General features: G+C 36.9%; 2 protein-coding genes and 2 long non-coding RNA genes across 11 annotated transcripts; all 4 read right to left on the bottom strand.

The window, feature by feature from the left end:
* Window positions 1-34,962: 34,962 nt before the first annotated feature.
* On the bottom strand, window positions 34,963-80,778 carry LOC139115307 (sodium/myo-inositol cotransporter 2-like). 7 transcript variants are annotated; one of them, XM_070677331.1, is made up of 18 exons: window positions 80,648-80,762; window positions 79,979-80,205; window positions 67,485-67,580; window positions 59,295-59,366; window positions 58,406-58,510; window positions 57,969-58,028; window positions 57,148-57,252; window positions 53,410-53,515; window positions 52,498-52,578; window positions 48,021-48,229; window positions 46,110-46,245; window positions 43,385-43,492; window positions 42,876-43,026; window positions 41,514-41,682; window positions 40,720-40,932; window positions 39,095-39,157; window positions 37,787-37,976; window positions 35,809-36,348 (listed from the first exon to the last, which is right to left on the bottom strand). In XM_070677331.1, the coding sequence occupies exons 2-18, from the start codon at window positions 80,057-80,059 to the stop codon at window positions 36,059-36,061; spliced, it is 2,235 nt and encodes a 744-aa protein (XP_070533432.1). In that variant the 5' UTR covers window positions 80,060-80,205; window positions 80,648-80,762; the 3' UTR covers window positions 35,809-36,058. The 7 variants fall into 7 exon arrangements, with proteins under 7 accessions (XP_070533452.1, XP_070533432.1, XP_070533474.1 ...); XM_070677351.1 differs by lacking the exon at window positions 39,095-39,157 and having other exon boundaries at window positions 34,963-36,348; window positions 80,648-80,778; XM_070677358.1 differs by lacking the exon at window positions 79,979-80,205 and having other exon boundaries at window positions 35,940-36,348; window positions 80,648-80,753.
* Window positions 50,043-50,692, bottom strand: LOC139115345 (uncharacterized). The gene is made up of 2 exons (XR_011548103.1): window positions 50,627-50,692; window positions 50,043-50,231 (listed from the first exon to the last, which is right to left on the bottom strand). It is a non-coding gene; the product is annotated as an uncharacterized lncRNA (long non-coding RNA).
* Window positions 80,779-86,615: 5,837 nt separating the features above from the next.
* On the bottom strand, window positions 86,616-136,917 carry LOC139115282 (protein mono-ADP-ribosyltransferase TIPARP-like). 2 transcript variants are annotated; one of them, XM_070677301.1, is made up of 2 exons: window positions 136,708-136,917; window positions 86,616-92,156 (listed from the first exon to the last, which is right to left on the bottom strand). In XM_070677301.1, the coding sequence occupies exons 1-2, from the start codon at window positions 136,866-136,868 to the stop codon at window positions 91,196-91,198; spliced, it is 1,122 nt and encodes a 373-aa protein (XP_070533402.1). In that variant the 5' UTR covers window positions 136,869-136,917; the 3' UTR covers window positions 86,616-91,195. The 2 variants fall into 2 exon arrangements, with proteins under 2 accessions (XP_070533402.1, XP_070533395.1); XM_070677294.1 differs by lacking the exon at window positions 86,616-92,156 and adding an exon at window positions 122,223-127,925.
* Window positions 111,172-117,925, bottom strand: LOC139115302 (uncharacterized). The gene is made up of 3 exons (XR_011548094.1): window positions 117,786-117,925; window positions 115,904-116,052; window positions 111,172-115,528 (listed from the first exon to the last, which is right to left on the bottom strand). It is a non-coding gene; the product is annotated as an uncharacterized lncRNA (long non-coding RNA).
* Window positions 136,918-144,179: the final 7,262 nt, after the last annotated feature.

Genomic DNA, 144,179 nt, shown 5'->3' with positions numbered 1-144,179 from the left:
CAACAAATTCACTCTACACCATCAGGCATTGATACTGCACAAGCCAACATGCATTTCTGTGCCTGTATTCTAGCTAATAGTATGTAGAATATCCCCGTCAAGCATCTTGGTTGAGCATAAGTAAGATAGGGTCAATGGTTTCTCCTCAAAGTCTTTCTCTTTCCCTCCAATCATTCCTCACTTCTAAGTTTATATTAACAATTTGGCACTGTCTCAGATCAAGCTGAAAATATCGACCCATGCACGTCTAAATAAGTGATAATGCACATAATAAATATGAAACAGGATAAATCAATGTAAGCCTGTGTAAGGAGTCACAGGGTAATTTGGATGTATCGATATTTAGAAAAGACGCAAAATGGACTACAAAACTGTGGTACATGTATTTGGGTTACGATGACACTGCAGAGTATGAATATTTGGCCCTCCAAGTTATGAAACATGTAAGAAAAAATGAACGATTTTAAATTGGTCCTATAGAATATGTTGCCCTGCGCAATTTTCAGTTTAATAGACAAAACTTGTCACCGTGCTAAATGCGCATGCGCAGTTCGGCGATCAACTTGAATCTCTTTCCCTTCAAACAGTCTCTCTCTCTCTCTCTCTCTCTCTCTCTCTCTCTCTCTCTCTCTCTCTCTCTCTCTCTCTTTCTCTCTCACACACACACAACATTCAACTTCCTGTCTCATAAAAAGTTGCCGACATTTCACTAATACCTCCTGTTCCGTAGGCAATCAAAAGATTACTGTCATATAATACTTGATATCCGTACCTACCTGGAGGCAAACAGGTGCCAGTTCATCGCTCGTTTGTTATAAGGCTTCGTTCACAAAAATGGTGGTGGGGGCCTTGAGAAAATTCAACATAATCTAGAACCATTTTTTCACATTTTATGACTTATCCTCGAAAATATCTAGAAATGCATGCATGCCATTAAATTTTCGTTAAAAAAAACAAGTTGGCCTAGTAACGGGGCAGAAGCTGCATTTGTTGATAAATTTTTTCAATATTTCTATGCAATGTATCAAATACAGGTTCTTGTTGTCTCTCTACAACATGCTGAAACACACAATATTCAGTTTGTCAACAAAGCCCGTTTGTCTAACTATTGGTGAAATTGGGTCATATGACGCTCATTTGACAGTGAAACATACTTGTACACACAGTCAGACCAGAGAGCAACACATGGAAGACTAGCAGACTTAACAGTTACCAGGGATATTTGAAATCTGGCATATGAGAATAATCATATAGAAAAAAGCTGGGGTCACCATGCTTGACTTCTACAAAGGTACGATGAAATGTCACTGTTTTTCTTGAAAATACTAATACTAAAGCCATTAATTACAAGTTTATGAAGTGAATGAAACTTTCACATCTCATCGTACAATTACACAAAAGTAAAAGTTTACACAGTAAAGACCATAATTTAAATGAAAAAATGTGTGACTAAATGGAATCATTTATTTTACCAAATTTACTATTATTAAACCCAAAATTTCAGAGATGAAAACGTTTATTTAATGGAATATTTTAATCATCCAGTATTGTCGTTTTGTAAAACATTTGCAAGTAGCAGCTAAGTTGTGTATGTCTTGTACTTTATCTTTTCGGTGGGTCACTGTGCTCAGTTTCACAATTTTGCAAAATGTAGCCAGAAATTCACAGTTTGCATATTCACTCATTTTGTGTCCTCTTCACCTGGTGCCACTGACTTGGCCAGAGTTGGATAAACTCAAGTCGGCGTAGACTGATAAATCCAAAAAATCCACTGATATATTTAAAAATGAATCAATTTAAGAAATTGCTTTTGGAATATGGCTCCAAAACTACTAATAACAGGTAGTGTTGAACATCTGCTAGCAGAACTGCTGAAGACATGTTTATTTTGACTCTGCGTGCATTCCCATAATAAATACGCAACTATATGATTTCGGGGGGACTTGAAAACTTTTGACCGTATAGAAAGGGGGACTTGAAAAAAAAAAGATTTCAATCGCGGTTCCTCCACCCCCCCCCCCCCCCGACCATATTTTCGTGAACGCAGCCTAATAGACTGGTCCGTTTCTTCGACCTGATGAGGGAGATCAGCGTCTTCGACCGGGGTGGCGAGGAAGAGACGCGTTGGTGGGGTTCTTCCTGTTGCTAATGTGCTGAATGAGTTGGGAGTGTCAGTGAAATTTTTCACGATCAGTAGGAACGAATAGCTGACATAAAAATGAATTACGTACTTCAAACTACGAAGACGACATAAATTTTGAGAATAAAAGTAAATAATATACGACTCTGTTGCTATACCAAACATTGCTTGTATCTTCTAAGAGGGTACATCAGTGCTTGATGCAGGAATGCAGAGCTATATTAAAATAAAGATGAGAACACATGAATTACGTTTGGTACCTATTACTCGAGATTCACACATACACGCGATCGTGAGATAGGTAATCTGAAAGATAAAATGTTCCTTCTTCCGGCGACTGCTGGACTTTTGATCCAGTTTCTGTCTGCTAGTTTAAAAGTAATAGTTTAAGGTAGTATGCGCCTCAAAAAGTGAAAGACTTAAATTTTTATTCAAACTTTCCTTTGTGATAAAACTTCAACCATTCTTTCACCAAACCAAGAATAGAAAATGGGGTCGAGGTGCCAAATTAGGTACAAAAGAAACAAATTAGGCCATTTAAAGAAAATTATTTGTTTGCCGTCCTTGGACTTTTGAAAAACCTACCAGCCAGCCAAAAGAAGAAAACAAACACAGATAAAAACACAAGTGTATTAAGATAAGCTCATTTTTATTTGATTTCTTTTGCAAAAATGATATATTGTATTTTGTAATGGTGTTAGTATGTGTATGTTTTCTTCATTTTCTCTGAAAACCTACCAGCAGGCGGATGGCAAACAAAGAATTTTATTTAAAGAGCCTTACCTAAGGTGAATCTTTGATCTTCAAAAAACTAAGGTGGTAAAAATGTTCATGCAAGAACTTTCAAATTAGCCCCACAAGTGATGTACCTGAAAATTATTGGAAAATTTCAGTCTGAACCTATGTCCCTGAGGCGCGTGCTACTTCACGATAATCCTAGAATTTAGTTCGACCTTACATAGTATCCGAACATTGTTCTATATTTAGAAAATACACGCTTTCAAAACGTGAAGCACATTAGGTATTGATGCTCTGGTAAGAAAGATTGCTTATGCACGGTAATTGCTGCGTTTCGGAGTGATTTCACCATTGTACGTTCTACGTGACCATGCAGTCAGTCATTTCGTTTGCATTCTAACAATTGGAGAGGCGTGGTCTGCATGGCAATATCTAGGTGTTTCCTTAGTCACCTTCTTGTACAGATCAAGAGATAACCCAGATGATTATCCTATTGCACTGTTATTTCTCCTCAGTCAAGACGGCAGAAATGCGGTTACAGCTGTCCAATTTTACCGGCTACAACCGACCTCTTTGAAAACACCGCCAATACAGCAGTTTGAAAAAATATCAGCTTCTGTCTTGAAAACGGAGCATATTTATGACGGTTGCATTTCTCATATCGCACCCACAGGCATCAAAATGATTAATATTGCCGTATGAGAAATGGGACACCCCTCCCACACTCCTACACTGTATTATGCTCTCGTTTTTTGTGTGCTCTTTTTAGGTTTTTTTTAAACATGATATGTTTGTCCTCACTTTCTCAGGTAACAGTGTATCGCACACCACATACGCACATACATCAGGTCTAATCTGTCTTATACAAGACGTAATGACCTTGAATGCGATAACCTTGAAATAATGTAGCTAGAAATTAAGCCTTTCAAGTGTAGATGTTTTCTTTTGGCTGCAGTTTACCGCGGCCACCTGACACTAATCATACTGTAGATCTTGCAATAATAAGTAATGTAGAGCAGGCTTTTCTTGAGGGGAAGGAAATGATAGTGTGTGGCGACTTAAATGTCGATCTTCTTTCTAATCAAGGTATTAAGCATTTACTTTACCAGTCATGTCTTCTGGTTAACATGGATCAACTTGTTGACGGGATTACCCGCCCTACTTCAGAGTCGTGTCTTGATCACATTTATGTTTCAAATCGTGAACATTTTTATGACACTAGTATTTGTAAGATTGGTCTATCGGATCATTTTCCAGTCCTTACCAGCCGTAAATTGAATGTTGGACTTAAAAAGTCTGGTTCTCGCATCTCTGTAAAGTACAGATCTTTCAAATATTTTTCTGAGAATAAGTTTATCAGTGATTTGCGTAATGCCCCTTGGTATTTGCTGGATAATATTAATGACGTCAATCTTGCTTTCGATGTTTGGATCTCAATTTTTAACAATATTTGTGACTCACATTGTCCTGTTAATTATAAATAGACGTGTAAAAAGTTTCAGACAACCTGAGTGGTTAAATAATGAAATTTTAAACGCGATGAAAAAGCGTGACCTTTGTCTCAAGCGTGCTAGATTAGGTTCACCTGACAATCTTTGGAGTGAATATAGAAGCAATCGCAACAAAGTTGTACATCTTATTATGCGAACGAAACTGCATTACTTCAGGAGTATTATTGTTGAAAACTCAAATGCTACTACGCTTTGGCGTGTCTATAACAATTTGACGAATTCAAATAATTATAAGAACCCTATCTTCACATCAGAACATGTCCGTTATTATAACAATTCTGAGATTGTAAAAGCGTTTAATAGTCACTTTGTTGACCTTACTCAGAATACAGATGATCTCCATGATTCTGTAAACCTTGAAAGATTACAAAACTTTGTTCATGATGTATTGGTTGATTCCTACTATTGCGTACGACTTTGTTTATTTGTCATTGTTACAAGCGAAATCTACAGGTATTGATAATGTCAATCACAAGCTTTTAAAAATTGGTGCTTCAGTAATTTCAAATAGTCTCACTCACATGTTCAATATGAGTCTACAGCAATGTACTTTTCCAAATGTTTTAAGTGTGCAAGGGTTGTTCCCCTTTATAAAGGGACAGGCGATATTTGTGACATGTTAAACTATCGTCCTATTTCTATCTTGCCTGCCCTTTCAAAAATACTGGAAAGACATGTCCACAATGCATTGTTTGGGTACTTTTCTACTGCTAATTTGCTTTTTGACACGCAATCTGGTTTCAGAAAGAACTACTCCTGTCAAACGGCATTAATCCGTTTAACTGATGAAATTTTGAAAAATATTGATCATGGGTTTCTTAATGGCGTGATTCTATTTGACCTGTCCAAGGCGTTTGACCTTATTGATCATGACCTTTTATTGAAAAAGCTATCTTTGTACGGATTGTCTGAATGTACTGTTAACTGGTTTAACTCGTATCTGACAAATCGCCAGCAAGTTGTTGACTACATGGGTAGTATTTCTGTTAGACATGATGTTACAGTAGGCGTTCTACAAGGCTCAACTTTAGGCCCTCTTTTATTCATGATTTTTATGAACGAGTTAGCAAAAAGTAAATGCATTAGTGATGTTAACGATGCAATACGAAAAGATATCACTCCTATTTCAAATTGGATTACTACGAATCATATACGAATTAATGCCAGAAAATCGAAATGCCTTCTGATTACAACCCATTCTAAGCGCAGTCGTTTGAATGAAACTCACAGTTCATTATCTGTACAGGTTACTGACACTTTTATTCCTCAAGTACAATGTGGTGGAATTTTAGGGGTAGCACTTGATGAAACGTTATCATGGAACGTCTATATGCAAAACACTTAGTCAACGAATTGGTTTACTGCGCAGATTACGTCGATATGTCCCTTTTTATCGTCGTATTATCTTATATCATGGTCTCATACAGAGTATTTTAGATTATTGTTGTGTTGTTTGGGGTAATGCAACGGCAAATAATCTTGACAAAGTTTATACTCCCCAAAAACGGGTACTACGCACACTTTTTGAGTTATCAATCGATTTTCCCTCAAATGCTTTATTTTCGACATTCAATGTTATGTCGATTAGACAAAGATTTTTTATTTCACGGCACTTTTAAGTTTCAAATGTATAAATGGTTATGCTCCACAATATTTATCTAATTTATTTACTCCACAAAGTAATGTTCATGATTATTTTACACGCTCTACTGCACGTGAGAATTGTCATGTACCAAGATGTGTTTTAGGCACTGGACGACGTAGTTTTCATTTCCGTGCCACGAAAGTTTGGAATTCATTACCGATTGAAGTGAAAAATTTGACCAGTCTGTACACATTCAAATGTAAACTGAAAGAATATGTTAAAAGAAATGTTCCCCATTAATATACTTTTGTTTTCTTGTATTGACAGATGTATTTTTTCCTTTTTTCGAAAATTGTATGAGCCCCGATGAAAATTACTATTTCAGTAACTCGGCCGCTCAGTAATAGTGTAAATAAAAATAAATAAATAAATAAACACCAAGGGACATCAAAATTGTTTTGACAATTATCAAACTTGCAACACAATAGAGGAAATAACCCTTCTCATACTACTACCACCCACCTCGCGTGGCCTGGTTTTGCCCGGGCCTTCGCTACGCCCTGGCTTGTTCGGCACGTTGAATGGTTTAAACTCGACCGGGAAACGAGACAAATTCCCTGATTTACAGCTGGACAGTGTCCGCATTGTTTGCTTCCGAGGTGCAGGACTTTGGTCTCTTGATATAGTGTGCACAGTGGTTCCCGCTCCCTTCTGACGCCACTCACGATTGAACCACACGTAACACGTCGCAAGTCCCGTTCTCTGTAAAGTCCGTATCGAAAATGGTCACTGCTGTTCATCTGCGTGTACCAGGTTGATCCACTCCATGGCAGCCTCTATGAGAAAGCATTTTTAACGGTTTGTTGCTTTTTACAGTTACCTTTGGACCCAGCAGGGCCGGGTACTCCGAGGATGGCTGGGTTGCCGAGCTTATGGAAAGCCGTCACTGTCTTAGGGAGGTGTTTCCAGCTCAATAATGTGCATTGGCATCATTATTATACCATCAACATTATGATGATGTTCATTTACTCTATTGTGATGCCGATTTACGAAATAGTAATGTCCATTTACATCTTGATGATGTCCATTTACATTATGATGATGTCCATTTACATTATGATGATGGCCATTTACATTATGATGATGTCCATTTTCATTGTGATGATGGGCATTTACATTATGATGATGTCCATTTATATCATGATGATGTCCATTTACATTATGATGATGCCAATTTACATTATGATGATGTCCATTTACATTATAATGATGATTATTTACATTTTGATGATGTCCATTTATATTATGATGATATCCATTTACATTATGATGATGTTCATTTACATTATGATGATGGGCATTTACGTTATGGTGATGTCCATTTACATCATGAATATGTCCATTTACATTATGATGATACCCATTTACATTATGATGATGTCCATGTACATTATAATGATGGTCATTTACATTTTGATGATGTCAATTTACATAATGATGATGGGCATTTACATTTTGATGATGTCCATTTACATTATTTGATGGTCAATTTTACATAATGATGATGGGCATTTACATTTTGATGATGTCCATTTACACCATGGTGATGTCCATTTATATCATGATTATGTCCATTTACATGTTTATAATGCCATTTACATTATGATGATGTCCATTTACATTATAATGATGGTCATTTACATTTTGATGATGTCCATTTACATTATGATGATGTCCATTTACATTATGATGATGTTCATTAAGATTATCATGATAACCATTTACATATGATGATGCTCATTTACATTATGATGATGCTCATTAACTTTATGGATACCCTTTTACATCATGATTTTACCTATTAACATCATTATGATGGGCATATACATCATGATGATACCCGTTTACATTATAATGATGCCCATTTAAATTATGACGACGCCCATTTACATTATGATGATGCTCATTAACTTTATGGTGATGGCTATTTGCATACCATGATAATCATTGACATTATGTTTATTCTAAATTTCCATATAAAGAAAAATGAGGGCAACTCCACACATCGGCTCTACAAATTTTGTTTAATATTACGATATGGTGACGTGAATAAAAGGATCATTGCATTTATTTTGTGTTGAATACATGGCGAGAAATCGGTGAATCGATAGTGCTTTGTGATCTGGGTCCCCGGTAAACCGGTTTGTTGATTGAGTGATTCGTCTTAACCGTGTTTCGGAACCAAAAATGGGGTTCCTTCATCAGTCGCTCTCTTGTTTTGTATCCCCCTCCGCTTGGTTGTGTGATGAAGTCATCTATGTCCTCGAGGAGAAGCCAGATTCGTTATTGAGAGAGTTAGCCACTATTGACTGACTCTATACTAAGTGAGCAATCGGGTGTGTGGTGTCATATTATAATTAACATGACCCAGCATCGACCGGAGTTCCTGGACGCTTACGCCAGAGGAAAAAAAAAATCTTGTTCATCGGATTTTTTGGACCAAGTCCCAGGAGCGGCGAGCGAATTTTTTTTTTTTTTATTTTTTTTAGGCCAAAGGTAAACGCGGTTCTCTGGCATTTTTGCACAGATGCAGACAAGGCAAGATAATTGTTTCCTTTTTACCAGAAATATCTCAGACAAGAAACACTGATACTGGTAACTGAATTCAATACTATATTTTCCAACAATAACATAGACCATTACAATTACAGTTAGTGTTTGCACAACATATTCTGAGTATTTCAACATTCTCTCAGAATAAAACTGAAATGTACAGCAAATCACTGAAATCCAACAATTCAGTATTGTCCTTTAATATTGTCCTGGTGGGACCTAGCATCTGAGTTTTTTCATTTCACTTTGGCCCCATGTTTTGGCCTCTTTACCACTGTCTCTACACATTTTACACAATGGTCTAACAACACTGTACTGTGATTGGAGTGAAGTTATATAGTCATCATTCAGATCGTACTTTAACATCGACGCAACCATGTGTTTTGTCATTGCCGTAATTTTTTATACTTTCGATGCAATTTTCATTTAATCGGATGCACCGTCCATCTGCTGTCACAATCTTGTTGAACAAATCGCCGAACGTAATATCAGAACAAACACTGAAAAGTGTCTTTGGAACTAACTGTTGGCCATCACGTCGAATGTTGGCGATCAAATTAATACTCATGATGTGACATGTACTAACCTCTACAAGACGAGGAAATTTCTGGCGAAATCGACCCACTTTGCGTCGTGATTCACCAAATTCAGACGTCAGAACAACGTCTTGGCGGTCAACTAAGTCCAAACACGTCGGAAGTCTCATTCAAAATCCCGTGCCCGCGAAAACCCGACAAAGTGTAGGGCGCCACCAGCAGACGTACTAAAAAAATATTTGTAATGCGGAAGTAAGAATTTGCCGCGATCAAAAAAAAAAATTCCAAATATGCCAAAGTAGAAGCGGCGATTCCGATGAACAATTTATTTTTTTTTACTGGCCTTATAAGGATTTTTGTTTTAGGGCATATTTTGAGCGTTGCTAGTGCTCGTTATGTTAACAGTAAATGTTGTACTAATTTGACAACGATTAGTTTGTTTAAGGCATTTAGATTGATCATCCGAACTTTTGTGTGTCAATTTTTCATGGACTTTGTAATAGATTTCGGGTCGATATTGGTGCCTGCTTTCCGGTGTTTGAAAAGCATGTTGTGAAAGGCTGGTTCGAGAAATAAATCTTATTTCTCTGTGTTTGGCCATTATATTCCCAGGTTTCATGGTTTCGTTAACAATATTTGCTGTAAACGGCCTTTGAAATCGGTTTTGTCTGGGGAGAGTATTGGTTTATTTAATTCATGCCGCCAACTTTGATTACTTTAATATGGCAGCTTTCTCAGTTTTTGATTTTCTTTGCAGATGCTGTTTTTTGTATCGATCAGCAATCTTTTTAGTTTGGTTGATTGCAGTACCAATTCGATGACAGATTGCATCTTGGTTTTATACGATAAGTTGTGGCATAAAATGGAGACCAAAAAAATCAGATTCCCCGTTGTTAAAACCACTATCGTGAAACCTGTTAACTGTTTGAGCGATACGGGCAAAGTGTGTTTGAATTAACTCACCGGACTTTTCGGTTGTCGTTCTGGATATCAACGGAATGCTTACTCCTTCACATGTTGGTCAAAGTTACATAGCGAGCTATGATTTTGTAAGAATGATTTGTTTTAGATGCTCGTTTTATAGACCATGAGGAGTGTCTTTAGAAAGCGACTCGAGGGTTGATCCCAGAAGTTAGCTCAGCTGCAGTGATTTTCAGTTCACTCTCCTGTGTTGATAGAGTCCTCCCTTATGTGCTCAGTATAAGGGAGCAGGCCGTACATACGGAGACATCGCTATCTGTGCTCGTCTCAAACTGTTTGAGCTTGTTATATTTGTAGCAAGGGAGGACGTGATTACTGGTTTGAGTATATTTACATAACATTACGTCAACGTCAAAGTGGACCATTATCTGATGGGTTAATTGGTTTCAGGCACTAAACTTTGATGAAGTTTATTTTGTCCCAATGGTTTCCGTGTAAGAGCCATGGTTAAAATATGAATATATTTTTACACAAAGATAATGGTTGAAATGATCCATGTATTTGCTGGTTTTTTTTACTACGTTACATATGAGGTAGTCGATGGATACCCCGGAGGGTATTCTCGTGTTTGCTAGCCCTCGACTTAGAACACACACGATCTTTTCATAAAATGGAGTGTCCGTGCTTGTAAAGTTACCTAAGAAAGCAATCAATAGTGACAATGACACTATTTCCAGGGCGCCGGAGGGCTAGCGCCTACTACTAATGTTGGGGGCTTTCTCTCTCTCTCTCTCTCTCTTCTCTTTCCTTTCGGCTTTGTTGTCTTTAGAGTATGTATCTTATTACGCCTAGAGTGGAGTCAATGTCATTGTCGCTAAATGAGTCCATCACTCCATGTAGTCGTCAGACCGCCATATCTCCTTCTCTGATTGCGGTTTTTCTCTGTCACAGTGAAACAGGAGCTGCCTCTGTTGTTGGAATCTTGGCGTGAGTGTTTGCAGAGATAACTCTCTCAAGATACTATCCATTCTTACTGGATACTGTGGAGTATTTCTCGTGATCTCCGACAAAAGCTTCTGCTAGTTTAAACGAATGCGCATGTCTAAGATTTCGTATGGGGTTCTGGGAAATTTGACCATCATATTATGTATAAACGAAGTAAATGGCCCACATAACGATGTGATAGAGCATCACCACAAATTGTACGGACATCATCATAAAGTTATAGCACTATGATAATGTAAATAGGTATCATCATGACACAAATATGGATCATCATGATATAAATGGACATCAACACCATGTAAATGCCCATAATCATAATGTCAATGGACATCAACACCATGTAAATGCCCATAATCATAATGTCATCTGGTATCATCAAGATGAAAATGGACAGCATCACAATGTTAACGGACATCATCATAATGTAAATGGTATCATGATAATGTAAATGCGCATCATCATGATGTAAATAGACATCATCATCATTATAATGCAAATGGGCATCATCATAATGTAAATGGACACCATCATGTTGTAAATGGACACCATCTTGATATAAATGGGCATCATTATTATGTAAATGGACATCATCATAATGTAAATGGACATCATCATCATGTAAATGGACATCATCATTATGTAAATGCCCATCACAATAATGTAAATGGGCATCATCATAATGTAAATGGACATCATCATAATGTAAAAGAGTATCATCATAATGTAAATGGACATCATCATAATGTAAATGGACATCATCATAATGTAAATGGGTATCATCATAATGTAAATGGACATCATCATAATGTAAATGGACATCATCATAATGTAAATGGACATCATTATAATGTAAATGGACATCATCAAGATGTAAATGGACATTACTATTTTGTAAATCGGGATCACCATAGAGTAAATGAACATCATCATAATGTTAATGATATAATCATAATGCCAATGCACGTTGTTGAGTTGGAAACAGCTCCCTAAGACAGTGACGGCTTTCCATACGAGCTGCTACCGCAAAAAGTCAAGAAACCCTTTCTTCTGGTCTTCACAAAAGACACCCTTATTAGAGAAGTATGGGACAACATTGGACAAAACCCTCCACACCTTAAAACGTTTAGAGGAGAAATAGAGTAAAGAGTCAGAACAGCCGACTTGAAAGTGGATATTTAGGGGAGGGTGGCTGTATCCCCCAATAAGACGTTCCTGTAGTGACAATACTGACCCTCTGTTTGAACCAGTAGAACGTTTTTTGTGAGGCTGGCGTATCCGAGAAGACGTTGTAATACTTTCGGCACATAAAGTGTCTCCTTTTAGTGACCAGGAACATCAAACTTAACAAATATTAAGACAATGACACTGATTTCTTTGCTTCCTTTCTCTGGTAAATTAGAAAACAGAAAATGGTCAAGAATATAGTAACTTGTTTGCCTTACAGAGTGCAGAACACTTTGAATAAGGCTGTTCTCTAATGACGTCGTCTCACTCTAAATTAAATGAAAAAAATATTATTTGTCCACAAATTTTCATTACTTTTTCGGAAATAACGCATGCACGAACGAAGAAAATGTAACGGAATGAGCGGCCGCCAATGTTACGATGAACCTTAGGAAAGTCACATTATCGGCCCAACCTACAAGCTGTACAACAGAAGCAATGCGTACAACACTGACAAAATTTGTTCGAAATTTCTAGCAGCAGGGTTCGATTTCGCGCGCTTCCAACAAAAGCAACCCTAAAGGATACCGAAAGACATTGTTATCGATAAATTGGAGATAAATTAAAAAGTGGCAGAAAGTGGAATTTCCGGTTCAGAGTGGACCTATGATGGCTTCATCAAGGAAATAGATATCTCGTATCCATCCCTGTTGAAAATGGGGAAAAAACCTCGACGCTGACAGTGCAGATGCGTCCCTTGACTAATTTCCTCTTCTGCGCCGTACGGTATCTTAATAGGAAAGACTTTGAGCCCGGTGGTGATTGTGGATCGAACTGCTCAGTTAAAGAGGTAGCATATTGTTCACCGTATTACCGAAGGTTTGTTTTACCCTGCTTACATAGTAACATTGGTAAGCATTTTGCCAAGGTGTGTTCTATTATGATTTAATATACCGAACATTTTATTGTACTTTTTCAAAGTTTGTCACAATATTCATCAGGAATAACCTGGCAAAGTGAGGCTTCGTACGTTATCGTGAATTTTCACCTCGTCATTTTTCTGAGACAACATACAACAAGTAACAAAAGCAAGCAACCTACTCTTTCAACAAAAGTTTGGTGGTTTTGCCGAAACAATTAAATTTGTCACTTGGGTCATTCGTAACCGTGGCAGTGCAGTATGCTAGCAGGATAGGCTTACCCATTCCGGACAACTGGTGCCACCACTAGGCAGTGGTTCAAGATTACATTATTGTTATTGTCGTTTTCTATTTGCTTCTTGGACCTGGTAAACTATGCACTTTACCCTGAAACCTGTTTGATGCCATATTGCATCGACGGTACTTTATGGACAGTCACACTCTCTGCCGAGTAAACTCCTTGAACAAATAAAATAGCTGCAAGTTTTGAAACTATTCTCATCATTTTTATTCTAAAAAATGATACATTACTTATTATTGCCCCAAAATACGTTGAAGTGTAAATCATTGTGTTTGCCGACAAACCGCATGGCGCATAATACGCAATCATATTGTTGACAAAAGAATTCTAGTCTAAAATGTCTAAACTATGATCGTTAACAATAGTATCGGATATCACACTAGTGCACAAAAAGGTTTCGTTGAAGAATTAAACATTATTTCAACATAATTTCTGAAGTTAAATTGCATTTTACAAAATGAACACTATTACACCCGCAGGGCAACAAGCACCTAGAAATATATCACGTGCTTCAGGTAATGTGGCTATCATAAATTCTTTTGATAAATCATTAAACACTGTACAAGGTACATACCAATTAAAATTTATTCAGAACAATTATGATTTTCTTGCGTATATGACATCTATCGGTTTCAAGTTTCAGCATGGAGGGCGAATTATGACGTGGGGTTTAATTAATGGTTGAATAAAAGCTAAACTAAGTTTCAAAGCTGTTTGGCTGCGTCAGAAATTCAAAAATGGCCACTCGACATTGTTGTTGCCTCTGTTTCGATGTAAAATCAAATATTCATATCGGCGCTTACAAGAATCTCCAATACTCTTACTTATTCTTGAGAATGACTTAGAGTATCCTTGAAAATAATGGGGATATCTATTTAAGTTCTGACATTTAAGACCACGCTGCTCCGGTTTATCGAATACTGTATTTCTAAATAGGGCGTACCGTCAAGGTGTCTTAAATCCAGAGAGAGTCATTTTGTCAGTTGTGTTCGAGATGAAGAACTTACAATTTCGTTGATAGATTTCGGAGGAAATGGCTTCTCCTTTGCCTTGGGGGTTACTATTTTGGCCTTGCTCAGAGGTGCTAGGAATCTTCAAAGTGCTGATTGCGCTATACATTAAGTGTTTGTTTGCTACTACATAGTAGAAGAAGCTTACAAGAGTCATCGACCAAGTTACAGCATCTCCATTGTCTTGGTGTGTCTTGGTATAGAGCGAGAGCTGGAATCGTATTCCGTCTGTCGAATGGGGCTCAAAATATGCCTGAAAGGCGTGTTTCAATAAATTAGATAAGAATAAAGTTAAAAAAGATAAAAAATTCCTTCAATCATATACAGATGCGGTGATTACCAGCATAAACTTTCAAAATCATCTGTAACAGAACTTATTCAAATTCTATGTAAAATAGCATAGCCGGTAAAGGTAAACTTTCAGTGAAGATGATCATCAAATGTCTTGCCAGAAGTTATGATTCGGCTGTGTAACTGCCGTTACAGCCAATTGCGTGCTTAAGGTAGAATGCGCCGCACAGACAGACATTCGGACACTTAAACTTCTACCGTACGTTTTTGGTGTACCGCATTGTAGGAGCTCATTTTAAATCATCGTGGAATAATTTACCGGCTTACTTTCGTGGAAATCGATTTACCATTTCCCCAATAGAGATTGGCAGCCATTTTGAAGTTTCTGTGTTGAGAAATTTCGGATAATTAGTATTCATGATACCAAATTTTGCACGGTGACCCCTATTTTCATTCTTAATTTTTACCAAAAATGAATGGAATTTTCCCTGAGTTAAATCTGTAGGTTTTGTTGTGTTTTTGTTTTTGCTTCAATTTAGAGACGCTTACCACCTTAAACTTGCTGTTTGGTTGCCGAGAAAGTGTGCATAAATGTGTGCATAAATTCACAAGCTCATTACAGAGCTTACATTCATAAACGGTAGCAACGTTTTCTCCGTAAAGACGTATCTTGCTATTTTGAGTGAAACAAGATTTTAGTGTCTTTGTCTTGTCATACCGGGCCTTTGAGCGAACATCATCTCGAGGTTGTTGAAACAGTTCAGTACATGCACCAAATGCCGAACATGCGGTTGAAGCAAACGAAGATATTATTTGCGAAAAGCTACGACAGTACACAGTCTCTCTGTGCAGAGACTGTGGAAGGCGTAATTTTCTTCTCTTGTAAACATCCACGAGCTTTCACAATAACCTTCTTAGAAGCAGCGAACAGGGTACTATCATAGGAATACAGCAAGGGGTTGATGGCGGCGTTCAAGTAAGATGCTCTCCAGCTCCATCGGACCATTTCTCTCGTAATGTTACACTTTGTACAGACGTATTTCAGGACAGTAATGGTTTGCACTGGACACCACAGACACAGGTAGGCGAGAACCACCAGGAAAGTCATGGCGACAGCTTTGACCTCCTTCTTTGTAAGTATAGGCACCGACGAAAATGAAGATGACTGCGTGGCAGGGCCGTTTTTAGCTATTGGACCTCTTTGTAACGCCCGGATACGCCGGGACTGCTGTCGAACCAGGGCTGCCAGTCGTGCGCTGGTATACATTATGACGAGACACGGCACGAGAAACAGGAAACTTTGTCCGAAAAAGGAAAGCCCGCCGGACTTGACTTCGGGACATTTATGCGTTTCTGTCGCGTTCGGGCTCTCTGATTTGAACGTACACGCGGTGATAAAAATCACCGGCAACGACGATACCCAGCAAGCCGCAATGATAGAGCAAGTTATTTTGCTTCCACAGAACTTAACGTACCGGTATGGATACATCACATGGACATACCTGTGAACGCTCACCGCGAAAGTGTTCATGACCGTGGCCAGTGCGAAAAACGCCGATAAAGCCCATCGTATTCTACACAACCACGGACTGGGAAACTGGACAGTGGAAATCCAAGTCTCCACCGGAAAAGCTGCAAATCCCTGAAGAAAATCCGTGAGACTCAGATTGAGAATAAGACGGTAGTGATTGTTGGCAAAAAGTCTGCGGTGAGTAGAAATGGTAATAATAATGAGCAGGTTGCCAGCGACTGTTGCAACACTGAGAACGGACAGGTAGCTGATCAGCAAGACAGGATGATCCATCCCAATCGAACGCGTCATAAGATAAGAAACGCTTCATGAAAGATCCACTCATTTTATCATGCCAGAAGCCGTCTCCATTGCCATGAAACAGTCCATAAACGTATCTCCTATGATGACGTCACCCATATTGATCAAACTGCAGTGTCCGTCAGGCTGTGACGAAAATATGAACACGGTAGATATTGTCACTTTTTATCGATTTTCCTCTATTTGAGCTGTCGCGTTTGGTTTTATCGGTACACTATTTCTTTTGTCCATTAACTTGGCTTCTTGTCAGTCTCGATGAGGCCACTTGCATGTATGCTTTAAGTGTCAAAGCCAGTGACACTGGACAAAGGGAGAAGCAAAAGTGTGTGCGACGGTGTACGAGTAATTGAAAGCGTGTACAAATTGTGACTGTTAATAATATTAGTGATAGTACTCGAATTCATTTAGAAGACTCAACTGCAAGGACGCACTGCCTTTTTTGAACAAAAAGCACTCAACACGTACATCCCCATACTACAAATATTAGAAATATAAGGTGATAAATTTCTCCTTGTAACCTTCCTCTCTCACAATGACCAGGTGGTTCTCGATTGAATATTGAAGGTTTAAGGTACTCGATTACATCGTGAAGATTAAGCTGCAAGGACGTGTTTCCCTTACACTTACAGCTCCGCATTAAGCTTATACTTAAGAGAATATAGGAAACTGAAATACTTCGAAGACCATGAATGGCCGGTTTGAAAGCTACAGCTTCAGTGTATGATGCTACACTGTGGACAAAAGTCTGTTATAATGTGAGGTTGCCACCTGTCTACCTCTGTAGAAACGCTGAAAATTCGCCTCTACATCCAATGTTCATTTCTTTAATTTTCGTTTTGCTGGCCGCCAGAAAGACTGACAGAGTTTATATGGCGTTTAACCGAACCAAGAAACGCCATCACACGACTTAACCTATGAATCTGAGTCAACATATGTAACTATGTAATAAGATTTAGCCGCATTATGCTCAATTTTTGCCATTAGCAACCTTTTTTTGCTAATGCACAAGATTTTTAAATATTATTTCGTACACAATTTATGCCATGATCTGAAGCAAACGTTCTTCTCGTTATTCTTCGGATCCGAAATCACCTAAGTGGCACACGTCTATAGTAGTTACCCCAAATACGAATTATATAGCGAAGGAGATGAAATTATTACAAGACGCTTCTATACTGTCAGCGGCGAAGGTGTTTTAAGCTCACGTACTCACTCACGTGAGCTAATATCACAGTGACGTCTGTCTGTCTGTCTGTCTGTCTGTCTGTCTGTCTGTGCGCCCGACTTCTAAAACACGGCTTATCAGATCAGAATCAAATCTGGTACATAGAATTTGTTTGAAAATGGCAAAATATGACTAGTTTTTAGAAAACACGGGCATACAATGAGAACGGCTGCACTGAATTTGACGAGATTTGCTACAAATGTTGATCACAAAAGGATTTACCCTGCATGAAGACATGAAAGATGAAGGTGTGATATAAAAGTTAATTGATAATTTTTATATTTCATGAATTTTCCTAATATAATTAGGGATATATATATATATATATATATATATATATATATATATATATATATATATATATATATATATGTATATATATATTGAATTGACCAAAGTTGTAGATAGAAGATACTATGATTTAATATTACCAAAAGTCATTAAGCATTTTAACATCTGCCAATTCCTAATTTTCATATTTGATGAACTTTTCTACTTCAGCCAATTCTTATTTGCATATTTGATAAAATTTCCTAATTAAAGTTATATCTTGATTGACCTGATCAACGTTGACGAAACTTGCTATGTACATGAAAGATACTTTGGTACAACATTACTGAAAGTCATTGAGTATTTTAGCTCAAGTAATTTCCAAATTTGCATTTTTAATGACATTTCAAAATTAGGGATATATACCTCGATTTGCATATTTAACGAAATTTCCTTATTAGGGATATATGTGTGGATTGACATGACCACAGTTGACAAACGTTGCAATGAACATTAAAGATACTAAGTTAAAAGATTATTGAAAGTCATTTGGCATTTTCCTTCGGCTAATTATTCATTTGCGTATTAAGGAACTTTTCTAATTAGGGATAATTATCCGGATTGCTTTGATCAAAATTGTTGAAACTTGCTCTCATTTTAGATTTTTTAGAACACCTACCAATCAGCGTATTCAACGAAGTTTTCAATTATAAATAGATACATACATAGATACGTAGATACATTTATATATATATATATATATATATATATATATATATATATATATATATATATATATATATATATATATATATATATATATTTATATGGATTTGCTTAATCAAATTTGACAAAACGTGTTATGTACATTGAAGATAGTGTGATATGACATATAAGTCATTTAGCATTTTCATTTTAGCGAATTACTAATGTGCGTATTTAACAAACTTTCCTAATTAGGTATGTATACCTGGATTGACCCGGCCAAAAATGATAAAACGTATTGATATAATACTACCATAAGTCAATTTTGATTTGTAAAACGTCTTACAACTAATTTGCATATTTAACGAACTTTTCTAATTACGGATATATCTTGATTGACTTCATCAAAGTCGCTGAAACGTGCTATGTATATTGAAGAAATATGATAGCATGTTTACATCAGCAAGTTACTAATTTACATAATTAACTAATTTTCCTAATTAGGAATATAAGACTGGAAGGAAATAAAGAAAGGTTTATGAAACTTGCTGTGTATATTGATGAGACAATTATGTTGTATAAGTGAAAGATATTTTTTATTTTCATGTCAGCTAATTTATAATTTTTATACTAATGAGCTTTCAAAGTTTGGAATATATATAGCTTCAAGGACTTGGCAAAAGGCAAATTGGTAATGCAATGACGGCAGTCAAAGGAAATTCAATGTTCAGCTAATTACATATTCATATACTTAATGACTTTTGGAATTAATCTGTGGTGAATATTGTTCATGATGTTGACCATAAAACTTTTCATGAAGTGGCAAAAGTTTGGATTCACAGACAACTGCAATATATATTGAAACACGTGAGGATTTTTAGTTCATATCTGAGACTGGTTCTTTCTCTTTCACAAGGACTAGACGATGTATCTGTCACCTCGATGAAGCCATTGTAAGTTCACTCTAGGCCTGGAATTTCATTTCCGCTTTATCTGCCGCTTCGTTCAACAGATAAATTATCGATAACAATGTCCTTCAACAGCCTATAGGGATGTTCGCGGTTACAAGTTTGTTACTAAATATATATGAAGGCGTTCGAAATTGGACACAGCAGCCAGAAACACGGACAAACTTTTTTCAGGGTGGGATTAATAGCTCATGATGCAGCTTGTAGCTTTAGGCCAGACGCTAACTTTTGGTTATATCGGATATATCAGATCAATCTTGAGCAAAAGGTTGACGAAGAGTTTTTGAGTTTTCTGACGAAAAGGTTAGGTCGATTTGGGGAAATTAATACACGGAAAGCAATGGGGCCAGACAACACGTGTAAAAAAGCTTACGAATATATTTGTGCTGAACATCTTGCAAGCGTTTTCAATAAATTGTATAACGTAGCATGCCCCTCGAAAGTGAAAGATTAAACTTTCGCTCAAACTTTCCTCAATGAATCTTTCAACCATACTCTTTCAAAATCAAGAATGAAAATCAGGGGTCACTGTGCAAATGTTGGTACTGGAGAAAGAAATTACCTAAGATTTAACGATATTTGAAATTCAAAATGGCCGCCATCCCTGTGTTAACTCTATGAAGAAAAATAAAATTTTCGATTTTCGAAAAACTAAGCCGATGAAAAGTTTTCTTATACCAAGAGCTTTAAAATGAATACCCTCAAGTGGTAGATCAAAAAGGAATAATTTATTGAAAAAGTTTGAGAGTCCGAATATCTGTCCCCGAGGCGCGTTCTACCTTAACACGGAAGCATTGCCACTTTCTTTCGGCAATAATATCTGAAACTATTCTCCACAGAATGACTTTCAATGAAATTCATGAAGACCCAAGAGAGTTACTAGTCAAGCAATGAAGATACGCAATTCATATTACACACTTGTTTTATGAGTAATTTGCAATATTGCAACATTCAGCTATTTGGCACCTAACGCTTTTGAGAAATTTGCAAGATATGAAAATCCAATTATCCCAAATTAGTTCAAATCGTGTTTCTGTAAAACATAATAAGCGTGATAAAATTAACCTCTTGGGAAGTAAACTTTCAGTGTATTTTCTCATGATGAGTCTTTCATGGAACTTTCCAGAAAATGACAACATCACAGAAGTATGCTCAAGTACTTCTACAAGCAAGTCAACAGAATCAGCAGAAATGGTGTACCCACGGATAGTCCTCAGCCTTAATGGTTACCTGCCAAGTAAAGATGGGTTTCTCATCGTTTTTCCTGTATTACTCCAATTATCACATGTTCCCACACAGTCGAAAAAAGAGCACTCATTATCTCAAATACACGACAGACAAAAGGTCATGTACACTTTTCAATAATAATAAGTTTCTTTCAGATTTAAAAAGGTCTGCGTGAAACTATAGCGGTACGAATAAAATTAAATATCTTGATTGGCTTATTGGGAAACGATCTGCTCTTTTGATCTTTCGAGTATCTCGGAGGTATGCTACTTTAGCTGTAACATCTTAAAGATTACTTGGGAACCTCGAGTCATATATACAGACTTAGGCCTTGGGCTAGAGGGGATCTACGTGCACCCCAAAGGATAACAAATATGTATTTTTCAGATGTCTTGCGATCCCTAGGATACGAAATTGAATTTTAACAGAAAAATATAAGGATGCTATAGCTGTAACGGTCATATTGAAGGAAGCCGCAAAATCAAAGTATTGCCGACTCGCATGCGTTTTAGTAGCGAACTTGCTAAATGCACGGACGAAACGAAACGAAAGGAACGATACACGCCCTGTGATTGGCTAGACGCTGCAACGTTCGTTCTTCTCGTATGCAATCCTTTGTTCTGATTGGATGAACGAAAACGACGAAAGAGTTTTCGCTCCTTTCGTTCACATTCTTTTCTTGATTGGCTGAACGAAAGTGACGAAATATTTGCATATTCATTTTGTCTGCATGGAAGGGCGAGCTGTTGTTAATCAAAATGCTGGCGCCTCGCTCTCATTATATATTCACCATGATGTAATTCCGCCGTCTTTGAAATACAAGGAATAAAACTGACCACGGGTTCATGAGACCACTGAGACTAACCGAAACACGTTGACACTTCGTTTGACGCGCTACACGAATTACACAATGCTTGAAAGGGGGGCCGCGACACCATATTATGGTGTAGATAGTGACAATTTGTATGATTGACGCCCGGGATTGACGTGCGGATTTGTGAGACCACTTTCATGCTTACACACCGCAACACGTTGAAGTTCGTAAATTATGCAAAGAAAACAATGGGAGCCATAACGTAAACCGCGAATTAGCCGAAACCGCGACTTATTGAGGCGCGATTTAGCGAGGGTCCACTGGACTTTCATGACACGAGTTGAATGGAGGTCACGGTGAGTAAACTGCTCAATCTGCGTTCACTGTTATCCCTTGTATTTCAAAGACGGGAGTTATTACATGGTGAATATATAATAAGAGCGAGGCGCCAACATTTTGAGGAACGACAATAGCCCGTTCTTCCCAGACAATCAGTAAAATGGGTTATGCAAATATTTCGTCACTTTCGTTAACCCAATCAAGAAAAAGAATGTGAACGAAAGGAACGAAAAGTCTTTCGTCGTTTTCGTTCATCCAATCAGAACAAAGGATTGATTACGAAAAGAACGGACGTTGCAGCGTCTAGCCAATCACAGGGCGTGTATCGTTCCTTTCGTTTCGTTTCGTCCATGCATTTAGCAAGTTCGCTAGTTAAACCTGTCTTCTTGTGAGTCGTCTGCTGAGCTTATGTTTAACATAACTGAGCTTGAGGGGTATCATTAGAAAGGTAATTGTTTATTCTTTTTAAGATGACATATTGAAATATGCAGATCTTATATAGTTTTTATGAAATAGGACCAAAACTTACCCCATACCCCCAAAATTATATCACAAATTACTGTCACATAAAGCTAACCTCAAATTCCACCAATTTTTATGTAAACCGTGAACAGATAGTGCCCGTCCACTTATTCGGTCAGTGAGCCGTATTGGCCATTTATTTTGCCATGAGAGGGAATTAAAAATAAATTCATTTAAAATTTGACACAATGAAATAACTGCTTTCACAATTTTCACAGCAGATTATAGGGAGCGATAAAATTATAACTCAAAGTTACCAAACGAGAGTGTATCAGAAATGGTAAATCCAAAATTTACCTGGAAGCTGTTTCATAAGTCGGATTATTGAAAAGTATACATGACCGTTCATTTGCTCATTCATCCAAGTTAGTTCCAATAATGTTGACTCTTTGCGTTTGTAGCTGCGTTCCCTCTAGTCTTCTAAAATAGTCAAGCCACGAGAAAGTATTCCGCAGTCTATGAAAATTAGAGCTTTTGGTATATCAATATCGTCGAATGGTTACAGGATGATGGAGAAGGATAAGAAAATAGAAATTTGTTTGCGCGCATTATTTTTCAAAATGTCAACGATCAGATCATTTTCCTTTCAACCATACATCCGGAAACCTGGTCTAGTTTGGAATTTTTTTGATCTCGGTGAAAATAAGAAATTTTGTGCTACAATAGTGCTCTTTTTCATACAGTCCGATAAAAACAATTTTTCCATACAAAAATAATGATGAATAGAAAGGGTATATTGAATGAAAAGCAATTTATTACAATAATAATATTTCAGTGATTTAAAATAGATTTCTTGTGTGTACTGTATTGTTCATTATTGTTGTTCTAAAATGTTCTAAAATAAAAATCAAATATCTAACCCTTTTAATGAATTTTACGGAAATATTCAAGATTTTAGCTTTTTGCCCTGACAAGGATGTGGCAAAATAAAAAAATATTTGAGCCTGCTAACACCGTATTATTGGATTCAAAATCACATTAATTTTATAACAAAATATTAAGAACTTACTGTGATCGCTTTTCCAAAACTGTTTGATGTTTATATTTATTTTCTTGGTACTGTGAAAGGCAGGGTCGTTACGTGTGCGGCTGCGCAACTTTTCGTGACAACAAACATTGCCTCTTCTAAGTAATTCGCGATGAATGTCTTGCATTTGATGCTTGCTTATAGTTAACCAGTTTTGTAATCACTGCAAGACTTTACCAAATAAACTTTGCTTGCGTCCCGTCTGTTATATGAAGCTGCTTCGACCGCGGCCAATGGTTTTCGTATAGGCGCCGTTTTAAAATTTGGGATATGCTCAGTTGGGGTTGTGCGTAGCAATAGACCCACTGTATGGGTCCCATACGCGAAGCCGCAGACACAACGACCCTCTCCCTTTGAACAGCTTTTAATATTAACGCTATGCAAAGTGTCTAAGTAAAACGGCCCAATGAGTGAAAAGCAAACAGGATCTGAGTAAAAGCACTGAGAAATCAAAATATGACGAATATAAAATTTCGTACTTCACAGTAACGTCACTGACATATAACAAATATGAAAATATAAGCATTTCTTCCAAATGTTCGACAATACTCTAGGAAATTTTAAATTACGAATACAAGAATGACAAAAATGGTATCATAGTATGTCAAATTTTTTGATGATAGTCTTTCAAATCAAAAGCTATGGGCTCATGGCGGACACAATTTCGCAGGCAAGTATGAATTTGAGCTGTATTCCACAAAAAAATTAATAAATGACTGAATTGCATACAAATTAAAGTGACTGACAATTTTTAATGGATTGGTCGATCTCACATCAAAGAATGCAATACCATTCTGTCTGTCTGTCTGTCTGTCTGTCTGTCTGTCTGTCTATACGTTGGTTTATCCATCAGTCTTGATAAGAAGGTCGATAGCCTAGGGTTGATTATGAGTTGTGGAAGGTGCGTGTCAGCTAAATGGAAATGAAGACTTAAAGATGAGAAAGGTTTTGCAATTTAACAAGTAGTGGTACAATCTATGACTCAAGGGTAAAACCTTGCTTAAGATGATAAAGGTGGCTTGCAACACCTCCTCTGGATCTCATGACCACCCCCCCAAAAAAATCCACATTTTGTCAAGGTAAATGTACTCATTTTCTCTTATTGATGATAAAATGCGTCTTGTCTTGTTTGAATCGACACGGCTTTTAACTTCTTTAAGTAAGTTCACGCGTTATTAGTAATCTGTGAGAGAAAATCTGAGTGGCTGAAGAAAGAACCCAGTTCGTAAGTGCATAGAGACTTTCCTCTCATAAATACCCATCTTGCGTGTCAGTGTTTACCTTCAACATCGATGGCTAAGATATGTGTTTTTTTCGGCCACCGTCTGAATCACTTCAGATACCTTCGCGTGATGTGTTTCGTTTATCAACGTGTTCGACAAATAATCGTCACAGTCTTTGCAAATAAAAGGCAAAGGAGCACACCTATCGCACTCGTGCCAGTTTGATAAAATTCAAATACTTGACGTAAAGGGCTGCTGTCCGTTTATGATTCTCAAATATGCTTAGAAAGAACGAGAGAGTTTGTCGTAGCCTGTGTAACAATGATAATGGTACAAGCCTATCATGCCAAAAAATTATAGTCTCTTTCTGAGTGGTTAAGAGAAGAAAGAAATCAAAAACCAGAAAATTGCATCAGCGTTTTTAAACAGTTTGTATATTGTTAACGACCAGAAATAATTTTTCCCCACAAAGGCGTCGCTTGGATATGATATCGGGTATCCTGCTCCAAAATTAATAAAAATAACAAAAACAATGCGGACATGTACATATCGTTTTTTATTCAAAAGCGATTGGTGCTTTTTCCTTTCGGACTGAAACCTTGACAACGAAGTATAAGCTTCATCGAACTTACCTGTACACAATGTTTCTATAAACGGCTCTATCATAGAGTCGTTCATAATTAATTTGGGATAATTGGATTGTGAGTCAGACGTAATGTCGATTTAATCTGCAAATGTAAGCTCATCTGCTTTTCTTTTTAGGTTGCACACTTCGTTTTGTGAGTAATTTGTAATATCGCAACACTCAGCTATAGGGCACTTAACACTTTTGAGAAATTTGAAAAATATAAAGATCCAATTATCCCAAATAAGTTCCAAGCGTGTGGTACATGGTTTTAAGCAGGGCGCCGGATTACAGAGAAAAATTAGATGTGTAAAGTATAAACCCTATGAGTGCAACAGTCAATTTTTGTCATCCTTCATAAAATATACCGAAGTCAATTTTTTTCAGAGTTTTTACACAATTGTGATAACAATCTTTAGTTAATGAAATGTGATATCCTTTTGGTCCAAAATAATTAAGATAATTACAGAAAACGTCATATTGGTAAAATGTTCCTCTTAAATTTTGGTGGGACAAAATTACAGTACTCAAAGGGTTAATATTAATGCTTAATTGCATGTAATTAATTCTGAACATACCATAGCTAGCACGTGTATGCAACATCAGTCACGTGTTTTAAAATGTTTGTTTGACATTTATGCTTGCCTGAGGACAACCGATTAGCAGGCATTTATGACAAGCATATCGAACAAGCCGTGATTCTATCCATTTAAAATCAAGCAATCAGAAATCAAATGGTTAGTCATTCTATCAGACACATCTATGTATCGATCTATCGATTTATCTATCTGTCTTTATTGCTGCGGAGAATTTCTCAAGGTGGATTATGAACAAAACGCTTGAACAGGGTCTTGGTTCAGTTGTTTTGAATGCTGACAATTAAGGAAGGTTAAACTTTCAAATTGTAGATATCTAACTTTAGATTACGACCTTGCTTCGAATGACAAAGGTGGCTTGCGACACCATCTTGTGATCTCACTATTATAATCTTATGAAAAGGCTCATGTGTTATTCAGAGCTGAAAAGAGTTCAACGTTGTTTTCTTCTCATCGATGATAAATCGGCATTGGCAGTGATCAATCATCAAAGCGGACCGTGAAGGTTGTAATCTGTTAAAGCGCGCAGGTTTGTGGAATAAAGGACTTCACTTTCGTCAACACATTAACCCTGCGGGGAAAGTGTTTACCCTCTATGACAAGGATATTTGATCCTTGATCGCCATAATCCGCATCTCGACACTTCAGAACCTTTGCGTCACGTAGTTTTTGTTCTGTTCATTAGCTTCTTTGACAAAATAATCGCCAGCGTTTACAAACAATACGCAAATGAAAAATGTCTAATGCTATATTGTTTGCGTAAAATTACAGACTTTATGTTTAAGGTTGCCTTCTCTTCAACTTAAACATTCCGAAAAATTATAACGAGAAAGAGTCTGTGCAATATGATGACGCTGAAATAATCCTGTCGCCAACAAAATAAATCCTACACTGAGTAATTGGGTAGGAAATAAAGCAAATTAAAATTTGCATACGCGCATTATTTTGCAAAATGTAAAGGATGATAAATAGATTTTCCCATTCATTCGGAATAGGGATTGTCTTACCAGATGCAAATCCTGTTCTCAGATTCACATAAATTTTAAATATTGCCATAAAAATATAGTGAGCATGTTAAGATGTTAAGATAGGTTTTTTCAAGATTGCTTGGTCGTTTTAATCGTCCATGGGACTCGAACAATCCTCGTAATATTGAAGTTAACATTAATAAACAGCCCAATGGCAGAAAAATGATCATAGAAAATGCAGAAAATGTGCTTTTTCAAATTGACTTTATCAAAAATATGCAAAAATAAGTATTTATCTGAAATTTTCGTCAAATCTTTCAAAAATTTGGAAAACAGGAATAAAAACGACCAAGGTTATAAACTTCTGAGTGCTTTTAGTGAAATGTGTGTAAATACCTCAAATATTAAGGAGAAATTCAATTAATTTTCACTTTACACAACATTAAGAAAGCTTTGCAAAGAGAACAGCGATAGTAGTAGGGCTATGAATTTATTTAAACGTTTTTTAACCATCTGGTTTGCTCATTTGCATATAAGTTCAAACAAACGGATATTTTTAGCAAATGCGGAATTCAAAGAGTGCTAAGACTGGAACTTTGACTATTTTGACTCTTTCACGTTTTACTTTGCTCGTTTGCATATTATTTATCCGATCAATGTGATTTCAATAATTTTATATTTGCATCAAAACAGGAATATTTTTTGCAAGATTCAGTTCCTAGCGTGGGCAGTTCACAAGTTTGCATTTTGTGACTATTTTATTATTATTATTATTATTATTATTATTAGACTTTATTTAAACTCGATAGACTGTTGAGCCGAAGGCTCTTCTCACATAGTGTCGAGATGCAAGAAAAATTTTTCGTGTCTATTTGCTTGTTTAAGTACAAGTCATTTATCAAACTTTGATTGAATGGACATACACCCATAATGTCACGGAGAACTTCTCTACAAACTATTAAATTAATGGAAATAGAAGAGTTACTGCGAATTTTGACCATTTTAAAGATTTTTTACTCCTTTGCGAAATATAATTTTTTGATGTCTAAATATTGTATTTATTTGCATAACAGTAATCTTATCAACTTGCACGCACTTAAATGTGCACCAAAGTTGAAATATACCTAACATGCTTCAAAGCCCTAGGGCAAGTAGTTTTTGAGTAACTTTCCAATTTTTGTGGTTAGAAAGAGCAAATATCACCTAAAATTTGCCCACATTACATCTGGTAGCAGTAATTGCACTGCATGTTTCAGTAAAATAGCATGAATTTATCCTTTTTAATCTTTTCAAACGTTTTTCACATCGGCCGTGACTCTGAATTTCATTTGATAGAATAGGTATATGCGCTGCTGTTGGCTTTAACGGCAAAAAGGCCTTTCTGTGTGGCATTTATGAAAAGTTTCAAAAATCAGGTATTTTATTTCACCATAATAGGTTGTGGTAGCCTAAGAAATTTATGCTTGGAAAGCTTTTCGATTTTCATTACATCATCTATCACACAAAAAAATCGAACCTTTGGAGAGAATTGGTAAGATCTGAATTTGCCACCATAACAACTTTTGAAATGTTGAATGAAAATTAAACCCTTGTGTACCGATAACTTTAGGTAATGTGTTCATATAGATGTTTTAAACTTTCACTTAAACAGCCAAAAGGAAACTTCAAAAAGAGTAACTGTTCATTTTGCCTTAAAAGATAAGTGAAATCGTTTTTATTCAGTAACGGATTTGCCAAGTTTTTACCTCTCAGAATGACGATTTGGAGACGACATCAGCTCTACTAAGCATAGTTACTCAACAATGATGCAAGCAGAGTGCTCTCAACATTGTATGACTTCATGGTATCTCAAATATGGCGCCACGTATTTTGTTCAACTTTAACAATTCGAAATGAGTGGGCGACCTGACAATATCTGGTTGCTTCATAGGCCACTTGGAAAGCTAAAGAAAAGGCCGAAGTGAACAAGTTCGAGTATGGCCTAGAATTATTCTCGCACTCGCACTGCAAAGCCTACATGTAGCTAGCAAATTCATCGATTTTCACTCGGTTCGTTTCACGTTAGTTTGTCCACGTCCCAGGCCGAACGGTCTCTCGTGCACATAAATCTTCGTAAAAAGAGGGATGTGATGTTATAATAAATTGGCTAATACTGAGCAATTAACCCTCAATATAATGGCGTGCAGTGGTGTAAATCATTTGAGAGAGTTTCAGGGTCATGTGACTGATTATTAAGACCCCATATAGTGAATATCTCAAGTTTGTGACAATAAGAAGTATTAATGAAGCAATAAGTTGACTAATTAAGGGTTCCGCACAAATCATAACGTTTATTACGGGGCAAGGGCTAGAAGAAAGTTTAAATTTGTCTGCGAGGTCATGTTGAGAATATTAATTTTGCCTTCCTCTCCTCCACACCAATTAATAGATATTAAATTATAATATTACATAAAACTCAACAGGAAGAGCAAATAAATGAGATCTCTAGCAGTCTTTCAAAAATATTTTACAGTGATACAGTTATGACATTATGCCTACCAGTATGTCCTTATCTTTATTTGCTGTTCCTATAATATTGTGAAATGTACCCATCTCCACACAGTATTGTTAGTAACAATACTGATTTCATGTAAACATTGATAATTACATGTACAAAGTAATTCATCTTGATACAAGTAACCACATCTTCCACAATAACATGGTGTCTCACTAATTACAATATTGAGGTGGCGTTGCATATACACAGCGTAATTTACTCATTTTTCAGTGCTCTGTGAGTCATTCCATTTTTAGCTCACGTGTGTAAACACGTGGGCTATTGTCATAGCGATGTCTGTCTGTCTGTCCGTGTGTGTGTGTGTGTGTGTGTGTTAGTGTGTGTGTGTGTGTGTCTGTCTGTCTGTTTACACGATAACTCAAAAACGCCTGAACAGATTCAAGTCAGATTTGGTACACAGGTACCATATGCAACTCGAAAGAACTGATTAGATTTTGGTTAGTGTGGCTTGCATATTAATGAAGTTATGCAATATCGTTTTTTTCCGTACAATGGTTTCCCTATGGAGACGGTAATGACAGTGTAGACATATATCAAGAAATACTGCACAAAATTTCATGAAACTTTACACAGATGACAATCTCAGAACATTATGATGATACTGTGAGTGTCATGTTAATAACATTCTCATTTACATATTTAATGAACTTTTGTTATTAGTGAGATAACTCTAAAATTCCTGCACCAAACTTGATGATACTTGCAACAAATATTGATCTGATATATGTCTAATTATACTTAGAAGCGTTGGGCAGTGTCAAGTTAATAAATAGGTCATTTGCATATTTTATGAAGTTTTGTAATTAGTCATATAACTCCGATATATCTTCGCCAATTGTGATGAAATTTGCTGCAGATACTGATTCGACTGATATCTAACTGTAGTGTAAAGCATTCAGAAGTGTGAAAGTAATTAAGGGTTCATTTGCATATCTAATGAACTTTGTAATTAGGTATATAACTCTGAAATTACGGCACCCAAGTCTTTGAAATTGGGTACAGATATTGTTTTGATAAATATCTAATTGTACTGAGAAGCATTTGGCAGTGTCAAGTGAACAAATAGCTCATTTGCATATTTTATGAAGTTTTGTAATTAGTGATATAACTCCAAAATAACTGCACCAAATGTGATGAAATTTGCTGCAGATACTGATCCGACAGATATCTAATTGTGGTGTAAAACATTTACTTGTGTGAAATTAATTAAGGGTTCATTTGCATATTTAATGAACTTTGTAATTAGGTATATAACTCTGAAATTACGGCACCCAAGTCTTTGAAATTGGGTACAGATATTGTTTTGATAAATATCTAATTGTACTGAGAAGCATTTGGCAGTGTCAAGTGAACAAATAGCTCATTTGCATATTTTATGAAGTTTTGTAATTAGTGATATAACTCCAAAATAACTGCACCAAATGTGATGAAATTTGCTGCAGATACTGATCCGACAGATATCTAATTGTGGTGTAGAACATTTACTTGTGTGAAGTTAATTAAGGGTTTATTTGCATATTTAATAACCTTTGTAATTAGTGATATTACGCCAAAATTACAGCGTTAAATTTGATGAAACTTGCTACAGATGTTGATCTGATAAATATCCAATTGTACTGAGAAGCATTGAACAGTGTCAAGTTAATAATTAGCTCATTTGCATATTTCATGAAGTTTTATAATTAGTTATATAACTCCGAAATAACTGCATCAAATATGATGAAAACTGCTGCATATACTGATGTGACAGATATCTAACTGTGTTGTAAAGCATTTAGTAGTGTAAAGATAATTAAGGGTTCATTTGCATATTTAATAAACTTTGTAATCAGGTATATAACTCTGAAATTACGGCACCAAATTTTGTGAAACGTGCTACAGATATTGATTTGATAAATATTTAATTGTGCTATGAATCATTGAACAGTGTCAAGTTAATATAGGGATTATTTGCATATTTAATGAACTTTGTAATTAGTGACATTACTCTAAAATTACTGCATTAAATTAAATAAAACGTGCTACAAATGTTGATCTGATGGATATCTAATTGTCCCATGAAGCCTTGAGCAGTGTCAAGTTAATTAACAGCTCATTTGCACATTAAATAAACTTTTGTAATTAGTGATTAAAATCTGAGAGTACCGTGCGATGTTGAAAAAAACCTGCTTCATTTAGTGAAAACATCTATCTTATTGTTCTGTGAAGCGTACTACTATTAATGAACCTGTTGTAAAACACGTGAGCATATTCAGTTCATATCTGGTTATTAATTTATTAACCAAATATTAAAATATTGGCTGGGTTCACATCTTAGCATGACAAGCCGTCGGTAGTTGGGTACGAAAGAAGAGTCAATTTATGCAAAGCATCCAATTTTCGGGGTTATTTTTTGTCCTGTTTTCAACATTTGAAAACGGCTAATAAACCTGGAGCTGGCTAATAAAAAAAATTTGGAAAATTGTTCACATTATGTTCGTTAAACAGTCTTGAACAAAACAACAATTTTGTCTGGCGATAAATTTCTTACACTTTGAATAAGAGTAATTTCTATTTTGCTTATGATGATTTTAATCACTTTTTTGAATGTCAGTCTTTCAACTCCTGCCATTTAAAGGTATACAGTCACCTGTAATCTAAATATGCCCATATATGGTCAAAGGGGCATACCTTGGTATTCAAAATGCCCATGTGAGGGCGCTTTTTTTAAAAAGCGGCCACCCGTTTAAAATCTGTGATTGGTTAGATTTTCTCTTTCCATGGTAACTGGGGCAAAATTGGAACAGGTGACAGTATACCTTTAAGAATGAGAATAGATAAAGAAAAAAATTTCAAAATGAGAAAAGATAATGCGATGCAAAACAAAAAAAAGCTTCACAGCTTACATGAAAGACCTCAACATGTATAATTACAAAGCAGTAAGAGAAGTCTCCACTGTAATTCTACCATGCTAGATGATAAAAATCTCTGTAAAACTGATCTGTACGTCCAACAAACGTAATTTGTCTCCATGATTAATTTAATATAAACTTCAGACTAAACACTTTAAGGATAATTAATTACAATTTGTCATAAAAATTCATTTCTTCTGTTCGACAGGAAGAGAAAAGGCAAGACTTCCTTGAAGTCCCTCCACCTTTTTAGGATATACTATTTTTGATTTAGTTGCTAACCCTACAGCTTACCCCTCTAAAGTATGATTTAATGGGTTTTCTTTCAGAAATATCCCCATATTAAACTAATTTCAGGTGCAGGGCCTTCAGGAAGCGTTGCTGAGGCAAATGCTGAACAGTGACTCTAATGAAAGTCAAAACACATTCTTGCAAGACACTGAACAATGTTCTCTAGCAAGATTAACCTATGATCTTATTTACCCTGTATGTAGCATCAGCCACCCCTTGTAAAGAATGGAATGTACCAAATATACAAAATATGCGGGTGGTGATATACTGACATCATCGTGCACATACACATTAAACTACGGATAATATTTCAGCATCACCCATATAGGGTAACAAATACTACAAAAATAAAGACCATTTGGCAAGATTTCAAATTGGCAAGTTGACTTGAAAATTGCAGCTAAAATCAGAAAAAACAGTGAACATACTTTACTTTGGTTTTAGTAAAGACAATAGGTTGCTTTCTTCATGTTTTATAGTTTCCTGTACAACAGTGACTGTAAGCCATTTGTTGGCCAATATCTCGTCTTAGCTGATATTTCATAACTGTTACATTAAATCATCAGAAGCATAACCTTTAGAAGAGTATTGAAATGTACTACAACTTACTTGATTCGTATAATCTCCCATACATTTTTCAAACCTTCTATGATTGCTACAAATACATACACTGTATCAGTGGCAATAAACTCCATTCATGTATGATACTAACATTAAAATGTACCATAGCTTAGCGGAACCAGCAACTATTCTGCATACATCTTTTTTTTCCCAACTCCAGTGAATGTTTTGAATATACTCTGTCAGGAGTAAGAAACTCCATTATTTATATGACACAAATAAAAATAGATCCTCTAGACTTTTTAACTATACAGCATTGTTCATCGATTTCAAAACTGTTAACCATGTCCACCAGCTGAACGCATATTAATGTCTACTGTGAGGTTGTCAATGTTCTATGCGTCTACAGCTAATTGTGTCAAGCAAGCTGGTACTTGTTGATTTTTATTGCTACAATGGCCATTCTTAATTGAATGCAAAAAATATTTTTCTTGCAGTAAAAAAACTGTAAACTGGTCATGTTTATCAGTATTGCTTTGTAATAAACTTGATATGTTTTCACCTCTCTTCATTGTCAATGCATTCCAACAGCTGTTAAATGTTTGAAGAATATCTGATTGACCCTTGTAAAGGGTATGTGTGAAAACCTCCCATCATAAACATCATATCTACGCTTGTTATTGCATCAGCATATACAAATATGCAAAAACATCTAAATTGTGCAATTATTGTGCACTACCCCTGCCTATAAAAAACAAATTTAAAGTTTTACAATTCAGGGTGCCCAGACGCTTTATACTGTCTGTAGACACGGTCCATTATGATAAGTTTACAACTGGTGCCACTTTTGATTGGGGAATTCAAAGAATTTAGCAATCATAACATAATGGAAGCTTGATTGGCATTTGTAAATTTCATTGATCCTTCACTCATTGGCTTGGAATGCGAAGACAACACCGACATTGAGCTAAAATCTTAAAATTTCATAAATATAGAATTCTTGTTTGGACACTAAAATATTGTAATTTCTGTAACTAACATGTAAGTAGCATTTCTTCTCATGTCTTTCCTTTATATCATACACACGTTTTCTCAAACAACATGTGTTTAGACAACCATTGATCAAATATTTGATCAGGTTTTTCCTGCAGGTATTCTAAGACATTGCTGGTATGTAATATACAAATAAGATTGTACTTTTAAATTTTTGTAGATCACAGAAGTCTTGATATTTACATAATTCATATTTTGTCCTTCTGAACTATTTTACATATTATTACATTCGAATACAATATACAAACTCTAGCTCATTTAATAGTTTTACTCCAACTATAGTTTGTTGTCATATATATATTATATATATATAATATATATATATATATATATATATATATATATATATATATATATATATATATATATATATATAATACATATACATGTAGCTGCTTGCAAAAGTCAGTAGCAGCAACTCTCGCCACAAAGGGTGGCAACTCAGGCTGAATATCACTGGTCATCTGATGTGTAAATTGCCACAAGCCTTACTATTGTAAACTTTATCTTGGCCCAATCCTGTATAAGTTTTTTCTGTCTGGTGGAATTATTGAGTTTATTCTAGAACAGTCATCCCCTGGATATTTACCCACTAGATACATAGCCTATGCCAAGCCTATTCAATCAAGGTGGTAAATGCATGTTCGGGGGGTACCCATCCTCATAGTGTATAACAGTTTTGGATTAGCTAATGGCATTCTAGGACAGTCACCCCCTGGACATTTACCCACTGGACATATCTAGCCTTACCATCTCCCAAACACTCTAACTGTTGGGTGTGAATTGCTAGTTGGTAAATATCCTGGCAGTAACTGTCCCAATACTGAACAGTTTTACATACATGGGTTGCAGCACCATCAGCTGTAATGTTTGATACATTTTCATAATTGTTGTCATGTTTAATTTGTAAAATAAAGTTTCCTTGTTCTACTCCAAAAACCATGTCAAAATTCTCAGCTAAACTTACAGACACAACCTGAGTATGTGTTAACGTCTTGCCTTATTGTTGATATCTGAATCCATTTGTCAACAATAAAATCGCACATTGCACGAAATGAACTGTGTTAGTAACACTAGTACTTAATATTTTCATGTAAACATGATTTACCCGGAAAAAGAAGATGAAAATTTGCACAAAATATCATCAAAGTTATAGCTTTGGTCCGTTTAGTTTGGACAGCAGACTGCAATATGGCTGGATGATCAGAGTTATGAAATTCTTGAGGACCTAAACAACCACAACAAGAGCAGCTGACAAACACTCTTCCTTTTAAAATGTAATGCCTTCACTTCAGCCTCATTGACATTGGGAAACAAATTTACAGATTTGTTTCTCATAAAAAATAGTGCAGTGATGCAGTTTTTTGTTTTTCTTTTTTTCAGCTCATGAGATGCAACTATGAAGATACCATGAAAGTAATGAAAAGAGGAATGTCAGCCTCATGACAATGACAACGTCTTTAAGAAAAATTCTTGAAAATGTGACATGAAATCCAATAATATGAATGGACTATATCCATGGAATAAACACAGCTGCCTCAAATTTGAATTCTCATACCCGTACTTGGCAAATGGTCAACACTAAATATACACCCCTACATGGTGAACGGTCAACGCTAAATATACACCCCTATGTTGTGAATGGTCTGACCCAAAGAAAGGTGAAGAACATAAACAAAAAGAAGGAGAAACACAATATAAATATCAGATTGATGTTTAAAATGACTTTTTCTTTCCTTGTTTGTTCAATTGATGAAAGTCTTTGTACCATTTCAGCGTGGGGTTCAGGTGATGGCGTGCGTTCAGATTGGAAACCACAAAACCATTTCCAGCACTGCCACAGTTTAGATTCTTGATTTTCACTCGATGGAGATGGTGTTGGTGAACTTGTGTCATTCTCAGCTACAAGATTTTCATTGCCTGATATTGCATAAATTTAGAAAACAAAATGAAAATTGATTACTAAGTAAATACTTCAGTTGGACAACATTTCACAGATACCTCAATATTCATTGATAAAAGTAGAATACTGTATGTTTATGTCTTTATCATTCATGTGACTCCTGTCAGCATAAAATGAAGAGATCTGATAAAATTGAACTGATGATTTGAGAATGCAGATTTTTGCATTTTGCTAAAAGGCACTATTACAGCTATGAAATTTGCAACCATTAGAAATTTTGACAAATTATGGCTGTTTTGCTCTAATTTACCGCTATGGTGATGCCCTTGAAATATAATTTGGGACACTGGACAAAACAATGTATAATGTCTGCCGTGCATACTTTCTGAAAGTCTCAGATAACTTCTGACCAAATTTACACAATAATGATGTAATAATATAAAGTGAGTTTCAATTCCGTACCACAACTCTGTGTGTGAGAAAGTTATTTTAGTTACCTGATAAAACATCTTCTAACTTCCAGCTGTAGCACAGGGTACAGGGAACAGTCCCCTGGGGTGGGGAGGAAGGTGTTTTTTGTGCAACGGTTAGGTCCTTATTTGATTTTATTAATTTTGACTATGATATTTCAAATAAAGAGTTCAACTCTACACCGTCTGACTGCTTTATTATTACCGACAAGTCCTTATCTCCTCTCCAACTTGTGTATACACCTCTGTAATTGCTCCGACAACATTGCCAAGCTTTCGACTCCAAACTGTCTGACTGTGTTTCAAATGCCTACAATTCCTTATCTCCTCTTCAACCAGTGCACATACCACTCTAATTGCTGCGCAAACATTGCCAACTTGTTAATGACTGAGCGTATCAGCGGATTAGCTTAATAAGTCAACATCACAGCCGTCCCACACACGTAGTGAAATAATTATTTTAATGCGTGTGGGACGTGTCGGACGGCTGTGGTGTTGACTCAATCACTTAATCTGCTGATACGGACAGCGGATTAGCAAGTTGGCAATGTTGTTGGAGCAATTACAGAGGTGTATACACAAGTTGGAGAGGAGATAAGGACTTGTCGGTAATAATAAAGCAGTCAGACGGTGTAGAATTGAACTCTTTATTTGAAATATCATAGTCAAAATTAATAAAATCAAATAAGGTAAACCGTTGCACAAAAAACACCTTCCTCCCCACCCCAGGGACTGTCCCCTGTACCCTGTGCTGTAGTAGTTACTACAAACAGTTACATTGTAGATCAAGTGTAACCAACTGTTCAGCTACCGGTCCAGACAGAGTTGCCCCATGCTGGGTTACTGTAAATGATACAATGAGTCGGTGACTTTGTATGATGGTATCGAAGCTCATTGTTTACATTGTACACACAATGTGTCTGTCTCACACAAAGAGTTGTAGCACCAAATTGAAACCCACTGTAAGAATCATTCTTATATTCACCTTTGCCATCTATTTGTCCATCCACGGAGGATTCCATTTTATCTTCTTCTTTGGCGTCTTCCTTATTTTCATTATCTTGTCTTCCATCTCCTTTACCTTTGTCCATGTCATATTTGTCTCGGACATTGGATTCCGGGAATTCTTCGTATCTCTCCTGGCTGTGTCTGGTCCAGAATGTTAGCCTCAAAATCTGTCGATGAGTGCAAGTAAACAAAATAACAAAAATGTAAATATGAGCCACAATTTGGAGTTGTTTAAAACAGTGAACACATATAAAGGAGACTTCAAGACTGAGAGAGATATCTGATTCACATCCCCCTCTCAAAAAAGAAAAGAAAATTACTTTAGCCCTGGAGTCTTAAAGTATTGCTTATACGCTACAGGTGATGGGCTGGTATTAAGGTAGAATACGTCTTTGAGACAGATATCCAGACTCCCAAACTTTTACATTCTTTTCTGAGCTCATTTTAAAGCTCTTGATTTAGGAAATAATTTCACCATCTTAATTTTTTCGAAAAGTAAAAATTTAATTTCTCCCTATAGAGTTAACATGGGGATTGCAGCCATTTTGAATTTAAAACACCGGTAACGTCAGGTTATTTGTTTCTCTAGTATTAAACTTTGCATGGTGACCCCTGATTTTTATTTTTGATTTGGTGAGACTGTGGCTGAAAGTTTCATTGAGGAAAGTTTTATAAAACGTTGAAGTTTTTTACTTTTGATGTGCATACTACCTTGATAAAAGATAATAGTAACTGTTGTATGTCTTCTGAAATTATTTGAAATGAGGGCAAGTTTGTTAGAGTGTACTTTTGGTAGTAAAAATAAATTGCACTCTCTATTTGTAATGTCAATGCAAGTGCTGTTTGGTGATAAAGAAACTAAAGGTATAAGTCCATATGAACATTTCATTTTTAAACAAGTACAGTAAATGCTTAAGTTTGAACCTCTTTCACATTTCAGTGCTTACTACATTGAATAAGTGCTTGACATAATAAAGTAAAGACAGAGTTTTAAATCTGGAGATCACTTAGAAATACCTACATGTAGCATTGATGATGTGCATTTGTAATGAATATGGGGTTTCCATGAACGTTATACAAACGTATACAGGTATACGTACACTGCATGGTACTATATCACAAATAAAACACAATATACTGTACAGGTGCACTGAAATTCGCATGCATTGCTTAGTATAATATGTTGCTGATGAAAAACTGACAGGTGTGTTGATATTTATGTTTCATTGAGCGACTTTCAAAACATGTACACACATACAATTATGAACTCTGACATGGATTATACCTCTCTACCCATGGCAATGTCCTGTGAAATACTAGGTATTCGAAATCCAGCTAGCATTGGATCCTTTCAATGGAGTCGATTGAAAGTGTGAAAATATAAAGCACACGAAAAGAGAAAGATGACATTTTGAAGAAAATATAATGACATGTAGTTGTGAGTGAAAGCACGTACATCATAATTACAAACAAACTGTGTATGAGGTACAAGGAAAGCTTATAGGCAGCAAAGTGTATGTCAAGCGGATTCAGGATTTTAAGGGACAAATTAAGTCTACCATTTTTCATTAATTTTGTTTGATACGAGATACTACTTCAGTGTTGCCGCCAGGACGCGCCCTTGCGACAATGTCCCCAAAACGGAACCCGTTGTCCCGCACTCTTGCGTATCACTGCCGGTCACCTCGGGCGCACTCGTGAGTCGACTATGATGGGTGTAGTCTACAAGTAATATCTGTTACTGACGATGATCTTTGTTTTGCATAATTATTGTGAGGCGTAAACAACGTACTTTCGGAGCTAGCTATATGATTGAAAGTAATAAAAACGCTGCACTTGATATCATAATTTGCTTGACTGTAGTTCGTCTTAGCTCTGATTTGCTGCAAAAATGCAAGCATAGCGACGCGGTCCCGGTAGCTTGAATTTTGTTCAGTGATACTAATGTGTTACGAAATAATGCAAAATTTGATTGACAACTGCTTGTTGTCCCCAAAATGTACAAAATGTCCCCAAAAATAAATGGTAATGGGACACAGTGTCCCCTAATCTAAAATTCCTGGCAGCAACACTGCTACTTAATATTGTTTGATATGTTGAAAGATACTGAATAAATGGGTTATTCGACGCCGATTTTAGACAAATTAAATGAAACCATCGCGAAAATGAATTATTAATGGTCATGACCATTAATTCATTTTCGCAATGGTTTCATGTATCGTGTGGAAAACCGGGGTTGAATATATGCATGGTCACCCATTTATTCAGTATCTTTTAACATGTCAAACAATACAAGTAGTATCTTGCATCAAACAAAATTCATGAAAAATGGCAACTTTGTCCCTTTAACCAACTGATACTGTAGAATGAAATAGTGTTCAAAATACTGCAATATAAACTCAGATTCTCACATGGTGTATATTGAAAATCAAGCAGTGAAGAGCATGTGCACCATAACTGTAACTTTTGACAACTTATTAGGATTTTGTTTCCTGTATTACAATCTCACAGTCTAATGCCTGAACATGTTTTGAAACACTGAGTAGTCATCAACTTAGAGGGCCACGTTTCACACTCAGGGTAAGAGCTGTCAGCGGTAACTTAATTTCTAAAATTTTGCACTTTCCTATTCTGCTTTACAAATCATGGTAAAATACCTGGTATTCAACCATAAGCACATACCAGGATGAAATGTACATTTTATTGTTCACAACTCAATTTTATTGCAGATTTGAAAAACAAGGTAATTTTCAACGTTATTTGCACTGCATTCTCAGGAAACTATGGTCGATACATGGATCAACAAGTAAGAAAAACAGTTCACAATAAGTATTACATGTAGATAGATCAACTCCAAAAATTGTGCCGACAACAATTGACTTGTTTTCGATTCAGTTAGTATTCACTCACCCTATTTTCTGGTGGTGGCTCTGTCAATAGACTGATGACTATCATTACAAACACACAGATCCAAAACAGCATCAGCGCAAAATACATGAAGTTCAATGCCACAACAGGAGGACGAGTGTCCTCTTCACAATTTGATGGTGCAGGGTACACAAAATCCAACACCATTCGTATCCCTCCGATGACAATACCAACTATCAGACTCCAAAATGCACCCTGTAAAAAAGAATAGTGTTGCGTAATTTTGTACTTTCTCTTTGATATAAAATTGCATGAAGATATATATCACATAACTGCCTAGAGAGATTTTCATACGTAAATTTCTAAAAACATCAACTTGGTAACATTAATGTGACTCTTTTTCCCTCTTCTTCTTTAAAATCATCCTAGCTTTTACTTCAAATTATAAGAAATTGTATTTCGTATTATCAGAAATTTCACTTCAAATTATTTGAATTCTTTCGAACTATTTGAATTCTTGATTCAAATTATTTGTACTCTTAATTCAAATTATCTGAACCTTGTAGTATGTGGAAAAACAGCTTCTAATTTTGGTTACTGTTTATCAATGCCTGGCTAGAATTGCATGCTTGACAACAGGACAACAAGGCTATTGCAAATTTCATCCTATGCTTGAAAGTTATCTATGAACAGAAAGTCACTGCACAAGAAAGTCATCCATAACCTTTGAAATCACCCGTCTACGCTTGCTTCCTCTCGCTCTGTCTCTGTCTGTCTGTCTGTCTGTCTGTCTCTCTCTCTCTCACTAACACATCACAATCGTTATCTGCACTTACCTGTTCATTAATTCTTTTCCATAGAAGTCCACCCAGGAACACAGCAGTGATTGGTGGTGTCAGGTACCCAGTTATCGTCTGAATGTAAATAAACAACATCCCACCCTGTGTTGCCTGGACGACAGGAATCCATAGTATGCTGACTGTCAATAATATAAACACTAGTACCCTGAAATGGAAACATTTAATATTTCAATTTGCAAGATTTTTCAGCATTGTAAATCAGTTTCATCCTATCACTTGGGGGACAGAGTCATTAGGACCAAACAAAAACAATAATATTTGGGTCAAGGTAACACGGTCAACTTCCAAATGACCTGATGTGACTGTCATTGTTGACATTTGTTATAACTTCTCCACCAGTGTACATTTTTGAAAGTGATAACCACAGACTAAAATGGGCATATAGCAGTGTGTTTAAACCTGTTCAACCCCATTTCTTTACATATACCGGTAATACACAGGTCGATCCAAATACACCATTGAAAACAAATGTATCTGGTCAATCCATTGGGTGCTACGATATTATTTTACACATCTTATTTTGATCAGTCAATATTTGATCATGAAATGATGGACAGATTAGGCGAAATTGAAAATGAAAGTATTGATTCTGGGCATGACCCTGCATTTGACAAATTTAGCAAATTTTTGAGTGTATACATGCTTCAAAGGTGTCCTATTATTCTGATACTAAATTCAGGGTCCATATACACTCAAAATCATCAAAACTTTCTGGACTTTAAACTTTTTGAGCAATTTTCAAGGACATTTTAAGGTTGAAAATACCATTTTTCCAGATATCATTCTTACAATATATTATTATTTACACAAATTTTATGATTCACAACTGATCATTTTGTCATTTTTTGTAAATTGTAGGTGGGCTATCAATTTTCCACGACTCTCCAGGTCTCAATGTCATTTTCTAGGTCTTTTCCAGGACTTTCCGGGAGTTTTTAAAATTCTAGGACTTTCAAGGACGTTTAGATACCCTTCAATCACTATTCTCGGAAGTCAAAAGCAAGTAAGACATGTAAGAAGTAATATGACATCTTCTACTGCACACGTTGCCACAATTTTAGCTCTTTATGCTAAGTACATTAAGAATGTAGCAGTCGATCCTTCCAGGCTCTGATTACAAGTTTGCTTGTGATAAACCTAAAATCCAGTCGGCCACTGAAATGCAAAGATCTCCAAAACAATATAATTTCTGACATATTCGCAAAACCAGCTCATAATAGCAAGGTTAGATATTGACTGTTGGTATTCCAATAACAATGTAATAAGATATTTTACAACAACAGTGCCACTTCAATACTGACTCTTCCATCGATTTGTTTTGTTGTTGTTGTTTCATACCTGCCAATGATCATTTTCTCTTTTTCCGAGGCCTGTTTTCTGAATGTACTCCAGATATCTATAGTGAAGACAGTACTTGCACTGTTGCATATGGAAGACAGGGAACTCATCAATGCTGCTAACATTACTGCCAACATCAGCCCGCGAAAGCCTGAAAAAGCCAACAGAGTTATTTCTATCAGCTTTCTTTTTTATTTCCTCTTGCAATCAAGTTAACCATTTGAAATAGTGAGTGAAAGATTATGAAATGTATTTTTATTCAGATCAAAAGGCAAACACAAATCTGGAATGTAACAGACAGAAAAACACACAACAAAGAAAAAATCTTTGAAGTGAAAAAAATTTATAAATTAAGAAAAGGTACCTCTGATAATTTTGATTAAAAGAATGTTGTAAAAAATAACTGTAAGCTTTTAGACATAATGCCAAAGTACATGTCTCCAAGAAAGGACAGAAAATAAGCAGTATGTGCAACACTGCTCCGGCTCAAGTTTTTTTTATGGTCTTACCATCAGGTAGTAAGTTTGTCACCAGCAGTGGGTAGGCAATGTTTGAACAGCTGACAGAGTTACCACAGATTCTCTCACAGGCTTCTGGCAATACACAGGCCACAGCATCTGAATAATATAAAATTCCCATACAGATATGCTCATTATTGACTTCAATTCAAAGGCCATGCAATCTGAATAGCAGAAATAAAATTTAAATAAAATATTCTTCTTCCTGACTTCACAGGCCACAGTGTCATAATTTTACTTGGTATCGTGAAGTATTCTTTTCATTTGTTTAGAGCTGTATATACAACCATTTTCAGTAATAGAGCGCGAAGCCACTGCAGTGAACTGCAATAAAACTGCTTACATTAATTAGTTTCAGCTGTAGCCGTGGCCACTTTGGTGTTGAACAAGGCTACTTGATAAGACCAAAATGTCTGCTTGTACAAAGGCAAAACTAGCTCTGTATGAGGCTCGAGTTGTAAATGAAAGTTTACGATTGGCACCCTGTGTTCAAGATTAAGATACAATGTAACATTACCATGCACTGGTCCATGTACAAATCTTTTTTATTTCAACTTCCCCAGACAAACTGTCTGCATGGTTCATACAATGTTGTCGACTTTGCCAGCTGGCTACAGCTGAAACTAATCAGTGTGAGCAGTTTTATTGCAGTTCACTGCAGTGGCTTCGTGCTCTATTACTGAAAATGGTTGTATTATAAACGTAATAAAGAGAGAAATACATGCCACAGCATCTGAGTAATACAACATTATCATAAGATATCCATAAATTGACTTCAATTCAAAGCCCATGCAATCTGAATAGCAGAAATAAAATTTAAATAAAATATTCTTCTTATTGACTTCACAGGCCACAGTGTTGGAATAAAATTGAAATATCAATGAAGTATTCTTGTCATTTGTTTACTGGTGTTTTATAAATGTAAAGTGAAAAAATAACAATCCCAGAGACTGAGCATGGCCCCAGCCCATGCATGGACAAACCATTACTTTGTTGTCCTTTGTTTCACAAAAGTAAAAGATGTTCAAATACCTATGTCATTTTGTTTGCACTACTAAATCAGCAGTATTTGTCATCCAAAGCCAAACTTTTGAGAATTTCCCACAATAATATTTCACTTGAAAGGTGCGTAGGTTTCAATTATTTTGCAAAACAAAACATTTTTACACCTTGTATTACAATAATATTCATACTACAATAACAAAACTATGCTGACTTAAGCAATCACGTCAACCCTATTAATTTGGCTTCACAAAAGCTTCATGTAACAAAATACATTTGGTAAATACTTACTGATGTAATTATACATGCATCTGCGTCATCTTTTTAAAACATACACTACAGAAGTAACTTAATTGCATCATGAAAATCATTTCAGCATCATGTTTTTTCTCGTGTACATGTGAACTTTAGAAGAGCTTTGATGAAGATACAATATTTTTTAGTTGTTTTAGATTCTGAATGTCTCTTTTACTTTTAATACAGCAAGGACATATAATTTGTTATAATTAAAATAATTGTTTCCTGATCAACTTGATATCCTTTTACAATCCTGCCATGACTATAAGGCTCAGCAACTCACCGTTAGCCATTCTAAATTAACTAAACATTTAAAACTGTGGAAATTGATATAGGGCTGCAAGCATTACACCTGTAGTCATCAAACTTTCATCTGGTCCACTTGGTGTGAGCAGAAATTATAAGACAAACTCAACCAATGCATAGGGGCAATATCTTGACAGTTAGCAAAAGGCATTGATGTACCATCTTAGCTAAGAAAGTTCTTGTTGATGCACATAATATTGAGATTATTACATGTATTGGTACCGAGATGACAAAAAGAAATATCCAGAAATATCCTACATTAACTCAGAGAGTTCAAAGGGTAAAGTGATCAACATCATATGATCAAGATTGAAATACTCTTTTATTGCTGATTATTATACAATGTAATCTTGCAATTGCAGAAGCAATTTATCCAATGCAATTACAGTGTCTGTTTTAGGGAAAGTCAATTTTATCTTGACCAAGGATGACTAATGGTAAAATGTCATTGACTACCATAAAACCAATGATATCACTATTACTGCTTAATATGTAGATCATTAGTTTTATGATATAAGCATGTGTATTTTAATTTGATCAATGGCTGTTTATACATTGCCTGCAGGAGTATGACTGTACAACTGCTGCAATTAATTAATTTGTTTTGTAACAAAAGGCTCTCCTGCCATATACATCTAAAAGTAAAAATTTTAACAGGCATCTATGGTGAGGTAACCTGCATATCCCTTTTACAGACATGGATTTTACAGCTGTCGCTCCATTTGGTTACAGCCAGGTGAAGTATTAAAGGTGTGCCCACAGTGAAAGATTAAACTTTAGCTCAAACTTCCTTCAATGAAACTTTTAACCTTTATCTTACCAAATCACAAATAAGAATCAGGGCTCAAGGTGCAAACTTTGGTACTAGAGACACAGGTTACCTAAAATTTACCGACACTTAATATGGTGTCCATCCCTGTGTTAATTGACTTTATTAAGAAAAGTAAAATTTTCGATTTTGGAAAATAAAAGATGGTGGAAATTGTTCTTTCTCAAAGAGTTTTAAAATGAGCCCCAACAAGTGGTAGATCATAGAAAATATCTGAGTCCAAATATCTGTCCCTGAGGCACATTCTATCTTAAAAATCTTCTGAATGAATCAAGAAATTACCTGTGTACAAGACCCTGCTGATCATTCCAGGAATGACAAACATGAAAGTTGGAAGAATTTTCAAATAGCCAGCCATCAGAGTACCACCTTGGGCGTGAGAGAGGGACTTTGCAGAAAGCGCCCTTTGAACTATGACCTGAAAATATTGAATAAAAAGTAAGCTGACAATCTTAAAAACAATTTTAGTGACATATAAGTTGGTCACTGAAAAATTCATAATTCCTCTGCTAACATTTATTTCATTGAGAGACAACACTACCACCTGCACCTGTTCTAGAATGTGCACAAGTGCAGGTGACATTTTCAAGCTTTACTACCAGGGTAATAGTTGTCTGAACTGTTAACTGGTCGGTTATAACAGTTTCAAAGACTGTTAAAGCCTCAGTAATGCTAACTTTCAATTTTTTTCATTATTTTTATTTTATAAATCAATTGCAACTTCTTATTCTACTCCCCAAAGAATGTTGAAACACCCACTATTTAGCTTGTCAACTTATCGTTAAAATGTGTAAATGCATTTTTTGTGTACTCCAGACTGGAAGTTAACTTTTCAACAAGCAGTTTACAACCATAGGGGCTGAGTTGACAAGCTGGATACTGTGTACATCAACATTCTTTGGGGAGAAGAACAAGGAATTATGGTTCACATTCAAAATAAAAAAGGTGAAATTGTCATCAAAAGTTAGCATTGCTGGGGTTTTAACAGCTAACCTACTCCGCTCATAATTTAAACATTGAAAGAGGAAGACAATATGGGATTGTTAGAGACCAGCGATTGTGTACACTTTGTGAACTGTATGAGATGGAAGATAAGTATCATTTTCTTTTGGTGTGCTCTTTCTATGACCATTTGAGAAAAAAATATATTCAGAACTATTATTATGATGATCCATCCTTAAATAAGTTTATTGATTTACTCACTCATCAGGAAGCAAGAATGTTACAAGGTTTAGCTGCGTACACGTTTCATGCATTGAGATTACGTGACAATGTAAACGAGTGATTGTGACTTTTCCCTTTAATTATGATCTGTAAAGTTTTAATTATTATTGTACTGTGGGCCAAGGGCCTTGAACACAGAATAAACCAACCTCTATTTAACAGCTAACCTGTTCTATTCATGTATCAACTCCAATGTATCAAAGATGACTGTAAATTGACAAATCATTAGATTTTTGGATAAGGTAAGTTTCAACATAGACCCTAAAAACCCGTTTTTAGGGTCTATGGTTTCAATAACTTTTGTTTCCATCGTGTATTTGTTTTCAGTTACTATTAGAAACATTGTGTTGCAGAGGAAACATTTCTATTCTTTGTTTCAGAATAACATTGTTGTTAGGCAACAATTTGTTGTTGGGCAAGATCTCTGTTGCTATGCAGCATTTTTTTACTTGGTAACAGCTGCTTTTCTGTTGTCACTTTGTTTCTGCTTCCTGTTGACAATAGATAAATTTTTTGAGTGACAGTTCTCTGTTGCTACATCTTAACATTTGTTGCTATGAAATGCGTATTTTTAATTAGCTTGTAATAACTGTTGCTATAATTAGTTTTGTTGTTGCTAAGGCAAGACTATATGCTTAAAACAGCTTTCTGTCGCAAAGAAACAACATTTTTTGTTTTGGCAGTTTTTGTTTTTTGGCCAGAGCACTCCTTTGTTCTTTAACCCTTTCTGTTGCTAGTAGATAGCATTCTGTTGCTGGACAAAAACCTTCTGTTAGTATGTGCTTAGGACTGTTATACAGTGAATTGGAGATTTCTAAAGTACCCTGCAAAAAATCTGCCTCACTGAAACAATTTTATTTTCTTAGGGGTTCCCACCCATTACTGACAAACATGAGACCAATTATGTTGATTTGTAACATTGTTTATTGTGGACCCAGTATTATTCAGTCTCACTACAAACTGTCTTACCTGATCGGCACACCAGTACCAAATGGATGCAGTAGTCTGACCGAGAAAGAAACCAGGCCACGGTAGAATATTATCTGAAGGTTCACGCAGCATTTTGAAAGAGTCGTTCAAGGGATATCCACATTCCGTTATTCCAAGCAATGTTGTATTAGGCACCGCTGACATGTATCCATAGTAAAGACCTTTTATTCCGCCAATTTCAATCAAACCTGGACAAAAGATTTCAATGCATTTGTCCAAGTTAGTGGTGGTATGTCAACATATCATGGCAAACACATCAATGTGGAGTTTGCACAATAGTAGGGTTGAATGTGATTGAGCTTAATACTTACTCTCTGTAAATCTTGTGTAATTTGTTTCTCAAGTACCAAAATTTGCACAGAAATCCCAAAATTTTATTCTTGATTTTGAAATAGAATGGTTGAAAGATTCCTTGAGGAAAGTTTGAGCAAAAGTTTTAGTCTTTCCTTTTCAAGGCGTACACTATCATAAAAAGAATTTATTCAATTATTGCAACCATCAATTTTATCCAGAAAGACTAAGCTTGCAATTTTCAACTCCCCCCCCCAAAAAAAAATGAGCTATCCATATGAGGAACATTCCTGGTGACATTAATGCCAAACTATGTCATCTTTGGTTCAAGGATTGAGGTGATAGTGGGAACTGAACTTGTTTATGAGTTTGATGCATGAAGTGCGCCCTCTACCAACAGCTGACTAGCTGCTTGTGTTTTTGTTTTATTAACTACATCAGGCACAAACCTGGTGCGGAGTATAGAAATTGGACCACTTATATATAGCTTCTGAATCAGTTGTGCAAACGTCTTAATATTTGAATGAACAATTTTGTCTTTTGCCATGGAAGCTACCATTTTGTATCTTGCTAATCCATAAAGGCAGCTGCAAGCTCATCATATACCACCGCTCTGCTACTGTGCGAGCACACTACTATTTACATGACAGAATATGTTGAAGTGTATTTTATCCAATTCAGACATTAATATTTGAAACAAAGTTGAGCAAATTTTGTCTCTCCAACAGAATGCTGCCATCACATCTTTTCATTTTATACATTTGTTATTCCTATAAGACTCTTCCAGTCATGACTTTGAACTATAGTCTAAATCAGGGCTGGGTTGATTTCACGGAAAAGTTATGTCCTATTTTCCCTTCCAAAATTTATGCTTTCCACCTCCATTTCTAAGTGTGTATTCCAACTTTGCCGGAGAAAACAAAACAGTTGGTCCAAACCACAAAGGTGAAAAGGTAAAAAGTCTCTGGCCTTATCATGATGGCAACTAGAAAAGTAGCTTTAAACCCTTTCACAATGGTTTGGTCTAAACCCATCAAAACTAATGGTAATTGTGGACGTATTTACAGGGATTTTGGGGTAAAAGGTGAACCCATTCACCGTCAAAGTTGTTACAATCATATTGTTTCCAAGGCAAAGTACAACCTTCACATTGGGAAATAGGGCTGAAAGAATTTATGAATTTTTTCTCTTAAAGGAACACTCCAGTAATTTACCTTAATGCCACTGAGGTTTGCATATGCTGTCAGAGATTGCCAACAGAACCCTTACCGAAATTTTAGGTCTCCCGCAAACTGTTACTGCAAATTTGCCGCAAGCTTTGCAGTAAATTTGCAGCAAACTATTTGCCGCAAATATGCGGGTGGTTCATTTTTCAGATGCAAATTAGGTTTCTTGTGAACTTGCTGCAAATATGCAGCAAACTCCCTGCCGCAACGTTGCTGCAAACTCTTTGCAGCAAATTTGCGGCACAATCCTTTCAGCAAACTTGCGGCAAATATTTGCTGCAAACTCCATATAGCAAATTATTTATTTGCGCTGACCATTGTTTCTCGTGAAACTGGTATTTCAGAGTTTTAAGTTTAGTTGGATAAAACACATCTTGTGCTGTCCACAGTCCGCCAATATATAAATATTATTTATCCAACTAAACTCTGAATGGTCAGCGCAAATAAAGTTATTATAAACAAAAAGATGACAGAGAAAAAAAAGTTAAATTCAATTGTGGTACAATTTATTTTATATGCCATGTTCATTTCATGCCACATAAGTGTCATGATCATGTCAAGATTTTCTTTTGACTTGAGAAGTTTCATGTAACATTTACATTACTGTCAAAGGCTGCGATTTGGCTTTCTGTTCTCTGAATTTCTTGTCCCTTTAGTGTACCAGCAATGGATTCTGAAAAATATAAATCGTTCAGGGAACAGAGTAAGTCTTTACCGTTTGACCAAACATTGTAAATTTCATGAAAGAAACCGATAATTATTTGAAAATGAGACAACATCAAGTTGAAAAATTGAAGCAGAAAATGCATAAATATTCATGATCGAAATTAAATTAATAATGATTAAAATGTCCGACAGCGGACAACTCGCCGTATGTTGTTTACATACACGACGGCGACAATCTGCAAAAATCTCAGCACTTACTAGTAAGTAACTGGGAAACGAAAGTGAATTCAGTATGAATCAGTACTCAACGAAAATTTATCTTTCGGTAAAGATTGCAATACAACGATTACAGAACATAATATAGCGATCGATGTACAGACGAACGGTACATGATTGACTTACATTTGTGAACGGCTCGCAGACGCTGGACGATTCCCGGTCCGGTTGCAGGTCTCACCGTGCTGTGTGTAAATACCGTACTCAGAAAATATAGTCGGCATCTTTACTGCCGCTCGCGTTCACAAATTTAGAACTCCGCCTGTCCCTGGTACTGTATACACGTTTTTGCAACTATGTGATATCATTTGGCTGGCGATTCCATAGAAAGATCACGAAATTGTCCACTAGATAACTCCCTGATCACAAGTACGCAGCCGACACTGGCCGATGGTACTAAAATCTAACTTCGCGCTGATCAAGCCTCATGACGATAACGGAAGTGCGATCTATAAATCATTACGCGATTGATAATGTAGTCCCGTTTTTAAATGCTGGAATTGACTCTACATCTGCACCAATCTGTTATATTTCATACTTAATATAGCATTTAATTTATTAGTTTAATGAAAATGGTTATTTTTATTATAGAAAGACTAAAACGAGAGTAAAAATTCTTTCAGCACGAAGAATCAATATCAATGCGCGAACTGACCTTGATGAACCGTGACCGGAGAGTGTAAACATGTCGGCTGCTCGCAGCTGATACACAGGACGTGTTGGACGTTGGTGAAAGCGGCGCTTTGAATTTTCGTACAACGACTCGGGATGGAATGTAATCCTAAACCTCAAATTTGTGCTCGGCAATATAACTCTAACGCTGAAAACATGGACAAAAGCCTTTTACCTCGACCCATGTTATCAGAAGGCGAGATTTTGTCAGCGGCATCGATGGGACAGACTGTAAGCTGCAGTGCATTGTACGTACCGTATACATGTACTAATTAATCTACTATATTGATGGGATGATGAATAGCTTGGAGCACAGCCACTACTCTGCTTGGAGGTAGTAGCGGAAACATTACTGTACAGATTTGCAGTAACAAAAGTCTACGACGTGTCCTTACAGACCATCATCAAACGCAAATTTCGTTTGAAACTGTTTGCATTTTGGTATCATTCGCAGAAAATACAGGGTGTAACTTGCAAGACAGACAAGTCCCTGTTTCAAAAATTTGTTTCCCTAAAAATTCAGTTTTCGATCCAACCATAATTTACCCATCCAGATTGTCAAAGGGCACTTTTATTACATCATGTCACTACAGTATATACTATAGATGCACTCTATATCCATGCAATGCTTTCACCAGCATAACTGAAGCTGTTCATTATCTAGCATTACCAGTTATTATAATTTAAAAAGTGGATTGTCTGTTATGAAATAAAGGAACATAAAATATAAATGAAAGATCAATTTATGTTGCTTACACATGAATGGTCACGAAGTGCAACAGTACTCAGTGTGTAGTGTGTACTCCCTGGTAATGAAATAGTGGGAAATTTGTCAATCATGTGTTGCTGCATATTTGCAGCAATAATCTGGTTTGCCGCAAATTTGCTGCAAACTGACTTAAGGGTTTGCAGGAGGGTCACATCTACCTGCAAACTTCTGCAACTCCTTCCTGCAAGCTATATGCTTGCTGCATATTTGCAGCAAACTTACGGCAAATTTGCAGTAGAAATAATTTTCGGTAAGGGAAATTAGTACAATTTTTTAGTTTGTGCCTGTGTTAATTGCTGCAAATTGTGGTCAGGAACCCTGCAATGTGATTTTTCCAGTTTCATACTTTTTTAATTTTGACTGTAACAAAGGATTCCATGGTTCATGTACACCTGCAATTTCATGAAATCCTTGTTACAACTTTCAGACAAATATCTATTTTCGCGTATGAGCCATGAAACTGTAACATCCTTAGAAAATGCTGTTTCATTAGAAACGGTTGAAGGAATTTTGAGAAGACATGTCAAAAAAGAACATCATGAGAGATTACACTTACTGTAGATCATAAGAAACAGAGCACCAACAACAATCAGAATTGTCTGCAAAGTATCAGTGTAAATGACTGCTGCCAAACCACCTGAAATAAAACAGAAAAAAATAATAATTTTTATTTCCTTTCGCAAACAACCATTCTGAAACTTTTTGAAATTCAAGTCATGGACAGCTGGCAAATCATTTTTTTGAATATTTATTTCTGAAAATGATACAAAGGCAGATGCTACAATGTTTGAGTACAGCATTATTTTGTTCCAATTCAATGTCACATACCATCAGACTCATAATCAAATCCTATGGGCCACCACAGTAGTGTTGAACTTAATAGTGCTACTGCAAAACATTCAGCAGGAAAAATTTATTGACAGGTTTTAGATTAATGTAAGCTTCAGCACCGATAAGGCTTTCTTGTGGGCAAGTCCATTGAAATTTCCACAGGTGATGAAAACAGCGCCCCCAGAGGTGGTTCTGCAGAAACCTAAGCCACTGCAATGATTTTCAATCCCTGAATATTACCACAGAATGCTACAGCCATCTTTCACAACAGTCTGCAATTTGATTCAAGCAGATAATGATCTCCGCAAAAATATTTCACATCCAAGCTAAATTTTAGCCAGAAAAGCATCACTGAAAGTACCTTCATGGATAAGGTAAACTGAGAAGTCAATATTGTATATTTGACACCATTAGAATTGGGGAAATTTACTGATTTGAAAAAACAAAGAAAAAATATCATTTTCTATCACTGTTTGTCTCCTGGTTTTAATCTGAGTAATGATATGAAAGTTTGTCTCTTTCATCTTAAAGGTAACATGACTTCACAGACAAACAGATATCAGTATGAATATGGTTACATTTGATGTTTTCATTGTGATAAACTGTTACAAACAGTGTGAAAATAAAAGATACACACCTGTGACAGCATATATCGCTGTAAGTGCTAAGATGACTGCCACTGATGCATACAGGTTCCAACCAATCACAACTTGAATAAATAATGATGCAGAATATATGTCAACCTAAGAAATGAAACAATTTAGCTGTTAATAGTGACTTATCTTAAATTTGTTTGCCCTTAGTAGTGTGTCTGAAAAGTATACACAGTTATAAAATATGGTTTGACACTGTAAAAGTAAAGTGAAACACTGATAGTTTCAAATAGAAAGTGTTCCAGGGACAAATATTCAAACATTCAAATTTTCACAATGCTTTGCTGGTATGCTGCTTGTTTGGAGTTTGATTAGTACAAGAAGTTTTCACTGTCTTAATTGCTTTTGTGAAAATCAAAATTTCAATTTCACCAAATATGGATTGTTGAACCAGGGCAGTATGATAATATATATTACAGTCCAAACAAAGTGACTATGTGCCTGAAGGTAGGTGACAATTTGCCCATCATCCACGGGGCAAAAGGTCAACTGCCACAAGGGTACATAGTCCCTTGCTTGAGCTATACGGTAATGTTTTTATCACATGCCTCTCTTACATAGTTTTTACTCCAAATCTTTTATTTTATTGGCAAATGACAATCATGTAATCATACCGGTATGCTTTACTTCCATTTTAGATGAAAATTGGTTGAGAAAATGGTAGTATTTTCATCATCAAACCGTGCATTAATATATTTAAATCACTGTTATGCGGTATATCAAATTTTTTATACATAACTTTCAAAAATAGCGTCAATGACACTGTAGCTCCCATCCTGGACTATTTAGTGTTTGTTCTCTGGTCAGATATTTGAACATGTGTGAAATGGATAAAGTGCATGAAGTGAAAATACTTAAATGAAATGTACTGGAGACAGTGAAATATGTTTAATGTAATTATTCAGAATATAAATGGAAAAAATACAGAATTAGATATATCGAATACTGTGATACAACCATTAACTCAACAAGTCATTTACAATGACATAGTCCCCACTTGTAATAGGAGTATTAGTCTTGATGGGGCAGGAAAATGTGGTCATTAAGAAGTATCACTGGAGTGTATATGTTGAGATCTATGGGCACATAGGTCTATGTCGTTGTTCCCAATTTGAAACGCATGAGGCATGTCTAAGTTATGGTTCTAAATCGGGAAAAAGATCAGACCTCTAGCAGTATTGGCCAGCCAAGAAATACATATGCGCATTATAAATGAGGTACAAGATGTGATATCTTAAGGTCTAATATCCTATCAAAATTGGAGGGTATAGAACTTGTGGTTACTGAAATATGCATATATATGTATAATCAAGGTCAAAGGTCATCGAGGTCACATGACATGCCAAAAAATCAGATCTCTAGCTCTATTCGCTTGCCCAGAATTAGATGTGTACATAATTAATGAGGTAAAGCGTGTGTTGTCATAAGGTCTCCCATCCTACTAAATACAAAGGACATAGCACTTGTGGTTACTTATTTATTGACATAAACATATATTTTAGGTAAAAGGTCATCGAGGTCACATGACATTTGGTCAAAAAATTTCTCTCCTATAGTTATCCCTATATACCAAAAATCAGACATCCAGCTCTATTGGCTCGCTCAGAATGAGATATGCGCATAATTATTGAGGTACAGTATGTGGTGTCATAAGGGTCCAATCATACCAAACATGAAGGGTGTAGCACTTGTGGTTACCGAGTTATGGAAAAATATGTATATTTGAGGTCAAAGGTCACCGAGGTCACGTGAGATTTTGTCAAAAAATTGTTTTGCTAAGTTATCCCTATATACCAAAAATCAGACCTCTAGCTCTATTGGCTCGCTCAAAATTAGATATGCGCATAATTAATGAGGTACAATATGTGGCGTCATAAGGTGTCCCATCATACCATGAAGGCTGTAGCACTTGTGGTTACTGAGTTATGGACAAATATGTATATTCGAGGTCAAAGGTCACCGAGGTCACGTGACATTTTGTCAAAAAAATTGTATTGCTAAGTTATCCCTATATACCAAAAATCAGACTCTAGCTCTATTGGATCGCTCAAAATTAGATATGCGCATAATTAATGAGGTACAATATGTGGCGTCATAAGGTGTCTTATCATACCAAATATGAAGGATGTAGCACTTGTGGTTACTGAGTTGTGGACAAATATATATATTTGAGGTCAAAGGTCACCGAGGTCACGTGAGATTTTGTCAAAAAAATTGTTTTGCTAAGTTATCCCTATATACCAAAAATCAGACCTCTAGCTCTATTGGCTCGCTCAAAATTAGATATGTGCATAATTAATGAGGTACAATATGTGGCGTCATAAGCTGTCCCATCATACCATATATGAAGGGTGGTAGCACTTGTGGTTACTGAGTTATGGACAAATATGTATATTTGAGATCAAAGGTCATCAAGGTCACATGACATTTGTCAAAATATCCGAGATATCTGCGTGAACGGATGGACTCACGGATGGACGAACAGACGGACATGACCCAATCTATAAGCTCACTGGACTTCATCCGTGGGGACTAAAAATTGTGTCACTGCATCCTTTTTGCAATATGAATACGATGAGAAACTAAATTTTTATTTTTCGTGGCCTTATACATGGGAGTCTATGGAGATCTGCCTTATACATGGGAGTCTATGGACGAGTAAACTAAAAATATGCAAATTTCACCACGATTTGCCCAAATTTGGGAAAGGTCACTCCTATGCACTTCCATACCAAGTTTCAAATCAATCGGACTTGTGGTTTCAGAGCAGGAGATTTTTTGACCAAAAATGGGAGAAAATTACAAAAAATTCATGAAAAATAGCAAGTCCAAGATACTGACCCAAGATGTGCACAATCATTTCATGTCAGCCCAAAGTACTTACATGCTAATTTTTCATGTAATCTGCTCAGTGGTTATTGAGTTTTTTCGATTTTGACTGTTTTTACATTTTTTCACTTAATTTGCATATTTTTGGCAATGACAACTTCATTTGAACAAAATCTCATCTACAGCCCATCATCCATGTACACACCAAATATCAAGATGAAATGTACAGCGGTTTTGGAGTTTTTGATGTTGACGGACAGACATACAGACATACAGACATACAGACACACAGACATACAGACATACAGACATACATACATACAGACATTTCCCTAGCCTATAAGAATAGCTTCCATTGCATATATACATATGGCTATGGGAGCTAAAAAAACCGTCTTTTGTATGTAAATCATTTAGTTTGAACATTTTCAAATCCGAAAATGGTCAAGTTGAAAATAGTTCCAGTCCATTTTAAGTCAAATGATGACTAAACAGGTCCTGTATTCCATAATATTGAATTGGAACATAGGGTACTGGTGTGTGACAATTACCCTTTCTATTTTTAATACTTCAATGTACAATACATTAAAATAGAAAATAAAGCCTTGAAAACACATTACGTTGTATAAAATATACAAAGTTGTTCTAGTACAGATTTTAGTGCAGATCAAAATATAGAGACCGGACAACTACAGTTTGTGCTGGCAAGTTGAACAAATGGATATTTTTACATTATTTTAGGAGTAAAACAAAAAGCCATTTCACAAACACAACAAAAATGAACAATTTAACAGCGGTAAATCCCTTATTTTATTACTTACAGTCATAACACAATATGCATTCAAAAACACAAGTGAAGCTATAATGATATATTGAAAAAAAACAAAACTTACAGAAATTTTTACCAGTACATAGAGGGCCAGAGATAGGACAGCTATGTACACTTGTATTCTCTTCCCACCAAATCTTTTCTTCAGGTACTCAGGCATTGTGTAACACTGAACAGATAATAGTGAAAAACAGCGCTAGTGGTCACTGTACTCCCATTGGAACAGAATCAATGTACATGTACATGAGATCATGTGCCATTTATACTGGTCAGTGTAAAATAATTTTGCGTTTACTGGAAGACTACATTTTCAGGCAAAAATTTCACAATTTCAACAAATCTGAATTAGGTCATACAAAGCAAAGTGAAACGGATGTTTTCATCAAAGAATGAGAAATTAGCCCAAAAAATTTACATTATATTTCATTATCATTTTTAAACAAATTTAATCAAGGAAGATCCCTGGGAACAGTATCAGAGAACATTTTTGCAGAAAAATGAAAAAACTAAACTCCAACACATACACACACACAATAGCTGGCTCTCTCTCTCTCTCTCTCCTCTCTCTCTCTCTCTCTCTCTCTCTCTCTCTCTCTCTCTCTCTCTCTCTCTCTCTCTCTAAAACATGTCTCTTTATCTTGATATTCACAATATCAGATATATTTTTTCACATAGAATGATTCCCTTTCTGCCTTTTTCCTGAACATGTCTGCTTCTGTACATTTGTGATGGCACACATACAAATAAAATGATTTATCAGTTTCTATACATCATATTTTTGCCGCCTTTTTAGCTCTCAAACAGTTATAAACCATCACTGTTTTCCTTAATTATTCTCTCAATTCCGGATAAAATGTAACTAAATTTCATTTAAAATAAACTTACAAATCCAGCAATGTAGACTGGCAGAAAAACCCATCCAAGCAGCTGACATAAGTACATGGCCTAATGGAGAAAAATAAACATATAAATTCAAATAGACTGTTACAACAGATATTGTTGACGGTAAACATGTCTGGTACGCATGCAAAAATGTGAACTGACTTCCAAACTAAAATAATATTAAATTTGCAAGGATAATATCCACAGACAGAAAAGTGTCCTAAAGTCGAGATAGTTGGAGACAAAACTTTTTAACTCTTCCTCAAATTTTCACAGAGTTTAAAATCACAATTGTAAACACTGTGCATATTTTATATTCTCCTTGAATATTCTTTGTCAAATATTTTTATTTTTTTCGGATGAATTTTTTACAGATGCAAAATTGGACATTGAACTATACTTCACCCATACGAATGGAATTGTTTTCATGTTTGACTTACGTTGAGTTCATATGCTCCGATAGCTATACCAGTAGCGGCTCCAGAGCCAGCTAGTCCAACAAAATGTTCACTGCCAATGTTGCTTGAAAACAGAGATGCACCGACCTGTATCGAAATAATTATTATTTATTGCATATTTAACCTGCTCACCAGGTCCAACCGTTACCACTGATTGGTTTGGACCAAAGCAAGGTGGCGAATGGTTAAATCTTACTTGAGAATACAATTTACCCCTTTCAAGGTCAGCATGGTTTGACCCGGCCAATCCTATAATAGGATTGTGCTGGGTCAAAACATGTTGCTATAGTATTTGATATTGTAACTTCAACACAGGTAAATGGGATGAAAGATTATCCATACTTTCCCAATGGACTGTTCCTGTCCCAAGACCTAATATAATATGAATGCAGGCACATGTATACACACATGAAACAAAGAGTATAGGGCACACAGCAAATAATAGTCTTGTCTCTTCTTTAACTGTAATGGGATTATACTTAATACCTCAATTTTTTTCATCATTAATTACACGCAATTATTCACGAATAACCAAGATTTATATTTCACTAAATTTTACAGCAGATTGCTTTACTCTTAGCGAAATGCAACCTGAACAAAAACGCCGACCATGCACAAGGACATAAATTTCAGTATTTAGTAAATTACCTGATTTTATTTGAGTTTATCTGTGTTTAAAGTAAATTTTTCAAGAAAAAGTAAAAAATATTGTGTTTTCAGAATGTCCTGTACGTATATTGGATAGACGTGTAAAATTCTAGTCATCTTCATACTTTTGCTTTGTCACATGTCTGCAGTAGCGAAATATCCTGATTACGAAGGTGTCTAAAATACCAAGGTTTCACTGTTATTACAAGATAATGTAACTCACCATAAACCAGATCATGTTTTTACCAGCCAGGAAATAGCCAGCCAAGCTTGACCTATCATGACCTTTCATTGACTGGAAAAAAGTAAGAAAGAAATATTGTCAATGATGGTGAAGCTCCAGCAGTTCTAATATATGCAAATATATGCATAGGTGAAAAAGTAGTAAAGAGCCAGTGGGATGTAACTTTTGACGATTTTTTTCACCATTTTTTGTTATAAATGCCAATTGTACATTCTTACTCTACTCACAAAAGCGTGTTGTAATATCAACTATTTAGCCTGTCAACATACCGGTATATTTAAAATGTACTCTTATTGCTCACATTTAAATTCTTGTCTGGACCAGAATTCACTCGTTAACAATAACAATGCTGTCTACACATATGCATGCTGAGTTGACAAGCTGAATACTGTGTAAGTGTGTATCTCAACATGCTTTGGGGAATAGAGCAAGAAACTGTAGTTGACAGTAATAACAAAAATCATTAAAATCATTGAAAGTTAAAGCTACTGGCCTAAAGTTTAATGTTATGAAGCTCCGCTGAACTATGAATTTGTTTGAATTGTCGGTTTTATATCAAACTATTTGCCCTTCCTTAACCAGTCAGAAAAATTCAAAACCACAATAACAAAGTGGAGTAAAAATAGCAGAGGCTGTCATAATGGCGTGAAATATGTTCTAAATGATCCATTTCTTCTGGCTTTAAGTCTCTGCTGTACCAACAAATACAGCACTGTATGTCCAAAGATTCACCCCATCCCTTTAGTGTGTGTAAGGCATAGTCGGTGCTTACATTATCAACATGTCACATCAGTTCACTGATAACAGGTACTCAGTGCATGATACATTCTCAATATGCTCCATGTGTACAGTACAGGACAAGCAGAAAGGATATCCTATGATTACCGGTATATACTTCCCTTAACAAATGGAAATGCCCTCAAGCCTTCTCAGTACAGCTGCTTTTAATACTTCAGAACAAAAATAGTTTTAACCCTTTGAATATAGCCAAGACAATTTTTCTTTCAGGTCCAAAGATTTTTCAGATTTTTTCTAAAATTTGATCAGAAAATGTAGCCTATGAAAAGTGCTTACCCTTATGGTCCAAAATTATTGGAAGGATTACGGAAAAAAATCCTCAAAATGTGGTAAAATGTCGCACAAAATTTTGGTGGGAGAAATTACAGCACTCAAAAGGTGGAAAATATTACAGCAGTCAAAGGGTTAAATAAGATAGTTTGGTGGATTTATGAAAATTACTCAGTAGGAGAATTATTGGGTAAGAGAAATAATAAGAGCAAAAATTTTATAACAAATATAGAGTGCTTTTAAGACCAGATGTTGAATTCTCACTCGAATTCTTCCTTTCATGAAATTTAATTACAATCATTATCCTCCTCACTGCAGCAAATTCAGAAATCAGAGGTCTTCCGGATGTAAGCATATGCTGCATTGTAAATTCTGACATATGGAAGGATCAGATCAATTCACTGAATCAGTGTTGACAATTTGTTTGCATCTGTTGTAACTCATGAAATTAAAATGATGGTCACATTTCTCACACATTTTTCATTTTTATCTATTTTTTGTACTTTCAATATTCTATTTCAGCCGTTCTTACCAATACTTTGAACTAGAGTCGACCAAAGCTAAATTTGGATTCCGATATTTGCAATTATGGTTTTGACAATAATACATCACAAGACAGCACAGCCACATGAAGGTCACAAATTGAGTCTAATACTTGTATAAAAAGACCCACACACATATACCGGTACTGCATCGATTTGAATACAAATTAGTGGCTACCAGTGCTATCAATCCTGGCGGCAATAACATTTTTGAATATCATTTCAAAGTTAAAAAATACATGGAAATCCAATAGCTCATTGCATCAAAATGGAAAATATTACGTAATAATTTCAGATTATAAATCAAATTTGACGGGTTTTGTATGTGAATTAATTTGGAATAAACGAGAATGGGAGCTTCAACAAGATTTGCCTATGCCAGCTGTTACTCAGGCCAGTATCACACTGAGTGGCATTGATATCAAATAGAACAGTCTGTGCACTGTTACAAACTCTGCAATTGTGCCAGCACATTCAAGGTACAAATACCAGTATCTATCAACCGTAAATGACAAAAATAAAAAAACACACACTTTCGCTACACTTTTCCACTCTTATTCATGCCCTTTTTGAAATTTGATTTATGTTCTTGACAGCCACTTGTGGCATTTTACCCTACTATCAGATCTGCTTGGTAGCACTTAGCAGTGTAACATTCCAAAAGAGTGCTCAGTTTCTTTATAAACTTGCACAAGTTATTGTACACAACAATTACTGAGTCATTGTTTTTCTTTTTTTCCATTCCCAGATTTTAATTCAATTCATTCAATTCAAATTACTTTATTGTCCATTTAATGAAACACGCACATCCACAAATGGAAAATTTTCTTTCAGCACCACAAAGCTCCTGACTTACAATAAACATAGGGCCAAGTCCCTGAAGCTACTATAGACATGGATACAAATTAAGTATTTCCTGACTGTATGAAATTATCTCACTAAGGTCATCTTAGGGACCTGTAAACCAAATATTAAAGCTGTCTGACCAGCGGTTTTGAAAAAACAAGCGACTCAACAGTTGACAGAGCTCTGCTGTGTTATGTAGAGAATAACCTTTTGTGACACATGTATTGATGAAGGTGGATATCTTTGATAGCTCATTTCAGGATGGCCTGACCAAAAATGGAAAAAATTCCGTAAAAATACAGATTTGCATATTTCATCAGACTATATTAGTCTATAATAGCAAATAAACGAGAGTTAATTACATTCTAATTAAAGTAAACAAGACTTGCTTAAATCAAGATTTACGTCATAATAAAACAGCATATCTGTCAGGTTATAAAGAATCTTGAGCTGGTTATCTTTTATATTTTCATCCTATTAACCAAGCACATTTTAACTTTCAAATTAACATTGTAAGTAAGTTCTGTTGAATAAGTTGAGACTGTACATACTCAGAGAAAGCACACTGAAGAGACAAATGTTTGTAACTTAAGAAGTTCAAGGTCATCAAAAGCATTATAAGGAATCATGTTACACTTTCATTGCACTGTTTACACAGATTGCATAATTGCTATAAATAGCACAAGGAATCTTACAGCCCAGCTTTACCATAAAAACCCTATCACTTTGACCACTCTTTTATTGACCACTCTATTTTTTTTCCTCAAAAAGTAATCTTATTTTATCCTTACCAAGTCAACCATAAATGGAAATGAGAACTTTCTCTATCTCTATTTATTTGACCACCTATCATGACAAACTATTATGAGCAATTTCTTTTAGATAACATAAATGGTGGTTCAGAATATATCAAAGTTGGGATTCAGGAAAGTTGCCTTTACATGTTTTAATCCTCCAAGATGGTAAGCATTTCACTATGAACTGTCAAAAAAGGTGAACTTTCTGATAATTCCACACTAAAATTATTTTGGCTTTGATGATTAATTCAATTATTTAAAATCATATTAATTATTTTTTTCTGGGTGAATTGATAGGGTTTATACAGTACAAGAATTACATACAATGTAAGTCAAATTTTGACCAAAAATGACAAAAAATTCCTTAAAAATACACATTTGCATATTTCATTACAATTTGAACAAATCTAAGTTGGGTTATCCCTAGGGACCTGTATACCAAATAACAAAGCTGTCTGACCAGCAGTTATGAAGAAGAAAATTTTTTACCAAAAACACCTTTTTTGGCATTAATTTGCCTATTTTCAACAATATCAAAAATTAAAAAAAATAGTTTCTCAAAATCATATTTTTCATCTACACAACAAATATCAAATCAGTAAGTACTGCGGTTCTCAAGATATTTGAGTGGACGGACGCCTCACAAACGGACATACATACATACATACATACATACATACATACATACATACATACATACATACATACATACATACAGACTGACGACGGACGCCGGACGGATACCCATCCCAATAGCTTCTATAGACTATAGTCTATAGTAGCTAAAAACACACACACATATATACACAGTCTTGGGGAAAAATCAATAAATTACGTATAAAATTCCGAGTTTAAAACTGCCACAGCTGAAGGTATAAAAGACTTTTTGTACAAGTTTTTACGCGCAAAAGGTACCTTAAGTCGTCGACCTGACGGGGGGATTTTAAATTCTGTGCTGAGTGGGTGTGTTTGATCCTGATGGATCTGAATGGCTTTCCTCTTCAAAGATTGGTAATATATTACTGAAAGTTGCCGTTGTTTTATACCAACAATCTTTCCTACCAGATTGACGACTTGTGTTAACCCTTTTCCTGCCAAGTCCATATTTCACCACCAGGTCAAGATGGTTAAAATTAATGAAACACAACGTTCCATATGATGTATTTTAACATAATACTATACATTTGAAGGCTGTTGAAACATAATACTGTTAAGTTGATTTTTTTTGGACAAAAGGTGCTATAACATACCAAGCCAAGTGGGTGAAAATACGTCATGTTTTGGCTCAATACCGCTTTTTACTGACTTGGCTAATGGGGAAGTGATACAGTTATTACTGTCTGGCAGGAAAAAGGGTTAATCTCATTTTGTCCTTAACTGAGAGGTTCCCATACCAAGATACAATATTAAACGTTAAGATGCTCTCAACAAGCGAACGATACACAGTTACTTAAATATTCTTGCTGACATTAAAAGCCTCTCAGTTTCCTGAGAAGGAATAAGCGCTGAAACCTGAGCTGCCTCTGAAGCGACCTAAACTCTGTAATGTGAAAATAAGTATATTCCAACAAATTTAACTTTCTGTATTTAGTATTTTTCATATTCTTTTACTGTGCCATGCTCTGTGAAAAACAACAAACTCAAGTAGTTAAGTGCCTACGTTTTTATGGTTAAAAATCACTGTAACTTAATTTTTATGATATTTTCAGTATTTTTACTTCACAAAACAAGAGAAATTATTCTTCTCCTCCCTAGAGAAAACAGAGTGCAAATCTTGTGAACACAATGCACTGTTGCCATTACTGGCGAATGAGTTGGAATTGTGTTGACTAAAATTCAGTTGTTAACACCACACTGTGTTCACACATAACATTGGTAGAACTGGACATATTCAATTTTGAAACAGAACAAAAGCTGCAATGCACAACAGAACAAAAATAGAAACAACAGAAAATTCAAGGCTTATATGGAGCTACTCATTAAAAGAAATGTGTCCCATACGGTATAACACTCATCAATAACTGTCTCATTTTACCTGCCTGCGATGCACAAATATGAAATATTACCTATATAATTTGCTTTTACTACAAAGCGTTATTTTTGCACATTTGCACACACTTTTAGTAACATCTATATATTATTTTAAGAATTGTTCTCTTTAATTACATTGAATTTTTGTTCTATGGTCTGTGGTATTGTATCAGTCCCAATAAAACAAGCTTGTACATGTTTATCCAGGCAATATTAAACTTCCATTCAGAAATGAATCAGATTAGATCTATTATGGGCCTGATTTACATCCATACCAAGATTATCAATTTTATTATCTGGTATACCGGTATTATTCTAACTTTAGTTAAGAACGTAACATGTCATGTAAGACGGTTAAGGTATTACACGCCTCAAAAGTGAAAGACATTGATATTTGAAAGTCAAACTGGCTGCAACTCCTTTGTTAATTCTATAGGAAAAAATGTAATTTTTGATGTTTGAAAAACAAGGACAACAGAAATTTTTCCAACTTGGAGCTTTAAAATGAGCCCCACAAGTGATTGTAACAATGGGAGAGTCTGAATATCTGTCCCTGAGGTGAATTCTACCTTAAACCAAAGAATTTTGTATATTTTCAGTGTTGCCGCCAGGACGCGCCCTTGCGACAATGTCCCCCAAACGGAACCCGTTGTCCCGCATTCTTGCGTACTGCGGGTCACCTCGGGCGCACTCGTGTGTCGACTGTGTTGGATGTAGTCTACAAGTAATATATGTTACTAAACAATGACCTTTGTTTTGCATAATTATTTCCAGGCTTGCACATTACGTACTTTCGGACCTAGCCATGGTTAAAAGTAATAAAAACGTTGCACTTGATATCATAATTTGCTTGACCGTAGTCCGTCTGAGTTCTGATTGGCAACAGATACGGAGATACGGTAGACTGCTAGGATCGCCTGAAATTCAAGCATAGTGACGCGGTCCTAGTAGCTTGCAATTTGTTTCGTGAAACTAATTTGTTACAAAATAATACAAAATTTGATTTATAACTGACGCATGTTGTCCCCAAAATGTGCAAAATGTCCCCCAAAATAAACAGTAGGGGCACACAGTGTCCCCTGACTTAAAATTCCTGGCTGCAACACTGTTTTAATGACACAAAAAACTATACTCTCGTAATTGGTATGGCTATATGTCACTTTATTTGCAGTCAGCAGACAGAATTCAATGACACTGTTCTGAGTGTTCACTTTCCATTTTGTGTAAAATATTGTAACTTCCTATTATCTGAACGCCTACCAGTATGTTTCAAACATTAATTGCAAATTTCTAATATTGGTTGTATCTGTAAATTGTTATGGGCATGTACAGGGTTTTTGATGGATTGTTGACAGCCCCAGCCTCATGGCTTTTAGTTTTTTTTACTGGTCAAGTGTTAAAGGTACAGGAGTAAAGTACATGTACATCTAATTCTGACTAGTTGCAGTTGTTCAGTAAAGTATAGCAATTACACAATGTGGCTAAGACTGTGGTCGATTTTGTTCTGAATATTGTTAATGGGAGGCGCAATCTAGCAGTTAAGGTGGACTGCGCCTCGGGGACAGATATTCAGACTCTCAAACTTTTACAATTCTTTTCTATCATACACCTTGTGGGGCTCATTTTAAAGTTCTTGGTATAAGAAAACTCTTTACTGGCCTAGTTTTTCGAAATTCAAAAATTTCATTTTTCTCCACAGGGTTAACACAGGATGGCAGCCTTTTTGAATTTCTAATATCAGTAAATCTTGGGTGAACTGTTTTTCAAGTACCAAAATTGGAAAGTGACCCCAGACTTTTATTCTTGATTATTTGATATTGAAAGAGAATGGTTAAAAGATTCATTGAGGAAAGTTTGAGACAAACTTTTTAATTTAAGTCTTTCATCGTTGAGGCACATACTACCTTAAAGGCAAAAACGCGCATTGTCAAGTACAGCTGTATGCTTAAACTTGTACAAGTACTGATGTGATGCATAAAATGTACGATATACCGGTATATGTACAACAGTTAAGATGCCTGTAGTAAGGTATTTTGCATGTGAAAAGTTTATTAATTTATAAACTTTCAAAAAAAGTCATACATCAAGAGTGTACTTGTTATTTTTTAGAGTTTACAAGTTAGTTTTTTAAAGTTTTTTACAGTCTTGTATATAAACGTAATTTGACCTTTTGGTCACAATGTGTTTTGCAATAAACCTTTATTATTATTATTATTATATTATGAATCGATACTGTATATGAGATATTCAGATCAGTTTTGGCACAATAATAAATTCAACTGAGTACTTTACTTGTTTAACCTTCTGGCACCGACGTGTCAATTTATGCTCAGTACGCACAGTGTGTGTTCAATATTGTATACAAATGCCCAATGTATAAACTGCTCAGCTGGTTCAGGATAAGCTAAGTACTGCATGGAGTTAAATGTGCTGGTTATTGCTTTCAGCATTTATACCATGTACCTGTATCTACTTTGATTACCTACAGCAGTATAGTCTGACTCTGTGAATGTTAAATACCGTGTGTACCATGCAATAATGACATGCATACCATGCTCGATCTTCTGTTCGTGTAAACAAATTTAACACTTTAGTGTACGAACGATCAATTTTATTCCATTTTGTTTGCTTATTTTTCAACATTGAACAATTTTCAAATAAACATCACTACATTGATTTTGCAACAGTTGCTACACCTGATTTTTAAAAATTTCAAAAGGTTTTCCAGGCTTTTTAACCCATATGCATGCCAGCCAGACTCAATAACCTTTGACCTTTGTGTAACCTCCAGAGGGCAATGTCTCACACACAAGGTGAACTATACATGTATCAAAAGTAAAACTCAAATAAATGAGAGAATCCCTAGACTGTGAAAATTTACTCACCCACAGTCCAACTCCTACTACTAAAATGAAGTACAAGACAAGGGCTACGTAATCCCATACCACAAACATCTTGTATGCTTGGTGAAGATTAAGATCCTGAAAATGAAATTCCAAAATAAGTGTACACAGAAAATGAAAGCGTAATGGTTCTGTGAAGCTATTGGAAAAAACCTATGGCTGGTACCAATTTTGTTCAAATGCAAAATACATTCTTTCATCCATGATGTAATATTGATGTAGGTTTTTTCTGAACTACCTTTTATTGAAAAATGCACTTTCATTGAAAAATGCATTTTTCGTATTATTTTTATTTTGCTTGTAAAACAGTTTCTTCTGCTACTGGAACTCAAAAATCATGTCATCTTGTGTATTGTTCACCCTCAACATCAATGTATACAAGAATGTGTATCTGATAATGATAAATGTAACAGCTGTTGTCTCTTTAACCTGTTCACCCCTAAATACCATTGAACAGGTCCACAATCACCTTTGATAACAATGGATTTGGGTCAAACTACAGAGCTGAAAGGGTTAAATTCAATTAAATTGTCATGTGGGTGAGTGATCAGTGTGACCTTGAGAAGTAGGATACCCGGTAGTCCCCTTCAAGTCTTACGATTGTTTCGTTCCGAGTGTGGTGTATACCGGTTCATTGATGAGATTAAAACCCAACAGGTCAAGGCAGCAGTTCATGCAAACGGGTACCACGATGCAATCCGCCATTGTTGTCACCAAAAGAATACCTTTTGAACTCTGACCTTTTACGACACTGCCTTAGACTGTATGTATCTGTCATATATTGTAAGTCTGGTTCCATCACTGTAGCTGAGTGTTTATAGTGAGAAGCTATACAATATTGCATTCCATTCCTCTGTATATTATCAATGCATTGAAGAAATACCGGTATGGACATTGAAAATAGAACACAAATCTACCAAAATGGAAGCAGTATTCTAAGTAGACTGATACTAAACACAATCATTAACATACATTCTGAATCAATAAAATTGTGATGTTTTCTGTATTCACAAATTCTACTAACACTCATTGAAATAAGTCTTTAAAATAACGTTAAGAATCCTTTACAAAAAGAGGTTATAAATTTTATAAAACCTTTCAAAATTTCAACAGAACATTTTGGAGTTTTAACTGTCAGCTGCATGCATATGGATGAAGAAAAAACAAAACACTTGGATGTCGTGTGGTTCATTCAATACCATACAAAGACAGTCGGTGCATTGAAATTTTTGCACAAAACATAATTTTCCCATTTCTGTGTTTGGGGAGAGATGAATTGAACCATATTCATCATATTAGGCTTTTAATTTTGCTATGACCAAGCATAGCTGAACAGTCACTGCTATTTGTGATCTGCAGAGTACTACTCGGGGCAATGCCATATGTTCAAACAACACATAAGCTATACAGCGTCCTTATTATTGTCACAATGTGACAGGGTACTGCATTGTAACTGACTGAGAATAATTCACTGTTGCTACATATTAATACACACATAATTTTCCCATCCAGCATGATTGGAACAAATAGTTCTTACTTGATAAGGGAACTTCTCACATTGTCGCATAAGCTTCAAGAAATTAAATTCTTTCATTTAGATCAAACCAACTCCACATTATCGGAAAAAAGTTCAAAACTACGAAATGTTGATGTCTGCCTTAGAGTAACGGTACAATGTAGCATTTTTGTACAGCTACTGAAGAAAACGTATCCCCTGGCTATGTAACATCATGTTATTTAGCCAGGGGATACGTATTCACATTGTCAAGTAATCAATCACATTTGAGTTCCCAATCATACACGTAGCATGACACGAATGCGTTGCAAACAGTTACTGTCAATTTGTCTGTACAAGTGTGCAGTTTTTGTTTATATTTACGAACAATGTAAAGAGAATTTGTAATCATAAAATACAAGTGTAAAAATGAAGTTTACTAATTGATTGGAGGACAAACCCCCTCCCCCATAAATGAACAAAATTCACTTTATGAACTTTAATATATGCGACGATCTGAGAAGGTCCTTACATCTCAAATTTGATGAGTATAGTAATGCTGTCATGCGATTTCTAATACTCAGTTTAAAGTAATTATTAACAAAAAGTCACAAAAAATGTATAAAATATATGAAATAAAAATTGAAACCAGAATCATGTTATCTTCGATCAAAATGATGTGAGAACTGAGTCATCTGTTGAAGTGTTTATTCGCATAGATTAGAGGATGTGAGATGAATCGGAAATTCACCACTGCCAGACAAAACATAAAGTGACGTACCAGGTTCTGTATGCTAGTGACACAAAGAAAGACACGTCAAAACAGACAACAGCAGAAAGAATACCAGAACCCAATAACTCACAAAACGATAACAGTTACATTTTTAAAAACGTGTTCAGACGAATCAGAATCCCTGGTTGATGTGAAAAGAAAAGCCAAACTTACTGTAAAAGAGTAATGTAGGTGTACTGCTATCATGCGTGGTGCGGCCGCTACACTGGAACCTTAGCCGTGATTGGGCTGTATATTATTGTGGCATAGTCACCACGATGACTCCATTCCCTGAGATATTTTTATCCCCACATCTATGCAAAATTTTACTGGTACGTAGCAGACCATACAAATATACAGTCACAAAGCTTGTCAATTATAACCATGAGAACTAGACAGAAAAAAAATCTACTTGTTTTTGAAAATTTGAGCCAGTCTTGAGAAGCGTCAAATTTCCCAAATTCAGATACAAGCATGGATAATGCTAAAAATTCCACACACAAAATAAATAAGTCACAGTAGCTGTTGACATAGAGATATACAAATGATGGTATCTAAATGAGCTAACCACTCTGTGTCAATATAAATATCATCTGACAGCCTTGTTTGCCGTCTTAATACATGTACTCAAATATATCATACCGTAGAATATGTCATTTCTCCTTTTATCGGGAAGTGGAAATTATTTAAACTCTGTTTGACAGCTTTTTTCTTGAGTGCTCATTGAGGAAGGCACCCCAGACATCACAACTTGTATATTTACATAAATCATAAATAAAGTACCGGTATAGTGTTACTCCTAGTCTAGAATCCAGCAGGTATATTTTATGTGGCTCTGCAAATTCTCTAAAAAATCACCAAACCTTACCCTCTCAAAATTTGAACACCAGAAATGTCACTTAAGCATAAAAAACAAACTGTTCAACTTGAAGTACAAATGTGACGTCATGGAGACATATGGCATTGTAAAGCATTCTCTGATTGGTTATAAATTCAGTTGCACTCCACTTGGGTTACCATTACAACCAATCAAGTGAAAGTTTAAATCGCAATAGCTATTGGTATCACAGTTAGTGTTCTTGGTGAATTACCATTTCTTCTAAGGCTAGGAAACCAAGAACACAAGACATATATATCAGCCTTAAGGGATTTGGGGATCATTGGAATGACAGCCTGTTGTTGCAACTTTGACAGTTCTGGATGGTATTGGTAGATCACATTTGTAAATGTTAAAGGGACAAAGTCGGCAATTTTTTCATGAATTTTGTTTGATACGAGATACTACTTATATTGTTTAACATGTTGAAAGATTTGACCCTGGTTTTAGACATGATACATGAAACCATGGCGAAAATGAAAGAATGGTCATGACCATTAATTCATTTTCGTGATGGTTTCATTTAATTTAAATTGTCTAAACCAGGGTCGAATATCTACATGGTCACCCATTCATTCAGTATCTTTCAACATGCCAAACAATATAAGTAGTATCTTGTATCAAACAAAATTCATGAAAAAATGGCCGACTTTGTCCCTTTAATGACACATCCAAGCATCACTTTTCCAGGGTTGCGAAGTTATTCTTTCAGAGCTCAAATCTGCATTTTTGTTAATAATGGCTTACGGTACTTGACAACTCCTGGTAAATTTTACAAGAATTTGATCACCAGTCATAATTGTTACCATGTTCACCTTGTTTTATCGATACAATCCCATATTGGGGACAGTACCACTGGGTTCCCACACAGTATAGGGAATGCCTTAATTCCCAAACCTCAGCAAAATCACTGACAATGGTAAATAACAATTTAAAGCAATGATACCACAGGACAGCAAAAATACTTTTGGAATTTCAAAATTACTTAAACCTGTAAGGTTTTAACTATAAGCAAGGCATGGAAGATAAAGAGCAGGGTTCTCAAAAACTTTTGAAGTAGGCGGAAAATTCAGAAAAGTAGGCGGTTAGCTTAATGTGCAACCAGGTTCCCTGGGCGGGCGGGGGGGGGGGGGGGGGGGGGGGGGGAGACAGTTCTGAGCAATTTCATGCATTCTTATACAGTGTATAAAAGGTTATTTCAACATACACAAAGGGGGAGGGTTTCAGGGAGGGGGTCCCCTCCCTGTGTGCAGGAAATTTTTAAAATTTGAAGACATTTTGGAGTAATTTCATGCATTATTGATTGTATGAAAGACCATTTCAGCATGAGTGTTAAGGATTATATTTAAATTTGAAGACATTTCTGAGAAATTTCATGCATTCTTATACAGTGTATAAAAGGTTATTTCAACATACACAAAGGGGGAGGGTTTCAGGGAGGGGGTCCCCTCCCTGTGTGCAGGAAATTTTTAAAATTTGAAGACATTTTGGAGTAATTTCATGCATTATTGATTGTATGAAAGACCATTTCAGCATGAGAGTGTTAAGGATTATATTTAAATTTGAAGACATTTCTGAGCAATTTCATGCATTCTTTAATACAGTGTATAAAAGGTTATTTCAACACACACAAAGGGGGAGGGTTTCAGGGACGGGGTGGGCAAGAACTTTTTAAATTTTGAAGACATTTTGGAGTAATTTTATGCATTCTTGTACAGTATTAAAGACCATTTCAGTATACAGAATAATCATTATCATTGCCAATTACAACATGTTTTCAAGGGATAAAGTTTAAAAGAAAAGTCAGAAAAATTAATTTGATCTCACTCAGGCCTGTCAACTGCATTCAGTTGACAAGGATAATAGCAAAATTTCACCAGACTGTTGTGTAGAATTATGTGTAGCTCATGACTTGAACAAACATTTTGAAATACATCATAGAATGGGGCCTAGGGTTTTCACAATCCAGTAGATAATGATCCGCTAGAATCCTGACCAGCCTGGCTGTACAAAGTGTTTTACTGATTTAAATAAACTTGATTGACGATACAGTAAAATCAAAGAGTTTATTCAATTCAATGAATTATAGGAACACAATTTTCAGTGAATTTAATTCACTGTACTAATTTCACAATAAAACGAATCCGCGAGCTGATTATTGATTTTTTGCTGATGTTGAATATAATTGAAAAAGAGAGCTAAATTTCAGTGTTCATGTTTGATAAAACCTCAAACTAACGACACTGAACGCCAGCCTGTACTACGCCGTGTGTGTACAAAGTACCGGTAGTCAATTGTAACACAGTACACACAACGCCATCTCCACAACGCGATATCGGTCACGTCGACCTGAAATTTGACACCGTGATCGACCACGGTCCCTCCACAAAAGGAGGACCGTGGATCGACGTAGCGTTTGAATAGTACGAATAGTGAGACCAAGTAATTTTTTGTTTGATTTGATCTAAACCTCCCAAAACCAACAGACAAAGTCAGAAAATCAAAGTTTTCAAGCGTCGACTTTCTCTTCCGCGATGCACACAACCACGGCCCCTCCACAAAACGCGATGTCGATCGACTGAGTTGAATATTGACATCGTGATCGACCATGGATAGATTGACGTGGCGTTTCGAAAGTATGAAAAATGAGACTCAGTAACTTGTGGTCGCTTTAGATTTGATCAAAACCTACCAAACCCATCAGACTAGGCCCTACTCTTACGCAGAAAACCAAAGCTCTCAGGCGTCGACTTTCTCTTCCGCGTTTGAGCGAAACAACAGTCGGCTTCATTCGGAAATGGTCGGCTATTCGCGGGCATAACGTAATTGTATGTTAGTCCAATTTTCGGCTATACCCGATGTGAACGTCGGAATAATTCGGGCTGTGATCGGGCGAGCCAGGTTGACCTCGAGAGCGATTCCAGTGTATAGTACACCACGTTCGCTGATCGCGGTACTACAGTGTACAGTGATAGCAACAAGTTCACCGCGTAAATTGCTAGACTACATATAGCCACATCGGCACTTCTGAAATATTATCTGCGGCTTGCAAGACCACCAAAAAAATCTAATTATTGTTATCAAAACCAGAATTTCCGGGCCAGAGAGCGAAACAGTGCTGAAAAGTAGCCGGCCAAAATACGAAAGTAGCCGGTCAATTTGGCCGGCATCCGGCTAAAAATGAACACGCTGGAAAGAGTGCTTGAAACTTTCAGCAAGCTGCAACAAAGACATATCCCTGACAAGAGCTGCCAACTTTGAAAAACATAGGGCCAAAGTCCCTGAAGCTACTATAGACATGGATAAAAAATTAAGTATTTCCTGACTGTATGAAATTATCTCACTAAGGTCATCTAGGGACATGTAAACCAAATATTAAAGCTGTCTGACCAGCGGTTTTGAAAAAAGAAGCGACTCAACAGTTGACAGAGCTCTGCTGTGTTATTTTGAGAATAACCTTTTTAGTCCGGGGTCAATTGTCATTCCGTGTGATTTGAGTGAAGATTTTTGCCAACCTAGCTCATCGATTTACTTAGTGGCCACGATTTTCAAAAAACATTGTTGGCATTTTTTCTGACAACTATGAAGGTCATTTCAAGGTCATTTTCTTAAAATCAACAAAAATCAGTTATTCTTAGCTGTAAAAGATTTTTATGCCCAGTTTGCAACAAAATAATTGTTGGAAACATACATTTTGTTATGGATTATTCCTTACAATCATTAACATTTAGGTTTGTTGAAAAAAACGGCTATTGCATTAAGAATATATAGAACTACTTTACCAAAGGTCAATTAAAGGTCAGTATGAAATTTCTTTCTAATTTTTCCATATTTTAAATATCACATTGATTTTCCATATCTTAAACATCACATTGATTATCTTGTATACAATTTCAGATTCATAAAACTTATACAACAGTTTCAGAAAATCACATAGGGACCCGTCAGATTCTTTGACCTTTTCAGGGGGTCACCCTGTTTTTGACTTGGTGATAGAGGGGGTCACCGTGTTTTTGAAATGCCAAATAGGGGGGTCGACACGGGCTTATACTTGCCTAAAATGCATCTTGCCACCCACAAAGTTCATCATTGAGTTGCATTTTCGGAGTGCGCTTCGGGCGCGTAACTTTAATAATAATAAGACATATTTTTGAGAGCTCCCCCACAAGCGCGAAACTTAAATATATCAGACATATATATCAGAGATATCTTTATGTTTAAAGATTTTCGGCGTGCCCTTCAGGCGCGTTACTTTAAAAATATCAAACATATTTTTCATCACGTCCTTCATCCGCATGACTTTCATATATCACATATATATATATATATATATATATATATATATATATATATATATATCAGAGATATCTCGATGTTTAATATTTTTCGGCGCACCCTTGTAGCGCAGTATTGTAATATATCAGAGATATTTGTCAGAAATATCTTGCTGTCTGTAAATTGAAAGTCAGTTTTGCAAAGTGTACTAATCATTATGAAATGTGCAGTTCATATGAATAGCATGACAACTTCCTGATACTTTTCTGTTTCCTCTATGAGAATTCAATTATAAAAAGCAACATGCACTAAAATTTCACACATTTTACATTTGTCTTATAACAGTTCTGGAGATCTGGTTATGCATAAAAAGTGTGGAATACATTCACAGCTCATTCAAATACTGTATTTAAACTTTAGAATTGACACTTTTAAGGTCCTATCTTTCAACTAACATGAAAACCACATTTTGTCGCGCACAGGGGGTCACCCTGTTTTCAAAAGTTGGAATAGGGAGGTCAGCCACTTTTTGACACCGGCAAAAAATAATCCACCGCTGCCGAAGAATTTGACCGGTCCTTAACATTTCCTGTCAAAGGTCAATGACTTTTAATGCCATAACTCTAATCTGAAGAAAGTTTAGCTATAAAAGTATTACGATCACACAATTCCATGTTCCTTACGTATTGCCAAATATGAGTCATGTACTTCTCCCAAGTAAAAACAGCTCCTTCAGCAAGTCCAACAAGGAAAAAAATTCGATATATGCAGCAAGCATGGTGGTATTGTCATTACCGACATTTGCAGATGCACTCTCACACAATGAGTGTAAGTCTGCATTTGTGTTTAAATTTCTCAAGACACTTTCAACGTTTTTGGTCCAACATCTTTTGTGATATTTCATATCAATGGCTCTAGCATCCTTTGGATCTATTGCACCACTGAGTCTGACTTTTAACAAGTCTGATTTTCCTTTGTTTACTGCCCTTTGTAGTTTTTCCCAGCATTGAATGGAGAGGACCCAAAGAAAAACTATATTGTTGACAGAAAAAACACATGCTTTTGTACAAGCTGATGGTCTAGTGAAAGCAACTTTAGGTTCAGATGAACCAGCACTTTCCATGGTAGATGAGGTTTAAAGTTACTTTACCTAATAATACAGAGCTATCACCTTGCTCTAATGCTTTTTCATAGCGCAATGTTGCTCTCTGGAGTAGACCTCTGTGGCAAGTATTTGCATAGCATTCCCTATACCAGCTAGCACCACAAGCTCGAAGGGAAAAAGAATCATCATTCCCGAGTCTTGAACTTATTTCTGGAAAGACACCATCATCACATTCACCTCTCTGGTGAACAAACTCTGCACTGTGTCATATGCAGTGGGACACAGGCTCACCACTTGCTTCCTGACGTATAAGGCATAAAGAGAACGTTCTGAAAAAGACTGTAAGTCTGTTTCAGAACGTCTCTTTTCGGAGGAATGGTATGTTTTTCCATACTGAAATTTTGACGATGTTATGTGCATGCAATGTCAGTTATGTGAAATATTTATATGTGAAACGCAACCACTATATGTTGACTATTCCGTGACGTTAAAATATCGAGTAAATATCCTTTGGATAACGGTTTCTAAGAAACTACTAACACTGCCTTTGACTTTTTTTGTAGTCTTTAACCCTAATAACCTATGGACTAAACCTGTGTCTCAATAAAGGATAAACCTATTGTTAATGTATCATTTTCCGTACTCTATATCAATGTTCTAACAATGGGTGTCTTGTTTAGTACAACATTATGTGTACTGGAGTTGATTTTTGAAAGACACAGGTAATAGCCTACATTTCTCAGTGCAGAGGCTTAGTTTTGATAAATGGCTTCTACATGTAGCCTATGTTTAGCAACAAGTCTCTAATCCCTGCTATTATTACCAAGGAAACATCCAAATCGTTTTACATGACTTGGAGAGAAATGGGAGGAAAAGGGATGACTTACTCTTACTACAAGCAAAGAGTACACTGCTAGCTGCACAGTAATCCAGTCTACACTAGTTAAATTCTGCGCAGAGGTCTGGATTTTACAACCTACCAGAGCTGATAATACTGTGGATGGCTTATGCTGAAATGCACAGAAATTGATAAAATAAAGTCTATGATGTAGTTGTCAAGCGCAGTGCATGTCAGAAACTGATCCATGTCATTATGCATGGGTAACGATGTACAACTGCAGCACAAGCAAATCCTTGTAATTGCATATAAATCCACATAAAACGGTAAAAAACAGAAACAATAATGCCTCAAACAAGGTATTTCAAATCTATTATGAGCTGTTAAGTTTCTTTACACCACTATGAAGTAGTTTGGTCAATGATTATAGCCAATTTGTATGCACTACAATGCTAAATCAATGGATTTGCTGAGTAACGAATGACCTTGAATTTGACCTTGACAAAGTGGAAAGAAAAAATGCCAACAATGTTTTTTGGACTGTCCAGGTATTAAGGAACAAAATGATATATGTTGACAAGAGTCTTCACGAAATGCACACGGAAGCCAAATCACGACAAGTGACCCCGGACTATTTGTGACACATGTATTGATGAAGAAGGTGGATATCTTTGATAGCTCATTTCAGGATGGCCTGACCAAAAATGGAAAAAATTCCGTAAAAATACAGATTTGCATATTTCATCAGACTATATTAGTCTATAATAGCACATAAACGAGAGTTAATTACATTCTAATTAAAGTAAAGACTTGCTTAAATCAAGATTTACGTCATAATAAAACAGCATATCTGTCAGGTTATAAAGAATCTTGAGCTGGTTATCTTTTAATATCAGTATTTTCATCCTATTAACCAAGCACATTTTAACTTTCAAATTAACATTGTAAGTAAGTTCTGTTGAATAAGTTGAGACTGTACGTACTCAGAGAAAGCACACTGAAGAGACAAATGTTTTTTTTGTATTTAAATGTTGTTTTATTGGTAACATTTTCTTTAGTATCATGAACTTAAATTAAAATGAAGTACAGTGCTTAGTTATCTACAATTTTGTGTAAAATTGAAATCCATTTGCTGCAATGTCTCTCTAATTTGTCTTTTTCCAGAGCTATTTCGTACTCTAGATGGTAGTTGAATTTCACTTGCAACATAAAGGCTGCAAAGTGTGGTTTACTCTGTTTCATTTTCATAGCATAGATGTGTCTTTTGGCTAACAGTAGCAAGTGATAATGAATGTCAGAGTAACCGTCAACACCAAAGAGCACTTCATTTAAGTTATGTCTAGTGAACAAACTGAGAGATTCCTCGAAAAATGTGTGAAACTCGTTCCAGAAGGTCTCAGTGAATTTACAGGTGTAGAAAAGATGATCTAGTGTCTCGTTGCTGTTTTGGCAGAATGAACAGAGCGATGATTGGTCCATGCCTCTTCTAGATAAATCGTAGATTGTGTACAGAATATGATGAAGAAGTTTGAACTGGAATTCACGTGTTTTTGTGTCTCTGGCTACCTTAAATGGTAGACTATACGGTATATGGGAGACCATGGTCCAGTAAAGTCATATTCTCTTTCATAATAGCGTTCATTAATTGGACTTAATTCCTCTTTACTGTAAATGGCATTTTTGATGCTCTCCCTGGTAATTTTGTGGGAGGGTCGAAATGTTTGTAACTTAAGAAGTTCAAGGTCATCAAAAGCATTATAAGGAATCATGTTACACTTTCATTGCACTGTTTACACAGATTGCATAATTGCTATAAATAGCATGAGGAATCTTACAGCCCAGCTGCTTTACCATAAAAACCCTATCACTTTGACCACTCTTTTAATTGACCACTCTATTTTTTTTCCTCAAAAAGTAATCTTATTTTATCCTTACCAAGTCAATCATAATATAGAAATTAGAACTTTCTCTATCTCTATTTATTTGACCACCCTATCATGACAAACTATTATGAGCAATTTCTTTTAGATAACATAAATGACAGTTCAGAATATGTCAAAGTTGGGATTCAGGAAAGTTGCCTTTACATGTTTTAATCCTCCACGATGGTAAGCATTTCACTATGAACTGTCAAAAAAAGTTGAACTTTCTGATAATTCCAAACTAAAATTATTTTGATGATTTCCTAATTAATTCAATTATTTAAAATCATATTAATTATTTTTTTCTGGGTGAATTGATATGGTTTATACAGTACAAGAATTACATACAATGTAAGTCAAATTTTGACCAAAAATGACAAAAAAATTCCTTAAAAATACACATTTGCATATTTCATCACAATTTGAACAAATCTAAGTTGGGTTATCCCTAGGGACCTGTATACCAAATAACAAAGCTGTCTGACCAGCGGTTATGAAGAAGAAGATTTTTTACCAAAAACACCTTTTTTGGCATTAATTTGCCTATTTTCAACAATATCAAAAAATTAAAAAAAATAGTTTCTCAAAATCATATTTTTCATCTACACAACAAATATCAAATCAGTAAGTACTGCGGTTCTCAAGATATTTGAGTGGACGGACGCCTCACAAACGGACATACATACATACATACATACATACATACATACATACAGACTGACGCCGGACGCCGGACAGATACCCATCCCAATAGCTTCTATAGACTATAGTCTATAGTAGCTAAAAATCAGTTTTTTAACCATTTCTACCAAAACAATTTCCTTACAAAACAAGAGAATAAAACAACCCTATGCTAGTCTCACCTTTTGCCATACAACTTTGCTGTAACCGTTTCTATGGCAAAGTTGAATCTCCACAGGTGGAAATGGGGTTGAAAGGCTTAAACAGTAATATACAGGAATGTTAAAATGACAAACAGAAAGCAATTCTTTGTCAATGGATTGAAATATTTCAATGCGATACAATGATTTGAAAAGATAGTCATGGACAAGTACATACAATTAGAACAATAATGTGTCCCGCTGAACACCATACCAGAAAATTTACAGGGTTATATAAGGAAAATGTTTGTTTTTTTTTCTAATTGACATTTAAATGATGTCTGTGATGGTAATATTATGAAGCATTATACCTGAATGTAATTATCCATATCGTTTTTCATGCCTGGCGGAATGGATGCCGATGCAGTAGATAGTGGCGGTGTTGTGGCCATGTCGTTTGAGAGTGGCTGCTGCGATGATCCAGTATTGAATGCAAATGTTGTTGCAGCTACACTGTTATTTCTATGATGATGATGAATTCAATGTATGGCGATGATGTTGAAGAATGTTTAGGTGGAAGGAAATGTATGAGTCAATGCTGCGTAGAAATGGAAAAGCTCATTGTCAGATTATGAAAATGCGGCTGATATATCAGCACTTTCCCAAGGTTACACTGCAACCAAATTTAAATTTGCAGTTTTGTGGAAGGGCTGTGATTTAATCGATCTTGGTGATTACCCCCGATCGCTTTACTATAGAAGCTTAGCTACATGACTCTCGGTATCTGACACCGTGTCAAACAGAGCCTAAGTAATATAGCCTAGTGTAGCTAAGTTTGCAGTCACTAAAAAGGAAGAAAATGTTCGTGAAAGAGATTCTTTGTTGTGCGACAACAGGTATTGAGGTGACCTCATCGGAGCCCTAAGCATAAGGTCATGGAGAGACGGCACTGCATCAAAACGATGAGAGCTACCAAAAGTCGGCTGTCACACAACTTGTTTTGCCGATTAGAGTAAACCCTCATACCAATAACCTCTTACCTGAAACGTCAAACCATCACATTATGTAAAGCTAAATGCATTCTAGACAGAAGAATAGGTGAGGGTAGACAGCTTCGACCTGCGTGTACATGTATATGTTGTAAAAATAGAAAGCGCTGGTAAAAAAGGTCAAGGGTGTCAGAACATTCCACTCTGTGTTGTGAGTGTGAGGGCGCAGGGTTGCCGGCCCGTTCTTTCTCTGCACAGGCGCTCGTTAGCTGGCGCTGGGCAGTCTTGCGGCAAAAATAGATCGATTTTCGGCTCGATCTATCGATCCCGTAGTCGATATGCCCGCCACTGCAACCTCAATACCTAAATAAATGAGTATGTAGGTTGCAGTGGCGGGCATATCGAATATGCGATAGATCGAGCCGAAAATCGATCTACTTAGCAGACTACCCAGCCAATGAGCGCCTGTGGTTCACTGATACGAAACACAAAATGAAATGGTAGTCTGAAGCAATTCTGTACGTACCAGATGTGAACTGAATGGGCTCATGTGGTTTGCAACAGGTTCATTAGGGACGATTCAGAATTTACTTCCAGGGGGGGGGGGGTGGAGGATTTTCAGGGGGGGGCACCCATTTTTCCCAAGAAAATTTAGGGGGGCCAGACAAAAATACCACAATCTTTTAGGGGGGGCCAAGGAAAAAAAACATCAATTCAATATTTGCCCAGAATTTCTGATCTCTACAAAGAGAACCATAGACGCTACCTGGGTGACAGATAACTCAACATGTTTAGTTTGACTCCTTTAGCTGCTAAATTCGGTAATATTCACAGTGTTTGTTTTATGCATCTACTGTACTATCTTGTTCTCCTCCCTGAACCGTCATGTCCAGTATTTTAATAGCATGTCGACACAAACCATACAGTGAACAGTCAGGGTTGTTTTTGACGAAAAGAGATCTTGGATCAAGTCCAGACTAGAATTCATTTGTCAACAATAACAATGGTCATTTATGTTCACATTGGTATGTTGCTAAATACAGCATTTGGTGTTCTACGTAGTGATAGAATAACAAACAAATGCTGATACACAGAGATGAACATTGAACAAATGCTAAAAATTACAGCAAATGTCTTTTTAAGGTTGGGTTTACATTGTAGCTTGTAAAGCAGTTAAAAGTTGTGTGATAAAGAAGTGTTAATTTATGCAAATGTTGCAAATCACCCGATTTCTTGGCTTCTTTTTCCTCCCAATTTGAAAATTTCCAAAGAATTTAACTCCACTCCGGCTGGGTCAATTTACTGAAATTTTCACATAATGTTTTTTAAATGCTATATAACAAAACAACTATCAATTGGTTTTGTTCGGCAATAAAGCTCTTACATTTTTAATAAGAGGCATTTTAATTTTGCTGATCATGATTTAAATCAATTATTAGAGTGTCAGTCTTTAAACCCCTACAATTTTAAAATGAGGATGGATAATGCCAAATAAAATAGTTGTTTTTTTCTACATATAATCTCCTTTCAAGTGAAATATTACATTTCAGAAAACTGTCTAGTTTATGACTTAATTTTTATCATTAATACCAAAATTGAGGTTTTTTACCCTAAATATACACCCACTTCATCCTTTGAGTACACTACTGCTACAATACTAAACTTTAGATTCTCTACTTTTTGAAAATATATGGTATGAGGGGTTTCCTTGTCATCTTTGATGAGAAATATAGCTTTGAAAAAAACTGTGAGCATTCAGAAAGTAGCATATTATGGTGTCAGAAGTTTCAACCATGTTTTTACAATGGTGTTCTGTGTATTGAAAATTTTCTACAGTTGAAGAAGTTCTACAAATTCAACACTTCAAATCAAAGCCATCAGCAACTGAGATGGTCAAAACATACCATCTGTCTAACATGTAAATTGTCTTTGTCATGGTCATTCATAAAAACAAATATCCTTTCGTTGCCCAAAACAGATGGAACTTGTTCCCTTTCCTTAAAAATATTATGTATTACTGTCAAAATATATGGTGAAAAATTTACAAAAGGGTTGATATTCCAATAATCCTGTATGTGCATCCAGAAGATCATGTGGCACTGCATCAATGCTATGGTGTCGGATTGTTGAAATATTGTGTACACAAGAAATTTGCTGTAGTCCAAGAAGTGATCTCAGTGTGTATGAGGCTAGGAGAAATGTGGATAGGCTTACACATTGTGTATAGATGCTAATACTTTTGTGTCCCATTCATTCTGATATGTATAATTAAATATTTCTCAGTGGCGGCTGGCAGAAAAGGCAAAAAAACAAATTAGCATGTATTGTTTCGTGTCATCTGAAAACATGCGCATCATGACTATTTTAAAAATAAAGTTTGTTAAAAAATTTGAAAATATGAATGCTCTGTCAATTTTGAAAAATACTGCTGACAAAATGTGAACTTTGACTTACACAGGGTTATCTGCATTTTAATATGAACATTGGATTGTTAATGGAATGAGCAGAATAACATGTGAATTCATGTTTTTGATAAGGTGTTTTGTTCAAGAAATGTTCTAAAATATTCCTCAGCATTGTTGCTTTCAGTGGCAGCTACTTGGTTTTATGACAACTAAATTAGAAAAAAAGAGAAAAGTAAAAACAAGTTGGCTTTCACCAATTTTAATTCCTAATGTTTAAAACTTTCACCGTGAGTCTGCAAATATTCAGCATCATCAAATGAAAATGTATGCTGAACTTGTGCATGTACATCTCACTTTCCAGAAATATCTGGATATCTGCAAATGATGTATCATTAAACTTCAAGATATATATCACTTTGCCAATTATCTGCTCCTCTGATTTTCTGTTCACCATTTCTAACTGACATCTTTGCTTGTCTTTGTGTGCATCATATGTATCAGTGAGACATAACGAAAAAAGTATTCATATTTAGTAATTAACTTTTCTTCAGAAATTTACAACCAGATATGTTTATTGCTACCCTTTCCAAAAGTGTGCAACTTGCAGTCCCTGCAAATCATTCTTTTTATAGTCACATACCCTGAAATGATATGTTATATCATCGATTAAATGTCCACTACAGTTCCTGCAACTTGTTAGACTGGATATGTCTATAGTGTATGAGCATGCATGTATATATTAGGGGGGGCCATGGAAAAAAAACAGCAAAGATGAGGGGGGGGGCCATAGATTTTTTCTATAATTTACTAGGGGGGGCCATGGAAAAAAATCACCCAGAAAATAGAAAATCCTCCACCCCCCCCCCCTGGAAGTAAATTCTGAATCGTCCCTTAGGCCTACATAGTAGTACACTTCAAAGAACAATAAGATATCTGTCAGATCATTATATGTAGCAGGTTTCATCAACTTTCGCACATGCGCACAGTACTCGCGGAGTTACATCACTATAAAACCTAATTTAGGCCTAATGTGCAAATGAGCTGTTTATTAACTTGACACTGCTCAGTTCTTCATTGGACAATTAGATATCTAGCAGATCAACATCTGTAGCACGTTTCATTAAATTTAATGCTGTAATTTTTGGGAGTAATATCACTAATTACAAAGTTCATAAAATATGCAAACAAACCTTTAATTAACTTGACACCACTTAGTGCTTCACGCGACAATTAGATATTTCTCAGATTAATATCTGTAGCAGGTTTCATTATATTTGGTGCCAGTATTTTAGAGTTATGTCACTAATTACAAAGTTCATCAAATATGCAAATGGACCCTAAATTAACTTCACACTACCAAATGCTTTACAACACAGTCAGATATCTGTCAAAGCAGTACCTGTAGCAGATTTCATCAAATTTGATGCAGTTATTACGGAGTTATATGACTAATTACAAAGTTCATTAATATGCAAATGAGCTATTATTAACGTGACACTTGTCAGTGCTTCACGTGACAATTAGATATTTATCAGATCAATATCTGCAGCAGGTTTCATCAAATTTGGTGCAATGATTTCAGAGTTATATCACTGATTACAAACGTTCATCTAATATGCAAATGAGCAGGTAATTGACATGACACTCACAGTATAATCAAAATCTTCTGAGATTGTCATCTGTGAAAAGTTTCATGAAATTTTGTGCAGTATTTCTTGATACATGTCGACACTGTCATTACTGTCTCCATAGGAAACCATTATATGAAAAAATGATATAACTTCATTAATATGCAAGCCAAACTAACCATTAGCATATGGCACATGTCTACCAAATCTGACTTGAATCTGTTCAGCTGTTTTTTAGTTAACATGTTAACAGACAGACAGGCAGATAGACAGACAGACACACAATAACACACACACGGACAGACAGACAAACATCGCTACGACATTAGCTCACGTGTGTGAACTGAAAATGGCAATCACGAGCGGTTTCTTCACGGAATTTCGAATGGAGTGGGGATTCTGTAAGCGTGGTATTTATTTCCAAACTAACTCGGACTGAGAAGACCCAAAGTTACACCAAGCGGTAGGGACTAACTATTTTAGATGAGAAGTGAGAATAGGCGGTGACTTCTTATTCGACTAGAATACTACAGTTGAATAATTTCAGGGAAGCTTGACACCCACTTCTAACATAATGGTGTATGTGACTTGAATTGCTAATGAGACCCTGATGACGTAGCTCCTCAATGTTTTACTTTAGGAAACGTTCACTTTTGTTTGACAAGTAAATATTAATCTTGTGCGTCTGTCAGAATCAGATAACCTGATAATTTAGAAAAAAATTAATGCAGATACTTAAGATTTATTATGAAACTTTATGTAACTTTTCCTGGCAGGACAATCTGACGCCTGACACATCCATTCTATTCGCAAATGTGCGAATCCCCTCCTACTTCTCCTTATAACTAGCTGTTTACGTGAAGTAAGGGAGCCGTTATTATTTACAGCCTGGAGGAATCTCAGGTGGGGAGGGGGTCACTCAAAAATGAAAGCTGCAAGGGGATGCTTAAATGTGGAGAGAAAGTAGGGTTACTCAACTTTTGGTACAAAATAAATTGAAACATTTATCAGATTGCACCATTGCATCAATATCTCAAAATTATCGATGCCAGAGGGAGACATCCCTTCTTGTGCTCTCCCCCCTGGGGTGTTCTAACAGTTTCACATAGTAAAAATACAAATTGAAAACACCTCTCAGATGGTACCAAGATAGCACATTTGCACATACTAATTTCTCAAGATTTTTCGTGCAAGAGACACTTCCCCTCCCCCTCCACGTGTTCTCCCCCTGTACTTCCAAATTCAGCTCTGTCAGATATCCTAGCGAAAACCCTGTCATGATACCCATCCAAATTAAACAATACTACATGGTTGGCTACTGGTTATAGCATGAGCTTTACTATCTACATTATTTTGTAGTGAGTTTAAATTTGATTTTGTTTGTGTCATCTTTTTCAACCGTCACGAGATAACCGATGAGAATCTAGCAGGGTAAACAAGGATTTGAAATGTCTCTACTGTTGCAGTATTTTTGTAAATTTTACAAATACATTTATTTATATTTAACTTTTCTGAGTGGGGGCGGGTTTCAGTCAAAATTCCTGTGTTAGAGAGGGATTAATCAAATTCATCTTGGTTGGCATGGAGGTTATTTGAAATTTCAGAGTTTCCAATGAAATTCCTCCGACCCCCCCCCCACCACCACCGTAAGGCTGTAAATAATGACGGCTCCCTAATGGCGAACGACACACTCTCAATATGTGAGATAATTTTTGTCCCTTGTGTGTGTAAGATGTCAACTCGCCGATTATTATGTAGGCCTATATCAAGGTAAAAGATGTACCCCTGTTTCTGTAACTTCTAAGGCGAAGACTTAAACGTGGATGAATTGTGTCGATCACTATCTGAAATAATCCTTACATTTCTTTTGATAATGCGCCCCATGAAAAAACAAGAATTCTACGTTTGTATTTATTACAGTAAATTGTATCACACAGTGCTTCATGGAACATCCTTCCAAACGGAAAGAATGAGATAATTAATATCTAGCATAGATGTAGCGTATTTATTTCTATATTAAAGGTCTCCGGTTGGTACACTTACATATTAAATATTACAATATGATATTAATTTTACATTAATCGAATCCTCAGGGGTGAAGGTTACGACGAGTGGTAGGTAGTGGTAGTATTCTTTTACATTAATCGAATCTTCAGGGGGTGAAGGTTCTTCGTACATGCAATTGATGAAATTTGTGGGATAGCATTGATTCGAAGGATATATTGACTTAACATTTTAATGCATTCAAAAAACAAAAAGCGAAATATATACAATCAATACAAACAATGTATTATTTATTCCAAACAAAAAGTAGCCCGTCTGCTCGAGGGATATCCCAAGGTCACGTCTCAATTTTTTCAAGATACATAGATAATTTCTTTCAAAATACTAAGGGTTTTCTGCAAACTCGACCGTAAATGTGCATGAGCGTGTTTTATTTAAAAGTGGCATAAATTTAAGCTTTCGTTCTGACTGTGTGTGTCTATAAACAAGTACATCTTTGTTCATATGTATATTTATAAAATACACTTGTTCATTACATCCATGACATACAAGCTGTGCCACTGTACATCTCAAAAAATCACTTTAAAGGTGGAATGCAACTCAAGACCAGATATTTGTATTCTCAATTCTTTTCTAGTCTACCACTTGTCGGAGCTCATTCTGAAGCTTTTGGGGAAAAATAAAAATGTTCACCGTCGTACTTTTTCCAAAAGTTTTTATTTTTCTCCATAGAGTTAAATCAGGGCAGCCTTTTTGAATTTAAACTATTGGTAAATATGGGGTAATTTGTTTCTCCAGTACCAAAACTTGCACGTTGACCCCCGATTTTTATTCTTGATCTTGAAAGAGAAAAGTTGAAAGATTCCTTGTGAAAATTTTGAGAAAAAGTTTAAGTCTTCCATTTTCGAGGCGCATACTACCTTAAATAACAAGCGACCTAGCGGCCGATATAGCTCCGCTATGTTATGTGAAGAACAACTATTTTTGACACATGTGTAGATGAAGGTGGAAATCTTTGATAGCTCATTTAAGTGGCCGGATGAAAAATGGCACAAATAGCTGCAAAAATACACAATTGCTATTTCATCATAATTTGAACATATCATATTAAGATCATCTCTAAGAACATTTCAACCAAAGCTATCTGACGAGTAGTTTTTTAGATTAGAATCAAATTTTCTGACCAAAACTGGCAAAAATTGCCCCAAAGAAAAAAACAATTACAGATTTCATCATAATTTCAATAAATCATATTTAGTTCATCTGTAGGAGCCTGTGTACCAAAGTTCAAAGCTATAAGACAAGTTGTTTTGGAGGAACACATTTTTTGACCAAAAATGGCAAAAATTGCCCCAAAAATACAAAATACAGATTTCATCATAATTTCAATATATCACATTAAGTTTATCTGTAGAAGCCTGTTCTAAAATTTTAAAGCTATCAGACGAGGAATTTTTAAGAAACAAATTTTTCGACCGAAAATGGCAAAAATTGCCCTTAAGTACAAATATGCAAATTTCTCCACGATTTGAACAAATCTGACTGAAGTCACCCTAAGTAAACTGCATATCGAATTTCAAAGCAATCGGACGCGGTGAAGTGTTAAAGAACATCCGGTCTGAAACCTTTGTCATATCTATACATTTACATATTCAACTTTTCACAAACACGTATAGATAAAGTGCGAAACATAATGAACAAAGTATAAATCACAAGAGAAAAGAGTCGAAACTAAAAATCGTCAGTAAAAGAGGCACTCCCACTTGGTAACATTTTTAAAACACATTTTTTTAATGCCAACGGTCGATATTTGACGTGGCGACTGCGCGCGGATCGCGAGATATTGATAAAAACATGTCATTTCCCGAGCGTATTTTTCACATCCCGAAGTTTTACGATCGTTTCTGATTTTGACCCGAAATCCCCCGAAGGTTTGTTGTTGTGCTGATTGACGATATTCTAGGGAGTCTACAATAAGTTCGAACGACGCAATTAATTTACTTCCCACTGCAAAGACTTTATATACAGCATTATGCCATTACCTCAGGTAAGTTTTGTAAAACTTCTCCTTAGTTTTTGTCGTTTTCATTATTCTAAATCAGTTGTACTATATTTTTAACCAATACCACATAAACATCAGTTTTTACGTATCAAATATTAGCCACCTCCGATGACTACATTTTGTCGTCTGCCACACAGTACGCCGCGCGCGTGGTATGCGTCTATGCATACCACTCGGCGGCCGCTATGTATCAACCGCACGTAACTGTGCTAGTCACCTATGCGAATTCTGGTGGAATCAAACTTTGTTTTCCGTTTTTTCTCAGAGTCAGTAAGACTCGGCTTTCCCCCAGGGGGCATGACCGATCACCGACGCGAGTGTTACTGTGGCATACAGCAGCGTAAGTGTAGACTCGTACTCCATAGCTTAGTTGACAATGGCCCCAGTGCCGAATGTTCGATGTTCGGAAGCTGAATTTAGGTGGGCCACCGGAATTCAAACTTTACTTTTTTGAGGACATGTTTTTATCGATATCTCGTGATCCGCGCGCAGTCGCCACGTCAAATATCGACGGTTGGCCTTTAAAAAATGTGCTTTAAAATTGTTACCAAGTGGGAGTGCTACTTTAATATAAAGGACTTACACTGATAAAACTAAGTGAAGTCAGGTGTTTCGAGTAGGTCTCTCACAATTTGTATTACTTATCACACGCCTTGTTTTCATTGCATTTATGCTTTCAAGGTATGATTCCTTCACGCCAGAAAGTGCTGGAAAACACTTTTCTGTAGCAAGAACACCGCAGAGTTTGATAAAATACATTTCCAGTGAGAATTACTTATTTCTACTGTAATCTTTCAATCATTTGCTCCCTTGACTAGAAAACTCTGTTTCCCCCAGGGGAATGTTATAGCTTTTTAGTAGTTTTTGTTCTCTTCAACAAATACATCACTCATTTTTTTGAATTATTCGAGGTACTACTAGATTTTCAAATAAATTGTATCGTATACAGCATGTTATTATGGTTTTCTTTTCTCATTGGTTCATTGAAACTTAAATTATGAGCCCTACCATTACACCATAATTTCAACAGTGTATGTCTGGAGTTATTTCGAAAGTGTTTAATGCGCCCTCTCAAGTTCAAAAGATGTATATGGCCAAGCATTCAGCATCATGCAAGGTGGCTGACATGAACGATGTTGTACTGGCTTGTCTTCTGTGTTTTAACCTACTGCACACGCGTTCCAGACGGACTCGTCGTCTTCCTTATGACCTGATGCAACCAAATGCAATCGTTTACCCGTTTTTGGTAAAGGAGGCTGTCTCTACAGGTTCCGTTCGGCATTCTCTGTATACTTTCTTCCGCCAATACTGAGGTAAGCAGCCAGATCTCATCAGACCAATTATTGGAAGGAGATGTAGTGCTTGTTACATGAAGAGAGTGTGTGTTGGCAGAGAGTTGCATCGGGTCAAATAATGATTGTGTCCTTGTAGCGTTTCTTGAACATCTTCAATGAATACTCCAAATTCAGTGACTAAATAACTCCAAATTCAGTGACTATCTCGCTATGATTTATCCTACAGAATTGGAGATTAAAGAAACTACAGAAACGGCCTCTTCTGCTTCATATCTGGACATTTTACTTGAATTTGACTCTAATGGTCACCTTTCTACTAGGCTATATGACAAGAGAGATGATTTCAACTTTAGTATAATCAATTTTCCACACCTCATCAGTAATATTCCACTCTCACCAGCTTATGGGGTATACATTTCCCAGCTTATTCGATATGCAAGAGCATGCAGTTCATATGGTGATTTTGTAGAGAGACATGGCCATCTCTCTTACAAACTGTTAAATCAAGGTTACACCAGAGCAAGACTTGTCTCTACATTCAAACGCGTTTTTGGCAGGTATCGCAAGCTGGTAGATAAATGTACAGTATCTCTTTTCGACAAATGATCGGTGATGGCATCAGTGACATTGGGTCTTAGTTAGTGACCACTACCTATCTGACTTACAGATTGATATAAGGCGGGTGCGCTTACAATTTTCGAAACACCTGACATCACCTCTTGGTCTTTTGGCCAGAGGTCCATATATCTTTCTTTCATGAATTTGTCTTTGTTTGTGTACCGTCTATTTACTGTCTGTTGTGTGTCTGTTTTGTGTCTATGTTTACAACTATTGTCTTACAAATTCTGACCTAGTGTTATCGGATTATGGATCGGTATGATTGCGATTATCTTCATTACGTTTGAACCAACAACAACGCAACAGTTATGCTCGTTGAAATTCATTGGTCAACAACAACAACACGATCAATAAACTTAAACAACAGTAGTAACAACAATAACAACCAGATCGATGGGAACCCTTTGGTGAGGCTAGGCGACGACGTAGCCTTTGCTGTGCTCACACTTAGCATATTGCTGGATATCAGGCTAGGTGACGACGTAGCCTTTGCTGTGCTCACACTTAGCATATTGCTGGATATCAGGCTAGGTGGCGACGTGGCCGTTGCTGTGCCCACACTTAGCATATTGCTGGATGTTATCAGGCTAGGTGACGGCGGTGGCTGATGCTGTGCCAATACTTTGTGTATTGCTGGATATCAAGCTAGGTGACGACGTGGCCGTTGCTGTGCCCATACTTAGTGTATTGCTGGATGTGAGGCGAGGTGACGACGTGGCCGTTGCTGTGCTTACACCTTGTTGTGCACCAAAAGCTTCTGATATTGCCTGACTTGTTCGTTTACTCTGTGATGAGCCAGATGTTGATGTTATCACAGTTGATTGCAAGTCATTTGGTTTGTTTGATTGCGACGCGGCTACAGATACAGGTACAAATGTTGATGTGGCCACAGTTGATTGCTCGTTGTGTGGTGAATTACTTGATGATGAAGTGGCAGAAACACTTGTTCCGCCACTGTGCTGCCGACTGTTATATGGTGTGACTTCAATTCTAGTACACTGAACTTTGTGTTGTTTACTTTGAGCTGAAGATATAGCTTTAGTCTCTCTGACACTGTGTACTCTTCTATGCGTAAGTTCTCTGGCCTTAGTTTCAGTGAGTGATTTAACGCCAGATACTGACGTGTATGTTGTCCTGGTATATATTATCAAAAAAGTGGGATAAAGCTGGTTCCGGTCAAATATTACGAAAGTGGTGGGGTCAGAAAACCTATTTACACACGAATCGTAAAGTTCTCCTGTTTCAGGATTGATTTCAGGTGGTCTCTTGTACCAGCTCTTTCCCTTTATGTACCTACCGACCAGGACGTCTGCCAAAAACATATACTGCCAACCGGCACTATCAGTCTCGCTGTAATTGTCACTGAAACTGGCGTCGCATGCAAAGTATGACCCTTCTCCGAAGCGGGTAGGCAAACCACGTCTTCCACAGACTCGGAAGTCAAAATTGTTTTTACATATCTTTGCAATGCTGTCTTTGTCGGTGCCATGAAAAAGCCGCAATTCAAAATCAGGAGCAGGCACCTTTGTCTTCATATGCTCCTTTTGTCTGTAGAAAGAAATATATAGGAATGTAATTTGCGGTTAACACTGACCAAGGTATGTGTTGTAATATTGCAAAACTATGAAAATCATATTCACAGAGGAGCTAAACGCGTTCCCAGTCTGCTCGTGATCGCTTAGTACAGTGTGTGACAAGTATCCTAAGGCTTATAAACTGTTAATTTCAACTTTTTCTGGTAATATTGGAACAAAAGGTGTACAATATGACATTAAACTGGTCCCAATAATCATTTACCATTCAAGGCAATACATTACCAGGTCCATTGGGCATTTGTTTTTTACAAATTTAAGTTACTACTAGGGACCATCCTGAACCACTGCTAGTTAGTGGTGGTATCGGGATTAATGTCCTCATACATGGTACACTACAGCATTGTCCTCGACACTATGCATCTTAGACAATACCTCCACTGCATAATGTACTTGACATAAATCCTGTAATTTTTGGATAACCTTAAATTATAATTATCAATTTTGCACTTTTCACACTTTAAACATTTGTTTGACTTAAAGGGTGCGTCTGGGCATACTGTTCTTGTCAGAAGAACATCTGATGAGGGTGAGCTTCCGATGGATGTTCTGGTTCTTGACAGTCAACTCCGTGAATTGCCACTAAATTGCAAAACCTCAAGGCAGAATGTAGGTTACCGACTTGCTGACTTGTTGCATATCATCAAAGTGTCTTGGAGCTAATGGACTAGTGTCTTTATCAAGTCTGTAGCAAAGTTGTAGCAAGTCAGCAATTTTTCTTGCTGAAGACATCCGGGGGACCTGTCCCATGATTTGCCCGTATGACTTGCCAAAGGACAAAACAATTGTCCCACCTAGCAAAACTTGTAGGTGGGAATATAGAGGTGGGCACATCCTGAGAAAGCAAAGTGCCACCCTGGCGAGACCTGTCTGAAGACGAAATTCGAGAAATTCACGACCTTAGGGAGAAGGTCTCTGCTTAGCAGACAAAGAAAAATGTGGAATTGGCACCATCCGCCTATACAAGATTGGAACTGAGAAGAACGACCAGTTTTTCCCTCTGTGCGGAAGCAACTTGTTCCTGCAGCCCGACCATTGATAGAGGACTTCTATCTGCGGTTTGCTTGAATGAAAAAAGCAAAATGATTTGGTGCTGTCCAAACTGGACGATATTGGCATTGCTCTCTTGGGCATGAGAAGCTGGCAGAAGAGGATATCCACAAGGATAGCAACTTTCCACAGCTTTTGCAGTTGAAGGAGCATTTGGAAGAAGAGATCCAGAAGAAACCATTCTCTAGCAGCTTTGGCGAGTGTGATGGCAGTTCGAGGCTTTGCTGTATTTGGTCCCTTTCACTTTGATGACTTGGAGTGTGGCTTGTAACACTTGAGGCCACCTTCGCACAGCTCTTATTCTCCCCCTTGAGGTGGTAGGGTAGGACAGCAGAACCCCTCCAAAAGAGGAGAACAGAACACCTCCGAGGAAAGAGGGGTAGGGAGCAAAAAGTGTACAAATGGCAGGTGACAAAGAAGTATGTATATACTGGGGTATATCACTGGCAAGACAGCAAAATAGATGGGAGCGTTGCCATTTGCACCATTGGGTACCATGAAAGTGTGCTGTTCTGCATCCCCAGTGGGAAATTAATGATCTCCTAGCTTGCAATGGTAGTGGTATATAACAGAGATTCTAGTGCTATACTAGCTTGTAATGGTGTTGGTGACCAACCGAGGAAAGGTGGTCTACTTGCTTGCAATGATAACCAACCGAGGCTCTAGTGGACAACTAACTTGCAATGTCAATGGAAAACAAGAAACAATCCTGTCATATGTTTTGTACCCTTCACTCTACCTATCTTGTAGACTATAGAGGTGGCTGTTTCTTCCAGGCAAACCTTCTCCAGCTCTTTTTCAAGAAAAATGCCATGTGCAAGAGTTTCTTCCCCTGTCTGCTTGCCCTTGGCTGCGATCGGGTAGAGAAAAGAATTGTCCTAGGCATCCCTTTTGTACTACGTCTCTGCATAGGCGCAGCAGGAATAGTCCCTCTTTCATGTGATGGGCTTGCTGCAGTGCTTCCACCATGGGACATTAAGGAAGACTAACACCTCTTCCTCTTCCTCCCCCTTCTCCAGAATAGTTATCCTCTGATGGGCCTCGATCTTCTCGTGTTGGGGGTTTCTAGGATATGGAGGGGTTCCAGTAGATCTCTGTCCCTTCTCCTTTGCGGAAGGCCTCACTCTGCCAATCTTGACATTCTCTAAGTTTAGTCACTAGCTGGCAGCCAGTAGAGAAAACATTTTTTATTTCTGTGGGTCCTCTTGCTTGAGGTCACCTCAAACAGCCTCCAGGACCATGGCCAGGCCTTTTGTCACCCTAAAACAGAATATGGTTGTAACATCTGGCTTCTGTGGTTGGACGAGAAGCTTTAGCACAACCTAAAAGGCCTCACAGCTCTGAACCCTGTGTTTCTTGGCGAAGCCCCAAACCCGTACCTGCTTGCCAGTAATGTGTCCGATCTTTTCGGCAGGGCTCTGCAGGGTCCCTTCTACCATGCTCCCTCTAGTCCCCCATGTCTTCTTTGTATCTTCCCTCATGGCCGCAAACTTTTGAAGGTTGTCTAGTTCTTGCCGGACTCCTCTCAGCTTGTTCTTGAGGATGCTGATACCTGCTTCTTGGTGGCCACCTCTAGTAGGGGGAAGATGAACTTCTCAACCCCTAAATGTTGGCTTTTCTTTTTGTCTCCATTGCTACGAGACATATTGGGTATTGTGGAGGTGTATTCCTTTGGATTGGCCAGCACCCCGCATGGTGGGCAGCAGCCTTATAGGCTTCCAGAATATGGTTGTAACATCTGGCTTCTTGGAAGATTGGTAAAATCCGTAATATACTTGATCAGCCTTCAACTGAGAAACATGCTTTGATCACATCTCGCTTGGATTATTGCAACAGGTAACTTTTCGGCCTCCCTTCATTTGAAATACGCAAACTGCAAACAATTCAAAATTCGGCTGCTCGTCTTGTTACTAAGAAGAGAAAATGTGATCACATTACTCACTTTCTTCGTTACCTTCATTGGCTCCCTGTTGAACAACGTATCCGATATAAATTCTTTGCACTACTTTTAAAGTTCTTTGTAGTCACGTACCGTCTCACCTTGATGAGCTTTTGATTAGACATAGTACGAGTCATACCTTGCGTTCATTTTCAAATGGGGATATTGAGTTACATCAACCCATTGGTCGCACAGCTTACTATGGTGATAGGGCTTTTTCAATATGTGCGCCCCGTTTGTGGAATTCTTTGCCGTCGCACCTTCGTGCATCTCAGTCACTCGATAATTTTAAAGTTGGGTTAAAAACTTACCTTTTTAAGTCATTTTATACATGAGTTTTATACCCTTTTAAGTCATTTTATACCTGAGTTTTTATTTGTTGATCTATTTTAACCATTTCTTGAGTTTTACCAGCTGTTACTTTTATTGAACATTTTAAATTTACTGTAATTTTGTCAGTCTTTTGTTTGTTTTTAATGTAAAGCGCATTGAGATATTTAAATATGTAATGCGCTATATAAGAAATTCAGAATATGATTATGATTATGATTCTTGCTGGTTTTGGTGTTGCATGGTAGGAACCAAATTCCAAGTTTCCAGATTTATAGATCAGATGTCCACACAGAAAATTGGCCTCATGCAGAAGCCAAAGTTGGCCACAGCTCATCGCACCATTTTCTTTGATTGTCCCAAAATGATTATGGTGTGCATGATCGCCATGCAGAGGAGGTGGCCTCACTTTAAGGGGTGCTTGGTGGCCCAAGGGCCTACCAACGATTCCTTGTCCATGTCTGTCTCTGTGGTGGTGCAGGAATTCCTGCCCGGGAACTCCACCAGGTTTTTTTCTGGATGTAGAGGCAAAATGGCAAAAATAAGATAGACTTGGACCTTGGAGACTATATATCCCATTGGATACCACTAGGATGTGTTGTTCTGCTTTTCCGGGGTGGGGGACAATATAGAGGTCTACTAACTTGCAATGCTGATAGCGCTCAAGTAGCTCACAATGTTGGTGGCATTCTAGAACAGCTTGCAATGCTGATTGAACCTACTAGCTTGCAATCACGATGGCAGCCAACCAGCCCTTCTTCTGCTGGATCATCCATTCATTGCCAAGGTGGCAGAACAAAGGGATGCTATAGCCTTTATCTTTTCCGTATACAATCGTCTCCCTTGCCACATCAACATGCTGCCTGGAGGTTTTACTTTAGTGGCAGTTCAAATACACCTGCGTAAGCATAAATTGTCTTTGTTTTTCGATGTTCTACAATGCTTTGCTGGCCAGAATCTGTCTTGATAGCTGCAACAGGTCCTTTTACTCTTGTCTGGCATGGATATCCTGTGTTGATACCTGCCAGTTTCTAGCCTTTTGAGTGTGTGCGAGTCTCCAGTCTCTTTCTTTTGGGTGTACATGGGTCTCCGGTTTCTTGCATCCCTTGCTTTTCGGGTATAAACACTTCTATGGTTCTGTGCTGTGGATATACAGCAGCAAGTTGTATTGAGGCATTCGACCCCTGGTGTATAGAATCCTGGTTGTGGAAACCGTTCGTAGCTTTCTGGTAGTAGAAGCAATTCAGAGTATGCAAAGCCGGGCCTGCTGCTTTCATGGACTTGCATTTCCACAATGTCCTGTACATATCCAGAAGCTAGGAAATAGTGTCATTGTAGCCTACAGAGTTTGCAAAGCCGACGAGGGAAAGTGAATAATTGCTCCACATCTTTTGCACTCACCGAGAGCTTGTATTCTTCATGGGATAGGAATATGTCCTGACAAGCCGGTAGCATAGTTTGGAAATTGTCGAGAATCTGGCCAATGGTGTCATGCTGGAGCCTTCGGAAGGAAATAGGAGGGGGAACAATAGAATGGGGAGCCTCCTCTTCTTTTCGGATCTTTTAATATCATGCGCTTCTAATCCAAAAGCACCTTCTAGCCTCATGGAATCCTAGCTTGCCTATTCGTATTTCCTCGTAGGCCCACATGTGTTCTTTTTAATGTGTTCTCATTTTTCTAAATGAATATTCCTATCTGTTCGCATGTGGGCTCAGTGGCTTATTTTTTGTTTAAAGATCTGGAAAGGGTGAAGTTTCCTTAACGGTGTTGGGGCCTTGTTGGATGGAAAGGAAGCTAAGAAAGGGGAGTTCTCATAATGGTTTTTGGATCCTTCCTTGGGGAAATGGAGGCTTAGGGAGGATTGGTCGCACTATAATCCCAGAATTGGCAGTATCTATACTACTCAAAACATCATATGATACTTGTCGATGATGTGTAATCGACCATAACATTAAATGAAAGCATACGTCCTAAAATTTAACACAGTCGACTGAAATTGCTGGGTTACAGGCAATTACTTTCCTATATCGACAATTCTATCACACCAGTATATTGATGACGCAAATACTTTATCTGATTGGTCAAGATGTTTAAATAACTGTGGTATATTTGGAATATACCACGGTTGGAACTGGAACGAGCTCTCAGCTAATGGAAAATGCCTTTTTTGACATGGTATGACAGAATTTAAATTAACATTATGGTATAATAGCAATAAACCAACTCCGCAAGGGGTAAACCACTCGATTTTGACCTGATCACGACATATATGCACTCGCTATCGCTCGTACACATATATTATGAACTGGTCCAAGTCTCGTGGCATACTGTTGCTGTGTCTTGTTTATTGCTTAATTCAATTATTTGAATACCACACATGCACAATATATTAGTACATTTTACATGAACGAATAATACAGGCAATAGTCTTAGATGATTACCTTTGGTACATACTCCACCTGAAAGGGTTTTGAATGTGCTCAATGGCAAGAATGGTGAAGGTAGACATATCCATTGTTTTCCTGAAGAGTTTCTCAACAGACATATAATTTTGTGACGATGGTGGTAGAGCGTAGCGAATAAAGTCAACATCCTTTGGCATAGGTTTCCAGGACAGTGGTAGAGTTGAACAAGACTCGGATGGTTGCTGTGTTCTGAAGATTCAGAGAAAAGAAGTGATTATAGAATGAAAGTCACGATAAATTGCTGAAACTATTGATAGCATCGCTTCATTAGAAGGACAAAACAGCACTTGGGGATCATTCCATTGCATTGTACCAGTCACACATTCGAGTCTAAACAGCATAACACGATTGGGACTAATTTGAGATAATTGGATCTTCAAATTTTTCAAATTTCTCAAAAGTGTGAGGTGCTCTATAGTTTAATGTTGCAATATTACAAATTACTCATAAAAACAAGTGTATAGCTTAAAAAGAAAAGCAGATGAGCTTACATTGGCAGATGATACCGACATTACTTCACTATCCAATTATTCCAAATTAATTCCAATCGTCTTGCATATAAAACTTCAGTAATATACAGGAACATTTAACATATTTTGAATTCATGATGCCCACTCAAATTATTCCCGGGGGGAGGGGGCATGATGATAAAACTCACTATATGCAATTGCCTTATAGACTTTACAGCGTGTGCAGGTGTTGCAATCATAAAATAGGCAACAACTTTGCTAGGTCATTTTAGGGGTAGGGATTTAGCTTAGCGATTTTGACAGTGATGTCTTTGCCAGGTGACTGGGTGCCGTATTGTGGGTTCGAATCTGATCGAGAATTCAATGAATAGCATAGAAATACCCAAGTTACTCAAAATAATGAGGTGGTAAACGTTACCTTTATAAACTCTAAACCATCTTGTATCATAGGGTTTTGTTATAGTTGCTCTTAATTGAGATTTACAATTAGTAAATCTAGTATCTGAAATACTAGATAAAAAGTCTCTGGCTCTAGCTCTTCGCGATCATATATGCTAATACAAGTGTCCCTATATGTGACATGTATGATGATCATGTGTGCTCCCTATTGTAACATGTTGCAGGAACTTCTTGCTAGAATGTTTCAAATAGGTCATTTGCCTTAAAATTCAATACAGCAAAGAATTCGAGCCAAACAAGCAGGATTTATTTTAAACTAACAAAACCATAGACATTCAATAAGAAGGCTGGTGTTGCATGGGTCATTTAGTTACCTATTTACAATAGATTTCTGGGTTTATAATTACAAAACACTTTATTTAAGCTTTGCCTTGATTGGACCGACAGACTTTGCAGCTCTGACAATACAATTGCAAAACAACCTTATCTGCATAAATTCAGGCAGACGATCGAGCTGGAGATTATTAGTCGAGATAAGATGGCTGGACGGATCAGATTCGTGAATGCAAATGAGTGGGATAGTAGGTTTGGTGCTAAATGTAGCACTAAACGACGGAAATTTGAATCCTAATTTGTGCGATTCTGCAAGTTTCCTGTGGTGGCCCATATGTGCCACCGCTTGCCAAAATTTGGATTGAGTCCGCGACATTGGAGTTTTCACTTGCACACGTGGGTCGCCTTAAGTTCCTGCTTCTGTCGACAACACAGACCTTATTTTCGAAAATTGTGGAAAACCATTTGGACACATATAATTATTGCATATTGAATTTTGACGTCATTATGAATCAGCCCTAAAATACCATTATCCAATTCTGACCAAAATACACAGAACATACCTGGTCAACAGATCTTTAATGCTAGTTGGTGATAAGTACACCGGTCTCCGTCTAACCTCCCTCTTGGAATCATTCTCCCAGTTTATTTCACGCATAGATGGACTGAATTCTACCGTATAGTGAAAATCACCATTCATAAACGAGCAGGTACTGACCTCAGACAAATACGTCATTTCGATCATATCATCTATTGCCTGTAATATATAAGAATCTATAAATGTAACATTTTAACCTAATCTAAATATTTGTAATTGCATTTAGATCTGAATCATTTGAATATTTGTTATGTTAGTCATCTACCATGTCCGGACATATGATTCACTTCAACTGCTTGGATAGCGTACACGAGATATCGTCATTGCCAATAAGGCCCGGTACCTTGCCCTTGATCTCCGTAAGATTTCCGTAAAATTCTCTTTTAAGTATGGTTATACCATGGAGAACCATATTTTAAAAAGCCCAAAACCCAAATTTTATATGCTACAATAGCAATAGCTTTCTCTGGATGTATATATAGTACTCTTGACTTTAGTACTATGTGCTCCAAATACATGTATATACATGCATAGCCAAGCGGTTCACACTGTATGTCGCGTATCGTACTCACATCTCGTGTATATCCGTTTGCGATAGGGTTTATCGCTTAAACAGACCTACCACAACATTGCCATCAGTGAGGCAAATTAACTTTGTTGACTTGAAATGATACAAATCTTTATATGACTGACTTTAAAACCATGCAAAGTAAGTGAGATTTGCCAAAGAGACTCAATTCGTGTGCCATCTCTTACCGCGCACAAATATTTGAAGTATGGGCTTTTTCTTACAATATATATTTCTCAGTTAATCTGTCAAAATAAATTATTATATTTTGCATAAACGTACACCTATATCGCCATTCACTCACCAGACCACCGCTAGAAAGGCCATAAGGTTTCCAAACATCCTCAGAGTCTTTAAAGTACCATCTCCACCTAGTAGCTAAGCTACACTCAGAACTGGTTTTAGGATCAGCCAAGTTGTAGGATGGAGTCGATAGGCGATAAATCCAACCGACATTCTCCCTGATTTCATTGCTTCCATCCCTGTGTATATTCTCAACAGACATGTCATCGAAGTTTACTGACAGATCATTGGTATTTTCCAAGCCACAAATTGCAGATTCGCACCTGAAATGTACACAGTAGCCTACAAGTGATTAGTTTGTAAAAGGACTCGAATAATTCTGTTTTCGGGTTCATCCGAGAATTCCAAAGGCATCGCTTGTCATTCTTATTAGCAACAAGCTGAACTCTCTGTATTCAAGCAACTGTGTTTTTCGTTTTTGACTTGAGCAGTTTATAAAGCGATGCTTTGTTGGAATCGGTAGTAATTGCTAAATCTCCAAAGTATGATTCGCGCCAAAATTCATGCACTAACCTCACTCTGAGTATTATACCGTGATGTTATTTTCCTTGACAAACTCACAAGTAGCGTTTGCAATGACGGCCATTTTGCGAACATGGTCAATACATCTGGAACACAGTACTTCACACGAGATTGTGCACCACCTTTGTTGAAGATCGATTCCCTTCAAGGTTGTGCTGGGTCTTATACCGAAGCACAGAAAAGGTTTGATTAAAAAAATGTAAGTCAAAGGTTGCATTGCAATCTTGTACAAAGGTTAATGCCCAAAGTTTGAATGAGGTTATTTTCGAAGGTTAAATACAGCTTTAACCTTAAAACCTTCGTTAAATGTTTACAATGAATTCAACAACCGTAGTTTTCTGAAAGGTTGGACAAAGGTTACTTTCACAAGGTTACTTAAAGCTTCAGCCTTAGAACCTTCGTCATATGTTTACAATGAACCTTTCGACAACCTTAGTTTTTTGAAAGGTTGGACAAAGGTTACCTTCACAAGGTGCAATAAAGTTTTGAACCGGGGACATTTGTTCAAGTTTGACTTGAACCTTCAGCTAGTTGTTTCTAATAGGTATGTCGCGCGAAGGTCGTTTCTGAAGGTTATATACAGAATTGTCCAGAGTGTACTTGACTAATAATAATTATGCCGGGTCAACTTCACTCCCTGGTCTTAGGCTTTTCTACGTTATACCTTATATCGTCGCAGAAACAGACAAACCGAAGCTGAGTGGTCATGCACTGCTGTATGAATAATATCGTGATCGTAACTTTTACACTTCACCAGTCTGATATGTGTGTCGTCAGCGCTGGTCATATACCATGTGGAAAGAGGCGGTGTCCGAATTACACCTTGTGGGATAAGCAAAACCGAAGCAACAGAGAAATGCGGAAACTATACTGAAAAGCGTGTTTTATAAGCGATTTCGCTTTTTGAGTAGAAAAATTGCTTCATTATAATGCAATATCATATCATACATTATAATAATAACGTTATTTTGACTTGCACTCGACAGAGAATCACCATCGTCCATATTGAAATGAAAACGAGGTAATAATACAAGTTGTCGGAATTTAAATGTTGTTTTTCATGCCCATCCGGGTAGTCCGGCTTTGACAAATGGTCTGGCAAACACACTGGACCTCACTATAAGCATGGAGGTAGGAAGAGACAGAGCTCTGACCGCTGAACATTTTGCAAGGGCTCTGAATATCAAAACACCACAACTTTTTGCCGGATCTTACATACACGATCTTCAAGGTAAGTTTCCACTTAACATACGCAGACGACAAAATGTTTCAAGAAATTACCGTTTGTGAATATTTAACACCTAAAAATGAAAATGAACGTTGTACCTGGCTAATCTTTAAATGAATGGAGTAATTTCGTGACAAATGTATTGTAAATATCGTGACATGATTGATTAATGCCAACAAAACTGAAGTATCAGTATTTGGTTTATCGATGATAGTTTGACAACATCGCACCACGATGCGATGGTCAACAGAAGGACGCATTTATCAAAGTGGTTTTGTCTCCCTGACTGTTTTGACACGATCCTAGATTTTGTTTCGGATATTCCTGACATCTGACCTAGCTGCAGTACAGTATCGGCTCGAGGTTAACTCGGGTATTTTGGTCGGACGACAATTTGTCGTCCGACCCAAAAACCCAGGCAAATGTGTCTTCAATGTACACTGCAAGTTTCGTCAACTTTGGTCCAGTCAATCAAGATATACATCCTAAATTAGGAAATTTAATTAAATATGCAATTTAGGAATTTGCCCGCGTAAAGATGTTTAACGACTTTCAATAATGTTATAATATCTTCAATGTACAAAGCAAGTTTCATCAACTTTGGTACAGTAAATTTAGATAAATATCCCTAATTGGAGAATTTCATTTAATGTGCAAATTCGAAATTAACCGGATTAAAAATGCGGAATGAATTTGAATATTGTTGTATCACAGTATCTTCAATGTGCCTAGCAAATTTCGTCAACTTTGGTTGAGTCAATCGACATATATCCCCAATTAGAAAGGTTTATTAAATATGTAAATTAGGAATTGCCTGAAGTAAAATGCGTATTAACTTCCAATAATGTTATATCATAATAGCTTCAATGTACATAACAAATTTCGTCAACTTTGGTCGTCCATTCACATAAATATCCCTAATTAGGAAAGTTCATTAAATATACAAATTAATTATATAATGTCATCCCTTAATACCTTTCACAGCTGATATATGTTGCATGTGATTAACATTTTTTAGCAAATCTCATCAAATTGTGTGCAGTCGTTCTCAATGTATATCCATTTTTTCAAAAATCATCATGCAAATGAGCAAAAAGTATGCAAGTCACACCTACCAAAAGCTTCTTAGTTCTTGCCATTTGCTAAATGAATGTATGTACCACATTTGATTCTGATCTTATCAGCTGTTTTTGAGATATCGGACAAACATACAGACAGATAAACAGACAGACACACAGACACACAGGAACACAGACACACGGACAGACATAGCTCCTACATTAGCTCAGTCCAACAGAACATGCTCCTTTCGTAAATTTCAGAGGGGAATACACAGACTGAGAAAATCTCATTCACAGGAAAATTTAGTGATTTCAGCTAAATGGCAGATTTGCTGACACTTATTGCTAATATTTATCAAATGACATGAAGTTTTGTACCTAAACTACAGACAAGGAAAGTATAATTAACATTAGATTGCAATTTGAGATATAGCTAATGATTATCAAAACAATCCAGTGTGTTGTGTCATTTAATATGCTGCCATTTGTTGTTCAAGTTGATTTAAAGGAATTTATTAAAATGTGTATTCACTAAAAATATGTTGTGTACATGAGACAATTATCAACTGTCGTGACAAAAAGGCAATTTGATGTTACGAGCCAGTATGGCTCTGTAACTTTCATAATTTTTCACTATTTTTGTCCTTAATGTATACTGCATTTTCTTTTCGTACTCCCTAAATCAAAGTGAACACTGGTCTGGATAAGATTAAAATGCAAATGATAACAGTGTAGTTTACAAATTCATGTATTGGCCCTGCGTTGACGAGCTAAGCAATTGTTTCAATATGTTTCCAGGAGTCAAACAAGAACTTATAACTGGCATCCAAAAGAAAAAAATGCAAAAAGTCATCAAACTGGTCCTTATGATTCCTGAACAAAGCAAAATGAAAAAAAAAATCTTGGCAAACACAGTTTATACAAGACAAATGTGAAGAAGATTTATTGCAATTAAAATAAAACTTTGGAAAAATATACTTAAAAGCAATCTGTCACATTGATAAAACCTACCTGAGATGAATTGTCAAAATGACTGATATTAAATTTTAAACAGAACTTGTATAAATGTATTGTGCTTTGCTATTCTTGAGGATTGAATTTCACTCTAGTTGTCAACGATATTGTAAGCTATAAACGCTATACCTGTAGGCTATGTTGAAAAGCCAAGCACTGGGCATTTCATCATACTGTATGATCTATAGAACAAGAAAGTGCAACTGTAATAAGTTAGTACAAAATTACTGTAAAAATCATCAAAAGTTACCACTACTGTACTTCAAAAGGAGTAAACCTTCAGATAATATTGGCAGCACAAAGCTTTGAGACAGGTTGCATATGACAACCATTGTCAAAGGTCAGCAGGTCAATGGATCATTAAAGATCAGAAAGTCAAAGATTCAACAATGGTTGATATGTTGAAGCTTCAAATAAAATGAGAGCTGCAGTAAAGGTCGGTAAGTTGAAGATTTAACAGAGGTCAGAAAAAGGAAGCTTCAAAAGAGGTAGGTATGTTGAAGCTTCGACAAAGGTCAGAAAGAGGAAGCATAGAAAGAGGTGGGTATGCTGAAGCGTCAACAAAGGTAAGAAAGCAGAAGCTTCGAAAGAGGTTGGTATGTTGAAGGTTCGACAAATGTCAGGAGGTCAATAATTCAACAAAACTGGACAGTAAAGCTTTCGCTAAAGGTTTGTTGATCAAAGCTTCAACAAATAGGCAAACCTTGGTTGAAGGTTAACATCACAAATCTTCAATTAATCTTGGCACGGAAATTGGTTTTCGAAGCTTTGGCATGAAGCTTCGTCTGAGCTTTAAACAAGCTTTCCTAAACGTGTTGCCTAATAGCCTGTGTAGCACATGTACTACGAAATTGTTAGCTTAGCTGTAAATGTCAGTGGTACTGTATAACATACATCTATACACCATAATATCTAACCTTTTTGTATGTTATCATAAAATAGAAGTAAGCACAACAAAATGAAGTAGAAGTCATCTCTCTATACCTGTCAGCTATACCCCTCCTGTCTGGTCAACATAGCAAAATGTATTTTCGATAACAGCATTAACGTCTTGTGGAAATATATATTTTGCCTCAGAAAAATGATGGAACTTTGATGTCGTTTGGTGAGGATTCCGAAGGCAAAACACTCAAATCCTTTCCTCTGGAAAAAAATCTGGTCGGCATATTTGATTTTTATCCAGTGTTCCTTCAGGTAATACACGCCTCGAAGGTGAAAAATTTAAACTTTTGCTCAAACTTTCCTTATTGAAACTTTCAAACATTCTCATACCAAGTCGATAATAAACATCTGCGGGCGCCTTTCAAAGTTTAGTACTAGAAAAGCAAATTACCTACTTTTACGGCATTTCGAAATTTAAAATTGCCACCCTCCCTGTCTAAACCCTATAAGAAAAAACAAAATTTTCTCTTTTCCAAAAACTAAGACGGTATTTGTTCCAAGGGCTTTAAATTAGCCCAGGCAACTGAAGATCAGAAAAGAATTATTATATTTTGAGAGTTTGAATTTCAGATCCGGGGAACGTTTTGAAGTAATTTCTTCAGAGCATACAAACATTACATTTCCTTAGCGCGTTTGCTTCCACTTTTGTTTTCAAAATAGCTCAATTTCAAAAGAACTCTTTTAGAATGAGATTAATGCCTCATTTTACATGTTTCGCAGATATCGAAATGTACTAAGGAAGCACAAAGTAGCTTCTACAGTATGAAACAGCGAATTTCTCCATACCTGTCAGTTATATTCATTTCTGTCTTGTCCGCATCACAGAATTCTTTTTCGATAAGAGTATTAACGTCTTCTGGGAATGTATATCTTGATTTCGAAAGATGAAAACATTCAGATGTCGTTGGGTGTGCATGTGATGACCTTTGGTCCTCCAATATCCACTGGTATGGCAAGGAAAAATGTTCACTCTGACAGGAGACACCTTTATCGCACTTTCCGAGTAAGTTGTCAACGCAAATTGTGACAACTGTATCGGATGCCCAATCTGCTTCCTCAGTCAGGGGAACGAGTGACGTTTTCTTGAGAGATTTGTTTCCACCCACTGGAACGAGAACTACTCCCAGAATTTGACGCTCCTCCAGATTTGCTAGCCCGTACCTTTCAAGTATGTCCCTCGTGTGTCGTGAGTCTAAGTCATGGCATAGGTGACATTTGTTCGTATCGATCACTTTGCAGCGTGACTGATTGTTCATAATGTAACCTCTGCAAAGATGTAATGACAACTGTCTCCTCTGCTGCAGCCATCCTCCCCATAGTCACTGCATACAAAGGGCACTGAGAGTCGCGTTATAATTCGTATTTCCTCATCACTGAAGCTATCGAGCTGCATCTGCTTCAGATTATGCAGTGTATCTTTTCCATGAAAGTTGTGTGCGAATTTGCACTTACTTCCAAATCTGCAAAATCCGGCGACGTAGGTCTTGCAGACATGAAGGAATCTGCAAGAAGTTTTCCTACATTTCCAAACTGAATTATAGCTGAAACAGACACGACATTTTGGCTCAAAAACTGAAACTTTTGGTTTCCCGTTTCCATCTGTATGCATGGGGAATTTGTTCTTGTGTTTCGTTAACCATATGTCGACATCTACTCCAGGTGGAAATGCTTGGGTGTCTGCCCTAAGTTTCTCATATGTTACTGTCCCTTGATATTTTTGAACGAGCAAGGTTAAAATGTCAAGTTCAGTTGGCTCTTTTATTGCTGGAGGAAAGCACTTGGTTCTAGAAACAAAGGCGGCGCCGTTTGTCTTAGTTCTGCTTCCAATACCTGTACTGTCTGGTGCTGAGGTCATATTGGCTGTTTCTGAAGAATTATGACCTTATAACCGCATTCGAAACGACAAGAGGGTAGCGTTTACGAGCTACTTTGCAATAAAGGTCATCGACATGTCAACATATCCACAGAGTCACTTCTTGATAACTAGCTACGCTATTACTTCCTGGTCAAAATAGCCATAAGGCTATAGCATTGTAGGTGTACAAAGTCCACAATCAGAAGTATATCTGGGACTTTATGTTCCAACCGTCGGAAACTATATCCAAATTGAATATCACTGTCTTTAGTGGCGAGAGTTTTTCAGCACTGAGCCTGCAGTTCATAATAAGGATGTCCTAGTTTCAACTGTGAAGAGCACAGTCATGAATAATAATGACTTACGTCGCGTTAATGACCAGTCCAAAGAGCCTGCAGGTGCATGTTGTACGTTCCTACCACAGTCTTGGGTCAAGACGAGGCTATCTTGGATTGAGACTGTTAGTGCTACTGACGCTTGGACATCAAAAGACGGTATGTAACCAACGTAAAAGTTGCTGCGTAATTAATATGAATATGTATGAATTACATGAATAATTAATGAAGACGCCATCTTATATGTTGCAGGTTACATCCATTTACTGCTTTGTTCTGAGTACGTGACAACTCAAAAGTGCATTGGAACCTATTGGCTTGCAGTGTGCTGGCCTGTGGACACGACTGTACATGTGACTTGAACTCAATATCGGCCAAAATTCGCTTTATTTGTGTTTTTTAAATAATCTATCAGACTATTTGGCTCTATCACTATCCCAAATGTTTGGTAATTCGGAAGCAAATTATCATCTAGTTCATTTTCGTCATTATCCCGTATAAGTGAATGACCTTCAATTTCAGTTTTTGTTTTCCTGCTATTAACAATCGCCAGTCGGTCATAAATATCAATAAAACCGCAAAAATCTAAACTAGCCGATTTCAAGTTTATAACTATGGTGTGATACGGTATCTGGTTGTCTGCAGGTATCTAGAATTTCAATGAAGTTGACGTTTTACGAAGCAATATCCATATCCAGCCCTTGCGATGCATTTCGGGTAATTCACAACATAAACAATTTTCCAAAAGAGCGTTTCAAGACTGCATACGAGACAAATACTTCGCTGTACAGCAAACGGTATGAATTGCAGTTTGGTAATTTTTTAAGTATACAATAATAACAGAATTTTAAATCTAATCAACAATATTCATAGTCATAAACTTATTAATTGGTTAACACTTTTGCTGTGACTAATAATGCCTTATGACCATGTTGGTTTAATTAAAAATATTAAATAGAAAGGTTCCATGATCAGTTTGGCTAAGACTATAGGATTGGGCTGCCCGCCGATCTACTATAGTGAACAAAAGCAGACATACCTTACTTGCTGGTTTGTCCAGAGTAATCAATCAATGCATGGTGTTCAACAACGTCACCAGAATTCATTTCAACATATTTGAAAACTGTTTACTCATGTTGACAATCTAATCAAGGCGAATTGGAAGCCGTGTTTCTGACAATTGCAAAGCACTCTAATTCGATGACTTTGCAGTGAAGACAGCGCGAAAGAACGGAAGGGTCGCGTCAGATATTTAGAAGCCCAGTTCAGAACAAAAGACAAATGGTCTCATCGCCTCTGCTGCACTGCATCATGACATTCAGAAAGTACGTTGAAAAATCAAATGTCCTTCTTCTTAACAATGTATTACAATTTTCGTTTCTTTTAACATTTAACGCAAGAGGATATTTACTTTCGCTTTCTCGGATTCTACGAAATCTCACGCAATACGACCTAACCTTAAACAACAAAAGCTTAAACATGCTAACAAGGATCAGCGTTGTTCGCGTACAACGTACTATGACTTGGTTATGTTACTTTTAGTAAGACAAGCAAACTCTGACGTCAAAAGATGACATGGAACAGTCACTGAAACCTATAGGCCAAAACTTGAGGACGGTTCTCTGTCAGTGGAATCCACATTTTCACTTCACTCGATCACCATTGAAACATGGAGCTCAGAGGCTCAGATCGATCCATTGTGGGTCAAAGGTTAAATAAACCTGTTGGTCATGCGTGTCTCTGTGTGAAAAGCGTCTTCAGAAAAATTCTAATCGGCGAATGCCTGAAATATCCATCGCCTTGCCAATGTGGGTCGGCAGAATATATAATGATATTCCCGTTTACTTTCAACCGACAAAGATATCCCGCATCAGGAATATCCGAAATCTAATATTTTAGTGCTATTTAGCTTTAAGACGTGGATCTTTTTCGACATGAATGGTACATGACGTCTATGCCTGCCGAAGAACACAGCTGCAAATAGCGAATCGTGTAACTGTTCTACAATCGTAAGTCTAATAATAATAATTAATTATGGGTTCTTATATAGCGCACATATCCACAAGTTCATGTGCTCAAGGCGCTTTACAATTATTGTTATTATCCCTGGTCACTGGACCTAATATGATACCACTCAACTCCCTGGGGAGCAAACAACAGCTCACATGTGCAGCCAATAAGCGCAGCAGAGCTAAACGCACACATTGCAACCACTGTCCTACCAGGTACCCATCACTCCTGGGTGGGGAGAAGCAATGAGGAATAAAGTGCCTTGCTCAAGGACACAACACCATGGCCATGCCGTCTTGTTTAAGGTGGTGTGTGCCTTGAAGCTGAAAGACTTGAACTTTCGCCCAAAACTTCCTAAAGGAAACTTTCGAACAATCTCTCACCAAATCAAAAATTAAAATTAGGGCTCACAGTACAGTTTGGTACTAGACAGACAAAATTACCTGAATTTTACCGATATATGAAATGGCCGCCGTTCGTTTGTTAACTCTACGGGGAAAATTATATATTCGTTTTCTAAAAACCCAGCTGGTGATTTTTTTCTCCAGTGTTTTAAAATTGGCCCTCAAAAGTGATAGATCAGAAAAGCATAGTAAAATTTTAGTGTCCGGCTATCTATCCCCGAGGTGAAGTATCTGCTAATTCTTATTTAAACGTATGTGTCATCCCCGTAAGCAAACGAATTGCATTTGTATTAATAACGCTTACTTTGTAGTTTACTAACAAAATGTCGAGATGTAAACCACACACGATCACTTCAACAAACTTAATGAATATACTTCTGTCCATTCCCCCAAATTTAGACGTGAGGTAAGATGACTGCCACGTATGGCTTTAAATTTTTACTCATTTGAGTTCCTTTCAATATGTGTCTTGTTTATTATTAGTAAGCCAAAGAGCTGAGATAAAGGCAGTGCCAAGCTCGGAAGTGAAAGTTTAAAATTTTGCTCGCACTTTGCTGAAAGTATCCATGTTTTATCTGTAACGTGCCTATTATTTATCCTGAAACATCCTCCAAATTACATTTTATCAGTACCTAATGCATATGTAGGCCATCGCGTCTGAAGATGCACCAGGCATTTTAGTAGGTATGCTGTTGAGTCAAGGTACAAGTGAATAATGTATAAAAGTGCAGAAAAGTACTTTGAAAATATACTTGTTTTTGATGAAATTTATGGTTAATACCATTTTTAGAAGGTTATATGTCCTGAAATACTTTGATTGTGTTAATACTTTGATTGTGTTATGTTTGATTGTGTTTTACTGAAATACTTTGATTGTTTAAATAAAAAGCAAAGGTTTAAATATAAAGCAAAGGTGATACAAGTTTTACGGTTCATAATTTGTCCTGTTGCCCATCACATAATACAATATTGTAAGTCAACTATATGGACTTAAAGCAACAGAATCATCATAACAGGACTCACGTGAGATCGGATTTTGTTCATTACATAAAGTGCACAAAGATATCGCCAGGTCGACAGATCCTATTATTTATTTATTTATTTATTTATTTATTTATTTATTTATTTATTTATTTATTTATTTGATTGTTGAACTTTTATTTTTACTTTCACTTTATTTCACAACATTTACACCGGCTCCTTCCATCCAATGACTAGTTTCTGGGAAGGAGTAGTAAATAATGAAATTTTAACTAAAATTTCTCAGTGAACTAAAAACAGCATACCTCGGTGTATATTATAATAGGATATGTTTTAGTGCTTTGCTGATTCTCGTTTATAAAAATTGAAAATACATAATTTTCTGTGTAAAATTATAGCACTAGATGGTGAAAGGTTTTGGTCCATGGTGACCTTGAGTGAATTCTAAATGCTGTCGTCATCTTACATGTACATCTCATATGTACACGAACGGAAAAGCAGTCAACCAAGTAGGAACTGTTTATTTTCTTGTCCTGATATTGGTAACAGCATCTATATCCTACATTTTAATTCGCGTTTCATGTTTTGCTGTCCCTTTCACCGTTCCTTCTCGTTCCAGTATATATTTCAGACGAATTAAAAATTATACCAAAGTGATTAATGTTGAGAATTCTCGGAAGACTGGCATCATGTTAATTGCACCAAGTTATCGATGCATTTATAATCTGACAATCTGTACAACTAACAACAAGTGATGTGATATTCCAAAAAAGACTGATTCAATCTGTGTGCGATGTACATGTAAAACAGTCTTTCACTTTTACTTAAGTGCTACAGTTTTTGTTGTGTCTTGCTCCTAAGAATTGGTTTTGTGACAATATTTTGTACACTGAATTTTCACAGGCACATAGAACGTTTGAAGACAACTTTTGTAAATTTCATGTTGTCTGAGAAGTTGGCCATATATGTTTACAACGACATTGACAATTGGTCATATTGTTTGCAACGACACGGATCTGATACATTAACAATACTAGCATTATACTTAGAAGATACCAGATAATTACTTCCTCTAACTATCACTACTTGCCTCTGCATAATGAAAAAACCATGGCGCGCATTGCAGCAAGCTTTTTTAAGAATCTGATATCATAAGGGACGATTGCTTTCTTACCAGTTGATTTTAACATAAATATTATTTGTTTTTGATGCTGGGACGAAATGTGGTTGCTCTGAGTCACCTAATTTATTTGCAGTATTCGACAGTGACTTTTCCTTACAGCATTATGACCTAGCAACAAAAATAAGAAACCACCATATTCCTTTTTTAAAATCAACAGACTAGCTTTTCTCCCGGATTCTCCACCAAGTATTACAAACCTGCCACGTCTTGTCGGGGAATCATTGATACGAGGTATGCCTAGACAAAGTAGAGTACAGGTTCGCGATCAGTTATGATAGTATCATTTATTTCTGGCGACATAAAATGATTGTCTAAATCATATATAATCACAAGAGTTATGAACGTCTATTCATCTCTCTTGAATTCTTTAGTCAAAAGCGCACTATACATATTTCGTAGTGCGCTGTACATGACACACAACAAAATAAAAATATATATAACACGAGTAACTCGAGAACATAAATCACAGAGCAGTCCGGGAAAAGCGTGAAATGAAAGTTAACAAGAAAAGTGAAAGTTATACTTGTCAAAAATGCTCAATATTTCTTGCAGTATTGACCTCTGATGGCAACAAGTTTCATTAAGCTGGAGTGCACAAAGGAAAGGCTCTCTGGTCATAGGCCTTGATAAATGTAACGTCAAGTGGAATCAGGCGAAATTTCGCTTCTGGTTTATTACTTGATTTTATACAAGTGATCTATTCAATTACTTTTGGTTGAGATAATAGCAACAAAATGTGATATTTATATGGTTGAAAAGTTTTCACTTCAACTTACATAAAACACGATTGGAACTAATTTGGCATAATTTGATTTTCATATTTTTCAAATTTCTCAAAAATGTTAGGTGCCCTATAGCTGAATGTTGTGATATTACAAATTACTCATAAAAACAAGTGTGTAATGTAAAAAGAAAAGCAGATGAGCTTATATTTGAAGATCAAAAAAACATTACTTCACTATCCAATAATCCAAAATTAGTTCCAATGTTGTTATATGTACTTTACATTTCAAAATAATTATAAATCCTTGATTGGCATTCTAAACTTATCATTTTCAAGTGCGGTGCAATCGTCTCAAATGCTGTAGCTAGGTTATAAAAACCGCCCTTTAATATAATAAGCAAGGAAATATTCGTAAATGGATACCAATGTCACGTGACAAATTATAGAATACACAAGACTAGTCCGTATTTAAATATATCTTTATGTGACCTTTAAACAGTGATACGACAAAGTGAAAATATTGATGAAAGTACTTAACTTTTGCTCACAAAATTATGGAATTACGCCATTAAATGGCGGAAAAAATATTCTCTATAATGGGACTGGTATGTCATATCATAGAAACACGTCATACGTTGGTAACCTTGTCCATTTACATTCTTTGACTTTTATGTCTTCACCGGCCAAAATAATATAATTTTTGAGTTTTCAACTCGATTTTTGCCCTGCTCTGTATCGCTTTCAAGTTCATGTCATCCAATAACTTTAGTGAGTAAATAACTGAAGATTTAAACAAAATTAGAAGGCTGGCAAAATTTAAAACTTGTTGACACGCTAAGCTGTTAGAATGTATGTTCTAACAACGACTCTGGGTCTCGCTGCCGACGTACAACCATTCCAAATTTCTCACACTCCCAGGCATTTCCGTAACTCTACGAATGTTAAGCCTCCATCGATGCGGGATTACGCGATTGAGTTCATGGTAAAAATCGCGTAGCTTTAAACCATCGTAATTTGCTATTTCTGATAGTGTTGGAATTTTCTTCGCGAACTGCCTTCTGGGAGATTTTAGAAATTCGGCGCGTAAGTACCGCAGAAACAGATGAGAGACGTCAATGTAATCCTCTGCGGTGCGATTTTGATAAATGTACGAGGACTGTGAGATCGGTATGCCTGTATCCGCAGATATTTTGCTAAAATCAACAATTGGATTTTGATCATTTATACATTTTGAGGCCCACGATATGCTTTCTGTTATAATCACAGAGCAGGGATTTGAAGTGTTCAGAAAAGGTTTGAATAAATCCAAAATATCCGGCAAACCGAAGTAGTCGCACAAATTGGACGTTGAAATACGATCGAATCTGACCTGTGATGAGTCAATCTCTTTGTCGAGTTTGAAACAGTCACAGAGTAGAATTTGTACTGACATGCGACCGCTTCTGACATGCTGAGCAAATTTCTCAATCATGTGAGAGATATAATTTGAATACATGATTGATAAATTCGGAACATCAGAGTGGGACTTGGCATCTACGTAATCCCATCCAGTGAAGGGAAGAGTTTCCGCCGGAATCGTATAAACAAGTGGTTCTGTTTTGTACCACTCGGGGAGGATATCATTGATGTTTCCAACACTGGGAAACTGTTGTCTGAACGAAGTGATATCCTCATGTCTGGACGGATCGTCACAAAGTAGTGTTATATTTTGAAACACGGCTTCAGATTTGTTTGGATTTGATGCTGACATAAAAAGACCATCTTTCCAGAATTCTCGCAGTGACTTCTGATGACGTTGTGGAACACTGTTAAGATAACTAATCCAATCTTTTTCAACTTCAAACCCGCAAGAATGTACAGCCTGTCTCTGCTTTAGTATGTGCTGTCGTGGGCCACCTGTTTTCGACAGTTTTAGCCACTGTGACCAAAGTACCTTCATTTTGTCTAAGTCTGCATCTGACACAATTAAAGCCTTTTGTGTTTCCTTCATCAAATTATGACTACTAATATGTATCAGTTCTTCAAGTCGACATTCAAGATGCTCACAAATGTCAATGGTAAAGCATAGAGAGTACCAAATTTGAACCAAATCTTGCGCAACGGCTTTCAAATCATGTGACCTACATATCATATAGATGAAAAGAACATTGCGAGCTAATACATGAACGTCAATGTCGTTAAGATAGAAGTCAACTCGACCGTTAAAGTCATCAGGTAACGATGCGCCTGTCTTGATAACGTATCTAAGATCCCCAACTCCAGATAACAGCAAGCATAGCTTCTCAGGACGACAACCATTGCTGAACTCATTTTGTGGTAATTTCAAAAGATCTATAGCAGGGGTATTGCCCCAGTAACAACATGAACAAAAGTGTCCGGTTTTTTGTCTCTGTTGTACAGCAAACTGAAAAAATCTGCTTCCAAAAGCTTAACAGTATCACGTATCTTCTCTTCTTCTTCTAAGCAATTCCGTTTGTGGTTCCTCCAGGCTCTCCTCTGACACTCTCTTCCACAGTACCACACAGTTAAACAAGCTGAACACTGTTTGGCGCTTTGTGTTACCTTCTTGCAAACGTGGCACGTCTTGTTTTTCTTCGCATGGAAACATTCAATCTACAGAAACGAAACTTGTCACTCGGTGAGCTGTCGATAAAGCTTGGCAGTGATCAAATATTTAGTGGACAAATCATCAAATCTATCACTAGTAAGTATATATAATAAAGAGTACATATTCCCATGTTAGTTTAGCAACCACACACACTTATTCACTATTTCTATTCCCAAACATATATAGTGGTTATTGACTTGTTAGTTACAGTATGAAAATTATTATTTCAAGTAACCTTGTTTAAAAACTTTCTTTTTTAGCCATTTGAGCCTAACATAATAATAGTTGGAAAATTTCAGGTTGTGCAAACAAAGCGTAATAAAGAATCAAAGGCTATACCAATGCAATTCTTTGTTTTTATTTGAAGACTGTCTCCTTACCTTATGTCTATATTTGTCATCAGACAGGCACATATGTCCACAGTACAGGCCAAACTCACAATCGGGACACTTCAGCTTTCCGGGCTGACCACAGCGCCAGCATTCACCGATAGCAGCATCCATTCCAATCTAATCCAAGAGAAAGTTACCTGTGCAGTTAATGAAGTATGCTCCTCGAAATTAAAACTTTTGCTTAAACTTTCTTCAAGGACACTTCTGAACGTTCTCTTTCAAAATCAATGATAATAATTAGTGGTTACCGTGCATATATTTTGGTACCAGATAAATATATTTTTTGAAAATTTACTGACATTTGATCTTTAAAATGGCCGTCATCCCTGTGTAAGTACAGGGAAAAATTAATTTTTTTTGGATTGTCAATAAACAAAGACGGTAAAAATTGTCTGGCTCCAAGAGTTTTAAAATAAACACCCAAGAGTAGTAGATCAGAAAAGCATACTACCTCAGGTACCATACAAATACCCTTTTGTTAGAGTAATAGTGTTCTTGCATAGTGGGAAACAAAGAGTGTTAACTTAAAAGGAAAACACCAGTAACTATTTTGATATGTTCGCTATTTATGCTCTGTTGGAAAGATGTGCGTTCGTATTTTCCTACCAAAGGTATGTTGAGGCTCAAAATATTAGCCTGCTAATGTATCGCTTTGTTTACAGAATGCAATGACATCGTTGACTTTGAATTTCGGTCGTCAAAAATAACATATCGCACATTTTTCTCATGCAGGCTGTGATCAGTGAACACTCAGCAACTCGACGTGCTTTTGTGACTAGCAAAAGAAACCGGTTTTTACTGGCCGACAATAAATAAAGCGTTGAAATTATTAAAAAGTTGCTGTAGGTAGGCTTTAACTTCATAAATATTGTGTCTTTGAACTTTCCAATAATTTCAGATGTGAGAGGTTGCCATGTTCATATCTGTTCGCACTTTAGTATTACGAAATAAATGTCTATTTTTGCAATAGTCATCGAAATGTTAACAACAAAACTTTAATAATAAGCGAGAGTGCTCAAGAACAAAAAGTAATGCACAGGTTGATTAATGTAGTTTCCAAAACGGCGACACAGATCTAATGAAGTCGATATATCGCTATCGATGATAGAATGCGACAGTTTAATAAAAGGGAAACCTGTACATACAAAGGTGAGTATAACTGTTACAGCAGATAAAGCTGTTACATTATTTCTTAGGGTGCATTTTTCTCTGAAGTCTTTACCTCAATGCTCGAAGTACGTAATTTTCTGAACCGGGTTGTTACCTCTTACAAGAAAATTTGTTTCGAAAATGATTGAGCGTGCCTTCAAAATTTATTTTCTATATCGTTTCCAGCTACTCGGCTGAGGTAAAAGGTCACAAAAAGTGATTCTCTCACAAACACACAGTGTGCTGATTTGCAACTATCTAAAGACAGACAGCTACCCCTAGATGACGTGAAGAGGTTCCCCTGGATCTGTCTACCCGGGGCAACGTGACAAACTCATATAGTTTCCGTGATAAAATTTTGCCTATCACAATTAAATTTACTGTTTATGGCTGTACCATCCCAGATTTCGTCAGAAACCAACAAACCGAAAGTGGATAAATCCTTCTATACCTTTTGTTGTAGTGAACAAAGATTTAAGTCGTCAATAAAGTGAACCTCGGGCTACAGTAAGCTGAATGTGATAAAATTTCGACCGCGTAAATGAAATGCAATAACCAATGAATAGATAATTTGGCGAAGTAGGTTATACCATTGACGTATAAGTTTTACGTCTATGGTTACAAAGAAATTACAAACGATCATGTATAGTTCGCTGCAGGGAAACTGTCGAAGGACAGGAAAAGAAGAACACTTGCAGTCACCATCGAAGGCAAATCTTACCTTGTTGTGGCGGAAATGTGACAGGGGAAGGCGGAATACAGTGTAGCGTCCTTGTTTATACAGTCATCGTTGCCAGGTACTTTCACTCCGACGCTCAGCCAAGAGTGCATGACGCAGGACACAACATAAAAGAATATGCAAAAAAAAAGAATATGCAAATGTAAGGTCAAGTGATCGATGTCATGAAGAGTTGTAGCAATCAGTTACGATGAAGCACGCCCTCAAAGTATCCTCAATTATTATTCAGATTTTGACTTCTCGTACTCTCGGTATACATGAGCAAACGCTGCCTGTTTGGATGATTTCTCAAAAGAACTAATGAGCTAAACTTAACCTTTGTGGGTCCCATAACGCTCACCGAGATCTTAATCGTTCAGTGTCTTCGGCATCCAGAAGTTTATAAGACATGGCATTTTAAAAATATCTGTAGCATGATTTAGCAAATATAATAAATAAAACATTGGAATTTTCCTATTACACAATTTTGTGTTGGAATAAAAACGCATTATTGAACTTATGGCTTATTTTGTCAAAAAATTGTTAAGTTTATAAAAGGTACGATTACAACTCTAGTGAGGCCTTGTAGAAGAATATTTGTGATTCTTGCCTATTTTACCGAAAGATGATACAAACTGAAGAATTCATCTGAATGAAGCAACTGTTTCATTCGATTCGGTATGAACTCAAATGACTACTTAAACAAACTCGAAGCAAATTTTGCATTGACATCGTGACATGACTATCAACAAACTCTGAATGTGTATGCACTACTTTAAACAAACTTAATTAAAATAAGAAACAAACAAAAAACAAACAAACACACGAACACAAACAAATATTACATTTCATTTTAGCGATGTCTTGTGTAAACATTTTGTCGGTATTATGTTCTATTACGTAAAGCATCACAGATACTAAAAAGCTTTAATGTTCATATTTATATTTGTCATCCATTACACAATATGATGCAATACGTCAACTATCCAGTCTTAAAGCAAAAAGACACCTGTGGGATCAGATTTTGTTCAGTAAGTGTGCAGAAGGATCACATCCTATGGATTTCCTATCATCTATGTCTTTATTTATTTATTTATTTATTTATTTATTTATTTATTTATTTATTTAACTTCTCAATTTACTCTCTCTGTATTTCACAATATTTAAACTGGCTCCCTCCTTCAAAAAATGGGATTCTAGCATCAGTATGCAATGTTAGCTTCACATTTCTCAGAGAACTAAAATCAAGAAAAATATGTTTTATGGGAGAAATTGTGTTAAAGCTGTTTTAATGTCGACAGCTTTCAAAATCTGACATTCCTCAACTGTTAGTTTCCTAACTAAAGCCAGCCAGGAAATCAAGTATATTGCACACTATGGGCAAAAAGGGGCCCTAAATTGTTCAGTACAGCGCCCCCAGCGGACAACGCTTGGGGCTGGTTGCTAGTGACGACAGCGAACATTGTACATATTTTATTTCAATAAAATATCGATCGAAATCTGCTCGCCTGTCGCTCGTATTTTCAGGTTAAGTCATGAATTTTTCCATGACAGCCCGTATATATTGACTCATGTACCATAAAAATCATCGTATCTGTTGTTTTCTTCCACTCAAATTGAATCGCAGACAGATTGTTTAGTATAAGTGGTACTTTTATGTCTCAGCGTATTTTGGCGCTCTTTAGACAAGTTTTGGCGCCATGCGATCCGCAGGTATGCAACACAACATTGTATGTTGTGTTGCATACCCGTGGACTTTGAGAGTCTGAATAACTGTGGCCGCGGAGCATTCTACCTTGAGTAGTTCATTTGGTACTCACGACAGTAGAAACCCGCACAGGAAGCTTTGTCAGACACGATCCTTCGACAAGTAAATACTATTCTTAAATAAACAAATAAATCTCCTTAACGAAAACAATACCTGACATACAGGTCCTCTTACTACAGGTACACGTTCGACAATAGTTTCTAAATCCTACCAACACGATAATGAGTCACAAGGAAAAGGCATTCATAAGTTCGATAAAAATTTTGAAGGCTTATGCAGTGCAAATATTATCTCATGATCGATTCTGTTCTTTCTTGTGTGAACTTAGAGAAGACATTTATAAAATCTTGATATATCATAGCTTTTAGGTATTTTTGTTCGGTCAGAAAATCTTCGATCATTTGAACAGAAAAGGACGATGTTGGTATGATCATTTCTAAATATCGAGGATTCACAGAAAATTGACTTTATTAGCTTATCACATATAGACAAACATAGCTCCTTTAACTTTGCATTTATGTGACGCCTTAGCAAACATTTTATTTTCTTTAATCGCTAAACCGCCTATTTTCTTCTTACATGCTTCATTGTTGCCGTAATGCAATGATCTGTGTACATCTCTCTGGTAAATGTACTGCTCCAGAAATGTCGTTCACCATCGACACGAACTTATTTTCACAAAGAGGTGAGTTACAGACCTATACCTTATCTATGTATCGGAATTCGGACTTCGGTCTTTGAAACAAAGCTGACTGTTTCGGATTAAGTTTAGATAGGTACGTTCAAATGCACCGACGGGGCAATTTACAAAATATGCTGGTCTAGGGGCTCGTTTTGCCACCGCTATCAGTGCTAAAACAGTATTTTAGCATATATGGCAAAACCTCTCGTCCAATCAAAATGGTGCATGGTAGCATGATATAATATAAACATAGTTTTGCCATGTGCAATGCCGTCCAATGTTTGTTTCGGCCATATTTTACTTCATTGTAATACTACATTAAATAGTCCTTTATCAATGCTTTTCTATTTGCTTTGTTTCAGACAACTACCACAACTGTTAGCTAATTAATCATCTGAGATTAAGTGTTTGAAAGGCTACCGAGTTAGTGAAGGAATACTGATCATCTGACACAAATCTCAAAACAGTATCATGTTTTCTTTCAGAGCTAACACATTTGATGGCATTTTCACAACTTCTGATAACTATGTGAACTCTGTATAACCGCAGCATTTAAAGGTTATTCCAGAGGACTACTGTACTGCAAATTTTGACTTGACCTCACATGAGGTCACGGTCAATTCTAGCGTATGGTTACATTATAGTTAACAGATAGGCGGCATCCTCTACTTCGTGATAATGGTAATTGTTCTATTATTCTCGGACAATGGAGTGTCTTCTGCGACACTTTTTTTCTCAATTTTCTGCCTGTGTTCAAGTGGAGTGGCCATGTCGTTTGAGATTAGATGCCAGGTGATCCTGTATTGAATTGAAATGTTGCTTCATCGTTGCTGATCATAATGAATCCAGTGTACAATATTTGTCATTCTAATGGCGTTGATGTTGAAGAATGTTTTGGTGAAAGGAACTGTATGAGTCGATGCTGCGGAGAAATAGTAAAGCTCATTGTAAGATTATGAAAACCCGGCTGGTGTATCAGCACTTTCCCAAGGCTACATAAGAAACAAAAATGTGCAGTTTTGTGGAAGGGCTGTGATTAAATCGATCTTGGTGATTACCCGATCGGTGTAAAAACTAGCTTCACAACTCTCATGTACATTATGTCAAATACAGCCTATATAGCCTGGTGTAGGCACGTTTTTAGCCATTAAAAAGTTCGTGGAAAAGGTTCTACCCCGGGTATGTTGTAGAGGTAAGGCGTTCAGAGGGGCGGTGGTTTGACGACAGGTGACTGATCGTAGCCCCTGCAGGTAATCTTTACTTCTAAGTTCCATGGTTATGGAGGGATCTGGGTGCATGTATGCTAATGAATTGCCAAAAGTCGCCTGTCACAAGTCGCTTTGCCGATTAGAGTAAACCTTCATACCAATAATCACTTACCTGAAACGTCAAACCATCACATTCTTTAAATTGTTGCATTCTAGACAGAAGAATAGTTAAGAGTAGACAGCTTCGAACAGCGTGTACATGGATATGCTGTGGTATATAATGTCCAAGGTTTCAAGGTTTCACTTTAGTTTGACAAGTAAATATTAATCTTGTATATCTGTCAAAATCAGATAACCTGATAATTTAGGAAATTCGTAAGGTTCATTATAAAAATTTATGTAACTTTTCTATTGGCATTCAAATTACTTTATAAGCAGAGACAGAAACGTTATATTTCATATTTATTCCTCTCTTCGGTTCGATCAAGTCTATAAAGGTAACTGCTTCTTCAGCTGGCTGGACTAGTTCGTGTTCACACATTGCTCCACGATGAAGCTCGTAGAGTTTACATCATCAGGTGTACCACACTGTTTTGCAACCTTTGAATATAGGTCAGCCTACTGCTCGCAACGCCATGCAAACAGAGAAAATGAAAGAGAAACTATGTGAATCAAAATGAGACTTGGGTGGACACCGTGGCCAATGGGTATGTGTGAAGACAGTGCAGTGGAAAATGAAATGTAATGCAATGAAACGCTGAATGCAGTCATTCTTTGGGAACAAATATTTTAATGACATATCAAGAACGAACAAAAGTAATTGACCAGTTAACAAAACTCTTCATATGAACCGGAGACCAAGTTTGATGAGCCCCTATCAATTTCCCTCGCAATCTTCCAATATCCCTTGGAAAACACCGAGGTACTTTGGTAAGTAAACATACACTGCGCCTGCTGTGCTATCTCCATTCGATCTCCCTATGCAAGCTTCTGCGTGGATCAAACCATTTTGCACCAGTTTACAGCTATGGATGTTTGATATCGGTGTATTCAACGAAGCTCATGGCACACTTGTTATATATTACAAAACAATGGGACGCTGGAGTTCCCGAGACAGTATCGTTAGGAAAATGACACGTTTTCCCAGTACTTTCTTGATCCTTTGACCCTGCCCACCACCGTCACCTAAATATTATAGTTCATTAGACAGTTACGTCCGGCATTGTTTATTGTCATTCACGGACCATGATGTTATAGTTTTCATCCTCTGAACATGGAGTTTCTTAGTTTGAAATGCGCCTCATGAATATAACAAGAATATAACAAGAATTTCTACTTTCGTATTTATTACAGTAAATCGTACCACACAGTGCTTCATGGAATATCCTTCAAAACGGAAAGATAAATTAAAATATGGCATAGATTTACGAATGTATTTCCATATTAAAGGCCTCCGGTCGGAACATTTACATATTAAATATGAAATTATGATAAAGATTTTATATTTATCTAATCTTCAGGGTGTGAAGGTTCTTCGTACATACAATTGATGAGTGTTGTGGGATAATATTAATTAGATGGATATTGACTTAACATTTTATTACATTCTAAGTACAAAAAGGGAAACTTATATATTACTTATTACAAACAAAAAATAATCCCTCGGCTCAAGGGATATCCAAAGGTCCCGTCTCAATTTTTTCGAGATACAAAGAGAATGTTTTCATGTACACGCATAAAAACTAGGTTAAAACACTGAGTTTTCCTGTAAACTAGAGTCCGGTTCTTTGATTTAAGCTTCTCGACCGTAAAAACGCAGCTTTCTTTCTGTCTGCGTCTGACTATAAACAAGGATATCTTTGTTCATGTATATATTTTTAACATACACTTTTTCATCACATTCATGACGTACAAGCTTTGCCACTGCACATCTGAAAAATATCACTTTAAGGTGGAATGCGCCTCGTAACCAGATATTTGTAGTCTCAATACTTTTCTAGTCTACGGAGCTCATTTTGAGGCTCTTGGTGTAATAAAATTTTTCACCGTTGTACTTTTCCGAAAATCATTTTTTTTCTGCATAGATACGAGTTGGCGGCCTTTTTGAATTTAAAATATTGGCCAATAATTGGGTAATTCGTTCCTCCAGTACCAATAAATAATTCGTTTAACCTACTTGAAAATATGTTCAGATCATTGAAAAAAAAACCAATCTGGTCTGTAACCTCTGTCACAGTTATACATTTACATATTCCAATTTAACAAACACAAACAATGTCTACATAAACTCCAAACTGCGAACTGAACAGGGCCAAATCACAAGAAAACGTGCAGAGTCAAAACTAAGAAACAATAATATATACACTTACAATAATAAGACTATGTGATGTCAGGTGGTTCGAGTAGGTCTCTTACAATGTGTAGCACGCACCTTATCCAATTTCTTACTTAAAATGGGTATGCAAAGCATAGTTCTCTGGATTTTGACGGTTTACATTGCCTTCATGCTTTTAAAGCTTTATGTTTCTTTCACTCTGGTAAAGCACATATCTGTAGTGGCAAGTACCGTAGAGTTTGAAAATGCCTTTCTCATGAGAAATACTTAATTCTACTGTAATATTTAACCCATTCGCTTCCTTAACTACAAAGCTCTGTTTCCCTAAGGGGAAAAGTTGTAGCTTTTAACAAGTTACTGCTGGATTTTCAAAGTAAATTACATCGTTAAGAACATGCTATTATGCTTTCCTTTTCTCATTTTCTCACTATGATTGAAATTCCAATTATGAGCCTTGCCCGCTTGATAGAAGACAAGAGACAAAAACATATGCAACGGATGGAAAAGTGTATATCAATTATCAAATGTACATAAATGCAAAGATGTTGTCAGTTTTATATTGGAAAAAATAATTCTCTCATAGACTACCATGTACAGTAAATCAACTTTTCAGTGAAATTCCAAAATCAAATTTCTTGCACAATCATGGACTTATAATAACTCTAGTGTAATCAAAAACATAAAAATGAATAATCAAGTGCACATACATGCACAGATTTACCTAGTTTTGTATTGGAAAAAAATTATTCATAGTTTCATCATAGACCACCATAGTGAATCAAGATTTCGGTGAAATTCCAAAATCAAATTTCCTTCACAACCATGGACTTGTATCCACTCTAGTCTAATCAACAACAATAACGTAAATATATCAAGCATACATGAATGCACAGATTTATCTAATTTTGTACTGAAAAAAATTATTCATAGTTTCATCATAGACAGCCATGCATAGTGAATCGACATTTTGCTGAAATTCCTAATTCAAATTTCTTAAAAACAACCATAGACTTGTAACCACTCTAGTCTAATCAAAAACATTAATATCAATAATTAAGAGTACACAAATGCAAAGATTTACCTATTTTTGTATTGGAAAAAACTATTCATAGTTTCATCATAGATACCATGGATAGTTAACCAACTTTTTAGATGAAATTCAGACATCATATTCTTGTACACAAATGCACATTTCACTTCCCAATTCAAGCAAAGTACATTTAAATACATTATCAAACATATATAATATACAGATATAGCATGTTTTGTGGGGAAAAATTTACAATAATTTGCCTGATACACTCCACGTATTATGATTTGATATTTTTTGGATGAAGCACTAAATCAGCAACATCTTGCCTTCTTATAGATGCACAAAATATGGTTGCTCTCCCTCAAATCTATGAAATACCATATCTCTTTAAAAATTCTTGCATGATAAATTGCGACTGTCCCTCCACAAAAACCAGCCCTCCCCTCTGTAATTTGCCCCAACATAACAATTGAACCAATTGTTATGTAAATGAGCTGATGATGTTTCAGTTATTCCTGGCGAGAATACCGCAGTGGTTGGGGGAGTGTCTAGTTGTAGAATGTCGGACAAGGGGTAGGGTCACATTTTACGATACAAGTGTGCGCGAAATTCCCCCGGCCCACCACCCTGTAATTACTGAAGGCTCCCTAATGATACAGTATTCAGGGTGGGCAAAAAACTTCAGTGCTGTACTTGGCATTCCAAGACGGTTTTTCGAATAGTACGTGAAACCAAGCTGCAACCACAACCATAATGTTGAAAAGATTACCAACAGTTACAGCTAATGGAGTTTAAAGGATCTCTTAATAGTTAAACATGTAATTAATACCTTAATTTTGTAGACTTTGGTGATCTTACAAATCGATTTTTTGTGAATAAGCTGAGTCAAAGGTCAAATTTCTATATACAGACAAATTTGATGACATGCATTGTCCATATTTTTGTCGTTTACAACTCAGTATGTTCCTTTATCTTCTATAGTGAGGAGATCTGGTCTAGATTGAATATTGAGAGAAATTCAGTCCATTTATACCCGTCACCTACATTACAGAACATTTCGTCTGTTGCCTTGTATCTGTTTTAAGACCAGAGGGATGCTCACATCTAGGCAAGGAATTAGCTGGTTGCCGGAAATAAGCAATAAGGTCTACAATATCCGGTGCATCTGGACAAAAATGTGACTTTGAAGACATCATTAAGAACGATGGGGTTCTGTACGACGGTGAAAGAGCTGCAGATGACTGCACATAATGCTGTTTTCGAGAAGAAGGTGATAAGGAGGTCTTATTACAAGATGGTGTTTTTGTCATTGATGAATGTGGCTTGGGTGCTTTTTTAGATGATGAAAACGATAAATTAGGTTGCATATCGCTAGACGTGGGGCAAGGTGACGACATGGCCGTTGCTGTGCTCACACTTAGCATATTGCTGGATGTGAGGCTAGGTGACGACATGGCCGTTGCTGTGCTCACACTTAGCATATTGCTGGATATCAGGCTAGGTGACGACGTGGCCTTTGCTGTGCTCACACTTAGCATATTGCTGGATATCAGGCTAGGTGACGACGTGGCCTTTGCTGTGCTCACACTTAGCATATTGCTGGATATCAGGCTAGGTGACGACGTGGCCTTTGCTGTGCTCACACTTAGCATATTGCTGGATATCAGGCTAGGTGACGACGTGGCCTTTGCTGTGCTCACACTTAGCATATTGCTGGATATCAGGCTAGGTGACGACGTGGCCGTTGCTGTGCTCACACTTAGCATATTGCTGGATATCAGGCTAGGTGACGACGTGGCCGTTGCTGTGCTCACACTTAGTGTATTGCTGGATATCAGGCTAGGTGACGACGTGGCCATTGCTGTGCCAACACTAAGCATATTGCTGGATATGAGGCTAGGTGACGACATGGCCGTTTCTGTGCTCATAATTAGCATATTGCTGGATATCAGGCTAGGTGACAACGTGGCCGTTGCTGTGCTCACAATTAGCATATTGCTGGTTATCAGGCTAGGTGACGACGTGGCCGTTGCTGTGCTCAAACTTAACTCATTGCCGGATGTGAGGCTATGTAACGATGTGGCCGTTGCTGTGCTCACACTTAGCATATTGCTGGATATCAGGCTATTTGATGACGTGGCCGTTGTTGTGCTCACACTTAGTGAAATGCTGGACGTGAGGCTGGGTGACCACTTGGCAGTTGCTGTGCCTCTATTTAGCATATTGCTGGATGTGAAGCCAGGTGACGACGTGACCGTTGCTGTGCTTACACCTTGTTGTGCACCATAAGCTTCTGATATAGCCTGTCTTGTTTGTTCAATGTGCGATGAAATGTTAGGTAGTGATGTTATCACAGTTGATTGCAAGTCATTTGGTTTGTTGAATTGTATCGCGGCTATAGATGTAGGTACAGGTACATTAACATTAAATTGCCTACTGTCAAATGTCGATATGACCACACTTGATTGCTCGTTGTGTGGTGAACTGCTTGATGGTGAAGTGGCAGAAAAACTTGTTCCGCCACTGTGCTGCCCACTGTTAGATGGTGTGTCTTCAATCCAAGTACACTGAACTTTGTGTTGCTTACTTTGAGCTGAAGACATAGCTTTAGTCTCTCTGAAACTGTGTTCTCTTCTATGCATTAGTTCTGTTGCCTTAGTTTCACTGCATGATCTACTGCCAGATGCTGACGTGTACCGTTTTTTGGTATATATTATCAAAAAACTAGGATAAAGCTGGTTGCGGTCAAATACCACAAAGGTGGTAGGATCAGATAACCTATTTACACAAGAATGGTAAAGTTCTCCTGTTTCATGATTGATTTCGGGCGGTCTCTTGTACGAGCTCTTTCCCTCCGCATACCTACCGACGAGAACGTCTGCCAAAAACATATACTTCCAACCAGCACTATCAATCTCGCTGTAGTAGTCACTGAAACCGGCATTGCATGCAAAGTATGACCCTTCTCCGAAGCGGGTGGGCGAACCACGTTTTCCACAGACTCGGAAGTCAAAATTGTTTTTACATATCTTAGCAATGCTGTCTTTATCGGTGCCATGAAAAAGCCGCCATTCTAAATCAGGAGCAGACACCTTTGTCTTCATATACTCCTTTTGTCTGTAGAAAGAAATATATGGGCATACAATTTACACTGACCAAGGTACGTGTCATAATATAGCAAAACAGTTATTAAAATCATATTCACAGAGGAGCTAAAATTACAGCTAATTAGAATATCGAGTATTTATAGCATTGTTTCCGCCAAAAACTGTCGTCATACTTAGCCTCAAAATTTGTTTGTCGCATGATTCTCGATCGTTTACTACATGTGCCAGTTAACTACACTTTCACTGTAATAAAATGTAGACATTTTGTGTAAATTTATAGACAGACTCGATTTTGCGTCCATAACGAACATAATGAGTCAGAATTTCAAAAATACCCAACTCCACTTGCTTCTCTCAGCTAAACATTGGCACCTTAATGTCTAAGCAATGATTATCAATATCGCATTCTCTGCTCATTTGTTAGACTTTAATAAAGATCCATTGCTTGAGGACACTCTCTACGCTCACCCGAACGTAGAGAGCCCCCTCTAGCGACAGATCTTTCAGTCTACCCATTAGAATGTCTGTACATTCAGCCGTTTGAATTCACTGTTCAGACATGACACTAGATTCAACAAATATTTGCATTTGCTTATACATGCCAGTTTATTGATGATACAATCCAATATAGCCACGTAGAGGCCATTTTATATGACATTTTATGTCGGGTGTTAGGGCTCGAAATTAACTTTTTACACTGGTAGTCCACTTGGGTTACCATTTTCTGAAGTTGGTAGCCCAGTGACAATTGCTGGTAGCCCATGAATTTTTAGTGCAGGTGTATCCTTTTTCGTTTACCAGATAAGAAAAAGCTGTTTTTCAAGATTCTAACCATGAAGTACATTTTCTAATCATTTGATATGAATATTGCACACCTTTAATACCTTAAGAAACTGATATAATGGACGTAATGCAAATTTTGATAGACATCATGACAACAACACGACCTTCTCAGCACTGAGACATACTGTAGCAGGGCTAAAATAGACCATGGGCTTTTTGTAGGGACCAGGAATAATTTCTATGTAATTTGGATTGATACATTATTAAGAAAATGCAACGAAAATACATTTTCATTGGCCATCGTTTCCTGTGCCTCTCATTCAAGTACGACAGTTCCGATATAAAAACTTTGTTGCAAAGTTCCACCGCACAGTCGTCTTTGTTATTTGCATTTAACAAAGTAATAGTCTGGCCTTTCTCTGTCTAGCTGGGTTTGACTGCATTAGCTGGTCCAAAAGTGACAGACCGGACATGGCATGCCACGTACTGACTGAATATTAGGTCCAAGGCTTTGGTAGTCCGTATGGGCTACCATTTCATGGATTTTGGTAGCCCCAGAGAAAAGATGGTAGTCTGTTGACGTGCGACTACAGCTAATTTCGAGCCCTGGCTGCATTTAGGGACTGGTCAGTTTCTTCGGCCTGGGGGGGGGCGGTGGATTCATGGGGGGGTCACCCTGTTTTTGACTTTGGTGATAGGGGGGGTCACCATGTTTTTGAAATGCCCAACAGGGGGGTCAGTGTGTTTTTGAATTTCGACACAGGCTCATCATTGCCTAAAATGCATCGTGTCAGCCACAAATTTCATGCAGTTGCATTTTTCGGCGCGCCCTTCGGGCGCGTAACCTTAATAATCAGACAATTTTTCAGCACGCCCAACTTTAACATATCAGGCATACATATATCAGAGATATATGTACGTTCAATATTTTTCAGCGTGCTCTTTGAGCACATTACTTAAATATATCAGACATTTTTCAGCATGCCCTTCCTGTGCATTACTTTAATATACATGACATATATATCACAGATATCAGGATGTTTCATATTTTCTCCGCGCCCTTCGGGCGCCATACTTTAATAAATCAGAGATATATGCCAGAGATATCTTGATGTTTGCTAAGTGAAAGTGTACTATTATGAAATCTGCATTTCATATGAAAAGCATGACAAATTCCTGATACTTTTCTGTTCTCTCTATGAGAATTCAGTATGAGAAAGCAACATGCACAAATATCAATGTTACAAGAAAAAGTCATCCCAGACTCTGCACACATCAGATTTGGCTAAAATGCCTCTCTATGGTTCCTCAGGAGATTTAATTGGATGGCTGGCAAGTCTTAACACCCATCAAAGTTTTTGATTTACTGCTTTTTTCCTGTTTGATATTAATGATTGACATCCTATTCTGTACAACAGTTCAGTACATCTGGTTAAGCATAGAAAGTGTGAAATACATTCACATCTCATTCAAAATGTACTGTATTCAAACTTTAAGATTGACACTTTGAAATTCCTATCTTACAACTGACATGCCAACAATTTCATTAAAACACAGAATGACTGTTAAAATATAAATGTATGTAAAATATAATATATATATATATATATATATATATATATATATATATATATATATATATATATATATATATATAATATTACATATATACATTACAGTATTATATTATTACATATTACAGTTGTCGTGTGCGGGGGGGGGGTTCACCCTGTTTTCAAAATTTGGAATAGGGGGGGTCACCCTGTTTTCAAAATTTGGAATAGGGGGGTCAGCCACTTTTTGACGTCGGCAAAAATAATCCACCGCCCCCCCCCCCCCCAGGCCGAAGAAACTGACCGGTCCCTTACGTGTTTCAGTCATTTTGTTTATACTTACTCAACATTTGAAAAAGTGATCTGCGAAGACACTTCCATATGTTATCTCCGTTTATATGTGCATTAGCCATACATGTACAATGTCCAAACCAGTAGAGTTAGCACTGTCTACTCTAGGACTATAGTGATAACAACGCCCCCTCTGAATCTCCACTTCCTCAGGAGGGCTCCCTATATCTTTGTGAGAACATCCCTTCGATACTTCCATTCCACCCCACAGAGCCCTAACACTCTTTAGGAAACTTCCGCCTTTCCAGATCTTAAAAAACCCAAAAAAGCCCCTGGGACACATGCGAATAGGTAGGAACACTCATTTTAAGCAATGAAAACTCATCAATAGGACACATACATATGTTCAGAGGATAACCATGCCAGGAAGGAGCAAGATTCCACCCTCAGCCTTCAAGGAGATACAGACGGACAAGTTGGGATTTGGAGAGAATAGAATGAGCTATGGGATCGGACATGCACGATACAAAAAGATCTAGCAAGGACAGGAGGCTCCCTTTCTATTGTGCCCTGCCTATTTTCTTCTGGAAGCCCCAGGATACCATTGGTGGGATTCTCAACAATTTCTGTTACAGGCTCTCCCAGACCTATTCATATCCCACGAAGAATACAAGCCCTTGGTGGGTGCAAAAGATGCGAGCAATTTTACACTTTTGTCTATCTACGTGATTTTCCTCGGTAGCTTCAGTTTCAGTTTCATAGTTTATTCGCTCATGTATGTTTAAAAGTAAATATACACCAGAAATCTCATTGGCTCGTGCTCTAAAACACGAAGATTACAATTAAACATTTACAATATAAAAACAGGATCAACAAACACCGATAAGATACAAACACTCAATATAAAAAGTTACAAACATCTGGCTAAAGGGTCCATCCCATTCAGTTGACTGACTGCTGGAGGGTAAAAACTTTTCCTATGACGTTCTGATTTTGCTACAATAGAGCGGTAATGTTTCCCTGATTGCAAAAGCGAAAACTGACCAAAGGCAGGATTTGAAGAATCGGATAGTATAGACTTTGCTTTCTTTTGCATCCTAGATCTGTGAAGGTCATCTAATTAAGGCAGATTTACACCAATAATGCGCTCAGCTGAATGTATCACTCTGTTTAATAGGCGACGATCCCCAAGAGTTGAACTCCCGTACCAGACAACAATGGAGACTGCCAACACACTCTCGACAACTGCCCAATAAAATTTTATCAGGAGATCCCTGCTAATACCGAAGCCCCCGAGCCTTTATAAAAAGAACAATCGTCACTAAGCTTTCTGAACACAATGCTCGACGTGCGCCTGCCAGGTTAAATCACTGGAGATACGGATGCTGAGGGATTCAAAGGTGACAACTATCTCGACATCTGTGCCATTGATAGACAAAGGTGTGAGGGGAGTCTTATTCCTTCGAAAATCAATAATGACCTCTTTTGTCTTGCTAACATTTAATTCTAATTTATTAGCGGCACACCACATCACCAATTCATCAACCTGGCGGTGATAATTGATCTCATTTTCGTCAATCAGCCCAGCAACAGTTGTATCATCTGCCAATTTAATAGTAGGGCAGTTGTCAAACCACAATATGTAATCAGATGCAGTGTGTGAAATTAACTTGAAATGCATGCTGGTCCGAAGGACCAATAGCCAAGGGAATCTGCTGGTCCTTCTTGATGTATGTTGGTCCAACAAAAAACTGACAAAAAAACCTTCAAAAATGTACTTTCAATATAAAATAGCTGATAACATGGTACATTATCAGTCTCTCCTACTCTGGTGTTGTTATATAACATTGATACAACTAAATTAACAAATATAAATACATTTTTTTGCTCAATAATATATGCCATGACCAGAGGTAGGTATCACCCTGAACAAGATCTCTATAGGAAAAGGTTTTTATAGTTCATCCCAAAATTAACATGGGGAAAAAGTCTTTCAGTTTTTATTCCAAATTAATATGAAAAAAATTCTTTCAGTCCTCATTTCCAATTAACATGGGAAATAGTCTCAGTTTTCATTTCAAATAAACATGGGGAAAGTCTTTCAGTTTTCATCTCATATCTCTACTAAGAACAAGTCTTCAGTTTTCATTTACACCATCAGCTATTTCAAACAGATCATGGGCATCATCATTCTCAATATAGCTAGTCTTTAAACTCAAAGTCAGATTCATATTCTAATTCTACATAAGTGTCCTGATAAGCATACTCAGCAGCAACTGCATTTGTAGCATCTGCCTCCAGCTAGTTGCACGGTTTCCTGTTCCTGAGTAGATGTAGATGCAGTCACTGTCACAGCATCTGTCAGCACTCCTTTTTGACGTCGAGTGAAGCCATCCAGACAAAATCTTTTATGGACGGTTATTCATACATATGGCATGGGCATTACGGAACAGTTACTGACAGCAGAGTTTTGTGAAGACCGCACTATTAATTTTTTACAGTTTTACCTCAGCTGTGGCGGTTGCGGTTCTTAGCATGTTCCACGGTGATGTTATGAACCTCTGACTGACTGTGCGAGGCTAAATTCGAGTGTCTAAAGTTGTTAGTGCCAACCACAAACTGACCCTTAGAATAAGTTGAGCAAGCAGACCGACAAGATATGCGGCTACCTTATGGGCAGAGAGATCACCGTATGCTCGTCGGCATGGCATGCACCTTCGATTCTATCAAATAACAACCAGTCGCGGAACTCATTCTGCCATGCATGCTGAAAGATCGCCGTTTTTGTCTTTCTCGATGAGGCAAAAAAAGTCCTGTTCCGATAAAATGGTTTTCAAAAACAGGGTAGGTAGGACGGTAGGGATTTTTTTCCAAAACATTTTTATTTTCAAATATGCAATTTTCAGGGGTTCAGGGCGATCAAACACTGGCCACAACATTTCCAGAAAAACGTATCATACATATAAAAGGAATAAAAACATAAGAGACACCCTCGTTCAAGCAAAACTCAAGTGCCAGGTAACGAACATGTTATTTTACGGGTTTTTTCTTTCTCATTTTTGCTTCCGTGTTTACGTAGCTCTAAAAAGTTTAGGGTCGGCAGGCAAAAAATGTGGTAGGTCGGGGAATCGGACAGCACAATTTTTTTCTTTGGCCTCATATTCCCTTCGTGCCTGTTGCTCTTCTCCTCGTCGTTTGTTTTTGTATTCTTCTTTGGGGGCTAACATCTTTCAAAAAAAACCACGCCACATATTGGTAGGGCGATCCGCAACAGCGTAGTCACTGTAGTCAGGTCGCACACGTGTTACAGCAGACTTGCAAGACCTATGACCTTTCTAACAAACTTTGTCAGTATCAAGAATTGTGATTGGTCAAAATAACAGCCTGCCTTTGAAATCGGCCAATTACGTGCGTTATTTTAAAAAAGTTTTAAGCTGTCGCGGCTGTCGTTCTCTGTCCGAAGAGTTTGTAATTCGTTGCGTATTGCAGTAGCAAAACTTGGAAAAACACTCATGCAAGAGGGGTTCGGACCGACAAATAGTTGGATATATATAGGCAAACAAATTCGGTTTTCAAAATTATTATGTGAATTTTGCGCTGGTCCAAAGGACCAGTGGTCTGGAAAAACTGCTGGTCCGTCGGGAATTCTGTTGGTCTCGGACCAGCGGACCAGCGTTAATTTCGCACGCTGATCGCTACCATTAAAGAATAAAGCAATGGGGACAGGGCGCAGCCTTGTGGTGCATCTGTATTAAAAACCAATGATTTAGAATATCGTGAACCTATTCCCACCATCTGTGGTCGGCCTGTAAGAAAGTGTAGAATCCAGCTTGAAATGGTGCAGTACATACCAATGCTTATTAGCTTACATGGAGCCTGAATGGCAAGATAGTGTTGAACGCTGAGCTAAAGTCGATGAAAAACATGCGAGCATACGTTGGCCTTTTCTTATCAAGATTTAGTAAGATATATTCTAAAGCAAGTGAAACTGCATCTTCAACTGAACGTTTTGACTTATAAGCAAACTGATATGGATCGAATCTATCTGGAATAAAAGGTTCGCAAACTCTGTAGGCTCTGAAGCTACCAAGATGGATTCTGTCCAGCAAAGCAGTGTGGAACATCGAAAAACATAGAAGACTTGTGTTTGCACATATGTTTTCGAACTGCTACTTAATTGCAAAATCTCCAGGCAGCGTGTTGTTTACCGACTTGCTGACTTGCTACGTTTGATCAAAGTGTCTTGGAGTTAGTGGACAAGTGTCTTTAGCAAGTCTGAAGCAAAGTTGTAGCAAATTAGCAATTTTTCGTGCCAAAGACACTTGAGCAAGGTGTCCCCATGACTTTCCAAGGATAATACGAATTGTCCCACCCATTGATAGATGACTTCTATACTTGGCTTGCTTAAACTGAAAAGCAAAATGCTTTGGCACTCTCCAAGCGTGATGATATTGGCATTGCCCTCTTGGGTATGGAGAAGCAGGTACAACAGAATATGAACAAGGATAGCAACCTTCCAAAGCCTTGGCATTTGGAGGAGCAGGTGGAAGAAGGAGAGATCAAGAAGGAAACCATTCTCCTGCAGCTTTTGCGGGTCGGGCAGCAGGTCTAGACATCAAATGTTTTTGAAAGCACCTATGTTTGGATTGAGCGTGAAGTAATTGTTTTCTTCAAAAACGTGAGAACAAACTCGCCTTTTAAAAACAGAAACAAGCATTTTACTGGTTGAAGAAGAAGTGGGGAGTAGGAGAAGAAGAATCAGAAGAATAAAGAATATTTATAATGCACCTAATGCCAGAAAAGGAGATCTAGGCATTCGACCCCCGATGTATGTGTAATGCCATCTTCTGGCCACCACTCTAAATGCCTCTTGAAGAATCATGTTTGTAGAAATCGTTTGTAGTCTTCTGGTAGCAGAAGCTATTTCCAGTATTCAAAGCTGAGCCTGCCATTTTAGTGGACTTGCATTTCCACGATGTCCTGTACATATCCAGAAGCTAGGAAATAATACCATTGTAGCCGACAGAGTTTGCGAAGCAGCCAAGGGACTAAAGTGTAAAACTGCTTCACATCTTTTGCACCCACAAAGAGCTTGTATTCTTTGTGGGATAGGAATAGGTCCATGCAAGCCTGTAGCAGTGTTCAGAATTTGCCAAGAATCTCGCCAATTGTGTCCTGCTGGAGCTTCCAGAAGAAAATGGGCGGGGCACAATAGATAGGGAGCCTCCTGTCCTTGCTAGATCTTTTTGCATCATGCGTGTCCGATCCCATAGCTCCCTCTAGCCTCTCAGAATCCAAACTTGCCCATTCGTATCTCCTTGCAGGCCGAGGGTGGAATATTGCTGCTTCTTGACATAGTTCTCCTCTTAACAGATGTGTTCCTACTTATATTTTCTCATTTCTTTAAATGAGTGTTCCTATCTGTTCACAGGTGTGCTCAGGGGCAGTCTTTGTGCTAAAGGTCTAGAAAGGGGGAAGTTTCCTAAACTGTGTTTAGGTCCCTGTTGGGTGGAATGGAAGCTTAGAAGGGATGTTCTTACAAAAGTGTCGGGAGCACTCCTGCAGAAAATAGAGGCTTAGACAAGGGGTATTATCACTACAATCCCAGAATTTGCAGTCGATACAACTCAAAACATCACATATCTCTTTGTAGTTGATGTGCTATCGACCACAACTTACAAAAGAGAGTTTACATCCGAAAAGTTTACACAGTCAACCAAAATTGGTTACAGGAAATGACTATCTTATATCAACAATTCTATCACACCAGTATATTGATGCCATATATGACTGCCATCTTATTGGTTGAGACGTGTAAATAACGTGTGATATTCGCAATATACCATGGTTGGAACTGGGACGAGCTCTCGGCTAGTGGAATATTACCTTTTTGACGTGGCGTGCCAGAATTCAGTTTAACATTATGGTATAATAGCCATAAACCACCTCAGCAAGTGCTGTACCACTCGATTTTGACAAGTTCATGAATATTTGCAGTCGCTATTGCCCATGCACACACTCGTGAACTGGTCCACATGTCATGGTATACCATCGCCGGAATTAATTTATAGCTTAATTCCATTATTTGATAAATACACAAGTAGAACACATTTAATATTTTACATGAACGCGAATAACAGAGGCAATAGAGTCTTAGATGATTACCTTTGGTACATACTCCACATGAAGGGGTTTTGAATGCGTTCAATGGAAAGAATGGTGAAGGTAGATGGATCCATTGTTTTACTGAAGAGTTTCTCAACAGACTTATAGTTTTGTGATGATGGTGGTAGAGCGTAGCGAATGAAGTCAATTTCTTTTGGCATTGGTTTCCAGGATAGTGGTAGAGATGAACAAGACTCGGATGGTTGCTGTGTCCTGAAGATTCAGAGCAAAAGAAGCGATTATAGAATGATAGTCGATAAATTGCTGAAACTATTGATAGCATTGCTTCATAACAAAGACAAAACATCACTTGCAGATCATTCCAATGTGTTGTACCAGTCACCCATGCACGTCTAAACAGCATATAAACATTTAGTAATATACTATATTGTAGCCCAAACATAGGACTATGTGTCCGAGGGAAGGTGACCATTTGCCAGACGTAATGAGGGCCAAATGTTTCCTGCCCTGAGGATACATAGTCCCTTGATTGGGCTATAATGTTTTATTACATGCCTCTCTTACGCAGTTTTTACTGAAAATATGACGTTTATTGTCAAATGATAATCAAATGCTTTATTTCCATCAAAGACGAAAATCCGTTAAAATGGAAAGAAAAAACCAGATTTCCTATGCAAAATATGAAATTTCAGCATTTGTATATGCAAAACATGTCAAGTTGAAAACAGTTCTGGTTAACTTTCAGTTAAGTGCCGACATCGACGAGTTACCATTGAATCCTACGGAGCGCACGACCTTAGATATACAAGGCATATTGTAATTAGAGGTTATTACCCTACCTCGCCTGTTCCTCTGTCGTATCAGCATGAGAGTCATTTGGGCTGCATCAGACACGAGGCAAAGTCGAGTGTCTGACGCAGCACAAATGACATGAATGCTGATATACGACACAAGGAACAGGCGATATTGGGTAATAACCGATTTATCATATACCCATGCCCATAATTTTACAAATAGTACGAAAAACTTCAAATTTTGAGGCTTTAATTTATTACGCCTTGCGCATAAATATCGGAATATTTATGTGAACAGGCTTCATTCATAAAGTATACAACAAAGTCAACATCACACGCGACATTGCTGAAAGTCCTCCATGAACCCCAAGGAGAAAGACACCGGGATTCAAAACTCGTCCTGCAGGAGGAACCTTTTAAGGTGCAATATGCTGTTAAAATTGTAACCGATCAAAACTGTCCTCAGCTTTATATCTATCCTGATTTCGATCGTGCTCAATCATCGTACGGCACGGACCTCGCACGGAGAGGGGCCACCATTTTGTTTATTTACCGTGAGTGTTGTCATGTCAACAGTCGCTATCACGCCATGCGCTCACTACCTGTTTGGGGGTAGACCGTGAACAGTGCCGGCGCCTTGCGAACAGCAGAATGTTTGAAAGATCTTGGCCAATAAATTAGAGAACTTTAACGGGAAAACCATGGGAAAACATTACAAGACTCAACATGTCACTTGCGTATTTGGCAACCAGAAATACCCGTGTTCCTCGAAGCCCTTCAGTTTTTTACGTCGGCGACATCGCTTCGCAGGTGGGGAGATGCAGCCATTTTGTTTGTTTACGTTGCTTACAAACAAACTGCTAATGTAGTTCGGGAGAACTCCAAAACCGATGATGTTTATCGTGCATATCTCGACATTTACCGTGAAATATCACAGCTGATATTTTATGGTGAACGTCACTAGGGTGAAACAATATTGGCATGTGTATACGATAAAGGAACATATTTTCGAATTCAAGATGCCCATTTAATTATTCCCTTGGAAGCATTATAATAAAATTTTCTATGTGCGAGTGCCTCATCTCATAGACCTTACAGCATGTGGAGGGGTTGCAATCAGAAAATAGGCAACAACTTTCCTCGGTTACAGAACCACTCTTTTTAAGGAGAGGGATTTAGCCGAGCGATTTTGACAGTGGCATCTTCGCTAGGTGAATGGTGCCATATTGTGGGTTCGAATCTGATCGATAATTCAATGAATAGCATGGAAATACCCCAGTTACTCAAAATAACGAGGTTGTAAACATTAACTTTATAAACTCTAAACCATCTTGTATCAAATGTTTTGTTATAGCTGCTCTTAATTGAGATTAACAATTAGTAAATCTTGCATCTGAAATATTACATTATAATGTCTCTGGCTTAAGCTATTCACTATCATATCACCTAACAAATGTGTCCCTTTATGTGATATGAGTGTGTGTTCTTTTGTCTCTTTGTTTAACGGCCATTCTTATTCATGGGTTTGTCCAAAGGCAAATAATGACGACTGTTTTAGTTCTTATACCCAAAAGCCCAAGTGGCGATTTTTCTGACGAGTCTAATTTCGCCCCGTTGCTGTTGCAACAACGACTTCTAAATTGTTGGATAGGGTTTGGTTAAATCGCTGCATGGATTGCCTTTCTACTACGAACCATCAGCTTGGGTTTAAACCAGAACATGGTACTGATATGGCTATTTTGTATTGAAGGAGATTCTGAGTTATCATAAACATCATAACACGCCTGTTTTTGTTACTTTTATGGACGCTTCAAAAGCGTTTGATTATGTTCGTCATGATGTTTTTTTTCCCAGAAATTTATATCGAGGGGAATTAAATCCTTATTTAATTAAAATTCTGTTCTATTTATACACATTTCAAGATTTTGCTGTTAAACGGAATGGTACTTTATCTGCAGCATTCCAGTCTAAAAACGGAGTTAAGCTGGGCGGAATTTCATCACCGATATTTTTCACAGTGTATTTAGATGATCTCAGTAGGAATCTCTCAATGCTTTCGTTTTGATGTCTTCTTGGCGATTACAGGGTAAACCATTTAATTTATGTTGAACGATATAGTTATTTTTTCTATTGGTGGAGCTTATGGTCAGCAAATGTTAGTCACTGGTTGTGGTCATTATGGCAGTACAAGCTCGATCTTTTTAATGAGAAAAATACAGTGTGTATGTTAATTCAACCTGGTGCTCGGAAACCCAAACCAGTTAAATTTATCTAAATAGTAGACTACTGACTTATGTTAATGTCTACAAATACCTGGTGACCTTAAAGATAATGAAGATATTCAGGCACGGACCCAATTTTTATACGCAAGAGGAAATGCTATCATTCGCGATTTAAAATTTGCTTCTTTGTCGGTTAAGTGTCATTTATTTTCTGTTTTTTGTGATGTAATTTTTCTATGAAAATGTTTAATAAAGCTAGGAGAGCATATTCTCAGATATTTCGTAAACTAACGGGTTTTCAATAAAGTCATGTTCAAAGTAATACTCTATTACTTGTTAATCTCAATGTTTTAACCTTTGATGAAATACTTGGGAACAAGTCGTAGTTTTCTGAGCGGATAGCACCTCTCTAGTAATGTGATCGTGTCCTCTGTACTGTCCATGTGAATTTTTTCAAATAGCTTGTTGTGGAATGTTTCGTGTCAAAGACTTGGAGTATTTGTTCCTTACCTACTGCGCAAAATTTTTTTATCCGAAATAAACAATAATGATATAGTAGCATGTTGCAGGAACTTCTTGCAAGAATATTTGAAATAGATCACTTGCCTTGGAATTCAAAGCAAACAAAGAATTCGAGCCAAACAAGCAGGATTTATTTTTTTACTAACAAAATCATAGACATTGAATAAGAAGACCGAAGTTACAGGATTCATTTTTCGCCTAATGACAATAGATTCCTGGGTTTATAATTACCAACCATTTTCTAAGCTTTACCTTGATTGGACCATCAGAATCTGCAGCTCTAACAATACAATTGCAAAGCAATCTTACCTGTAAATCAGGGAGACGATCGAGCTTGAGATTATTTGTCGAGATAAGATAATATGGCTTGACGGATCAGACGATGCAGTTAGATTTTCTTACGTGAATGCAAATGAGTGAGATGGTAAGTTTGGCGCTAAATGTAGTATGGAGCGACGGAAAGTTGAATTTTGCATGTTTTCTTTTGTGTGACAGTTTGAGTTTCCTAACGTGGCCCATGTGTGTCACCGCCTGCCAAAATTATGGTTGTGTCAGCGACATTATAGTTTTTACTTGCACATGTTAGTCCCCATAAGTTTCTACTTCTGTTGGTCCAATCTTTTGACATGTAATGTATATATTTCGGTTTTTCTGATCCCACGACGTACCATTTTGTTCGACAACACAAATATCACTTTCGAAAGACGTTTGATGCATATCGTTTTGTATATTGATGATTAAATCGTGACGTCATTATGAATAAGTCCTATAACACCATTGTCCTATTTTGACCGAAATACACAAAACATATCTGGTCAACAGATCTTTGATGCCAGTTGGTGATAAGTACACCGGTCTCCGTCTAACCTCCCTCTTGGAATAATTCTCCAAGTTTGTTTCACGCATAGATGGACTGAGTTCTAACGTATAGTGAAAGTCACCATTCATAAACGAGCAGGTACGAATCTTTGACAGATAAGTCATTTCGAGCATGTCATCCATTGCCTGTAAATGTATAAAATCTATCAATGTATTGTTTTAAGCATACCCAAATATTTGAAATTGCGTTTAGAACTGAACAATTAAAATATTTGCTACGGTAAGGTTAGTCCTCAATCAAGTCCGGATATGTGATTCACTGCTGGAATAGCGTGCAATATATCCTCAATACCAATAAGGCCATGTACGTGGCCCTGTATTTTCGTCAAATTCTCTTTTTCGTATGTTAATACTACGTATGTGGTATGCTACAATAGTAATAACTTTCTCTGAACGTATTATGGTACGCTCGACTTTGGTACAATGCGCTCCATATACATGTAGGCCTATACACATGAATGTATAGCCAAGCGGTTCGCGCTGTATGTCACGGATTGTACCTCTCACGTATACCCGTTTGTCATAGGGTTTAACGCTTAAACAGACCTAACACACCATTGCCATCAGTATGGCGAATTGTCTTTGTTGACTTAAAATGACATAAACTTTGATATGACTGACCATAAACTAAATGCAAAGTAAGTGAGATTTGCCAAAGAGACTCAATTCGTGCTTCGTCTCTTAAGCTTACCTCGCACAATATTTTGAGTGTGGTTTTCTTCTTAAAATGTAGACACAATAAAATAGTTCCTCAGTAAATCTGGCAAAATAAGCTATCATATTTTGCTTAAACGTATACCCATATCGCCATTCACTCACCAGACCACCTCTAGATAGGCCATAAGGTTTCCAAACACCCTCAGAGTCTTTAAAGAACCATCTCCACCTGGTAGCTAAGCTACACTCAGAACTGTCGTGAGGATCAGCCAAGTTGTAGGATGGAGTCGATAGGCGATATATCCGACCGATATTCTCCCTGATTTCATCGCTTCCATCCCGATGTTTATTCTCTACAGACATATCATCGAAGTTTATTGACAGGGCATCGGTATTTTCCAAGCCACGAATTACAGATCCGCACCTGAAATGTACACCGTAGCCTACATATTAGATGTGGTGGTGTATTTGTAAAACGAATCGAATAACTTTGATTTGGGTTCATCCGAGAATTTCGAAGGCATCTCTCATCGTCCCATTTTGCTTCAATTCTTTCCATGCATGCAATTGTCTTTTGGTTTTTTGCTTCATTGGTTTGCAAAGTAATACTTTGTTGGGATCAGTAATAATTGTTGAATCTTCAAAGTACGTTTTGCATTCAAGTCAAATGCCTTTAGCTCACCCTGACTTATATATGACTACTTGTTTTTCTCTACAAACTCACAAACAGCGTTTGCATTAAAGGCCATTTTGCGAACATGTCACATCTTGAACAAAGTGCATGTACTGCAAACTTGTTAGCTAAGCCGAAATATCAATCTACTATACGCCATGATTATATTTCTGATGTTTTCGTATGTTAATAAAACAATAAAGCACATCCAGCATGATTTATTGCTATTATATAATAACAGTACATTGGAATTCAGGCATGGAATGTCAAAAAACGGGGTTTTCCTGAAGCTGAGAGCTCGCGTATGCCAGCCGTGGTATATCGCCAATATACCACGGTTCTTTTTCGGGTCTCGACCAATCAGATCGCAGTATTTGCGCCATCGATATACTGGTATGATATAATATAGATTAAAGTATATCGTATGGGCAAGAAGTAATTTCTCCATACCTGAAAGTTATAGTAACTTCTGTCCGGTTAACATCACAAAATGCATTTTCGATAACAGCGTGTAAGACTTGTGGAAATATGTATTTTGATTCAGAACAACGATAGAACCCAGAAGTCATTGCGCGGGGTATACTAATATCCACTGGTACGATCTGGTAAGAATACATTTGTCACACTTGTCAAGCATATGATAGGATTGAGTCGACAGGCGAGATACCAGACCAATCTTCTCCCTGATCCTATCGCTTCCGTCCCAAAACGTGTTCTCCACAGACATATCATTGAAGTTTATTGACAGGTCATCGGCATTTTTCAAACCCCGAATAAAAGATCCGTACCTGAAACGTACACAATAAATTACACATTAGTGAAAATACAGATGTAAACTATTTGTATTATTCTCTTTTGTGATCATCTGAGGATTTCAGAGGCAAAACACTGAAATCTTCCCCATTTGCGAAATCTGCAAGCCATATTTGATGTGTATGCATTGCTCTTTAAGGTAGTTTGCGCCTTGAATGGGAATGATTTCAACATAAAACCTTTCTAAAACTTTCCTCACCGAAACTTTCATTCAATCTCTTACCAAGTAGAGAATAAAAATCAGCGGTCGCCGTGCAAAGCGTTGCACGACAAAACAAATGGTACAGAGTACGGCGAAATTGTTCAGTACTACATAAATGACAACGATGTAGGCCAAACATGCTGTTGTACATATTACTGTGCATTTATAAAAACGGACTGAGAAGGCACAAACTAAAAGTAGTTTATACAGTTTAAAACTGCTAAAGGAAATCTTTGCATACCTCTGAGTTATATTCACTTCTGTCTGGTCAACATCACAGAATGCTTTTTCGATATAAGCATTAACGTCTTCTGGGAATATATATCTTGATTTGGAACAATAGAAACATTCAGACGTCGTTGTGTGTGCATGTGACCTTTGATCCTCTAATATCCACTGGTATGGCAAGGTAAAATGTTCACTGTGACAGGAGACACCTTTATCGCACTTTCCGAGTAAGTTGTCAATGCAAATTGTGACATCTGTATCGGATCCCCAATCCGCTTCTATGATTGGTTCGCTTTCTCTGATTGTTGCTACATCTGAATTATTTCTTGTCTGATGTTTATCAAATTTCTCTCTTATCTGTATACCCTTGGGTTTGGTAAGGATAGCGCTCCTCGGCTGCGTGTGTCCTTTTTGCAACTTATGGTCCTTCCCGTCCTCGGTCAGGGGAACGAGTGGCCTTTTCTTGAGACACTTGCTTCCATCCACTGGAACGAGAACTGCTCCCAGAATTTGACGCTCCT

The sequence above is a fragment of the Ptychodera flava genome, chromosome 2 (genome assembly GCF_041260155.1).
Source record: "Ptychodera flava strain L36383 chromosome 2, AS_Pfla_20210202, whole genome shotgun sequence".
Lineage (NCBI taxonomy): Eukaryota > Metazoa > Hemichordata > Enteropneusta > Ptychoderidae > Ptychodera > Ptychodera flava.
Note: the sequence above shows the minus strand (reverse complement) of the source record. Positions and strands in the feature narration are given on the sequence as shown.

What these genes read in the sequence shown, in the direction of transcription:
- LOC139115282 (XM_070677294.1), bottom strand. Translation starts at nt 136,868, where the DNA reads ATGCCAAAAGAAATTGACTTCATTCGCTACGCTCTACCACCATCATCA. An exon ending in ATGTGGAGTATGTACCAAAG is followed by an intron (nt 127,926 to 136,707) that starts GTAATCATCTAA and finishes TTCTTTCTACAG; the next exon opens with ACAAAAGGAGTATATGAAGA.
- LOC139115307 (XM_070677331.1), bottom strand. Translation starts at nt 80,059, where the DNA reads ATGGCCACAACACCGCCACTATCTACTGCATCGGCATCCATTCCGCCA. An exon ending in CAGTCTACATTGCTGGATTT is followed by an intron (nt 57,253 to 57,968) that starts GTAAGTTTATTT and finishes TTATCTGTTCAG; the next exon opens with TGTTACACAATGCCTGAGTA. An exon ending in TCTGTTTCTTATGATCTACA is followed by an intron (nt 48,230 to 52,497) that starts GTAAGTGTAATC and finishes TCTTTTGTCCAG; the next exon opens with GTTTGATTGAAATTGGCGGA.